Source organism: Nesoenas mayeri (assembly GCF_963082525.1).
Source record: "Nesoenas mayeri genome assembly, chromosome: 7".
Lineage (NCBI taxonomy): Eukaryota > Metazoa > Chordata > Aves > Columbiformes > Columbidae > Nesoenas > Nesoenas mayeri.
The window spans coordinates 36,563,038-36,707,216 of NC_137551.1; the positions used below are offsets into that span (position 1 = coordinate 36,563,038).

Sequence of the window (144,179 nt, forward strand, 5' to 3'; positions counted from 1 at the left end):
GCAATTAGAGTTTGGGCATGAGCCTACAGCGCTTGGAAGGATGGCAGACCTTTGCCTTTATGGAGACTAACAACAAGGTTTGGTTCCTCTGTTGTGGCTTTATCCATCAGTCTCTAAATGACTTGCCCTCCCACAGGCTCGGTGAAGTGAGTTTGAGTTTCTGAAGGTTTGAGGTCTTCTCATTCATCAGGCAGCTTTGTGCAGACAAAGGGCAAGGGGTCATCCTACCATAATTTCCCTGCTGAAGGTGTTTTTGTACTTCAGCAGAAAGCTCGTTTGCAGAGAGTCAGATTAAGAGTGGCAGCTATCTGCGTTCTCCCAACACGTCCAGTCCTTTGGTTGGGGTAAGGCAGAGTATCATTGACATGGCACAGCGAGCTCTGCCTTTGAGAGAGCTGCTCTTCTTCAGAGTAGTAAGTGATAGGACAAGAGGAAACGGCCTCAAGTTGTACCAGGGGAGGTTCAGATTGCATATTGGGAAACATTTCTTCATGGAAAGGGCTGTCGGGCACTGGAGCAGGCTGCCCAGGGCAGTGGTGGAGCCACCATCCCTGGTGGGGTTGAACAGACACAGAGATAAGGCCCTTAGACACATGGTTTAGTGCCAGATTTGGGTTATGGTTGTACTTTATGATCTTAAGGGTCTCTTCCAACCAAAATGATTCTATGATTCCATGATATGTATCCGTGCATCAAAGTCCATGCCTTGGCGCAGCCACGGTGGGATGCTGCATGCTCTGGACAAGCTCATGCTCTTAAGACAGCAACGAAGACCATGTATCTGATATTGATCTTTGTTTAATATAATATATTAAGCAATTTGAAGAGCAAGCACCTGGCAGTGCTCTTTGGCAGGCAGCCCACGCTCTTGGGAGCATCCTTCACATTTGCTGTCTTCTGCTCCCGGGGAGCGGGACACAAAGCTGCGAGGGTAGGCAGGCGGCAGGGACACTCCTGCTGCGCCCACCTCCCCAGAATGGTTTTCTCTGTGCAGGTAGGGAGTGGAAGATCTTTTTATTGGTAGTAATATTGCCTTTTCTGATGAGCTTTTTCCTCTGGGGTGCCTCTGGGATGGGGTGCAGAGAGGATGCCCAGGAAGGCAGTATTCTGGCAGGCAGCTGCTTTTGCTGTGCCAGGCAAGGAATTAAGAGATAAGGGAGTGCACAAATCCAGACGAGATTTGGCTTTTACTAGTGGCTTTCTTACCAAGTGCACCTGTGTATGTCTGGGATAGTTTTAAAAATACAACGTTCTCTGAGTATAGGAGGTGAGACAGAGCGAGAGGTCCCATCTGCCCCATTCGAGATGGTCTCAGCAAACCTGAAGGCTCCTCACCGTGGCAGCAGTGATCCGGTCCACCCATTTCACCCAGTTCTCTGCTGGCACAGAAGGTGGAGGTGGGCACCTCAGAATCCTGGAGATGGCATTGCAGTGATGGGACCAGACTATTTTCAGTGGTGCCCACCAACAGGATGAGCGGCAACGGGCACAGACTGAAACACAGGAGGTTCCATCTGAATATGAGGAGAAACTTCTTTCCTGTGAGGGGCCAGAGCCTGGCCCAGGCTGCCCAGAGAGGCTGTGGAGTCTCCTTCTCTGAGACATTCAAACCCGCCTGGACCGACCTGTGTGATCTGCTCTGGTGACCCTGCGTGAGCAGGTGGGTTGGACTGGATGATCTCCAGAGGTCCCTTCAGCCCCAGCCAGCCTGTGATTCTGTGCTTGCCGTTATCTCCTCGCCTCAGTGTTGGCGGTGGAGGTGTCTGCCTTTTGCCAGGAACCACAGAGTACTCGCTGGGAAGTGGTGGCCCTGCCTGGGTTTTAGTCATACCCTGAAGCTTCACCCGTCTATGTTGGAGGCAGAAGCATTTGTCTCACCAGGGAGAGTCATTTCTGAGCATCTTGTAATCTGAGAACCTCCTGTTCATTAGGGAGAACACTAATAGATCCCAACACCTAAGAGCATCGTGGAAAGCGAGCAGACTGGATTGCAGTGTGGGGGTCTGGCAGGTTGGAGACTGAATGCCTTCCCAAGGTCCTTCATGAGCAGATTTTTCTACTTGTTCATGGCAATTTTGCTCATGTGTAATCTGTTTGGCCCGCCTGGAGGAGCAGCAGGGTACTAATTAATTAATGATCACAGGAATGACTCACTTTCCTTGTGCCCTCCTGTGGCACCTTCTTTGTCACAGTAGGAAGCAGGAGCACAGATCCTGTTCCAGGCTGCTCTGGCCTGGCTCCTGGGGAAGGAGGCCAGCAAAATATGAGTTTGCAGTGACCATGCAGTGTTTGTCACTTGCCCAGTGTCACCACAGAAGAGCAGCATGAGTGTGAGTTTGCTCTGTGAATGGCCATTCTTTGCTCACTGTTCCCAAGGAAAGCTGGAAACGTTGAGATTTTAACAGCATTGGGATTAAAGCTGTCCATTCAAATGAAGAAGACAATAGCTCTGTAATTAGTGTGACTTCTAAAGAAAAATGGGAAAGCTGCTTGCCCTGCTACTCAGGGAAAAAGCTCAGCCTGGTCCTAGGGCACCACTGCTCCCTCAGAATGCAAAGTCTTCCAGAAGGTCCATCGCTTGGACAAAGCCTGTTGCAGCCCACATGGGGGGGGTAAAATTGTTGCAGGGGTTAAAATTCATCCCCCAACCCACAAGCCATGGTACAGGGAGAACACAGACCTTACATCACATTTAGGACAAAATAAAACTCATCCAGTTCTGACCACTTGGTGTGGAACAGGAGAGAGCTGAGATTGTCCCAACAAGGATCACACAAACCCATGTGCACAGCAGAAGGGGCGATGGGGGAGGAGAAGCCGGAAACATCACCGTGGGGAGGTAAATAGTATTTGTGGGTGGGCAATGAGCTATTTGTCGCGGGCAGATTCCCTTCCCTCTGAGATCATCTCAGATGACAGTCGTCGGACGTGGCTGGATTCTCCGCTGCCCAAACAAGGCTGGGTCATATCCTCTTACGACAGCTTAGAGTCTATTATTACTGTTTATTACCACACCGACAGCATTCAGGAACCTTTGCTGCCATTAGAAATCCTATAGGAAAAAAAGCCTCTGAACACAAACCCCACAACCACCTAAGTCACTAAGCCAAAAAAAATATATCTATATCTATATATACAAATATAGATATTTTTATTTTAATGGAAGGGGGAGGTTTCCATGTAACTCAGCACTGAAAAACAGACTGAGGAGTGGCTGTCCAAGCTCCTCAGAGCTCCACCGTACATTTCTTTTTCATGCTGTGTTGTGCAAATGTAACATTAAACATCACACAGTTTTCTTTGGCCCCTGGCCAGGCAAAGGTTAGAAAACAATTCATTTTTTATAGATATCTTTATCTATCTAGTGTGTACCAGTTTAGCCAAGAAGGATGTGAGCACTGCGGAGAAACTGATGTTCAGTACAAGAAAAAAACACACAATTTACTCACTTGTTTTCCTAAGGATATTGTTGAGAAATTTCAGATGAACTAGAAGCAGATAATGCGATACAGGTCTTGGCAAGAGCAGTGAGGTGAAAGCTAAACTGGATGTTTACTTTCCTCCCGCTTGCGTTTGTGATCTGTAGCTAGCAATGGAGACCCAGTTCCCTATTTGTTTAATGGGAGATGATAGAATATTTCAGGATACAGGAGCCTATGTTCTGCCAATTCATAGTGTAAACAGACAAAATATTTCCTGGGGTCAATTTGTAAAGAGCAGCTGTTCTTTGAGATGCTGTAGGTATCTTTCCCTCAAACTAATTTGATCAGGACTTAAACAAAAACAAACAAACAAACCCACCAAACAAAACCCAGCATAATAAATACTCCACAATTCAAGCAGCTGCTGGCTGAGGAAAGCTTGAATTATGAAAATGGGGAAATTGCTACTCTACAGGAAGATGCGAGCTAAACGTTTCCTCCGGTGTGGGAAGTGTTGTCACGGTGATGGAGAAAAACAGAGCACCCAAGGAAATGGGTACCACGAGGAATGGCAATTAGTGACTGGCAGACCTAAATCATTTTCCTGTGTGTTTGCTACTAACTCTTGAGGACAATAACACAGGATCAGGACTCAACTTTTAAGAATGTTCTATATGAGAGGGAGAGAATGTGCCTAAGAATATCAAAATGTCTTACTTTAACATTCTTCTATAATTTTTTTCTTTATCTTCTCTTAGACATCGTTATTGTGGCTGAATGCTTCAATTTACCACTAAATGCAGCTCAGTTTTTCATCCAAACCACGTAGCCTTTGTTGCCATTAAGTTTGAAAACTACACAAAGTTTTTGAGACCTTTTATTTTAAAATAGCATTTAAAATGAAGGTGATTGCATGTAATCACTGAGATGGGTGTCTGGAGTGCTGCATAAATTACCACCTCTTCTACTGGCCATTTAATGTAAGAAAGATGGAAAGAAATAGCATGTGAATGATGATGAAAGGCAAGAGCATTTTCAAAACTCAAGGTCTTCACGCTAACAGTAAAAAATGTCTTGCCTCTGCTGGTGGTGACCTTGTACAGAACAGCTTGTGTGTGTATCTCAAAACATCAGGACTAAATTAGGTCTTCATGATGTGACTGTAGTCTGAACTACACTGTTCGTATTCCCCCGAGGGCTCAGTGTGCCCAGGATGGAACTTGTTCAGCCTGGTTTAAACACAGTGAAACGTACTGAGACGTTTTTGAGTGCAGTGAGCTGTAAATGTGGCTTTTCTCCTTGCATTTCAAAGATGGGACATCCCCGGTAAACGGCCGTTGGAGGGATGGTTGCTAGATGATAAGTAAAATACTTCCTTTTAGGTAGGAAACATTGCTTGCTAGACAGTTTCCAAAAATGCAGATGTTGTGGTAAAGGGCAGTTTGTCAACACCAAACTGTTTTGCACGAGTTAATGAGTTTCATCATGTTTTTGAGCTATGCTAACAAGTGCCGTCAGTTTGCCAGGAGGACCGGGAGGTGGCCTGGACACCGTGGAGTGTGTCTCTGGGGAAGCCCCGTGTTATGCTGAGGTGTGTCCATCACTTCAGAGTCCATCTCTGGACCAGCCATGCTGGGCTCTTGGGCTCCCTGGCTTGGACATTGGAGCCTTAGGACATCACACAGAGCTTTGGAAAGCACGTCCCAGCATTCCTGGATAAATTACAGAAGCCACAAATCCTGTAATAATTTATTTTTGTTGTTTGAAATAACCGTGTTCTTTTTCTGGCAAGTTTTTGATATTTTTCATTTTGTGGAATTAAGTATTTTAGAACTTTGAAAACTCAAGCAGAAAAGAAATAATAGCCTTTAATCAGTTCTAGTTATGAACTTGTATGATAATTATCGATTAAATAATGATTTTTGTCATGGCCCTTCCATATTAGGCTGAAAGTAAAAGAAGCCAAAGTTTTTCTTGGCGTTCTAGATTAATGGCTTGTGTTTCTAATCTAGAACCTCTTCTATTCCATGCAGCCTCAGCAAACCTGGGGCTTCGTGATCTCTAGTCACATTATCTCCCAACAAAAAATATTGTAGCCAGAGCTACAGCGCAGTCATTTCTGGGATGGACTATTGCAATGACTGATGATAGGGAAAGGAAAGGAACACATAGGTATTCTGCTATGTGGCAATATTAGCTAAACACAGCATATCTACCCAAAATGTAACCCAGAACACAGATGCTAATATCCCTTATTTTTCTTAGCATGTTATAGGAAGACTGCCACTACTACTAGATATAAGGACCTCGGCCAGTGTGACTTCTTGGTGAGAGCAAATCTACTCATTCCTCTGCACTAAACTGAGATTTTAGTCCAGCAGTGGCACAAAAGGAAACATCTTCTGCATTGCGGAACCAGCAGTCAAAAGCACTGGGTAAAAAATAACTGATTTGTCATTCCCAAAAGCATTTGAAATATACTTTAAAATACTGACTTTTAGGAACCAATTTTTGTGGGGGTTTTTTTGTCTTGACTTCCAGTTTCTGAACCTTCAGGTTGCACTGAGGTTATGTTTAGTCCATATTTTGTTTTTCTTCACTGTCCCGAGGATTAGAAATCTGCTTTGAAAATAATATCTCAGAGTCTAAATTAATCACTTGACTCTAGAGAAAGGAGGTCTAGGACCAAAAGCAAATATTCCAAGAAAAAACATCAAAATACTGAGAGTTGACAGAACCGTGATTCAGGAGCGTTTAACCGAGAAGATCTAACAGGACCATATGCCAAGGCCATCGACACCTCTAATGGGAAGTCGAAGTCCACGGGACTTTTCTCAAGCGGTTATCAAACTTAAATAAGATGAAGCTGTTTTCATTCTGAGCAAGACACCAGTGAGACCTTATTTGGAGTATTCTCTAACATGAGAGGAAGACAGCCAAGAAACAAGTAGGGTTCGACTTTGGAGATGTGTGCTCTGAGGGCAGACCAGCTCCACTTGACCTCTCCATGAGTGCCTGAGAACAACGTGAAGCCTCTTGAAGACTAAACCATCCGGGCAAGAAGTATATTTGGAATAAGAGAGTGGGAAATTCAAAGCCAGGATGGTGAGATAAGAGAAAAAGCACCAAAACAAAATGACAGAACTTCTGTTTCTTCCGCAGAGTGGTAGGAAAGCACCAACCCAAACAGATCTTTGCTCCATTTGAGAAATAAGCTTCCTAATTTGATGCAAGTAATCAGCCCCATTCATCTGCACAGCCTCCTTCTGACATGTGTAGCCTGAATTCTATCTATACATCAGCTGTATGATAAATATTACTAATATACTCAATGTAATGTGATTTTTCTGTACAGATCAGATATGGCTTGTGGGCAAAGGTCCAAATCTGAACTTTCTCACCGGGCCTTGGATGTTTGCCCAGAGCCTTTGACTGTAGTAGTTGACTTGACAGATTCATGGTGGGAAGTCCTAGGCCAACTGGGCTACCTGAAAACCCTGGCATGGCAAGAAGAGCCATGCAATGTCCAAGAGAAGCACGTGAAACCCCCCATTCAAGGATCTGAATGTTTGGAAAGGTTCAGTCTCCAGCAGAGGAACATGACCTTCACGAGACCCAGCAGCTTCACCAATTACCAATTATTTCAGCAGGAGCTCAACATTTTACATAATTTTGTTAAATTGGTTTTATTGATTAACCTGAATTGCATTGGACAAACATGAAGTCAATGGCTCATCCTCTCTGCTTCTGTTTTGCCTGGCCGGTAATGAGATATACAGACAAATGATTATACATGGATCTGGCTGGCTTATGACATCCATTGCTGAGACAGGAGTTTACCCCTCCATTAAATATATTTCAGAATTCTCTAATACTCAGTCCTTACTCCGACCTCTAGGGAAGATCTAACTTGCTGTAATATTTAAGCAATTTCAGATGTATACAATTCCAATATATATTCTAAACTGTCCTTTTGCATTAAAGCCCTGTGAATTTAATCCTGTGCCCGGACATGGGCAGCTCCGGAGCTGTCTGTCCTAAGGAAGCAGAGGCTGTTGAAGCTTAAGCTTGTTTTCGAAGAGCTTAGGCAAGACAAACTCACATGCAGTTGAGACTTGTGGTTGGAATACTGAAGCAACACACTCCTGAATCACAAAATCTGTCTTTCTCAGGGTGGCGAGGACTATTTGGGAGACAACAAACATATTTTTTTAAATGAAAGCATGAATGTGTGCTACAAAAAGACTACTTATAATGCTGCTTACCTCCTAGATATCCACATAAGAGCTATCAATGAGAGAGAGTACTGACAACAAGCTAATGAGCTCCTGCTGCTCGATAAATGTCTTTGCTTTGCTTCAGCATTTCTTTGTGCGGTGGGAAGGAGACAGTGATCCTAGACAATGTTCTAGTGCCATTATTTTGTTCTGTTTCTGCTCATCATTCTAGCGTAACATACAAGAAGGGAAGGCACAGCAGATTTTGTGATGCCCAATACAAGTAAACAATAGTTGTTTAATGTATAATTACTAAATTCTTTTATTTTAAAGTTAGGAATAAAAGCAATCAAAGAACTGTGCTTCCAGGAAAGTAATCTCATTTGAAAATCATTTATTTTTCTGTTTCTCTGATTTATTTCCCCCTCGTTGTATCTGTAAATGAGGTATAGCATTACAAGGCATCCAGCTAAACGACTTTCTGTGAGATTAAAAGTAGGAATAAGATTGAAAACTACTTTTTATCCAGTTGTTGAAGCTGCCTGTTTGTGAAGAAAAATGCAGGGAGAAGATATAGGGTTTTTTTTCAGAAAAAACCATCTCTAAAATAAGTTAACAGTAATAAAGTAATTTATGGCTCAGGCTAGGCCTGATTTAAAATAAAAATCTATTATCTTCCAAAATCCAAGACTTTCCAGAAAAGCATCCTTTCCACATTTTACTTCCAGACTTGTGTGTTCGTTAGCTTTATCAGTTACCATCCTTACAGGGTCTCCACTAATAGCATTAAACTGTTCCTGTGTCACCGATAGCATTTCACCGCCTCGCTAAAGCAGTAGAGTGGCGACTGGCTCCGCTCCATTAGCTACGCTCACCTGTTTTGTTCTCTCGTTTTTATTTGAACTGTATGTGTTTGTTCCTAGATTTGCTCAGAAAAAGCATAAGTCTCAGTGAATCGGTAAGGGGAAGGCTTCTGAAACATGCAATGAACATATCCAGAATCCTTAAGCAGTGCATCGGTGGATTACGTCAACTCGAAGATGGATTTTGCTCTCTCTGGCTCATCAAATAATCTGATTAGCTGGCGCTGATTATACTCAGCATGATGTACTGTGTTCTGTAAACCAAACACAGAACGTCCCTTTCCTGTTGCCTCACATGCTCCTGGACAGTGTTCTTTTACAATAAATTACCCTTCTCTTTCTCTACCCACTAACAGCTGCTGGGGCTTGGATTTGGGGCATACTGCCTTGCTACACAGAAAAAGTTATGTGCTCCCCTAAAGCAGAAAAATACGTGAGTTCTTGCCTCTCAGCTTCACAGCCAAACCTATGGACCCTAATATCAGCATCTATGCCTTTTATATGATGTTTGGGGAGGGATGATGCCATCAGTGGGGCTCATAACAGCTGCTGCTCGAAGGAGGGAGGTAGCCAGCTTCTGTATAATATAATGTGGTATTTTTATCCAGCCTCAGCAGCATCTGAAGAGTCAGTGTTACGTTCACCCCACAAATCTTCTTCTGCTGGCAGGCGCATTTTGTGGGGGTCCCGGTGTTTGGTAGTGGTTAAATGTGTCATTGTTGAGGATAAGAGAGATGCTGGCCTTTGCACAGAGGAATCCTGCCTCTTCTGGCCTGACATTTCTGTACAGCAATTAATTTATGGATTTTAGTCCATTTTTCTCATGGATTTTTGTCTCAAGTCCTCACAAATGTCTTACATTCCCCTAAAGGGACTCAGGCTGCTGCTTCCTTTTATAGTTGCATTATTCCTTGTCATCGTCCTCCCTCACAGCTTTCTTTAAGAACGCATTCAAAGAGCTCTTTGCGTTTTCCCGTTTAATTTTTCCTTTCCCTTTGTTTTTAAGACGCTGTTTCGCATCCTCCTTAATCCTCTCCCTCTTTTTCTCTTCTCTCTGTCCTCCCCCTGCATTCTTTGGCTGTGACAAACCTGCCGATGCGTGCTCGGAGCAGCGGCAGCCGCCACGCTGTGCTCACCATCTGGGATGGGCAGATCCCGAAGCCTCCCCGAGTATCCAGAATGCTGTCGAAGGAGCCACCTGGACCACAGTCACCCCATCGCCTCCCATTTTCCCGTTTCTTTCTGTCTTTGTTGCTTTTCTGTTGACCACCCAGCACAGGCTCCTTCACCTGCTCCGCATCTGCCCAACTGACCAAAGCTTCTAAAATTCCCCTGTGATTCAGCTCAAACCCTCCAGCTGGAAAGCCCCATCTCGATGGATTTACACCATCACCTCCTTCCTCTTTTCCCTGTGGAAGCAGAGAGAAAGCAAGAAAAACATGGTGCGTGTTGAAGCTTTCAATACAAGCGCTCCCCACTTTTAACTTCTTTTCTTTTTGCTATCGAAATACATTTCACAGCAATTGAGGAGATAATGACTCAGTACCTACTTTTGCATATTTCTGCAGAGTTTTTCCTAGCTACGTTTGTTTATTCTCTATCCTTCCTGGCTGTTTTTTCCCTAAAACAATTCCACCCCCACACACCACCTATGCTGGCCATAGGCCACTTGGAGAGATGAGAGGTGCCTCTTGTTGGCCCCATGGAGAACCACTGTGCCTTTTCCTCTTTAGTTGCTCTTTCCCTGTCTCTTGTGCCAACACGTTTGATGGCTCAAGGTATTTGGGAAAAATCCCACTTTTCTTGTAGTAAAAAAGACCAAAAGGAGAAAAGCTTGATCCACGTGCATGACATCCCTTCTTAGTGCGAAGACCCCGGGGAAGTCGGAGGAAAACTTGTGACTCTGACGATATTTTCTGAAGGATGTTTTACTTGAGAAAAGGCTAAAAACTGAGCCAATGGAATGGGTAGAATTAGCAAAGCCATCTCCCAGTGGATGGAGCTGGGAGGCCAAAACAGGGCAAGTGCGAGGGCAGGAACTCAACTAGGAGAGGGTGGTGATGATGAAGAAGGACTTGCCTTCCTCCCCTGCCTTGAAGCTGAGGGTGACACCTGTGGTGGGGCAGAACGGATTTGGTCAGGGCATTACACCCTCTCTGGCTTCATCCTCATCTAGATAGGAAGGATAGCGATCTAGCTATGGTTGAATATTTATACGTTTCGAACTAAAATGGGAAAAAGAGCCACAAGCGTGAGATTTACTGGGTGTGAAGGATGCGGGTGACTCAGAGAGGGGATGGAAAAATGGCAACAAATCAGTCAACCATTTAAAATATCCTGTTCTCAATAGCTTCAAAAACTGTGCTTCCTTTGGATTTTCATGCATTTCTATTCCTCACCCTGTATCTAAGTGTTTCAATTCAGTCGCAAGTCTTCCCTGACCATAAAAAGCTGGAAAACACCAAATAAAGCAATGGCAAGAGCAGGATTTGAGGAGCCGGTATGAGCCGGGAATTCTGCATATTCAAAGTTCAGCTGGTGAGAAATAACCATCTGGTGAGCACGTACGTCTCTGCTCCCGGAGAAGCCGAGGATGAATTGCCTAACGGGAGTGAGTAGTTACCAGGGAAAAGAGAATTGCATAAGAGCAAGATCTGCACTTATACATCACTAACCAGATGTAATCTCTGCACTCAGGCTGAGACAATTCTGCTCCGGCACAAAAACACTCCATGCCAGCGTGAAATAATTTGATATTTTGTCTTTTTGCTTACCTGAAGCAGTTTTGCTTCCCAGCTAGTGTGTGCAACATCTAGACATATGCTACTGTGAATTATTTCGATGCTCTCTTTCTAATTATAGCATTTGGCATCGGTTATAGGCAGGGTGAATCAGAACAGAAACGTCAGGGAGCACTGAGGGGAGAAACCTTTTACTAATGGTGAGCATCAGGCCAGAAGAAACAGGGCGTCTTGTAAGGCAGCGTGGTGCAAAGTGTTCTTGTTTAATAGGAGATAGCAGCAACTTGTAATTCTGGGTTGTTCTGGAAAAAAGAATCCTAAATTAATGATTTTTATTGCAGAAAAGGAAGGGAACTTCCCAGCAATCTGCCTGGCTGGCACCTGGGAGGCACCGGCACCAAGAGTTCCTGTGTCAGCGCAGGGCTGACCAGGGAGGAGGAACCTGGGGTTCCTTACCTGGGTTCCACTGGTACCCACGCGAAATTCTGCCAGCTGCTGGGATTTCATCAAATCTGTCCGTTCTGACATGGAAATTTCCTCTTGCTTCTTTCCTGAGCAGCTCGCTCTTGTTCTAGAGGAACTGGGAGGAAAAGAAGGAGATTAGATGGCTGAAGAGAAAGCAGCGGGCATTCGAGGAACAGGGATTTATGATGTTCGAGAAGCGGGGAAAAAGAAAGCTGGAAGATATATGTGAGCAAATCATATTTTCAGATGTGAACGAAGGTGCATGGTTTTGCTATGGGATTATTCTGAGTTACAGAGGGCAGTTGCACACCCGGTTATTGAAGGCATGTAGTCTCCAAGGCATGAGTGAATTCAGCTCTGCGAAGTTCCCAAAATAACATAGTAAGCTGTCAAACCAGTATGACTGTGTTACAAATTCCTTACTAGGGAGTTGAAATTTGTCCTTAAACTGGTGGAATAAAATTAAAATTTGGGGTGGAATGTAGGAAATGAGTACTTGCATATAGCTTCCGCTACCTCTAACAAAAATAGAATTATCATGCTGACATTTTAAAAAGAAAAAGATGATCAAATGCTAAATCTATTGAGAACTGGGTTATCAAGTCATGTAGATTTTGATTTTTCTCCACATTAGAAGTCTGAAAGCTATTATTGGAGAAAATACATGTGTAAATATCAATGTTCTAAACCTCTGAAAGGTCACTCCTATTGTATTTTATTGTTTAAGTCTAGAACAAATGGCAAACTCCTGCAAGGTAAACCTGGCGAGACATGCCAGCAGTTTTTTGGGATAAAGCCAAAGACATGGCCTTAGGAATAACATTGACAACATCAAAAACATCTGCTAATTTGGAGAAGCAGCCAGGATTCGCTTTTGAAACTAACGGCTCTGGTAACTATTTTCAAGTTCAATTTTACCACATGCATTCACCTTCGTATATTATAGAGGTACTGGTTGCATTACTTGGAATGCTTCTGTTCTGCAGAACGACTATGCAGATATGAGAATCACTTGTCTCTAGAATTCTTCAAAACACTTTTATTTTCAGTTATTGATGTTTTTTCTTGCCTGTGCAACAAGTCTGTGAAATGATACGAGTCTAGCATCATTAAAGCTCTTTTCTGTGTTGTGAAAGTACATCACATGCTCCTAATGTGCTGCAGGGCACTGCGTTTTGGTTAAAATATGTTTCCATGATCACCAAATGGTTTCCTGACAGGTTTAGGAAATATTCTGGAGGAATTTGAAGTGATATTTTCCCTCAAATTACATATTCCTTTTCCTACCTTTTTATGCAGTATAATCTGTAACGATTATTTCTGGAAATTTCCCATTGTTGCACAGTTGTGGCAGCCTTTAGGATTTACTCCACTTGTTCACTTACCTGACAGCTCTTCTATCATCTTGCCTAGATGCCAAGAGCAAGGGATACATTTTCAGAACCATTCCTAAGCAAAGAGGCGGCACAATTCCTTAAAATAAGGAATACTTCTTTTATAGGGCTTTTCCAAGTTCATCTGGATCTTGTATGTGGGTGTGTGAAAGAAAATACGGTTGTCTCCATCTTTTCTATAGCGAAATACATGTAATTGTTGGTCTATTTCCCAACAGGGCCCAACTTGTTCAGTGGAGTCAGAAAGAGAATTTAGTAAATAACTAGTCTGGGAGAAATAAATCACATTACACTCCCTCACCCCCCAATGTTTATAGGGAACTAATTTAATTGCAAATGAAGACAAATTTCTATTTCAGTCTCCATAAGTAATTACATTTTACTCGTCCTGACTCTGGTTCTAGTTGTTTGCTGGACAAAGGGATTTCTCTATTGCAAGGCATCACTGCTCTGCTGCAACATCTCAGGAGCTTTTCTCCTATGCTGGTTAAGTGAGAAGGGATGGACCCAGCTGGGTGGAAGAGGTCGAGTTTCCCAATGCAACACCCACTCCGAGGTGTTACCCGACAATGTCCCTTCCACGGGAATGAAACCACGGAAATAAAAATGTTAGAACTGCTGAGAAAGCCTGAAATAAAAAGTACAGGCTGCGGCGGGGAAACAAAAAGTCAGTACCAAATGATGTAAGATCCATGAGGGAAAGAGCAAGGTTGTGGGCAAATACACTTTTTGTGTCAGCGAGCCTACAACAGCAGCTTAGGGAAGATGAGAACGCGCAATTTTTGAGTAGAAAGCAAAAGAAATGGTTCAGTGGCAGGCGCCAGGATCAAACCCAAGCAGCCTTTACTGGCTTTTCCCCCAGAAGAGGAGCAAACGGGCTGTGCACTGCATGGCTGCGGCGTGGCTGGAGAGTCCTCTGGGCTGGTGAACATCCCAACTCCAACCCCACACTGTGGGAACAGCCGAAATCTGCACATGCAGGAGGTTCTGTCTCAGTATGAGGAGAAACTTCTTTCCCGTGAGGGGCCAGAGCTTGGCCCAGGCTGCCCAGAGAGGCTGTGGAGTCTCCTTCTCTGAGACATTCAAACTGCCTGAACCGACCTGTGTGATCTGCTCTGTGACCCTGCGTGAGCAGGTGGGTTGGACTGGATGATCTCCAGAGGTCCCTTCAACCCAACCAGCCTGTGATTCTGTGGAATCGTAACAGTTTATTTATTAGCAGTGTTTAAGGGTGTATTTTGCTACGGAAGAACTGAAGGAATTAACAACAATCTAGTAAAGGCTGGGGGGCTGTACAGCCTGGGCATGAGACCCTCCATCACCATTTTCTTCTTATTTATCACACACAGATGTTTCCCATCAGGACACTGGAAGGATCCGTTGCCACACTGGTCGTATTTTTGATGGCTGCTGTCTGGGCAGGTGCCACCACAAGGGTTTGTGTTGTTTATTTTGTTTGTTTGTTTTGTTGTTTGGTTTTTAATTTTTTTCCTTTTTTTGTTTGTTTGTTTGTAGGGGTTGTGTTTGTTTTTGTGGGGTTTTTATTGGTTGTTGTTTGTTTTTTTAATGAGGGATGATATCCATAGGAAGCGTCACGTTGATGCACCACAGCCCGGCGCTGTATGAGGGAAACGCTGCGAGGCAGCAGCCGGGTTTGGCGAGAGTTCCCCGGCAGGACCGGCTCTGAGGGGCCGTGGGGCGCCCTCCCGGGCTTAGAACGGGGGCCACCAGGGGGCGTGTCCGCTGGGGGGGGGCGTGGCCGGCAGGGGGCGGAGCGAACCCCAGCACCCAACAGCCGGGCGCCCCAGCGGCAGGGATGACATCACCCGTTCTTCCCAAAGAGGCGCGCTCCGATTGGCGAAGAGGAAGGCGCAGGCTCCGCCAATGGGCGGCGGGCAGGGCGGCAGGCCGGGCTGACGTGCGGGCTGCTGGCCGTATGGGGGTTTATTTTGCTTTGGGCCGCTCCAGCCGCCGCCATTAGAAGAGCCCGGGGAGCGGGGCGAGCGAGTTCACCCCCCGTTCCCCCCCCCGCCGCGCTGAGTGGGAGCGCCCGCCGCCGCGGCAGCCCGCCGCGTTGGGAGAGACCATGTCTTGAGCGGGGAGAGGACGCCGCAGCCAGCGGGCCGGGGGGTGGGGGGGCGGCGCGGGGCGCAGGCGGCTTCCAGCGCTGAGGCACGGTTCGCGGCGGCGAGGTAAACCCCTTTCCCCTCCCTGGGCGGCGAGCGGGGCGGTGTGGGGGGAACGGCCCGGCGGCGGGGGCGAGCCTGGCCGGTGAGCAGCCGGCGGAGCGGGGCCAGGGGCGGCCCGGCCGAGGGGCCCTGTGGGGATTCGGCTCCTCCGGGCCCCCCCGGAGTCCCCGTCCCGCGGGGAAGGGCCTTTCGCTCCGGCGGGATGCGGCGTCTGTCCCTCCGTCCCAGCAGCGCCGGGTGCGGGTTGTAGAAAACGGCGTTAGAGCAACAAGAGTCTGGGTACAAAAGGCAGGAAACTCTGAATTTTGTGCCGTGGTTGGTGCTCCGAACGCTGGCCTGCAGTGCCTGGCTCTGCTGGGTGAGATCATGCTCTGCTGCCTCCCACTTCTTCCCCCCCTCCTTTTCCTTTTACAATTTTGGATGTGCTTGTTGTGATCTGTATGCAGTGGTGGAATGGGTGACGGGAGCTCCTTGTGTCGGTGTATTTTGGGCAGCACAACTCCCACGATACTGTCCGTAGTACAATATCACGTATTGCTGATAGTTTATCAGAAACAGGATGCGCTGTTTCAAAATCGAGCTTATTTTTTGCAAACTGAAGATTGGAAAAGTTAAATTAATGAGGCAAGCCTTATTAATCTGCCTGAGTCTTTCCCAGTCCCACACTGCGGCAGCTGCGGGCCAGGATCAGGTAAACTTCTCTGCGGAGGTCGGGGATGTGTCTGTGGGTCCGTCCTTCCCAGTGACAAAAGGCTCCTTCCAGTGCTCCATCCCCAGGGCACCCACCACTCTCTTAGGAGAAATTATGGGAGAAATCACGATTCTGTGAGATTAATCTGGATCTCCTGCCCAGCAGATGCATCAGGGCTGCTGAGAACTTTCTGTTGCCGTGGTGACTTTCAGTGATACACCAATAATGACAACTTTTTTCTAGAATTCTTGGAGATTCGATGTAGTAAACAAGTGTTGTTTGACGGGCTTTGTGCTGTGCATGATCTGTCTGCTCGCTGGCTACCTACTGTGTCGTAAGCGGTGGAGCTGGCGTGCGAGTTTAACACATTGATACCTTTGCTAATGCAAAAACTGAAAGGTGAGATGTCTTCTGTGTAATTCCTTAACCTTCTCCTTTCTCCAACACACATGGTGTTAAAGCTCGTTCTGCCGTGAGCAGAACCTTGTTAAAGTAGTTCAGGAGAGATTTGTCACACTGAGTTTTACCTTTTCTTCTGCTAATCTCATGTTTTGTCTTTGATGCAGAAGAGATTTGTGAAGCCCATATTGTTTTTTGCTTTCTTTCTTTTGGTGGTTACGCAGAGCGGGGGGACAGGTAAGCAGCAGGAGGTGTTCTGGAACTCTTATTTGCGTCCTTCCGAAGGCAGAGTTGAATTGGTGTCTCAGCACACAGTCTAGCATGTAAAAGATCACTTCTGATTTAAGTCTGTCACATCATTAGAAGAGAATAATGCTTTTGGATGCGTTGCGTTTTGTAGGAGTCGTGAAGCTCTAATTATGTGGTGTAATCCTCTTGAAGAAAAAAGAAATTATTGCCTTTTCTTATGCTGCTTAAGTAAGGACAGGCAGATGGGGATGGCCGATGAGGTCGTACTCTGTTATTGTAGACCTGTACCCATTAGCATTTTCTCAGAACTATAATTAAAAATACTAATTTAATTGGAATGCTGAGTGGCATAAGAGCATCAAAAGGATTCATCACAGAAGCATGCCTTAAATTGGAGACTAGTTAAAATGCAAAATTGGTTAAGGAAACATCTTTGGTCTTATGTAGCCTTGTGTATGACCATTCTGATCCTACGTCGTTCACTACGTAAATTCCTTGGGAATGGGAAATCCCGGCCATCATTGGTGTTCTTTGCAAGATGGATCTGTAAATAAGTCAGAAGTGTAAGTAGAAAATACTTTACTCATTGTATGAGCAGTTATTTTTAATACAGTCAAGCAAATGTACTCTCAGGCACTTTAATGTGAGATTTACTGGCCCCTTCACGTGGTGTTAGCTTAGATGTTCACATTTCTCTTTCCAGCTTCTCTTTGCCATATCAGTTTTGCACCAGCTTGAAATTGTGCAGAACTTCAGGTCAGGACATTCTTTATCACGGTCTACCATCTACAAATCGCAGCAAAACATCGAAACTGCTATGGCCAGTTCTGTTAGTAACCTCCCCCCCAAAATTTGAAGACTGGGTTATTTTGAGCTCTTCAAAATTTATGTCAACAAGTAATCCTCATTTTAACTGCATGAATTATGCTCCACAGTCTCCTTGTTCTAAAATGGAACTAAATTTCAGTTTGGCAGCTGAAAATGGCTGGCTTAGCTGTAACAGAGTTCTTTTTTTATATAGAACTACGTATGAATAGGGACACGAGGCAAAGTTGAAAGGAGAGGTTTTTTTCAACATACCTGATGAAGGGCTTTCCACTTGTCAAATAGCATAGCTTGGTAAAATCAGGTAAATAAAATACAATTATAACTTAATCATGTCAGTTGAATGGATTTTATTGTACCTTAAGACTTCTGTCTTCTAATTAAGATCTCAAACAGTAAGACTGCAGACACTCTCCTGGTGTTTTCTGTTTTTCATAGTACTTCTTGGGTAGCTGACGTTGCTTTAGCTTGCACGGAATCTGGTTGATTTTGTGGCTGTTCATTTTTGAATCATCAATTGCCGAAGCACCGTTTCTCACACATACGCAGTTAATTCTTTTGCAATTTTCTTGAAATACAAGTTTAATAATAGGCCCGTTAACTGTCAGATACCAAAGAGGTAACATACTTGAAGAATTGTAGGACTTAAGCATCAATTCTGAGAACACGCTTAGTTTATCCTAATACGGATGGTTTTGTATTTGTGGCATGGGCAGGTTTTCAGAAGCTCTGTAGTCAAAGTGGAGTTGTATCCACCTGGTGTTTTTTTCAGAACAGCTTTTTTCCTGTCCTGCTGTCCTGTTTATGAACAAACTATTTGTGGCGAAGACCCGAGTGGGTGGTGAGTTGGAGCAGGGAGTGAGTGCTGTGACGTTAGAAGAAGGATCTGTCTTCGGGAGGGGGCTGATCCGGAGACCTCGGTTCAAGAAAGCGGGAGGGATGGTGGATTTGTTTCCAAGGAACGCGGGAGGGTGATAAACTGGTCAGAGTAGTGGTTGCTGGTATGTGCAGAGCATCTTGCCTACGGAGCAGCCAAGTTTGGAGCCCTTTCTTCATCTTTTACTGTACAGCAGATATAATTAAGTTGGCATTTTTCCCTTTGGTTATTTGAATTTATCCTGATTTAGTGTGTTCTGCTTGCTCTTAAAACAAGGATACTACTGCATCAATTTTTATTTGTAATAAGGTGGGTTTTCGTTATCTTGCTGAGAATGGCTGCTAATTTTGCTGGTGTCCACATGTGCATCTTAAATTAACAAAAGTTCGCGCTTCTAACAGAAGGTGACACAGAATTTACATCTGTCTTTAGGGGTGAGCTGAGAATTGAGCTGAAAATACTTGAAGTAATGAGAGGTGGGTACAAAATGAATACAGGGCGTGCAACCTGCTGGCCAGGGGGACTGGAAGAATGGACCCATGTCTATTTTGGGAGGTGTAAATAGGACTTCACTTGCTGAAACTGTCTGTTGTGAGCAAGGAGGCTGCAGTATTTTTTCTTATTTCTTTAAAAGCGTTTCTCCTTCCTCCCACCATGCCAGAATCCAATACATGGTGATGTTTTCTTTGCATTATGTTTGCCATTATTTTTGTAAACAAGTGTGAATGTTCCTCCTTGTGATTCTTTGACTTCAATTTGATTTAGCCTGGAGTCTTGAGTAGCTGTTTTTAGTGAAACTGAACAATTCTGAGTTACTGGAGGGTTTACAGACATTAAGAAACTTTTGTAAGTACATTGGTGTTCTGCCTTCTAGATATCCAGGAGTTCGTTTTCCTGAGCTAAAGAAAATGGTGAGAACTGTGATGTATGTGATTCTGGAGAAAAATAACTTTTTTGTTTTGTTTTCACTGGGTTATAACTATTATGGTCAAGGAATCTTTTAGTGGCTTTGAAGCTGCACGTACTTTTCTAGATCAGTTCATTTGAAAACTGTGTGGCTCTTGGTGCTCAGTGGATTATCTAGGGAGAAAAACAGCTGTCATAAATGTAAGAAATAGGGTTAACGCTAGCAAAACACGGGAAATTTGCTTTTTGCAGGTAATTGTTTATGGGAGAATCCTGTTTCTTGTGGTGGTAAAGACTGTCAGTGCATTGTGTAAATGTTGACTTTACTTCTTCCAGGCTAAGGAGCTTGGAAGTCTTCTGTCCCATTCACCTTCCTGGTACCTGAGCGGGGATTCAGTAGATGGCTGCAAATTTATTAGTTGCTATCTGAATATTTCACTGAAACAGCTTCACACTAGAGGTCTGAGCCTTCTGTCTTCTGCAGTTTCAACAAGTGTTGAGTATAAACTTGGTTTTGTGCTAGACTTTTATTAGCTCACACTACCATGACAAATCAGGAGTACTTTGTACTAAGTATCTTATCAATCTCTGATTGTCATTTTATGCCTTCTGTTAGATGGGTTTAGGCTTTGCCTTACTGTGTGCTTGTTGAAGCTGATTTTTATCTCGCTGAAGGGTTGGGATGGTCGTCTGGACTATTTACATTTATTTTGACCTCTGCATTACTGTTTAGTTTGGCAGGGGTAACAATGATTGTCACCTCATGGCTTTTAAATGGTTTCTTTGGAGAAGGTTGTTCAGCATTTAGCAGAAATTTATCCCGTCCCCCAAAACAGAAGTTTTACTGTTTTAGAGTTGTTACTCTGAAACTTTGTGGCTACCATGGAGTACCTTGCAGTGATTAACTTGGGGTTGTTGGATATGTATTACAAGCAAAATACAGATTACTAATCATAAAGTTAAAAACCAAAAAGACCCAAAACCCAAACCAATAAAGCAAACCCCAAAAAACAACCACCAACAACTGATATCTCTTTCTCTAGAAGGAGTTTGAATTTGTTTTCCCTGTGATACTTGATACTAGTTCTTTGCACAATGTTAAGCAATGACATACACAGAAGTGGTTTTTATGTGTGCTGTGATAATGGCATTTTTTCTTATCTCTCTTTTTTTTTTTTTCCTCCTTTTTGTTTTTGCTACTTTACTGTCTAGGCAGCATCTTAAGAAGAACTGGATAAAAATGACTGTAGCTTGTATGGTTTATTTGAACTAGAACTAGTCTTAAATATAGCCCAGTTGCAACTGCCTGTACCAAAGATGGTCCTTATCTGTATCTGAGAGCATCTTGCTGTTCCTTAGGAGGAAACTACACAATAATCGATGTTGAGCGTGTGTTTCCTTGATTCATTTGGAGGCAGGTGAGGTTTTATTCCACCAAATAGTGAATATTTCTGCATCTAGCTATGATGTGATTTATGGTCAGCCAGTATCGAGGAGGTCCAGGGGATAGTTATTAGAACTGAATGTCAAACGTACAAGCTAAAACTTGTTCATTGGTTATTGGACAGGTTTAAGTGTTTTTAAGTGTTGATGTCTGACTCTACGGTGTTTTTTTTTAATTCAGAGCATGACATCTGGTTTCCCTCATCTGGTGTGAGGATGGCTGAGATTAAACAAAACCGTGTCTCATATATTACGCATATAGTCTAAATCTAGATAAAGTATTTTTTTTGTATTTGACCACAGTTTTTATATAGAATCCCCTTGTTCAACTTCTGTCCTTTGTCCGATGTAAATGTCTTAAAAATGACGTTTAAATGATCCTGTTGTGTTTTATTATATATATTGTTACTGTATTGTACATCTTTTCTTGAGTCAGTATTAATCTGTTGCTGTTTGTGATGATCAAATTCATTAAATGTCACTGGCTGTATTTATGCAAATACTCTATCATAGCTCATTATTTTGAGTCACTTTGCTTGGTTTTTGATTAGTGTTGTGTGGGAGATGCTGTGTATTATGTAACTGTTGATCTGCTTAGTCTCATTTTCCCAAATGGTATTGGTTTCTAAGTAAGCAGTCGTATTTAGCCCATACTAATGTGTAGTAACATCTCATCTAAATAGCTGCTCACTTTTAATTGAGTTTAAAACAAAACAAAAAACCCTGCAAAATGCAGCTCATAAAATAAGAAATAGGACTGAACTGCAAACTGCTGCGGCTTTTTCTTACAGATTGTTTTCAGCAGTTAAGGTTTTCCTTGCTTTTAGTCACACATTTAATAGAGCCGTAGGTAGTTTGACCCGCTTGAGATGAGTAACAAATAAAATGGAAGCTTGTACTTCGCAAGTTACGCAGCAGGATTAGCTGTAGTGGTTAAGAGCACAAAAAAAGCTTCAAGGGATAAACATCAAAACAAAAGAGAAGAAGCAGAAAGAGTGAAAATTTAGTTTTGTCAAATATCTGTTAATTCTGTGACAAGTTCAGCTTTTGCAGAATAGTCTGTTTAGGTTGGGATGTAGACTGAGCTATGAAGTTCGTTGTCAGTTAATGTATTTCAGATGTCTCCTAAGGTCTGTGACCTCCCACGTGTTTGACTTTGTGCTGCATTGAACACTTGCACAATTATGGATCCTTTTGCATGAAAACTGCGTGTAATTTCTCTTCCTTATGCATAGTTGTGCTTGAAGTTTATTTGAAAAGGCAGCAGTTGGATTGGAAGCGTTGAACAGAGTATTTAAAAGTAAGATGAAGCAAAGTCACTGTAATTGTTCTGAACGTGATAAATACCTATTAAAGTAGACTTAAGGTGCTTTGAAATGAGATACAAATCCATAAATCAAAAGGAGAGCAATGTTTTATTAATTGTATGTGAGTGAAGCTGGTCAGAATTCACCCAATGAACAGACTTCCAAATATTTTCAAAAGTTACTGCTTACTCAGTTGTAACTCCAACACTTTCAGTTCTTCTTTTCTCATGCACTCCTTATGTAATAGTTTGTAGGTTGTGTTGTGACTTACACGATTATGATTATGTCTTTAATAGAACTGAGATTTGTGCTATTCTGAACTCGTGAGGCCTCTCTCAAGACAACAACATTCTTCCTGTTACGTGTGTTTTTGGGAGCAAAGAACAGCCCTGGTCCTCCGAAGAGCAGAGGTGATACTCGCTGTTTGGAGAGTGTTTTTTTTTCCTGAGATGATGCATTGCTTTCTTCTTTTTGCTGATCTGTTTGGGACGGTATCCTTTTATTTTTAAAGAACTGTCCTAACAACCAAAGCAAACTATGCTTGCTTGATAAATTCCTTGCTTCAGTGTATTCAGGCTAATACAGAAGATGCTTCCACGTTTGTGACTTTGCAGTAACCTTTCCAGTCTTTATTTTAATACATAGTTATTGCCTTTACTGCGAAGCCTCCAGATTCAGCACTGATCTGAGTTGCTTGTCCCATTGACAAGGTCAATGTTCTTTTTTCTTTTTTAACTAATTTGCAGTGACGACAATGGAATTTATTATTAGTTCCTGTCAAACTATAGAAGCCTCACTTCACATTTTATGCTTTTAATATACTGATCTGTTGAGGCTTATGCTGAATTCTTGAGAAAGGAGTCATGCAAGAGCAGTGAGGAGTTGAAGGGGAAGTAAGTAAGTTTAGTAAGTCAAGAGAATAAAGTGTCAGTGAAGTTCCACTGTAGAAAATTAGCTGAGGCAGATTTCACATAAAAATCAATTCTTAATGCTTGCAATAAGTTTCAAAGAGTTTTTAAAATATGTAAGTTGTTTTTCTTGAAGCGTATTGACAGCGTGATACTTCACAAGATTCTTGGACCCAGAAAACAGAAGTGATTTTGAGCCTGTTAAGTAACGACATCTTTTATGTAAGAAATCGTCGAGGAGGTTTTCGGAGAGTTTACAAGTTTAAAAGAAACAAATGAGCCTTTTTGATTTGAGCTTGTGTACAGCTCCGTTATCCTCCAGACCTGCCTACCGGCTATATTTAAAAATTGGCAAAACCTTTTGTTTGAAGAGTCCCTTGGTACAGCTTATGTGAGCTTTAAAGAGAGTGGCAGTGTTGAGAAATGTGTTTGTTTGGAAACAGTGAAATCAAACCATTGCTTTTTTTCCAACTGTGAACAGTTGACTCAGGTTCATCTTACGCATCTTTTAAAAATGTCTTGCAGAACAAAACCCGCTACAGCTGTCTGAATTCAGGCTGGTGCATATTTGATCACAACCATTTAAGGTGATAATCCAGATGTGTGGTTTTAACAGGTTTTGCTTTTACAGCTTTAGTTAGAAAGCTTATTTGTGTATAAATGAACGTCAGTTTTCTAAGAATTATGCTAATTTTGATGGGAAGAGATTTGACACAGTGATGTATAAGAGAGAACACTTCTGAAAATGTGTCAAATTATGTGGGGTTGATCACAGGCAATTTTTTTCCTCCAAAAGCTGTTTGTCCGCTGTGTGTGTATATCAACTTCAGCAACATGCTCCAGCTGTTAGTGAGCAATTACAGCTGTCAGTTTGAGACCCTTTCTCGGTAGACGTGTATTTAAATACACCATGTTTCATAATAGATAAAGGATACAGTCGGTGAAAGTGCTGCTGTTTGATCTCACTTTGACATGCAGTCCTGTTCCTTTTTGTGGCTGGATGTGTGAAAGGTGTTACTTCTACACTCAAACTGCTGAGTTAATAAATTCTGCTTCTGGTTATAGAGACCTCTCTTTTGGAACAGGATGCTTCTGCTTATTTTGTTCCTCCAAAAAGTTGCTTCAATGTTTTAAAACAAAGATAAATACACTAGCCTCTTTCTGCTTGGAGCAGCCTAATGGAGGTGAGGGGAAGGAGGTTGGATCTCTTTGCCCTGGCAAGTTTGCTGAAGGCTTAAGTTGATACCTAAGCTCCCTTTGCCCTGTAAATACAGAGCCAGTTAGCTTTGTTTGAAAATCCATACGCATGAGCAGAACAAGGTGGGAATGCTGATTTGATCTGTATAATTACATAAGGCTTCTGCCAGCACAGATGTGCTTCTGACATAACCAAAAAATCTGTAGTGTAGACTGGTCTAAATCAGCATCTGGCCTGTTTGCAGAGAAGGGCTCGATTATTTAATGAAATGGAGCTCCGTATTGTTCCTGGTTTGAGCCAAAGGAAAAATAACTTCTGGACGCAGCAAATAATTAAATTGAGGGGAGTACAATATATCCTGTCATAGAAATGTTATTTGAGGACTTTGATGTTGCTTCCCAATTCCTGTATGCTGGTTTATATTTTCCCGTGCACCTAAAAAGGAGAATATTCTTAAGTGGAAACAAAGCAAAAGAAAAGTTTCTGGTTGTTCTAGGTGACCTTTTCCAATTGACTTCATTTTGGGAAAAGGTAGTTCTGCTAATGTTTTTGTTTTTCTTTGTTACTTGATTTATGAGAATTTAATATGTTCCCTTCTTTAATGTACTGAGCTACTCCACTAGTTTGTCTAGAAGGTATTTAGCACACTGTATAAACTGATCAACTGGAACTCGCTTGGAGTTTTGTGGGTTTTTGTCTGCTCTTGCTGTTTAAACATTGAGACTTGCACCTGTGCCTTGCAGTCACTCTTGTGCGATTTCTCTGCAAGAAGACGTACAACATGATTCAGCTTCTCCTCTCTGAAGAATCTAAAAGAACAGGTTAACTTGAAGGCAGAGTGGCAAAGAAGTAATTCCGAAGGAATGTAACGAGCTTCAAACTGCTCAGCGTCTGGATAATGATCCTGGATCACCAGTAAATCGGATGGTTCTGGTGCCTCTGGGGTGGGGTGCACTTGAGGGGTCACACAAAATCACAGAATGTTGGGAATTGGAAGGGACCTCGAAAGATCATCTAGTCCAATCCTAAAAGAAAACCAAACTAACAAAAGCAATATGTGGAAGTGCTACATTTCCTCACCTAGTTGTGCCATGGTGGGTGTTGGCAGAGCTGTCCGAGAAGAGAAATTGCATTGTTCCTTTGAGTCTTTATGTTCTTCATAATAACCCGAGGCCTCGTGCTGGGAGGTGGTGAGCTCATATCTCAGAGGCTTTTGAGCCTACAGATACTGAGCCTCTCTAAGAATTAAGTCTGAAAGCATCCAGCTTTTTAGAGAGTGCAGAGAATAATTGCAGCTAAAAACCCAATCTCATGATACATATGAAAGCTCTTCTGTAGCACAGTGTATGCTGTGCTGTTTAGTTTCATAAATAATATCTTGGTATTTGTTTAGATCATTTTTCTAACCAGCTGCTTTTTGACTTGAGCAGCAATGTCCTTTCCCAGCCTTAACATCAGTAGCACAGATGACACTTTGTTTTCTTGCCTCATCCCAGATGTGGGCTGGGATTTGTTTGTGATGGGAACTGCTGCGTTTAACGCTTTTCAAACTAGGGCAGGTAAGAGACCATTTCCAGTTACAGTTCCCTCTTGAGCTTCATCGCACATTGTCTGCTGGTCTCGCTTCTGATTCAGAGCATTACCGACTGAAAACACGCTGGCTTCTGCTCAGGTAGAAATTATTCTGAAGCTTGTTTTGGGCATTGAAGTATTGCGACAACCACTTCATGGTTTTCCTTTGTAGACGAAGGGAAAGTGTCCTTGGCTGTTGTGCTGGTGGCCATTGACAGGTGTACGGATGGGGAGCTGCGTCCTTCTTGATTCTGAAAACCACATTCAACTGCTTTAAGTTCCGAAATGGGAAACGTTAGTATCTCAGCAAACTCTCTATTGTTTATAGAGAGAATAAGCTTATTAAGGAATGTTAAAGTAATTAGAAACTTATATTGGAAATCAGGGAAAAAAAGCCTTGAGCAAATGAAATAGATAAATCTAGCATATAGTGTGTTTTGGCAAAGCTTTAGTTTGTTTATGGGGCAGAGAAACTGTTTTTCCTCCAAGTTTCTGAAAAGTCATCTTTATGAAGTTGCTTTTAGTACGATCAGGTTGACGTTGTATTCTCACGTATGTATTTTTCACTTATTTTATTGCAGATATGGGGACCCTGGTATGATCTCACTCCTTTTTTTTCCCATTATGCACAGACATGGACTTTTATGAGCAAACCGTGGAGGGGAAGCAGTAGGAAGTCTAAGGAATGTGCTGAGAAGGCAATTAGTCTGACACAATTTTATAACGTATAGGTGGGAGTGAAGTGCTCTGCAGGCTGTTCAAACAAGTAACATTAGAACCCGAGCTTTATGAGAAAGCTTTATGTGTTCCCGATTGCTCATCTTCTTTCACGAAGCATAAATATGGATGACTGCTGAAAAGGATAGTTCTGCCCTCTCCTCTGTCCTGGCCATGCGATAGCTCCTCATTCATGCAGCCACCTGATCTAGTGAATAGATCGGAGTCGAGCTGGTGGAAAAAACCTTTGCTGCGTGCTGGAGCCCACGGGAGGGAAATAGTAGCAATAAGGGTGACAAATTTAAGTGGACGTTTAGCTGGGTGTGCGTGGAGAATGTACTAACTCGTAAGACATTGCCAAATTGGAGAACAGGTATAAGCTAATTTTTAGATCGCTGTGTTTAGTTTGGAATTGGATCCTGTTGTGTAACTTCTCTTTTGAGTTTTCGTTTACTAGACTCCTGGTGTTTTTGTTATCCAACAGAGTTGTGGTGTAATGAATGAGAACTGTCAGTCAATTGATACGACAAATTTGTATTTTAAACAGTTCTGCATGCTTAAAAATGCCACGTAATTGAGTAATACATGCTGGGGAATGATTCTGCGGTAAAGGAAGATATAGACTGTATGTATTTTTCTGTTTGTCCTTTATCTACCTGCCTCTCCCTTTCCCTCTATTATGCCCCTTATACAAACTGGAGGGAATCAAAGCTGCTTTTTTTTCCTTCCCCAGCCTAAGTTTGAGAGTCCAGTAAGAGTATTTACGGATGTTTTGCTGTGAATTTGCTGTTGGTTGAATCTAGTGCTTTTACTTCAGCAGACTGGTTGCATGTGTGGCAATGGATTCTTTATCGGTTTATTTTAACCAGTCTGTATGTTAGTCTCAGCAGGTCATGACTGAGTTTAAACAAGTATATTGGGATCAGAATAGGTGTGGCATTTAATAATTAACCTTCTGGTTACTCAGGTCCAGTAGGGAACCTGTAATGAGTCTCTTCTCATTTTGTTTACAGGAATAGTTACCTGCTTAGTCTCGTCCTTCGTATTTGCAATCTGAGGAAAAGGTCTGAGCCAGCATGAAGACAGAATCTCCTCTTCACTAGAGAAAAAGTGAGTTGGAATTGGATTGTAATCTGCATTTGCAGAATGAAAATACTGTGTCCGTTTGTCAACACACACAGCTTGTGCTTCCCTTCAAGTGGCATTTGAACTTTGTAACACTGCTGTTATGAGCCATGTCCAACCAAGGCCTAGTTTTAGATAAGCACGTGTACAAAATTTTCAAATGTATGCATTTTATGTAAACTCCTACACCCTGCTTTCCTGAAACAACCGCTTACTCATTGTGTAACTGCCCAACTGATACACTCCTTCCTTCCAAATCCTGTGAGGTCTTGCAGTAGGCCTCACAGGATCTAGATTTTGTGTGACTTTTACTTCAATAAGTTAATATTTGTGACTTGTTTCTGTGGCTGTACGGGTCTTTCCTCCAGCATTCTCAGTGCTTCATGTGTATCTGTTTTCTGAATTTATTTTGGAAGCCTGTGTTCAAACTTAAGAAATTCCAGAACTGCAGGACTGAGTTTTCCTCTTTGCACTAGGAAATCCCTAATTCTGCATTTAAAATGCAGTTGGTTCAAGTCCTTTTCATAGTGATTTTCCTCCCCCTAAATGTTCTAATAGTATCAAGAAAAAAAGATTGTCTGTTTGCTCAGCCTGATTTTTATATTATATTTGCAGTACACATCAACTGGCTTAAATCTCATTTACTTTTTCCTTTTTGTTTTTTTTGAAACAGAGCTCCTATGCAACCATTGTGTACTAATGATGTATTCTGATTACTTAGCTTTCTGCCTGACGCAGTTCATTTCAAGAAGTGCACGATGACAGAGCGTGGAATTAAATGGGCTTGTGAGTATTGTACCTACGAAAATTGGCCATCTGCAATCAAATGCACCATGTGTCGTGCTCAGAGACCTAGTGGAACAATTATCACAGAAGATCCGTTTAAAAGCGGTTCGAGTGATATTGGTAGAGACTGGGATCCCGCAAGCACTGAAGGAGGGAGTAGCCCTTTGATATGTCCGGATTCCAGCGCAAGACCAAGGGTTAAATCATCTTACAGTATGGAAAGTGCAAATAAATGGTCGTGCCACATGTGCACATACTTGAACTGGCCGAGAGCGATAAGGTGCACACAGTGCTTGTCTCAGCGGAGGACCAGGAGTCCCACAGAGTCTCCTCAGTCTTCAGGTTCTGGTTCAAGACCGGTCCCTTTTTCCGTTGATCCGTGTGAGGAGTATAATGACAGAAATAAACTAAACACGAGGGCTCAGCACTGGACTTGTTCGGTTTGTACATACGAAAACTGGGCGAAGGCGAGGAAATGTGTCGTGTGTGATCACCCCAGACCTAACAACATAGAAGCAATAGAACTGGCGGACACGGAAGAGGCTTCGTCAATCATCAACGAGCAAGACAGAGCTCGATGGAGGGGAAGCTGTAGTAGTGGTAACAGCCAAAGAAGATCTCCACCTACAACCAAACGCGAATCTGATGTGAAAATGGACTTCCAAAGAATCGAGCTGGCTGGAGCTGTTGGCAGCAAGGAAGAGCTTGAAGTTGACTTCAAAAAACTCAAGCAAATAAAAAACAGAATGAAAAAGACTGACTGGCTGTTCCTAAATGCTTGTGTTGGTAAGTCTGCTGCTACCTTATACTATTATGCCTGTGGTTAGGTATTTTAGGAGAATGAAGCATTAAAACATAATCTTGTTTGATTTTGAAACAGCTTTTAAAAATCTCTGCATTTTAATTTTAAAAAGTAAACCCAATCTAGAAGTTCCTGAAATAGCACCGGCTAAGAGAGGGTGTGGAGTTCACCCATAATCTGAACAGGGTTAGACGTGTTTCCCAACTATGCTTGGACTTTTTTGACCTTTTGTGGGAATGGATATCCTTGTAACCAAATCCTGTTGTTCTGTGTAGTCCTCAAAAAGTGGAGAAATTACAAAACCGGTCTACAGAACAATGTGATGCATATAGTACTGTAAAAATGCCATTACTGGCTATTTAAAATGACTCCTTTTTGCTATGGCAAGATATGCTGGTAGAACCAGCAGCTGCAGCTTGCAAGTATTTGTAAACAGTGTGGAGCTTGCAACAGTACAAGATGCTCTGTCAGATGTTAAAAATAACACCAAAATATGTAGCTCCAAGAAACTGCATGTGTAATACTGACCTTGAAAGTAATAATGTTGTATTAATACAGATACTGTGTTGTAAATGTTTATAGGCCTTCTGAAAGTATTTTTTGTAGTCAACTGCTTCAAAAGAATTCAAATTTTGGACAGTTCTCCCAATGCTGTTAAAGAACTGAGATGCAAGAGCAGGGTTTTCTTCAGTTGTTGACCTTGTGAGTTCAACTCGTGTGCTGTAACTTCCCAGAAGCAGGTACCTTGTGCCCTAGAACACAAGCAGGTTAAACGCTTGAAATACGCAACTATTTTTAGAGTAAAACACTTCATTTGAAACTCTAGCGCTAGTGGTATATCTCATACTGCTCCATAATGTTTCATGAAGTCACTTCATGGTTGTTAAAATCGTAAAACTAATTTGTGGAGCTGCTTTATTTAATATATTGGATCAGGTCTAAATGTTCTTACGGATATTATGGGTTTGGCTTTTCGGAGCTAATAGATATTCCCGTGTATTTTTCTTGTTGTGTGAATACTTGGACATGAACACATTTTCTTTTGAAAACAGTTAGATGCCTCAGTATTGGTGCCTTCAGCTCCTTATATACTGACAGATGTGTAGTGCTTTCTCTTTCTGAAATGAAGCAATTGCACTTCTGGTATTTCGTATTTTGTAAGTTATTGAATACCCAAGATCAGCTGTTGGAGGTCATTCCTGTGCCTTGTACTGTTCTATCTTGCATTCTCATAGCAATTGTATTAAATATTAAGGTGGTTTTTTTTCCTCTGCTTTTTGAAAAGTGATTTTTTTGGGGAGGGACTATTCCAGTGTTTAAAATATTTCTCACTTTCAGATTTAATCTGTGTGGAAGTGATTGCGTTTATATTTCAGACTGTGAGTTTCTCAAGTATTTAACATGGCTTGTGACTATACAGGTGTACATGAAGCTCAAAACTGTGCTCACAGAAATTTTGTAAGGCAATAATTTGCTTCTTTTAAAATGAAAATGAAGAGAAAGCCAAAATGCAACTGGAGTTTTATGCTGATTTTGTTTTACTGCTGTTCTGCCGTAAGATTTCATGGATTCCATTCTGTAACTTCAACACTTACTATAGCTTAACTTAGAGGAAAAAAAAGGCAAGCAAAGCTGTTAATTATCAATCCTTCATTTCAGAATTTCATTTTGCATATCGCAGATGTCATATTTTTTCCAAATACTTCTTGTAGCAGGAATAACCTTAGGAAGATCGATGGAAGCTTCATAATTCTTTTGTGGTGGTGTCTGGATGCTTTGCAGAGTTTATCTCTATTGGAAAGGTACACCAGGTTAACCAGTAGTTTTAAGCTACATTTGTGATGGTTGTTTTGGTGCCTTAGCATGATATACTTAAAACAATTGAACTGCCAATTGAACAATTTTGCCTTAACCTTGTGTTCTTGTCATTGAAATCAACTGAGTTATGGTGACTTGGTGAGTTACTGTTAGCTGAGTTGAGCACTTGTCAATCCTTAGCCAAACACAGTTATAAAGTAGGACATGTTAAATGTTTGTGAAAACGGATGGAGTAATAGTTGCTATATAGTCTGTTACCACAGTTTGGCTGACAAGTGGTGGCTTGTTCGGATTTGTAACTTCAGGCTTCGCACCTCCAAGTTTAAGCTCAATCAGTTGTGGAGAATCTGTTTGCTTGGAGTCTGACTTATGTGGCAGAGATGTATTGATTTAAAGTTTTTGGATATACAAAGCGTAGCTTTCCCTGCAGTTAAAAATAAAGATTAGAGGAGCAGGAGTAGGAGGAATTCTTGGCAGACTGGTTATTTTCTTTTCTCTTGGAAGATATTATCTTTCAGAAAGTACCAAGGAAAATGTTTGATGCTTCAGGACAGCTGTTCAGTTGAACTCCCCCTTCTCATCTCAACCTTACTATGAAATTAAATTTAAAATCTAGTAAAAATAATGTCAAGTTTCATTTAAAGCACGTATCAGGCTGCTTTTTTTTTCCACATTTGTTCTTTTTAGCTGAAGCATGAAGATAGACATGTATCTTATGTGGATTTGGAAAAGTACCCGTCTGTGTGTGTTTGTGGCTTTTTATGTTTTGTTGGAGACGCTCATTAATGCTCTACCCACTTCAGTAAATAAATACACCATCAAGGCTTCCATTCCTCGCAAATCTAGGCTGTACAAAATCCGATGAGTGCATCTCTTGCATTTCTGCATGAATAGTTTCCTTGATGGAGGGTATTCTTTCAGAATCAGAAGGATTAGTGGCATTTCCCCTTTCAAACTCTGCAAGTAAATGTACTTGAATGTTATTTTTATTACTGATTTAGGCTTTGCAGCAATGGATGTATCTGTCAAATGGGCCTTTCTCAAAAGGATGAGGTTTTAGAACTGATTCATTTGGTTAAAATGTATCAAAATCTAGTAAAGTATGGCTGTTGAATAACATGACAAACGCCAGTTTGAGTTATGAGAAATTACAGATGGCTTGTGCAAGGACACCACTTTCTGCTGGACTGCCCCACTACAAGGTTAATGTGGAGTCCAAGGTGACTCAGTTCTGGGGTGGGGAAGGGGGAAGCTAATGTATATTTAAAATTAAGCTCTGTTGTCATTTCCGTAACTCATGGTTAAGTGCAGTTTGGTGGCATGTGGGGCTTAGGGAATCTGGTGTGCAAGAAGAGCAGGTCTGCCGGGCACTGTGGAGCTGGTTACAGCTGCCTGTGGATTTAAGTTGTACAAATGGCTGAAGATGGTTGTGACTATGAAACCTTTCTAGCATTCAGCTTGTTTGGTACTTACACCTCAGTACTTGCCGAAGCTTCTCCTCTGCCGGCATTTCAGGGCTGGGCTTTACGGTGGTGCCAACAGAGCGTGTTTGCTGCAGGGCACTGCTGGGGCTTCTTGGGTTGTGTGTTCAACTCCCGAGCTTGAACTGTAGTGCACAGATCAAAAGTAAACTGCATTTCTTCTCCTTTCCCTTCCTCCTCCAACCCTGTTTGTTAACTGCTGCAAGAGCGTGCTCTGCTCTTTTGTTTTGGGCAGTAAGGGACCTCATGGGCCAGACTTCTGAGGCTGGGGATGGTGGCTCCAAAACCAAGTAGATACATGGTCTTCTCAGCTTTGTGAAAGAAACAACTAAGAGTGTTTCTTAAATCCAAAATATTTAGAGCAATCTGTAATGAATCTTGTTTTGCAGTACATCCTTAAAAGGACTGTTAGTTCATTCCTAGTATTCCTACATATGTGTCTGCTTAGTTTTTCCTTTGTCAACTCCTTTATCTCTTTTTCAGACTCTTTTTCCTTTGTCCCTTTCTCCCTCCAGTTTTCTGCAGTAGTGCCCAACGTGTTCCCAGACATTCACAAACCGTGTGGGAAAGAGGGGTCGCCTTGTCCAAATTTAGGTATGGAGCTGGCTGGGCAGTGTCCAGACTGGACAAGAGATACGGGGGGCCACCTCCTGATCTGTGTCCTCCAGGGACAGACGTGGGGCCACCTCCTGATCCGTGTCCTGCGGAGACGGGGGCCACCTCCTGATGCATGTCCTCCAGGGACAGACGGGGGCCACCTCCTGATGCATGTCCTCCAGAGATGGAGGCCACCTCCTGATCCACGTCCTGCGGAGCTTGTGGCTCTTTGCTGACAGTAAAGGACGTCTGAAGGGGTTGATGTACCAAGGTGTACCCAAACTTGTCCTTCTGTCTGGTTGTTTCTGTCTGCCTTCTGGCATGTTTGCATGCCAGCCTACAATGAAGCGTGTCCGGAAACTGACCCTGCTAAAAATGAAGCTTGATAAGCTTGATTTTTGTGGGGGGAGAGGTGGTGGTTTTGTTTGTTTATTTTGCTGGTTTAGTAAACCCAGACTGGTTTCCTCATCACATCCATGGTACAGTTAAGCCTTGATGGGGCTGTTAGTGCTTTAATAAGGGAGTGGGAAGAAGCTGCTGGAGGCAGGGAAGGGTCATGCATGGGGTTCCCTGCTGGTGTCACTTTAGGCTGACTCGAACTGTTTGGGGAAGTGTAGCATTAATTAGTCACTGGTGAGTGATTACCTGCCAGGCTGGTCTTGGCTACAGATGGCAAATAGTCTGTTGGGATGGGCTGTGGAAGAATCTCTGGTGTGACCGTACAGCCCATCCTCCTTTGTCATACTGGGAAGTGTGACTTGGCGCACTCGTCTGCTGTGCCGGGTAACCATGGTGTAAGCTTCCAACTTCCACCTGGACAAAAATACCTTATTGTAGTGTCATCTGTGTCCTATACATATATTCTACCAGAACTACTTTACCATTTGTGTGCGTCTTTCAGAGAAGGTAAAACTCTGCACGCCTTATTCCTTGGGAGAAAGTCTTAACTCCTGGGATGCTTGTATTTAGCTTTCCTCACTCCTTTCTTGAAGCTCAGTGATATTTTATATTGAAAATAGTTGAATAAATTATCAAGTTTAAAATAGTTATTTAAATTTGCCTTGGAAGCACTGCTGGTTAACTTGAATATTTATGATTTTCCGCTGTCCAGGCTCCCTTTAGGGAATTTACCTATTTAATTTGCAAGTTGTGCCAGCCAGCGCTACAGAACTGTTCCAAAGTCTGTGGGACTGTGCAATTAGGGCAAACACGATTTACTCTTCTAGATATGCTTGTAAACTCTTGTGTTTGTTTTTTCCAGCTTAACTGCACTAAACCCTTTAAATATTTACATATGCTAAAGAAGAAATTTCATAGCACCGTAACTGAAGTAGCTTGGTTTTAGCAGCTAGGCTAATTGTGGGTTTATTTAATATGAGCAAAGGTAATACTTGATGCCTAGTAGAGAAGATGGTTGTAGTGGAGAAAAAAGCGGGATCAAGATAGTAAAAATAGTTGTTATTGGATGATTAATGCTTTTTAAATTTAGTCTTTTAAAATAACCTTCTTAATCTCTATCATGTATCTTCTCATGTATACTGAGATTGCATACTCTCAATCTGTGCTATTTATAAAAATTGGGGCTTTACTAGAAGGAGAAAAAACCTTGGCTCCTGGTGCTGTGAAAGAACATTCTGGCAAGAGGAAATACCTGAGTCGTGAATGAGAACACAGTTGAACCTGTAAATGCAGAACACCCCCCTGCACTTGCATTTTCTCATCACCGGTATGCAGCACGTGCCATTCTGTCCTGTCATGTAGGACATCAGCCTATAGGCATGTGTTTGTGGATGAAGCAAAGCAAAACTCCTTGGGGGGACACACACAGACCGGTGCCTTCCGTCACAATACCAAACTAACGTTTTCGGAAGAGCTATTTTTGCTGTGGATCAGAAGCAGCCATTGAGTCATGAGGATCTGTTTGCATTTGTGTAGCTCTTGTAGCTAATGGGAGCTGTGCCCTTGCAGGAGATCTTGCTGCTCCGTGCTGTGTGAACAATCTCCAGGCAAATGGCACTTTTCCTTTTGACATTTCAACAGTCCGAGGAATGCGGTGGGTGTCGGTGGGAACGAACCCAACTGGCATGGCGCAGTATCAGAATGCAGCTCAAAGGCTGCTTGTGTAGGTAATCAGGCACTTCTGTGTTCTGAAATGTGGTGAATTGGAGCATCAGTAAATATTTCTGTAATGTGGCTTGTAAATAGTGTTTTGTTAAGCTTCATTTAAATAGACTTAATGAATTAGAGGCTCTCATTCACCTGACAAAAATCAAAGCCATTGTAGGAATGTGCTTGCTGTTGTCCATAAAAGCATATTAAGACCTCATTTTGGAGCGATGATACAGAGTTTAGGAATTGCAGGCAGTTCTTATGAATGTTGCATGTAGGCAAGGTTACCCCATAGTTTTGGGGCAAGATTTCTGTTTTCTGGTTTAGATTTCTGTTAACCTGTCTATTGTTACTACGTTTTTTGCTCAGTGTTCACTGCAGCCTTGGATTGTACTGACTGGCACCTGCAGGCACCTCACAAGCTGGCAGCAATTTTCCCCTGTTCTTCTGAAGTGGTTAAAATGAAGTAGATATTCGGTAGAATGGATAAAGATAAATTTGGGCTTATGTTGCTGAGGCCAAAGAGGTTTGTAATGACTGTAGAACACGGGCCCTGCGGTAGCGATGCTCCGGTTACGTGAGTCACAGCATTTAAATGCGGGTTCGTAAGATGTTGAAGCGTGCAGCAGGTTTGCAAGAGGGAGCTTCTGATGAGGAAATAGATAAAGCAATAATGCAGAATAAGCTTTGTATGGCTTGATTTTGTGTGTCGTGTTTATCGAGGCTCAGTTACAAAGCAGGCAGAAGTGAGTTTGTCTGGGCTTTATCTAAGAATTTCCTGATGCCTGTTTTTTTTCTTCTTCTTTCCCCGTCTCTCTCCCATAAATAATCACTTGGCTGTTTGGATTAAGGAAAAGCGGATGACCAGAGATGATGTGCGCACATGGTCTCATCGCCATCCCTCTGAGAGCTGTAACTGTGCTAGTTTGTCTTTAGCAAACCATCACTGTTCTTTATTCCTGCTGGATAGTCTTGAGAACCCTATACCTAAAACACATTTACAACGTTCTTTTTTTTAAATAAGGCCTAGAAAGTATATGCAGTTTGCCTGTTTTTGATGTATGTGTTGATCTTTAGCTTAAACTTCACCAGTGAGGTTTAGAAACGCACTTTTAAAATGACAGCTTATATAACAATTTTAGTAATTAATTCTAGGACAGGGGACTTTTAGGAATGTCAAGTATTGCGAGACGTGGGTGTAAACTGCTAGAACTGGCAGTGCTGCGTATCACATGTCACTGATTTGGGTCTTTATTGTAGCTTTTAGTAGTTGGTACTTGAAGGCATCACCAAACCTGACAGAACCACATCTCAGCATCGGTCCTGGACCTCGGTTATTGCCGCGGTTTGGTTAAAAGCGCAATGGGAGTGAGTTGCTTTAGCGGCCAGGAGTGGGGGATTAAAAGAATAACAACAAATGTGAATTGACCTGGCGCTGACCGAAGGCTGTAGTAGCATATCTGTCATTGAAGGATAATTTGGGGGATGTTTGATTGTTTGAAATCAGTCTGAGATAGGTGGATTGTCAGGGTGACTACCTGCCAGTCTTGGGTGGTCTTTGGTACGTTTATCACTGGGTGATGCAGATACGGTAACTGGAATCTTCCTCCTCTCAAGAGAAGTGGTTAAAATATAAAAGGACATGAAGTTACTATTAGTGTTTAAAAAGGTGTCTTTCCTAAATGAATACAATAATAAAAAAATAAGCATGTCACAAGGTAGCAGAAAACCTGCTCAAATCAAGATTCTTCTTTCCCTGGGGATTCTTGTGTGTTTGCTCACAGGTGATCTTGTGCCACAGCTGTAGTACAATGTGTTTTATGAGGGCAAGTCATGAGAAATTCTCTGACCTTGGTATCTATGTATACATAGATATCTACAAAAAAGAAAACCAAGTCAGCTTGCTGCGCTTGTTTGGAATCGTATCAAAACCAGTCTTGGTACTGCCTTATCAGTGGCATACATGTGATTGCATCGAAATAAAATGCTACACTTGGCATTCTTGTTATGGATACAGCGCATATTGGCAGAAATGTACCTTTTGCTTTGGTATGTTTTGGTTCCACCCATAATGGAAATGTTACGGCAGGAGCACGGTTGTGTTGCACATCCTGTATTACATTCCCGCAATGCACGTTTTGGTGAATGTCTTCAAACTCCCACCAATGGACTTGCAGTGTTCATTTCAATGAAGCAGCTTTTCTCCATCGGTAGCGGCTCCGTTCTTTAAAAGAAAATATGTTTTCATCAGCAAAGTTCTGACTCTTACAGAACAAGAGCTAAAATGGACAGATACAGCTCTTGTCTAATTAGTTCTTTAACTCATGTGGGGTGAGCACACAGGCAGATGGTTGAGCAGAACACTATTAATGCCGGAGTGGAATATAAACACAGACCAGAAAACTAAGAACTGTTCTGTATTGTTTTCATTCTGCCCTGGCCTGTCAGGCTTTTTGAGTCCTTGATGAATGGGGTAGATGTTGTATGACTGAAATTTGCAGCTGAATTTGTATTCTGGAACTTCTCTGCTTTACACCACTGCTGAATAATCTAACTCATTGAATAATCAAACTTATATCTGCAGAGGCTTACTGAGCAGAGCTGATAACTTTGTAGAGAAATGTCTTGTGCTGATAATCCATTTTCCTTCTGTGTTTCTTCTGAAAGCTTTATAATCTCAGTATTGAAAACGATAGACTTTGTGGGCGAGCTAAGAATGCTTTCCCAAATCCTGGATTAAGCAGCAGCCCAGCTGCTAGCGCGCTTCTCTGCTAGCAGGCAGTGCAGTTTGCCGTGATGTGGCCGGGTGGGTTGGTTGCTGTGTGTGTGGCTTTATTTTTCTTCCCCTTTGTTTTTTTGGTGTTTGCATCTTGATCCTGACCAGGAGTGAGCGCCCTTGAGGCTGAACATCTTTCCCTTCCCATTTATTTTTGAGTCTTGGTAAGCAAGTTGAGTGAAGGATGGACTTCAGCCTTCATCTGCGCTCTTACTCTTTTGTTCTTACTTACTTCCCTATTAAAGATGACTCTAAAATGACTTTCCTGTTACTTTGACTCAGTATTAGAGTTCTCTTAGGCATATATCTAAACCAGGATCTTTATAACTGAAAGAATTTCTGTGTTTAGGAAGCCTTATATTGGAAGCGATACTTTTGAAGATACCACCACCACACCTCGTTGATGGTGTATTCTGATAATTGCAGCTAAAGGATGCAGTCAGTGTGAATGGTCCTGAGATGAAGCATGGTACAAAAGTTAGAGGTTCCCAGGGGCTCTAGAAGACATTAGGGTCGTGTCCCCCACCCCGTCATGCTTTAGGAAGTAAAGCAACTTGGAGTTGATGCAGTATGTGTGTGTGATGTCCTCTTTAATTCAGCTTTAATAGAGTACCCTGAATAACTTTGTAAGTTCAGTTGGTAGCAGAGGTGATAAGCTGAAGAGAAACTTTGTTCTCTGCACTCTCTTCCAACACTGTTCTAAACTGTATTTTTTTTGGGAAAAAAAAAAAGACTTGTATTCCAAAAACCCTTTAATTGATCTGATTCTTAGGTCCAATAGTTTGCTTTTAAGATAAGTTACAAGGTAAGATGTAATTCTCAAAATAATTTCTGTACTAAGAGTGAATGACTCTCCCTGCTGATCAAGTGAAACGCCAGCGGGTACGTTATGCTGGGTATTTCATCAAGGGGCCTCAGCAGCACTTCGTAATGGGCTTTTGATCTGCTGTATCTTCCACTAGTTTGGGTGGTGGAAATGATCCAGGAGTTAAGTGTAAATATTTTGTAGTCTTCTGTTTAAAAAATAAAATAAAATAAAAAGCAAGTTTCTTGGTACGCAGTTATCTTTGTATGTTAGGTCCATACCAGAATAAATAGAGGTAAGCTATATTAACTAAGCTGGTTTTATCCAGAGTGACTCATTCACTAGCTAAAATGAATTGTATGTCGTTTTTGTTTCCTCAGGAGTTGTAGAAGGCGATTTAGCTGCTGTGGAAGCTTACAAGTCATCGGGAGGAGACATTGCCCGCCAGCTCACGGCTGACGAGGTTCGCCTGCTCAATCGCCCATCTGCTTTCGATGTCGGGTACACGCTTGTCCACCTGGCCATCCGCTTCCAGAGACAAGACATGCTGGCGATCCTGCTCACGGAGGTGAGCTGCCCTGAGCCCTGCACACGTTTAACGGGAGCCCCGGGTCACGGTGCCGTTGTTTGCAGCCGGTGACATGTCACTTTATTTGCCACAAGATAGAGGCTAATGCTGTTGGAATACATGAATCACTTCAGTGTATCTCCTCTAGAAGACTTAAAGACTGTATATATGTGGTGGTCTCGAGGAGTTTCAGTTTCTCCTTAATGAGCAGTTTTGGCGCACGTTCTGACTGGCCTGGGGGTGGAAGTGAGTTATTGTGAGGCTTCCTGTGCTTTGGGTGGGGGAGAGGAAATGGCCTGAAAGCAAAACACTGAGATCAATGACAGCGCGGGGGGTTTGTTCCTGGTTTTTTGTTAATGAATAAGTCTACCTGGTCTTTCTTCCCTGGTTTTCTTTGGAGTTTCTGTTCTAGAGAAAGGCAAATTTCTTGCTTTGCAGAATTGCTGGGGGTTTTTTCCACTCTTTGCCCATTTTATAAGCTGGTTGGTTCCTCTCTGTGTCTCCTTGCTCATATTCCATTTCCTTGTATATTTTTGTATCACGGACCTCAATTCTGGTCATCTTTGCCCTCTTCCATCTTTACTTTCTTACTGACACCATAAATAATACTGTTTTGGTTTTTTTTGTCTGTTTTCTTCATCTCAAACTTCTGGTTCCTCACCTGATCAGAGCCAAAGTTTTATTGTGCCTCCTTCTCTCTTTTGACACTTAAAGCAATTCTGAAAGCACGTGTTCCTGAGAAAATGCCTGAAAAGCGCATAAGGATGATGGAATCTGTACGGTTGAGTAATGAAAGAGAGTAGATGAAGCGAGATGAATGCAGCTAAAGCCTTGAGAAGAGAATCTATTTACATATGTCTGATATTAGTAGTTTTGTGCTGCTTACGTAGCTATCTGGGTGGATGGAGTTATACTTTACAAACAAGTTAATTTGCTGAAATACTCTCTTACAGATGTTTCTGGTGGTTTTGTTTCAGTTTCTAGAATACTTGGTCAGCATACTATTTGTGAAAATGCTTGGTAGTGTTTGAGCCACAGTGATCCTTCGCTAGGATGTTCATTAGTGAAAATGGGCGTCTTTAAAGCTGTTTTATTAATATATCCAGCGTCATCCCTGTGGCACTTACCCTGTATCACTGAATGAGTTCTTACTGCTAGTAATGATTAGAATCTGGAGAAATTTAAGTATCTTAGCTTAATAGTGTCTGGGAAGATTCTTTGTAGGAGCCTCGTGCTGTGGTGTTGAAGTTCTTTGTTAAATGTAGATTTGAGGTATGTTTTGTATTGCTATCTAGCTCTTACCTTTTTCTTTCCCTTTCCTACTGGAATTGGTCACCTGTTTATTCACTTCTTTGAATAAAAAAAGCTTTTAATCAGCCTTATGTTATCAACTACATGACAAACGAAACACTAATTCATTGAGAGTCAACAAACATTTAATCTTGATACTTCTGTTGCATTACTTTTTAACAAAATACAGTCTGCTGGTGTTCATCACTCAAGTCTTTGCATTTAACTGGAAATAATACTGAGTGCAGTAACTTACGTTCCAGGTATCACAACACGCAGCGAAGTGCATTCCTGCCATGGTGTGTCCAGAGGTCACAGAACAAATCCGGCGTGAAATTGCTGCATCTCTTCATCAACGCAAGGGAGACTTTGCTTGCTACTTTCTGACTGACCTTGTAACGTTTACGTTACCTGCAGGTAGCTACAAAATTCTTCTTACTGATGGGAGGGTTTGTTTTTTTGTCTCCTAGTTGAGAATTGCTTGTTTTGGATGGATACCTTGACTTTCTGATGGTGTGTGTGTGTGTGTATAGGTTTTATTTGTTAAGTTTTAATAGCTTAGGTCAGGTTTAGTAGTTGAATTTGCTTATTTTTGCACACTTCAACCCATACACTGTTCTGTGAACACCTGCTGTCTTCTTTAGACATGAGGAAGTTGAAGAAGAGTGGTGTTTGCTAAAGAAAGGCTGTGTTTTAATTTTAAGATTGGAGCCCAGACGTTTCTGAGCTGTAATATGGCTTTTCACATAGCTGTGTTAGCTTTCCGTGCTTTGCATTAAGGCACGGAGCTATTTGCATTCGCACTTGGTTATAGCAACAGCACTTGTTGACTACTTTGGAAGAACTCTGTGATCAAGAGAATGTTTGTCTATTAACCAAAAGCTGTTAGAAGACTTAATTTTGGTAGTTTTTTCCTTTAATATAAATGCTACCAGGGGTAAAAAATTGTGTGTATTAGATGGAACCTGTACTAATCAGCAGATCATTTGTCTGTTTTACAAAGCAGTGGCATTGTAAGAATAGTATTTGGAACTTTGGCTGAGTGTTACCTCATCTCCTACTCTTGAAAAAGCCTGGATAATATTTACCACTTGTCTACAACTATTTGGTTTTGGTGCTGTGTTCAGTCTTGCTCCATGCATCACGTACAAGAGGGAGAGGGTGTGGGTGTGCACGGTGTCTGGAGACACTTCATGGCTTTTTGGGGAGAGAAGGGCAGCAGAATGATTTCATAACACACATGAGAAACGTGGCTCTTGCCAGAAATGAGGAGTTTGTTGGCTATTGTCAAGAGACACATCTTAAACCACTGTGCATCTTTTTTGACGTGTGTTATAGCCATTGAATAATTAAGGAGTAAGAACGTTCAAAAGCTTCTGTGTATCAACACTGTATTTCCACAGTCACTTAAACATCTGTAGTCAACAGTTAGCAGCTGTACTCAAGATATTTCCAAGGACAGGGGTATATATATCACACAATCCTATTCAGATATTACCTGTACAATGGAGATTCCACTCAGTCTTTCAAATAAATGGATCCTCTTGAAGAGCCAAGGTACAGACATTAGAGTGCCAAACTTTTAAATGGATTGCTGGCTGCTGTAACCCAGTTGTAGTTTAAAGGGAACAATCGTACCAGAAAAAGGGGGCAACAAAACCAAAGCAACCAAACCAAAAACCCAATAAACAAAAACGCCAAACCAACCAACACAAAACAAACCAACAGAAAACAAAACAAAAAGCCCACCCCACAGCACCCTGCCTGCTCCAAACAACTCTGTACTGTCATAGCAACTTGTGCGCTTCACTGTTAGGAGCCCTGAGGCACTGGACATGTGAGCAGGACTGGCAGATCCAACCCTGGAATTAAGAACCATCTTAGTGCCCTTAAAATACCACTTAGAGACCAGTAATTATCTCCTAGACGGCCTGAGGGGATACTAGATGTTTCTGTTGAAGTATTTATTTACTCCCTTATTTAAGTTTCACAATTGTGCTGAAGCTAATGAAGTTTCTCTAGTTTCTGCTCCGCCTAGCAACCCTTTACTACTTCTGCATTGAAGTGCAGGACATGAGCAAATCTTTAAGGTATAGCAAATATTTGAGTTTTAGAAGGTGTGTATTTTGTTTAACGTGATACAGGAGTCACAACAGTTTTGCCCATTACAGAACTTTATGCCATTTTTCATTTTTTAATAACAACAGTAAATCCACAGTTACAGATCCTATCTGTGAAGCTTTGGGAACAGTTATCAGCACGGGCATTTTCCATCTCGTGGCTCAACAGTTTTCCCATTTCTTGTTTTCTAACCTGCACGCTGTGGCCTACAAACTGTTGGGGTTCTCCAAACTCTTTTGTTGAAGTCTGCATGAAATGACAAAGAAAGTGGGTGTTCTGTACAAGAACAAGTCTCTTGGCAAACTGTTCCTGGCCATTGGGGGAGTCACTCAGATGGATGTCCTGATGGACAACAGGGTGACCATGAGCCAGCACTGGGCCCTTGTGGCCAGGAAGCCAGTGGTACCTGGGGTGGGTTAGAAGGGGGTGGTCAGTAGGTCAGAGAGGTTCTCCTGCCCCTCTGCTCTGCCCTGGGGAGACCACACCTGGAATATTGTGTCCAGTTGTGGCCCCTCAGTTCCAGCAGGACAGGGAACTGCTGGGGAGAATCCAGTGCAGCCACCAAGATGCTGAAGGGAGTGGAGCATCTCCCGTGTGAGGAAAGGCTGAGGGAGCTGGGGCTCTGGAGCTGGACAAGAGGACACTGAGGGGGGACTCATTCACGGGGATCAATATGGAAAGGGTGAGTGTCAGGAGGATGGAGCCAGGTTCTTCTCGGTGACAACCAATGATAGGACAAGGGGCAATGGGTACAAACTGGAAAACAAAAGGTTCCACTTATATTTGAGAAGAAACTTCTCAGTGAGGGTAACAGAACCTCCCTGGGCACTCTGGTCCATTGTTGTGGAGTCTCCTTCTGTGCAGACATTCCAACCCGCCTGGACACCTTCCTGTGTAACCTCATCTGGGTGTTCCTGCTCCATGGGGGGATTGGACTGGATGAGCTTTTGAGGTGCCTTCCCATCCCTGACATTCGGTGATTCTGTGGGTGGAAAACCACTGCTTAGGATTGAAGCTGTCCTAAATATAGTAGAGTTGAAAATACTATTTCTTTTCTCTTTCCACCTCAAAGTGGTTCTCTACTTCACTTTCTCCTTCAGAGAAATCCGTTCTTGCCCTGCGTGTGCAGCGATGACCCTTTCTGTGTAAAAGGTACGGCAGTCAGTCTGGGCTGCACGTGTGCTCCACAAATGACAGATCTGAATATACCAGCAGCTTCTCAGAGGCGGCGTTAGGGGTGACGGGGCAAAACCTGGTGCCTCAGTGCTCCCGAGCATCAGGTAGGTAAAGTTTCTTTTACTGTAACATTAAGCAACTTTTGTTTGCTTTCTATTTTTCCAGATATTGAAGACTTACCGCCCACAGTCCAAGAAAAGTTATTTGATGAAGTACTTGATAGAGATGTTCAGAAAGGTAAATGCTCTGAGAATGGCTAGAATCTTTCCTTTCTATTAGAGAATATATGTGTGGCTTTCTTGCTTTCTTGTTTTAACTATAGATTTAATGTTTTCAAGTTAATTTCCCCCCCTAGAATTACTTTAACATCTACATTGTATTTAAGAGGCTGAGAAAAAATGGAGTCTGTAGAGATTATTTTCTTAATGTATCTTTAAAGAGTTTTAAAGCTTTGGAGTTTTAAGTCACAAGCTCTGTAAAGAAAGCTGAACAAGTATTTCCACTTCAGTAACAATCCTCAAACAAATGGTTGTGGTCTATGGTTTGTTTTGGTGTAGGGGGGGATTGTTTGTTTGTTTTCTCGACAGTATTTTGTCCAAGGAATGAATGCTTTAGCCATTGCAGTTCACCTATTTTTGTAGTATGAAGGAAAACTGAGTTTTATTCATGTAACTGGATAAATTGTTGACGTTATGCCATTACTGTGCTCCGCAGATTCTGCGCAAACGGGTTTTAAAAGAGGTTATTTTTACATTGCAGAGCTGGAAGAGGAATCTCCCATTATTAACTGGTCTCTGGAGCTGGGTACGCGCTTGGACAGCAGGTTGTACGCGCTTTGGAACCGGACGGCGGGCGACTGCCTGCTCGATTCCGTCCTGCAAGCCACGTGGGGCATCTACGACAAGGACTCCGTGCTGCGGAAAGCTCTTCACGACAGTTTACACGACTGCTCGCATTGGTGAGTTGTTTTTGTGTCCGTTTTAAAGGCGGCTTTCCACGCAGCACAGCGGCACGGCGTTAAAAAGAAACACAGCCACCACTCCCCGATTTACAGCGGGTGAATCACAGCGTGATTCATGGCGTAATCTAGATCTGGCGTGTTTTAAACACGAGCACTGGAAACTTGGACGTTCTGACCTTGGTGACAGTGTGTGATATCCAGCAAATAGCGTTTAAAACAGAGTTAAACATTTTACGCTGTGTGCTTGTCAAGAGTGCACTGACCGCAGTTAGGGCCAGATTGACTTGCAGCGTAAATCACGCACGCCATGCCTCGCTGCCATGGTGGAAGCTTTGCAGAAGATTGTTAAAAGAAGATAGCCTTTTATTCTTGTGTAAACTTTGCAGTATTTTCATTCCATCTGCTTAGTTACAGCTTTATTCGGCATTGCTGGTTTTGTTCCTGTTCTGTCTGCTAAAATAGTTGCAGTAAAGCACAGCGTTGACGTTCAACTGCTGCTGTCGTTAGGCCATAGAGTTAATTTATCATTCCGTAAAACAGCTTCTTTAGTCCAATACTGTGGTTTGCCTCTGCTAGAGGAAAAACTCTTCCGATTGGACTAAGGGAAGAGATTAGTAAAGACTAATAATTTAAGACGCAGGCGATTAGATTTCCTATGTTCTTGTAGTCAAGGGCAAGAGAAGCGCTGTTGGCGGGCGCACTGGAGAAAGAGCCTGTCCTCTTGCTCTATGTGCTGGACAGAAAGTCAACAATGAAAGTTCATTTTAGGGGTCCCTGTAAGTTGTTTTTTGTAATTACTGTCCCCAGCTGCCCCCTGTTTGGAGAAAACTTCCCAAATTCACACCCAGAGCTGGATTTAGTCGGTGCTTCTGTAACAATTCTCCCGAGAACCCGTCCCCAGATGGATCTGTCGCTGCTTTAGAGTTGTTTATAATGGAGTGTGCATCTCGACCACGCAGGAATGTCCCTGGCATTGCAAACAGTTCCCCTGAGGCCAGAATAGAAATTTATGATAGCTCAGGTTTTGTTCTTTATGGTAACAAAAACAAGCGTGGTATCCAAAAACACGCTGCAGACTATTGAGGCTTAAACTAATCTTTCAAAATGTTAGTGTGAACTACTGCTGGCTTATGTTGTGTCTAACATAACACTCGTTATTTATAGTGTATTAAATCTGGTTAAGCTTTTTAGTTCATTTTCTAGACAGAATTTGCATTTTACTCTGAATTTACTTAATCTTTATCCTTATTGGACGCATTTTTTTAAACTGATCCGTGTGTTATAGCTGTTTGAATACAGTTCTCTACCTTCAGCCTGGATAATCTTATTTGCTCGTTTGTCATCGGAAAAATTAGTAGGAGACTTTAAGTTCTGTTGTAAACTGATTATCCTGTATGTCCTATACTTGCTGTATAGATTCTGTGTTGCCCAAGATACTTTTAGTTGTGTGGGACAGGACGTGGAGCAGGGAGGAAGTGACATTGTTGTCACTGGCTCTAGTGACAGCTGCTGAAGGAATAGGCTCTGAAGTGCCATCGCTAATCTGAACAGCAATGTGCTTCAACTGCCGTCCAGCAGGACTGTTCTCCAAAACCTCCACAAAGACACTTAAACTGGTATTTTTATAGTCACAGAAAACTCCTCTAACTCATTTGGCCTCATTTTGCTACGTGTGTTTAGATGCTGAACAAAGAAGAATCTACTTACTAGAGACAGTCTAGTGTGGGGTACCCAGAAAAAGCTCAACAGTGAAGTCCCCAGAGGCTCTGGCCTGTGGAGTCTTTTCAACTCACCTTTTAAGTGACTACACTCTTTTAGTTTACTGATTTGTCCCTTTTTGTATTCCGCATTTAGCTTTTAATGGAGAACGGGCATATGCCTTAAGTTGCCTTTCAGATTTATTACTGTTAATGGATATGTTCTGTGCTCTTGTGCTAAACTGAAAAGTTTATTTTGAATGAGATCAAAATCTCGAGTCTTCTGTGTGCAAGACTTACCTCCCGCAGCACCTGCAGGTGCCCGTGTCTGAGCGACCCAGAGAAACCTCTTCAGGGAAAACACCCTCCACCATAGGCAGAGATTTGGTTTGTTCTGGTTGTGTGTGTGTGTGGTGTGTTTTGTTTTGTTTTTCCACAGAATCTGATTAAACTTCTTTCAGGAGACTTGGCAATTAATTAATTTAGCACAAGATGTTCGCTGAGACTTTTCTGGGGAGAAATGGGCAAAATATCAGCTGTAAAGATGGAAGCAGTTGCTGCATTAGGATAGGAACTGGAACGTAGCTAGATCCAGAGGATTCCCTATAGATGAGTGAGCCCACAGACCTATCAAAGTATCTCACTAATCAGTCTTCCAAGCCATGCAAAGGTTTTAGTTGTGCTTGGAAAAACCAGCCTGGTTGGTGACAGCTGTCACAGGTACCAAGATTTTAGGATGATTGCATCATTACAGAAAGCATAGCAAAGGTTTCTTCCACACACACTGTCTGTTTTCTCAGATTTTAATTGAGCTCATTTCAATGACTTTTTAATAAACTGAACTTCAGAATGGTTTCTTTGTATTGGCAGTGGAGGCCGTGGTTTAAGCCTGGCTTAGTGTTCCTCACTAAACCAGCGTTCCCCATGGGAAGTTGTGGCTTTTCCATTGTGATTGGACTGAGTTAAAAAGTCAGCATCTGCTTTTCAATATGTAGGTAATTTTCTTTGTAATTGGTTAAGATAAAACATTAGTGCTACACTAGTGTACAAAAATGTTAATTTCAATTTCAACAGAAAACCAGAAAACCTGTGGCTTTAAAACTTTTAGTTTACATGGGGATAAATCCCCCTTTCTAGATTCGATTCTTATCCATGCTGCTTTGTAACTGTTCACAGAATGTGAAATTACTGTCATTTTTTCTTCAAGAACTGATGTAAAACAGATTCTGCCTCTTAACCGTGGCCTGTTTGAAGTTGATACGTGCGTACTTTGGAGTTAATTGGCTCGTGATGTGGTCAACAACAGAGAATACCTGTACTGTTCGTGTGAGAACAACGAGCAACTCCGCTTATGTGAGATGAAACGTCTTAGTTCTGTTCCTTGTACATCCATGCTTAAATAATCCTAAATAAAGCTTCTAAAAACCTATTACAAGAAGTTTCAAACTAGCCGGGAGCCTGTTAGGAAGTTTTATCGATTAGAGCATGTTTGCTGTAGACATTGTGATCCTGAGGATTATCAAATCGAGTTTCTTGAAGATTAAAACCAAAACACAGTCTAGTTTTTCTGAGCTACGTTCTTTCTTCCCCCATCTTTCCAGGCTGAGGATGAAGGGTTATGAGAGTCAAGTGCTGCTAGCGGGTGTATAGAGGTTGAGTGAATATTTTTGTCTTTACCACTGTTTCTCTGACCTTTTAGGTTCTATACACGCTGGAAAGAGTGGGAATCGTGGTATTCCCAAAGCTTTGGTTTACATTTCTCACTGCGAGAGGAACAGTGGCAGGAGGACTGGGCATTCATACTCTCTCTTGCAAGCCAGGTAAGAGAACTTCCGTAAGGTGGCTTGAAGTGTTCCTCAGGAATAACAATTTTCATGGATAAAGGACATAATCCTCTTAAGCCAACAATCTGAAAGTATTCCTGGGCAGGCTCTTCCTGCCAAGGTGGAAAAGTTCATTTAAAATGCTAATTTTTGAGCTTGCTGTTGAGCAGGATGGTGCAAACAGCTCTGGCTCTTTTGGTGTAGAATAACAAGACAATTGACTATTTAATGTCCTGCAGCACTTACCTCCTAGAACATACATCTCTGAGCTTAAACTGGCAAGCTGATGTTTTATAACCCCCTTCTGAAATGAGATTTACATTCCTATAAGTTTAGCTCCTCTTTTAAAGCATAAACATGAATTTGCTGCTGTTTTCTTGTGACTTGTTGTAGATGTGCTCTTCTCCTATCATCCAAAGGTATTTAACTCAGCCTTGCCTTAGATAAGTGAATTATTTTTAGACCAAACATTATGTACAGCTTCATTTCTAGGTGGGCAGTGATTGAATCTGGGCAATAGGACAAAGAATTATTACTGACAGATTAAGTTCTTGTGCAAGCTGAGATGTTTCTGCTTATTTCCAACTGATCTGTAATACTCTTCCAGTCTTCTGTTTTTCCTGTCACAACGAGATCACTCTTAAAAGCATTTTTCCGTCTCAGATTGAGACTATATTTCAAATTTCCAAGTAGAGATGGATAGGTTCTGTTTCACGTGTTGTCTTTCTTTGTGTTTGGTCCAGCCTGGAGCGAGTTTGGAGCAGACACACATTTTTGTACTTGCACATATTCTTAGAAGACCAATTATAGTTTATGGAGTAAAATATTATAAGAGTTTCCGAGGAGAAACATTAGGATATACCCGCTTTCAAGGTAAGCCTTTAGCTTTGCAAATTGAGTTGTCAAAAAGCTTTAATTGATAAACATGAAGTAGTAAAGATAAAGTAGTTGAAGGGTGAGCGACATGAAACCACCAGCTGGAAGAGGATGGAATCATGTTGTGTGTAAATTTTCGGCAGCTATTAAAAAGAACATACCAATCCCCTTAAAACTTGCAGGTTTTCATTGTATAGTGAGCATGCTGCCTGTAGCCACAGGGAGAATATATTTCGCCCTCCACTCAATGTGCCTTTAGTCTGTAATTCCTGTGGAATATTTGGTTGTGAGGACTTGCCAGAAGTTGTGTGGTTTGTACTGCTGGGAGACATGAGTCTCGGGATCCCAGAGTTTCAGGACAAAGGGACGTGTCCCATCACTCCACAGCAGCATTTGTGAAGCAGCCCCTTAGAGCAGCGCAGAGGAGTCACCCATAAAGCGAGAGGCAAAGGGGTATAAAGAAGGCCTGAGGAATTAAAGCAGCGCGGAGAAAAAAAGCTGAGCTTTTGTTTTTGCTTATTAAAGTAAAAGAGGTGGTAATGTGGATATTTGGTGTGGAGGCTGAAAGGGAAGGAGTTCTGTTCGTAAATGCTCTACCAAGAGTCGTTGTGTGAGGTGTAAGATTAGGTAACTTAGTTACGATTGCAAAATATTGGTCAACTGATAATGTCAATCGTGCTTTCTGCAAAAGTGAATTCCATGACGTAGTTAAAAGGGAGTTTTAAAAATGTATCTGTGCTTCAGTAATTCACACTTTCCGGCAAGTGTGATGTAAATACCAACCTGTTGATCCAGCAGTACTGTAATTCTGCGTAGCTGGATCAGGTTCTTTCTCCTATTCTAGCAGCATAGCCATCCTTGAGACAAATACAAAGATGTCCAGCTGACTCAGTCCAGTTTTGCTTAGAAATTTGTTTGTGGATTTCTAAAGAATCTTTTATTTGAGATGATAAAAGGATGGACTGTGAAAGAACAGTTAGTCGTCTGATAAATATCTGACACTTCAGATTCGGGTTGCTTTTAACTCCGAGGATGAGAAGTTTGTCAAACGTTATTTTATCCAGTGGGCATGGAGCAGACAAGTGTTACATGGCCTAAACACGCTGAACTTGTTGCCTTGCTCCGTGAACCAGACGGTACCCGGGTGTCTGGACAACCTTTCGCTAGACGTACGTTTCCAGGAATTCACTCAGACAAATATTTACGCCTCGCGGTTCGCTCTTCGCATCCATCCGTACATAGAAACACCAACAGGTGAACCTGGGAGTGCTGTGTCAGGTTACCTGCGTGTGCTTCTGCCCTTGTCCAGACACAGCTCTGTGGTCAGTTAAATGCCGGTGGCAGAGCCGAAACCAAACAGCCGTGGGGCCGGGAGCACTGTGGGCTGCCAAATGGTACGAGGTTTGCTGTTCTGGGCCAGGATGTTGGTGACGCTTTGAGGAGTCCTCGGGCTTCTCCGATGTGCTTTAAGGTCACATTCACCAATAAAAAAAAGGAAAGATTGATTGTGGGTTGTAACAGAGATGGGAAAGAGTCTGTAGCACCTTGGAAGGTGCTGTAAACCCCCAGTTTGCCTCCAGAATTTCCTGTGTAGCGTTGCCATCCATCTCTGGGAGTTGGAGCCGTGTTTTGCTGCAGCAGCCGCGCCAGCCCGGGTTGCTATGCTACATGTGCGTTGCAGTTTACGGGCGGCTATTTTTAAACCGTCACAAGGTGAGGCAAGTTCTGCCCAAGTCTTGCAGCACTACTCGCCATGAGTTATTTGTCTTCCTAGAAGAAGAGTTGTGGTGTTATTTTGAGGCTTGGCACACGCCTCAAGCAAATGACCGTCTTCATTGCTAAAAATGGGGGGGATTAAAAAACCAGCGCGGTTTCTTTCAGAATCTGACATCAGTAATTTGTTTTATCTGAGCAAAATAGTAGCAGCTTTTGGGTTGTTGTTTTTTTTTTGAGACCATATATGTATAATTGATGTGGGTTAATTTAATCTATGAGTACAATGTTTATGAGAAGTCTTGTCTCCGGGATGGGCTACATACTTAGGTGCTGAATGATACTTTGTGCGGTAAGTTCTTCTAAGTTTTGTAGGCAGATGGGATATTTTCCTGGTCAAAACAGACATCTGACTGTAGATTTATTTCTGTAATGCAGAATTTTTCTTTGCTATAGTTTATTTTTAATAAGAGTTACCAAACATGGAAGACTGCATTTCTAACCTTGGTTTTTTGCCCATCGCTCTACTATAGACCGTAAATTTTAGGGGAATGGTAATGTGGTGTTTGTTGTAATGGCTTTTATGTCTAAACTTGTACAGCTGCAGAGTTACTTGACTAATCTCAAGTTAATAATAATTAGCTGTACTGAAAAGTGTGGCCTATACTAGCGCAGGCCAAACCAAGTGCGTTTTCAATGCTTGTTAATGTGCTGCTGCTATTGCGTTTAGCCGAAATAAAAGGTTTGTATCAAAATTCATTATTGAACGCTGTCATTCTGACTCTTACCCTTGTCTTCCACTGCCCTAGGTGTGTATTTGCCTTTGTTATGGGAACAGAGTTTTTGTTGGAAGAGTCCGATCGCTCTGGGCTACACGAGGGGCCATTTCTCCGCTCTGGTTGCCATGGAGAACGATGGTTACGGCAACCGCGGCGCTGGTGCTAACCTGAACACTGATGACGATGTTACTGTTACTTTTCTACCGCTGGTGGACAGCGAGAGGAAATTATTGCACATTCACTTCCTCTCTGCTCAGGAGGTAAGAAATACCTGTGGATCTGGTGGCCTTTTCCACTGTAACCCCCACCTCGTTTTGCAGTTCAGATAATTACAAGGAATATGCTGCTCTGTTTAATATTGCTCCTTCCCATCATTTCAGGTGATTCTGAAAGAGACTTTCCCACAAATTTGATGCTTATTTATAGCTCTGTAAATTGAAAGTGACTTTACTGTGCATATTAATACATGTGTACCTTGAAAAGGACCCAGAAATAAGGATTCTGATGCTGACACAAGACTGAAATACGCTGCTTTTTTTTCAGCATGCAATATAACTATTGGGCAGTAGTTACAGCATGCTCTGCCACTTTTATAATGAATCTCAACTCATTTCTCCTTTAATAACTATGATAAAGATGGGGAACCACTTCAGTGAAGTGTGTATGTGGGGAAGGGGAAGGCTGGAAAACCTGAAGGAGTTGCAAAAAGTGGGTACCTATAGGTAAAGGAGAAAAAGTATGGGCTTTATCCTATAGGTAAAGGAGAAAAAGTATGGGCTTTATGTCTAGAGAGGGATATTTTCTTAGAGAGCCAGGACATTTGTAATGTCTTACAGGAGGAAATGTTGAATGTCAAGAACGACACACTCCTGAAAACTGCTTTGTAAAGCCAGAAGGCTCTTTTAGGACTTACCTGCTTATGTTGTGACTCCAGAAGTAGTTGCTCACAGTAATTGAAGTATAGCAAGGCTATACTGGAAATACATGTCTAGAAGAATAGGTGGATGGTATTTTGAGAGCCTTTCACATTTTGGTTGAAAACAGCACGTATGTCCCTTTGGCTTTTGGAGACTCCTGGCCCTCCCAACCCAGCTGCTCCAGAGCATCACAGGGGGGATGGTTTAAAGTCGCTGGTGATGTTTCAAACCTCGTTCTCCCTCCTTTTGTCTCCACAAAGATCGGTAACGAGGAGCAGCAGGAGAAGCTGCTGCGGGAGTGGCTGGACTGCTGCGTGACCGAGGGGGGCGTCCTGGTGGCCATGCAGAAGAGCTCGCGCCGCCGCAACCACCCCCTGGTCACCCAGATGGTGGAGAAGTGGCTGGATCGCTACCGACAGATCCGGCCCTGCACGTCCCTTTCCGACGGCGAGGAAGACGAGGATGACGACGACGAGTGACGGCGAATACACGGAGAGTGAAGCAGCGCAGAGTGTCCGAGCCGGAGTTCGCCTTGTGCTCCAGCAGTTCGTTGTGGAGCGACCCAATTCTAGGAGGGAACGTGCTGTAAAGGATTTATTCTAACTGGTGTGGAGAGAGTTCTAGAAGCTGCGTGAAGAGAGCGAAACGGGCTGGACTACAGTTTGTATAAAAACAAAAACAAAAAACAGCTAATTTTATTATCAAGACAGAAAAAACACCACAACAAACCACCAACAAACGTTTTTTTTCTTTCTGATTGTAAATCTGTCTATAAATGTACCGCATGTGGTTGTGTAAGAGGTTGTGTAATAGGAAAAGTATACCAGCATCCTAATTATCGCAAAGAAATGTTTCCAATAAGGGCACTTAAAGCACATGTTGGATATCGCTGCCCTCCGAGGTTCTTTTATGGTAGAACTTGGTATTCTCCATCACCTTTTAGCTACTCTGACACGTTTCTGTGAAAGGCCCTTGTATGTGAAATCTCACTAGTGCCCAGGTCAGATCGTGAGGGTTTTTTTGTTTGCACAAAATATCCACAGCAAGTCATAAGCAAAAATACATTCGTTATTTTACTAATATTTTAGTTACAGCGGTGCCCGTATAATAAAAGCTCAACTCTGTGGAACAAACTGGAAGAGAAGCTAAATTTTCATTGAGTGAGATGATTTGTTTCCTGCACAAGTTGGGGATTTTTTTTTTGCGTATTTTTTTCTTCTTATAGTTAATAGATTGTTTTCAGTATACGTAAGAATATTTATTCAGAGAAGTGACCTGAAATATAGGGATTTTATTCCTGCGAGCAAACACTAAAGGAAATGGTGTGAAATCTGAGAGCTCAGCCGTGATTGAGAATTTCATGTCTTGCTGTGATACAAACTACGTATTGTTTTACCATTTATTCTCATCAACTTCAACACTGCTGCAAATGAAAAGCCACCTTTTGGAAGGGTTCCTCCTCACTCATGGAATCTAGTGAGAACACACTTGGCAGGTGGAATTAAAGAGACGAATCTATGCTAAAGTTGTTTTGGAAAGGCACTGTGTTATATATTTCTCAGTATGTAAACCTGGGAATTTCTTGCATGTTGATTGATGTGGCCATACTTAAACTTATGTAAGTTCCTACGATTGTAAGTTCAGAGTATATTCTCCGGTAGAAATTTTATTATATTTGATAACTTTAGCCATGTAACCTGTAATGGATAAAGTTTATCTAAAAATCTCACTGAAACACTAAAGGTTAACGCCAGTTTTTACATATACAGTGCAATTCAGGTTGTCTTGAAAAGCACTTTTGATGGTGTGGTGGTTGAATAAGGAATTTTGAAGTAGATGAAATGGTTTTAATTAGAATTTGGAAAGAAGCCCCATAGCACATATTTTTATGTAGTTCAGAGCTATGGAAACCCTGAGGAACTTGCTGCTTTTTCTTCCAAATGCTGCTTAGATGGTGTTGAAACGTGCGCAACTCCTACAGGAACGTGGTGACGACACCAAAAGGATCGAAAGAATGACGTACTGTATTAACTTAGCAACTTTCCCATCACAGATTCCATTGGGGTTTATTATGAAACATCTCTACCTTTGGTTATTTTGGCCATTAGATCTGACCGGTGCATGTGCAGGCGTTCAGGTAAAAGAACGCATGAGTATCCGCAACGTGTGCACGAGTTACCTGATGGAAACAGGCAAACCGCAGGTCCTGAAGAGGTTCTTCAAGCATAGGGGCCTATTTCACATTTGCTTTCTAAATTTTGGTTGTGTTTTTTCCCCTTTCTCCAGCTGAGACTCACAGCTTTTCTGTTGGGAACCGAGAACACAAGTTCCGTGATCTGAGCTGGTCTGTGCTGTGTGTTCTCCCTTGTGGTGTAACCCAGAAGTCCTGCCAGGTCAGGACTAAGTATGCCAGCGTACATACAATGGCCAGACCGCTGTAAGCTCAGATCCCGGCTTACCTAGGCCTCACTTCACCATTCAAATGGGCGAAAGGATGAGCTTTCCTTTAGCAGGCGCCTCCGAGGGGCGCGCGAGACGCCACGCGGAGTTTCACGTCCCGCTCCACCCTTTGCTTTCCGCAGCCCCGTTCCGTTCCAGGGAGTTTAATCTTCCTCCTAACCTGGGGAGATGAAACCAATGTGAAATCTGCCTTGAGCCGCGCATGCCTTCCCGCCTCCCTCGCTGTCCTGGGCAGCTGCCGTGCGGCCCCAGCGTCCCTGTGGCAAGTTCAAGTTCAAGTCCAGCGCTGCAGCCAGTCCGGGCTGTTTCTCAGCCGCATGCGCCGCGCTCGCCGCAATTTCTCTCCTCCTGGCCTGAGAGGAACAGTCCTGGTACTTCCGAGCTTTCCTTGATCGTTATTGTTCTGTTCCGATGTGCTGTACAATGGTATGTTCAGGTTTAACACGCTTCACGGGTCATTTCGGGACTGGTGAAGTATCTTTTATTTTTCAAAAATCAAAGTGATCCGAACCTCATGTACCTGTAGATTAAAGAGATGCAACCCCCGTGCTTTGTGCGAGCGCAGTACTCGGTCTATGTCAATGGGTTCTCCTTGAATTACACACTTGAAAGTTTACAAATACTGAGATAATTTGCAGGTGTGCTACCGTGCAGCTTGTTGGCAAGTTCTGTTCTTTTAGCCAACTATATCTATACATACAATTGGGTTCCTCAGTTATTTTCCTCTTATTATTGCTTGCAGTAGCACACGCTTTTCTAGCGCAGAACTTGGCTTTTCATCGCTACCTCCTTTCCGTGTTTGCTTTTTCTTTTTTTCCAGTTTTATTTATAAATTCTGTAGTGAAAATCCCTGTATTTCTTTTGTTTCTAATATATTAAAATTTAGTAATTCTGAGTTCTCCTAAAGTTCTGCTGCATGGCTTGTGGCTAGATTGTGTTTGCTCCATTAACCAATTTGTGTGCGTTTAGACACCCTTCCTTAACTGCTGCTTTGCCATTTTTCCCCTTTTGTTCAGTAACTTCCCTTAACCCCCTTTTTTTAAGGTTTTATTCAGTGTCTGTTGCCTTCAAGCTACTTGTTTTAAGCTACTGACACTGTCACCAGAGGCTCCTGAGCGTGACCCCGCGCTGCGGCTCCGTCAGCAAAGCCACCGCGCAAACCGCCGCCACCAACAGTTCATCTCGTTTCTTTGCCCAAATAATCTGCTTCGGCGCGTTGGAATTGCGACGTTGCTCATCCCTTTCTGTGTTGTCTTTGCGTGTTGCTGGTGTTGGCACCGCAGGCGCTGGAAGCCCAAGAGCCGGGGGGAAAATGCCAAACCCACGCCCTGTGGCTTGTAACCGCGGGGTCTGCTCGTTCTGCTCCCGGTGAGCTCGTGGCGCTTTGGCAGCACTCGCTGGCTGCTTTTGTGTCCGTCCGTGGTTTGGGTGAGGAGGGAGGTTGGGTGCTGGATGGAAACCGCAGCGTTTGCCCTTTCCTGCGGGGTTTGAGCGGAGCCTCTCGCTGTCCCGCTGCAGTCGGCTGCTGGCAAACGATGCTCCAGGATCCTGCGGCACCCACCGGGGGTGCAGCTCCTTATTCAAACCCAAATGCGAGTACCACAGCTACTTTATTTTTAAAACAACTCTAAACCGCCGTTTGGTATTTCCCAAATACCTTTGCTGCAACTGACCTGTTTAATGCTGGTTTCTCATGATGCTCACGGATCATCAGATGTGCCGTGTCCCGTGGTCACGCTATAAAACCTGCCCTCTCTTAAACGTGTTTGAAGCTGGTCACTAGTTTTCAGTTTAATATATATCAAACAAAATACAGAGTTTTATAACCCAGACATCCTTTTGGTTGCAGTTTCTAGTCTGTGCCCCATGAAAGGGCAGAACGGGCCTTTTCTCCAGCCAGGCTTGAAGCCGCTCGCGCCTCCCGGGCACGTTTTCCACTTTGTTCCCAGCTGGTCTCGAGTAGGAACAACAAATATTGGAGGTGGAGCTGCCTTCGTAGCTTAATGGAAACCCTGGTGATCTTTTAAACATCCCATTTGATGTTAAATACTCACAAATGATAAGTTTACAGCTCACGGGTAGCACCACCTGGATAGGAACTGAAAGTGAGCGTTTCCCAGCAGTTCTAAAGCTGAGCTGCACACGGCGTTTCTCAAAGCCTGGATTTGGAGTTACATTTCTGTCCCTTAATTGTGTTTTCAAGGTCTGCGACTTAAAGCGAGTGCTCTTACCTTTCAGAAATTATAGAAATTTTATCACTTTTTATTGAAAACTGCACTGAACGCTAAATGTCCACCTTTACAAGAAACAAATACAATTAACAGTAACACACTAAAACAAAACATACTTCTGATAGCCATTGGTATTTTTTCTGTTTGGGACAGCTTACGATTTTTGTCACAGAAACAGGAATGTACCCATACAAAGGCTCAAAATAGGCCATCTCTTTTAAAACCAAAAAAAAAGGCGATGATTCACAAAAGACTATGAATATAACATGTAACTAGTTGATACAAATCTAATAGGATTTGTTAAAATCAGTCACATCTAATAACACATTTTGAAGTGTTCTTGTATAAAATAGCACGTGAAGAAAAGAAGACTTTTATCAATGTCTAAAAAAGTGGGGTTTGTTCAGACAGTCTGACAAGTTACCATAAAAAGTGTTTCCTGAGACATAAGGAAATGCAACATTATTCTTGAACCCTTTCCAGCTCAAGACTTCTTTTTTTTTCCACTTGATAAAATAGCTGCAGATTTAAAACTGAGAAAATATATTTGAGTACAAATAGTGTGTGAAACTTAATACTTTCTTCCTTTTTTTTTTCTTTTTTTCCTTTTTTTCTCTTTTTTTTTAAAGATTTTTCTCTTCTTGCATCATTGCAGGGCGCAAGGGAATGCACAGCTACTTTATTCAGTGTATTGGGCAGTTTGGTTTCTCCTCCCAAAAGGCAACTCCTGTCACACGTCACTGGCCCTGGGACACTGCAAAAAGGATCATTATTATTATTATAATCATTCTTCTAAGCCAGTACTGACGCCTCCCGTTAGAACAGGAAACCAGATACAAGAGTAAGGAAAGGGCTGAAGCCACATAATGGTTTCCTCTTACATTTCTGTTAACTCTGTAAGGATAGTTTAATGCAATGGTTTGGAACAGGTGCGGAAGCCCTGCTCTGCCCGAAGAACGGAGGGAGAAAAGAGCCATTTTTATTCATGTGATTGATGCACAGATGAAGGAAACTTAACACACAAGAACAGAAGCTGATCAGTAACGTATCGCATCCTAGTTTGCCGCGCTTCAGCAAGCAGGTGACTCCTGAGGGCTCCTCCCCGCTCTCGACCGCGATCGCTTTGTCCTCAACGCTGGAACATCAATGATGCGTCTGTCCAAAATCAACGTTACAAATTTCGTATCAAATTATTTTTTAGTTCATGTATAACTTCTTCTCCAATGTCTCTTGGTCCCAAGTTTATTTAGTGATTTTTTTTTTATTATTTTTTTTTTAATTTTCAATTTTATTTTTTTAAATTATTTGCTATTGCTCGTTGGGATGTTCCCTGTTGTCCCCGTGTTTTGTGGGCTGGTTGGGAGACGGAGCTTGGGAGGGATGTGCCACGGTGGGGAGGTTGTGTGTGACGGGGATGCCTCCGGGAATGATGCCCTCCATGGCGGCCGGGATGCCCCCCGGGGCCACGCTCACCATCCCCGGCGGGTACCTGGGGACAGAGAGAGGAACAGGCGCATCAACCACCGCCACCACAGAGACTCCGCTGCTCTTCTGCAGCCAAGGGCCAGCTCGCGGTTAAACCAATGCCGCTCTGGGGGAACACTGCTTTCTCTCCTTTAATGTGCGTGACCCTCCGCTGCTGGCAGCTGCTTTATCCTCCCAGTCCTGCAGCAGCACTGACAGCCCTGGCAATGGATGCTGATGCAGTTGGATGCTGATGCATTTGGATGCTGCTGCATTTGGATGCTGATGCCTTTAGATGCTGACGCATTTAACTCCTTACATTCCCAACTATTTGCAAAGAGCACTGGTGTAGGCATAATGCCCCAGCTCAAAGTACTGATGTACACACCAAAACTGTCTGTGTATGTGAGGTTTTTGGGGATTTTTTTCAATTTGTTTTGTGATGGAGTATCTGAGTGCCGGCTCTGCCTCAGGAGCCAACACCGTTTGTACTTTGAAAGGAGGGGAAACAAGTTTTATTTATATCCAGTGCTTTTTCACACATGTAAAAAAACCCTGAACGCTCCGCTGCTAGAGGAGAGATGCGAATAATGCTGAGAAAGTCAGTATTTCCTATTAATTATCAAGGTGTTTTACATGAAGTTGGATTGTTCTAAACCTTTATTGCACTGTTTGCCTGAATGCAACACTTTTGATACTAAAAGCACACACTAGAGATGTGATACTGTGTCCTATAGTAATAATTTCCTCGTGCTTAATGTTGTGAGGAGGCAAATAATTTTTGCCAATCAGCTGAGGGAAGAGAAAACAACGGGTATAAATAAACTCCAGCCCCCTACCCTGGCTCTCCTGTTCTGTTCATGGCCCCAATCCGGGCTGAGTGTAAACACCCTGTGTCTGAGCCGGAAGATCTGAATCAACTGAAACCTTTATGCCTGAAACTGAAGTTTCTTGTCAGCAACACTCAAGCCCTCAGCTTTTTGTTAAGAGCTGTTTGCAGAGAAATCACTCGCTTGGAGAGTGCTTTTCCAAAAAGACTCTGCCTGATGCCTGGAAGTTGCAGCAGACTCCTAGGATCCCATTACTAGATGGGCACAAATTGATTTCCTTTACTATAAACCAAATGCCCTTGACAAAAGGAACCACGTCGGACTAGAAGCTGTGCCTGTGTCACTCCTTTGCCTTCATGACACTGATTTCTATCTCCTCTTCTGTTTCTTTCCCTGTTCCTTTTCATGGTCAGGCCTTTTTTTTCTGCAGCTCTGCCTATGGAGCTCTAGACTGGTCTTTACTGGGTAATTCTGTATCAGCTGCCAACATTGCTGCACCGCCATGGTGAGGTGTGGAGGTTGGACACAGCCCTTGGGTAAGTGTCCTCCACTACGATATGGGGACTGTGGCTTGTTCTGTACCTTCTAACAGGTTGGTGAACTATAAGAAAGACTTTCTCTTGAAAAACGGGGTAAGGAATCATCTTGAATGCTCTCTGAAAAGCCAAAAGTGAGCTTGCTGCCTTCATCATCCCAGCATGCAAACACCTTTGGCCACCTACACCTGGGTGTAAGTTTTCCCTCTACGGAAGGTGAGCTGCATCTTCCTCAGGCAGCCAGAGAGCGCAGCTGAAAAACGGGGTTCAAGCTTATCCGTCTTTCTAAGAGCTGGGGGAGCTACACGCATCCCAAGAAATAACACGGAGTTTGAGGAAGGAGAAGAAATGAGAATTTCTCATGCTGTCCGCAGGGAAGACGTGATGTAGGGGCAACAAGGCGCAAACCCTCCGGACATGGGATGCGTGGGGCCAGCGGGACTGGGCCAGAAGCACCTCCCCGCTGCTGCCATCGCCACGGGAAAGGTGGAAAACAGGGAGAGAATGGGAGGATTGAGCTGCCCGTGAGGGCGGTGAGCTGAGCCTGGCTTACAGGGGCCAGGGCTCCCGCGCAGCGTGTGACAAGGGCCTGCAGAGGCGGGGGTTAAGCCGAGGCTCATCCTGGGGGACGGGCATCGCCCACGTGCAGCGGAGCCGCCGGGGCAGGACCGGGGGGTGTGCTCCCCAATTTGGAGGTTTCAGTCCATGTTCTGCCAGTCAATCTCTGCCTGGGACCCGCGGGAAGGGCTGTGGCACGTGTGTTGCTTGGGGCCTTGTCCTCCTGATGCGCCCTGTGTGTTCGATTTTTCTGTATCTCAGAGTATTTTTAGCAATGGTGATACGCTGAAGGCTGCCCAGCTCCGCTGAGTCCTCACACCTCACGTCTCCTACCGGCATGCTGTGAGCTGTCCTAAGTGGAGCAGTAAGTAACGCTAATCTCGGGGATTTAGGTGGAAATTAGGCCACTTGACTCTGGACCTGTATTTGGAGTTTTTGCCCGGGTCATTAACCCGCACGCAGGGCCAGGCTCGCAGCGCATGGACAGAACTGCAGAGCAAATCTGCAATAGCTTCTGCAGTTTAGAAGTTGTGTCCAGCCTGCGGATGGGTCTGGGGGTCCTGGCGCTTATGCAGATGTCACACAGGCGACTGCTGGCCCACCAGGACAAAGCTTTACAAATGGGAGGCTTTGTAAACCCCGTGGTTAAATGGAGCAGTGTGAGCAATCCCAGCGATGTGACGGCTGGTCCCCAGGGAGGGGGACTTTGCTGCCACCGGCTGAGCTGATGCCGCAGCTGTTGCTTGTGCTTTTGTGCTCAGGTCACAGCTGGAATCCCAAACCCAACCTCTACAGGGGAACCCGGTGCCACCGCAGTGGTGACAGTGACGGTCCCATTCTCTGGCTTACCTGTACGTGGCACCATTGAGCTCTGGATGAATTGCTTGCTGATCTATTACTGACCATGGAGCTGTTGTGACAAAGAATTCCTTATTCACACAATTCCTTAGGCTTTCTGGGATGCGCCCTGGAGTTGGAAATAAAGGTAAGTACATGTCAGCCAAGTCCCAGCTCTATCACGTTCTAATATAAGCTACAATTTTTCCATTTCACCGTATTTGTCAGTATAGGGGCAGGGAGGAGAGGCACAGAAACCCCATATCCCTTGTGTCAGGAGGATGTTTCGGCTCCCAAAGTCCAGGGTTGGAGAGCAGTTTCCTACCCTGAGTCTCAACTTTCTGCTTTCAGAAAAGCAGTTGCCGTGAGCCTGCTGATCTCAGAGGCCACCCGGACATGGAGCTGTGTTCACAAGAGGGGCAATTTTTAGGACAAGAGAACCACTCCTTTGCTGGAGTATCGTGTCCACCGTCTTGAGCAAGGCCCTGGATGTCTCCAGGGATGGTTCATCCACCACCTCTCTGGCCAACCTGGGCCAGGCTCTCACCACCCTCAGGGCCAACAATTCCTTCCTCATGTCCAGCCTGTCCTTTTCTTCCCAGTCACAGACACTGGTCTTTGCCATTGATGAGCCAGTGCCTTGTTGATTTAAAAAAACAAAATAAAACAACCAACCTAAACCCGCAAAAACCCCTCACCCAAACCCCAACGTGCCCAAATGACAGACAAGTAAAATCTGGTTTCTCAGCTCTTCTGCTCAGAAGAAAATCAGGGTTAGAGCCTTTCCCAGTGTCCTGCTGAGACACAGCCAAGGTCAGGCCCTGTCTCTGCCCCTCCTGGCTCCCGTTCCAGGGGCACATGTGAGTCAATCCCGGCTTCGCTGTGGTGCCGGGTACCTGTGATCGCACGCCGGATTTCAGTAGCAGCAGCTTCTCTCATCTCTAGTGACGCCTGCTCGCTGTACCAAGCGGTGTGCGGAGTACAGATTAAATTAGGAGCATCTTTCAATGGGCCTTGAGCAAAACTGGCAGCAGGGAAAAAAAAAGATTAATCAATGTTTAAAAAGAGAATAAAATATGTTACGAATGGCAAAAGGCTCCTGCCAGCTCCAAAGGGCCACGGATCAGCGGGGAGGCAGCATGGCTGCAGTGCAGGGCACACACCGAAAATGCACCAAACAGAGCCAACAGGGCTGAAAAATCAACCTGCGGGGTGGTTGTTCATAATGTTCCCACAGGAGTAATGGCCTGGGGGTGTCTCGCAGCAGCCCAGGGATATGGGGACGGGCTGCAAGTCCCCCAGCACGGGGTGGGCACGGGGGTTTGCCCTCTGCAGGAGTATGATGTCTGTTTTTTTAAGAATTGTTGCTGAAAACACAAGCAAACTACTAGTACTACCCCATTCCGTGGTGAGAAAGCTGCACTCCCACTTAAGCCATCCCCTTCCCAGTCAGCAGCAGCCTGTGGGCAAAAATGCTCAACACTCACACAGTACATTTGTTCTCATGGACTAGCAAGTGCTTCTTTTTTTAACCAAACACAGGTTGATTTCTTGTTTTAAGCTCCCAGTGTCCCTTTGAACACCTGTAACCCTGGAGCCAGCCCAAACGTGATGGACACTGCGGGGTGCCAGGTCTTTTCTGAAGCCAGGACCACCCCCCAGCACCGGTGTTGTGTGAGAAGCTGCCGTGCACCCCGCGGACACGTCACAACCCAACAGAAAGCTTTACCTAAACGGTTCGGACTCGTGCACGTCGAGCGCAGCCCCTCGTATCCGTCCCTCCTTCAGGGCTTGAGTTAAGGCTTTCTCGTCCACCAGCCCCCCGCGCGCCGTGTTCACCAGGAACGCTCCCTGCCTCATCTGCCCGCGCCGGGGAGACAGAGAGCAGGGTGAGTTGGGTGCAGTGACCCCGTCCGCCCCCGCCCCGATGCACAGCGGATGTCCCGGGTGCCTATGGCTGGGACTGCACCCGCTTTTTGTGCTGAGTGGCTTTGCTTTGTCCCTGAGCAATCCCCACCCTGCTGCATGTGGGTTTTCTACGCCAAGTCCCGCTCTGGCTGGTATTGGCAAGGAAAATCATAGAACCACTTTGGTTGGAAGAGACTCTTCAGATCATCCAACCATAATGTAAATCTAGCACTAACCCATGTCCCTAAGAACCTCATCTATACATCTTTTAAACCCCTCCAGGGATGGTGACTCCACCGCTGCCCTGGGCAGCCTGTTCCAATGCTTTACAACCCTTTCTGGGAAGAAATTGTTCCCAATATCCAACCTCAACCTCCCCTGGTGCAAACTGACGCTGTTTCCTCTTGTCCTATCGCTTACTACTTGGGAGAAGAGACCAACACCCTCCATGCTACACAGGAACAGAGGGGCTGCTTACGTGGTAGCAAGCTACCCCTCGGTAAACACCGTGGATGGGCTGTTGGGTGTAAACAGCTATTTTAGAGGGTGTGCGTGGGCACTAAGGCGCTGTCTCGCTTGGCTGTGACCGCAGAGGGCCCCACACGTAGCACCGATGCTCAGGGTTTGCCCACTGAAGAGCAGAGCGCTCTCCTTGGTTGTGCACGCGAGGCGAATTACCTGCTTAATCGTGAAGTCGTTGATAAGGTGGTGGTTATGTTCGTTAAGGTTACAGTGCAAGGAGACACAGTCACTCTGGTAGAGCAGGTCCTGGAGTGTGTAGACTCGCTGGACACCCAGGGACCTCTCGATCCCATCCTGCAGGTACGGGTCATAAAATATCACGTTGAAGCCGAACGCCTTGGCTCGGACTGCGACCGCCTGCGCAGTGCGACCTGTGTGCGAAGGAAAGAGGGGGTAATTTAACTGATTTAACTGATTCCCACCTTCACCTGGCTGAGCTGCTCCATGGCCTGATCCCCAACCTGCCGTGAGGGTCCTCTGGGACCTCCTGGGCTCCCAGGACAGGTCACAAAGGGACACGGGCTGGAGGGCAAACACACACCGCCTTGCACAGAGAGGGTTGTGCTTGCCCTAGCAAATGTGAGATGTTGTGTTAAAATGTTTAAAAAACAAATAAAATGAAGCATGAGGCCATTGGCACCTGCCAGCTCACGGTCACGGGAGCAGGTGGCACCATCTGTGGCCACGAAGGTCTGGTGGGGACAGCACAATGTGCGACTCAGCCCCAGCAACGTGTAGCTCCAGACATCACGGAGAGAAATACCGCTCTGCGGCGCTGTGTCCAGCAAGAAAAGCTGAAAAAGGGAATAAAAAAAAGCACTGCCTTTTTTAGGCAACTTGTTTGTGATAGGTCTTTACCCAGCCTCTCAATGAATACCCGGTTAATTGGGCATGACCAGTACAACTGTCATGGCTTGGAAGCAAAGGGCCAGTGCAGCCGCTGTGCTGGGGGTGTCGCTGGTCACCCCGTCTGTCCCTGCCACCGGGGCTGTGCAGGCTCTGTGTGCCAAGCCTCGACTATTTACTTATCTGTCAGTTTTTCCAGCTAGCAGTGGTGGGGAGGAGCAGTGTCCCCCTGTGCGTGCACACGGCTGACGCCGTCCCTGTGCACCAGCGATGCACGGCTGGCACCAGCTGGGTGCCTGCATGGATGTCACACGCTGCCACCCTTGCCCTGTCAGACAGACGTGGGCTAACTCCAGCCTCCTGTTGTAACCTCCACCACCTTGCCTTGGTTTCCCCATTTAAACACGCTAATACACCAGCTTTTTGCACTAATTAGCCAAGGGCTTCGCAGGACAGCAGCATGAGGCAAGTGAGGGAAATGGCAGCTGCACAGAGAGCAAGTGGAAATAGTGCTGCGGTGTGTGTACCCGGTTCCTGGCCGGGGCTCCCTCAGCGGCAGCCAGAACTGCTCCCTAATCCGGCACCTCGCCGAATCTCCTCCACGCACATTTCTGCCACTCTGCGTGTGTCCGGCCACCAAGTGCTGAGTGGCCTTCTGCTGCCTGAATGCACCTCCTGAGCCCTGGTGCAATGGCCGGACTTTGCTCCCAAAAGGGACGTCCAAGAGGGCCAGCAGCAGGTGCTGATGCTGAAACTATTGCTATGGGTGAACTGAAGGCAAACTTTGTTTTATGCAGCCCTGCCACCATGCAGGGCACAATGGCTCAGAAAGAGCTTGTTTGGTATAGCCTTGACTTGGGGATGGGATATTTTGGGCGAGGACAGCAGCACTACCAGGTGTGGTGCCTCCTGGGGCACTGCTGGGTTTCCCCAGTGCTCCTCCAAGGGCTCGGCCAAGAGGCTCCTTCCCCAAAAAATGAGCACAAGATATTCTCTCTTGTTCATGCCAACCCACAGTAGTAGTTCCGATTTTGAAAACGCTCATTTTAGGTCATTCCAGGGCAAAGAATTGGTGCCGAGTCTCCCTCAAAGGCTGAAGCTCAGCGGGCAGTACCGTCAGCCAACGTACCGAAGCCGATGAGGCCGAGCGTCTCGCCGCGGATGCGCGCAGCGCCGGAGGCCACCTCCCGGATCTGCTCCACACTCTGCACCCGCGTCCCTTCCCGCAGCGCCTGGTAGAGCCACGTGTTCCGCCGGTAGAGGTTGAGGACGTGGCAGACGGTGGAGTCGGCCGTCTCCTCCACGGCGGCCGAGGGGATGTTGCAGACGGCGATCCCTGCAGAGGCAACAACCGCGGCTCGGGGTAACCGCAAAGTAGAGGGGCTCCTGGCCCTTCACCCTCACATTGCCCAGTCAGCCCATCATTTGTTTTAAGCATTTGGAGTAATGTTTTCCCAAGGACATGCACGGTTTGTTTACAGCAGCCTGAAATCTCTGCGAAAGCCACTGAAAGTGGTAATGCTCAGGGTTTTCCTGCACCTCAGCATCTCTCTGGAGTGAGGACAAGCGCAGATTCCAAGGGTGACAGCCACGCAGGGTAACCACAAGAGCAAAGGTTTGTTTTACAATATAAAGTCTTATTCTTCTTCAGCCTAATCTACCTTCAAAGCAAATTAAATCACGCTGGCAGAAGTCATTCCTTTTCTGCAATAAGACTGTTGAACCATTAAATTATTTAGGGAACAATAACTTGGTGCACCCGAGCAGGACGGTGCAGCAGGTCAGTGTGGCAGGGCCGGCTTCTCCTTCCACCACCATGTGCCAAAACAGTCAACCCAAACAACCGAGACCCCGTGCTGGAGCAGCAATCCCACCCCAGCACGGGTCTCCATAACAGACCTTTTGTTCCCTTGCTACAAAAAGTTCCTTTTCAATTGTCATGTCTCTGCTTGGAGCTGCAGGTATTACATTAATGGAAAATGCCTCCCTGATCATTGTCCTGTCCAGGCTCCGGCTCAGTAACGCTTGTAAGGGCTTAATTCCTGTTCAGCAGATCTATGCTTTTATCTCACCGGATTCAATGCGATTTAAACACACATTTAAAGAGGGATGGGTATTTAAGTGCTTTACTGGACTTCCTCACAGTGGAAGGGGATTTTCCTAATATCTTATTCTGTCCATATCCCCTACTTTTTCACGGTTTATACTCAAAATCAAAAATCTGCTTCCTGTCTGCCGGTCGATCTCACTGCTCCTAGGAACCCATTTTTCTGTTTTTGAAACTGTTTTCCACCCTGTGGCTGTTTGAAAGACCTACAGAAACCAGGAGAAAACTGACCCACCCTACAGGGGGAAAAAACTCACCACCCACCAACCCTGACAAGTGTCCACCTCTGCCTTTCAGGTGACAGGGACACGATGCTCACACTGTTCTTTAGTTTTGTGTCCCCAGGAGCAGGAGCTGCTGGCACAGGGAGTTCAATACCCACGGCAGATGGTTCAACATCAGCCTCTTCTTCTGGGGGTGTCTTCTCATGGGTCAAAACGGGTCCCACCAGCCCACCAGACACAGGCTGTGTTTAGATGTTGGTCATTTACTGCCTGCACAGTTTAAAAACTACCTTATGGAAAGCAATATCAAGTAAACTTCACACTACATTTGTGGGGAGTCATTACATTTGCTACTCAAAACCACATCATTTGGCCACCCAATTTGCCAAGTATATAAAGAAGGATTATACCGTGGTATCCCATTACTCTGTTCAGTTTATTTTTCCTTTCTTGATGTTCAAAGCCTCAGAACATTGTTTTAATGGATAATAACAATAAGAGTTAAAAACATGAAGAAACCATTACATTGAGAAGACACTGTTCTCCTCTCAAAAGAAGAATAATTCACTATATTGAGAATTGCTTTTTTAGGAATGACTATTTGAAACTCTCTTATTGCAATTATCCTTGTAAAATGGCTCATATGAAACAGCTGTTATTCCTCACTTCCCCAGAGATAACCTTTAATACAAGATATCCTAAACACTATTGCAGGACTCCGTGATAGACTGAATCTCGGGATCAGATGATCAAAACCGGCTGTAACTCGGCGGCTTAACATTATAGATACAATGAAGATCTCCCAGCTGACGGCGTGCAGATTGCCAAGGGCTTTGCCAGCGTGCTCCAGTGGGAAGCAGCAGGTACTGGTCCTGGTTTTAAAGACTCAAAAGGACAGGGGAAGGAATTGAGGTGCAGAGCTGAGACCTACCAAGCTCCCCCGCGGCTTTGATGTCAATGTTGTCGTAGCCACTGCCTATTCGAACAATGACCCGTAAGGCCTTGAACTTCTCTAGATCTTCTCGAGTCAGCGTGATGGTGTGGTACATCATGGCCCCAACAGCTTCATTTAATACCTGGAAGAGAAAAGAGATGTCAGGAGCCACCAGGACACCTGGAGGGGACACCTGCAGTTCCTGAGTCAGGAATATTACATGGTACATTATTCTTTTTTAGTGCTGACCTACTGTCCGACCCAGGCATGGTGCAAACTGACACTCCAGGTACCAGCGAAACCATCTGATGTGTGACCCACTGACAACAAAGCCATTCCCTTAGGGAATAGATGGGATGGATACCTGAAAATTATGATGTTACGTCTGAGAAGACAAGGCAGAAGAAAATCGAGCCTGTGGCTCATCTGGATCTTTTCCAGGTGGTTATCTGCTAAACCCTCGGCTTCTAACCAGCAGTAATTCTGCTTTTAAAAAGGGAATTTGGTTTTGCGGCAGTATCTGTTGGTTCCGAACGTGACTGTGTGTCACTCATAACTTCTTTGGCATGTCTGAAGTTCAAACACCTGTCACACTGTTCACATTACCCTTTTCTGTATGTTTTCAGGAGTAACTAAAAAGGTCTGTGTGAGGCTGCACAGTCACATAAGGCTGCACTTTATCCCCTTCAAAGAAGATTCAAACCTCCAGTAGTGCTCACCATAAGCTACCTCAGTGCTCTGGAAACCCAAGATCTGGCCAAATTCTCCAAGACTGGCTCATCTATCATCTACCAATGTCTCATAAAAACACACTGTCCTTTTCCCCCCACATTTAATATCTGAAGCACTATCAGCACTGATGTTTTTGTAGTTCTCTTTCCTGGAAGTGGCTTCTCAACACTTCAAACTTCATTTGAGTTATCTAAACATGAACAAAGAATAATTTAAAAAGAAGTATTCAAAAGTAGCTGAGTTTCCAAGCAGAAATACCCATCCACAGTGCAGGTATCTGCCTGCACGCTGCCTGAACCTCACCCACTCAGGCTGGGCAGAAAGAAGCTGCTGGAGGTACAAAACCAGAGCAACTGTGCTGCACCCCAGGGAGGTGCAGTGTTGGTACTGCTGCACCGAGCACGCAGACATCACAAACATGAGAAACATTAATAACAATACTGATGTAAAAAACTTGATGCTAAGAGATAAGGTGACTTTCCCCCGCCGCCCCGCAAAGTAACATCTGGCTTCTAAAACAGCCTCTCTGAATTTTGATCTGCAGCAATGTCTGGTGATATGTCTGGTGATGGTCTCCATACGTAGCTTTGTACACTTTTTGTTCAAGAAGAACTGGGAGAGACCACACCTGGAATCTTGTGTCCAGTTGTGGCCCCTCAGTTCCAGCAGGACAGGGAACTGCTGGAGAGAGTCCAGCGCAGCCACCAAGATGCTGCAGGGAGTGGAGCATCTCCCGTGTGAGGAAAGGCTGAGGGAGCTGGGGCTCTGGAGCTGGACAAGAGGACACTGAGGGGGGACTCATTCATGGGGATCAATATGGAAAAGGGGAGTGTCAGGAGGATGGAGCCAGGCTCTTCTGGTGACAACCAGTGACAGGACAAGGGGCAATGGGTACAAACTGGAACACAGGAGGTTCCACTTAAATTTAAGAAGGAACTTCTTCATGGTGAGGGTGGCAGAGCCTGGCCCAGGCTGCCCAGGGGGGTTGTGGAGTCTCCTCCTGTGCAGACATTCCAACCCGCCTGGACACCTTCCTGTGTAATCTCATCTGGGTGTTCCTGCTCCATATGGGGATTGCACTGGATGAGCTTTCCAGGTCCCTTCCAACCCCTGACACTCTGGGATTCTGGGAGAGGAAGGGCAGAGCTCACGGTTCCCCAGCCCGCGCAGCCCACGTTACCTTCTCATGAATCTCCTGAGTTGATTGTGCGTCACAGAATGCAACCGTCGCCAGGTCCTTCAAAATGGGCATCTCCACCGTGCAGTCCCTCCCGTCCAGCAGTGCCACCAGGGGCCGGGGGTGCATGGGGCCGTTCATGATCTGAGGGCGAATACCTGCAAAGAGAAGGAGCACGTTTTTTACACCAACAGCTGTGGAAAGGTCCCCTGGGTAGCACTGGTACGTCTGTGCAGTTTGTGTGTCGAGTAAGGGGGCAGTGGCACATGGTTTCAGTTTGCAGAACGAATTTTGGGGGATGATGGCAATGCAATGTGAATTTTAGCACACAGCTTTGGTTTTGTGCCAGCTTGAGGGAAAAGACAGCGAGGTTTGCTCCCGGACAGGGATGGACACCATGTCATGTTATGGGGATGGATCACTGCTATGCCCATCCTAACCGACACAGGCTTCATTTCAAGCAAACCACATAAGCCAGTGCTGTCGGCATCTTCAGCCATTTGATTCAGCATCCTAGGAGCGAAACCCAAGCCAGCAGTAATTTCTTCCCCTGCTTGCAGGAGGGCTGGGATTTTGTTCCACAGACATACGCTGGCACTTGGTCTGGTTTTTTTTAAGAATGACTTTACCACGCTGCCCACCTCAGAAAGACAAGAAATCCACTAAAAAACCAAAAAGGATTACTGGAAAAATCACAGAAAGAGCAAGATGATGACAATGAAGACCCCCAGCTTACAGGCCTATACTCTGTTATATTCCCTGCTACCAAAAGGCTTCAAGGTGGGAACAGCGAAGCTCGGTCTACTTTGTAAAACCAAACCTGGTGTATCCCTGCATCCCGCAGGATGCTCTGGGATGTGTGGCTGGACCCACGGCAGCGAGTTCCCGGTGCCAGCGCGGGACATGGCTTGTCTCACACTTACACACACCTTGCTCTTCAAAATACGTGTATTCAGGGATTGTTCAGCTGTTCTGCTTTCTCATTTCACAACATGTTCTGCAGGTGGAGGTAAGGAAAGGAACCATCACCACCAAGGGCTGCACAAGCCCGACTTTCATATCCTGTTTATTATTCTGCTGGGGATTAACTGGTTCATTTTTGGACAAGTCACTTAGAAATTTCTATGCCTCCAGTGGTAACGTGGAGGTGTTTTAAAGATGTGTAGGTGAGGTTCTTTAGTGGTGGACTTGGTAGCATTAGGTTAACGATTGGACTTGATGACCTTAAAGGTCTTTTCCAACCAAAATGATTCTATAATTGCCTTCCCTCCATCTGATCAGAGGGTTTCCCCACCACACTACATCTCAGCGATCACCACGTAGCTGGACAAGCACCGGACTTGGCTGAGGGAACTCTGCAGTTGTTTCGGGGTATTTTGCAGGGTCAAACACCTCACATGGAGTAGTACAGAACCAATGCTTCTGCCTGTGGCGCTATTTGAGTAAGCTGGACAAAAGCTGAGAGCGGTAGGCTCCTTTGCCAGCCCTCTGCCTGGGGTCAACACCAGGAATAGTGTCACTGCAGCCCCATGCGCCAGAAAAATGACAGAGGAAAGAAACTAATGAGGAAAGCAACACACTGATTTTTTTTCCCCCACTTTTTAAAAGGGAAAACTAAATGCGTCTTTTTGTCCAGATTGCTGTGGAGTAAAGTATTAGCGAGATCTCCACCAGCTGATGCGTATGTGACAGACGTGGGTGCTACGGGCCAAAGCGATGTCTCCAAGGCTGTGCCGGCACCAAGAGTGTCGCCTCGGGGAGGGATCGACACTGCTGCGTATGAAACGCGGGATACCACGTAGCGACATTCATTTTGCATGGGAAAAATTAACCCCACAGAAACAGGCAGGTTTAACGGAGGGATTTCAAGGCTCTCCATCCCTGTTTTATCGAATCTGCTTTAAGAAATGAAGAAGCAACCAACTCAGCAGACCTGACTGAAGGTTTTCAGCATTAGATGCAAAGGTTTTTGGAATGGGTCTTTCTCTCCGTCTTCCCTACCAAGCTCTCCATTAGCACGTACTTTAAGTAATACATGATGTTTGCACGCATTTCACCCAGATGGAAGTGCAACTGTCAAGTAGGCAGAGTAGAGTGCCGAGACGATCTGGATCACCGAAAGAAGCTTGCCATAAGCAGATAAGCAAGAATAAAAACATATACAAATCTCAGAGTGCTTACACAATCCTTATGTGAACCGCTATACCACAGCTAGATTATTTTCTCAGGTTAACGAGCGAGTGAATTATAACACTGACTTAAACTCTTACTAACATGTATGATCTCCAGGGCTTAGAGCATCACTACCAGCCTCGCACACCGCAACTGTAAATCCAAGGGAATCTGATGCAGGGATGAGGTGGCGTGGGGACGGTGCCAGTGGCCACCAGAGCCGGGACCACCGCAGCTCTGTCTGGGCAAGCTGAGCTTAGAGCTCGGTGCCCACAGGGCAAGGACCATCCTCGGGCTGGGCAGTGGGCAACCAGAGCCTGGTGGTGGCTTCCTGTGAGCAGGGCCCACGGATGACAAAAATCACAGGTTATCTGAAACTTTGACATTTAATCTGAGCCCCAAAATAACAGTTTTATTCTGCTGCCATTACATAAGACTCTCTGAAACTCAAACGAAACACAGCTTTTTGTTTTAAACAGCATCTGTGTCTTTGCTCAGGATTAGGGGTGTAATTGTGCGTGATGACACAGGCTCCTCAGGCACGCCACCCTCACCTGCACACAAGTGCGGTTGCTGAGGCTGAACGCTGGCTGGAACCTGCCAAGTATTCAGAGGAATGTCTCTCATTTCTCCTGCTCCAATAAGGGAATTTCCTTCAGCTTGACAAGGAAAGTTCTGAAGCAAATCAATCTGAGATGAAGTGCATAATGTATGGAAATTATGTTTTAATAAAAACCACTGGCAGGTTTGCGACTTAAACCGTGACATTATTTTCCTCTCTTGCCTCTCCCATTGTGTCTCCAGCACCCTGAGACTATTCCTCACCAACCTTGTTCCTACCTCCTGCACAAACACATTAAAACCAAAACATCTGGGCTGACAAACCCAAGCTCAACTCGTGGCACTGTTTTTCTTTTTAGCCAAGCTCATACAGCACGTTTGTTCTGCGTGCAACTGCTTCATTAAGAACGAGGTATGCCATGGATCAGAAAGTAATTAAACAGCCGAACACTCCCCTCCCAAATTCTGATCAAGCATTGCAGCCATTAACCCTTTCGCTCTGCCAGGGGTTGTAAAAACCCTCAGGCTCGTTCCAGCGAGGGGTGCGATGCTGTGCAAGCCAAGGGTGGGATCGGATCTCCCACCCAGCAGTCTCATAAATTCAGAGGCTTCCCCCACCATCCGAAGACGATTTTTGCCGATAAAGGTTCAGCCGTTCCTGTAAAGTTGTGGCAAGTATTGCTCGATATGTATTTTTTTAGGTATTTTCAGCTGCCCGCAGACCCTCACCAGCATCGCGAGGAGAGCTCGGTAAGGAACAGGGAGAGGAGGAAGGGTTTATGGAAAAAAGAAATTAAAAAAGAAAGAAGAAAGGTTTTGCAGTCACAGTGAGAACTCCAACTCCACCCCGGCTCACAGGCAGCGCCGCTTGTTGCACACAGCCCCACGTATAAAGTGCTTTTGTTTCATTTTTAATACACAAAGCCTGCTTGTCCTCTCCTGCCGCTCCTCCCCTTTGCCACCCACTTGTATCCGATCCCAATGGCACCCCTGCCAAGAGAATTAGGGAGTGCTCCCTGCTAAATGGCAGCCTTTGTGTGACCGCAAGACGGCTGGTACTATCTCACAGAAACAAAAGCAGAAGCCATTTGCCTAATTCTTATTAATCTCAGTTGCCTACGCCACGCAGCAGTAAGAAGAAAAGGTTTTAAACACGTTCACTTGCAGTATATAAAAGTGCATCAAGAAGCGATCCTGACACTCGCCTGAATTACCCGTTCACAACAAAGTAGCTACAGTTTTACAGTCAACTACACACTTTATTAAACAAACAGAAAAGAAACAGGAAATTTCCCCTTGCCTGGAAAATGTTGCCTCCACATTCTTCTTCTTATTAAAAACCACACATGGCAGTGGAGGAGGAGGGAGGGAGGAGAAGGGGGGGAACCCACACACGATAAAATACTACCACTTTGCAGCGCGTTGCCTCTCCTTTCGTCTACGAGGGGGTATCTTCAAACAAGCAATCCCGCGGCCCACAGCTGCAACATCTCAAGACAAATGTCTCTTTGAACACGGAGGGAAAAGAAAAGGCTTTTGTCCCGAGCCACGGAAGAATAGGCTGAAATTGCGAGAGGAGTTACGGTCACCTCCGCGCGGCTCCCAACTCTTCAGGGCGCTCCCTCCAGACTTTGCCGAAGCTTTTAACTAATCGTAGTTCTTTCCCAGCCCTTGAATAAAATCATGTGAGTGCCAGCCAAAAAATCTTATGCTATGCACACTAAAGGGTTTGTATATGTCACAGTTGCTTTTTCCCCCTTCCACTCCCCTCCTCCTATTGACTTGCACATACGGCGTTTTGTGGGTTGTTTTTTCCTTCTCTTCGAGTTGTCTCAAATGGATTTAATCTGTGCCACGCTGCGTTTTATGTTTGTTTGGGTTTTTTTTCTCTGTGTTTTTTTTTTTTTAAACTTAAAAACGAAACATGCCTTTCCACGCGGAGTATATTGAAGGAGGCTCCGCAAACAGGCTGATCGCCTTTGGGAGCAGTACCAGGGAAACAAAGCACGGGGGGAAAGCAAGGCTGTGCTGATCTCATCCAGCACCCAGACATGAAGGGCCAAATTCTTTCTTGATGCGTAAATCAACTAGTTTTCAGCATCAGAAACGACACTCGCTTGCTGGCAGGAGTCACATCTTCTTGGAGACGCCCATCCCCTGGTCCTGCCCAGTTTGTCCCAAAGATGTATTAATAAAAACCAACCCATATCATCGTCATCCCCATTGCGCACTCCTGCGGGAGGGAGGGCAGGTCATACCTGTGCAATGCCCCATTTCCCGAGCAAAGGGCAGCTCACGGCTTGGAGCAGTTCTTTATTTCTCTTCACAGTTGCCATCGTCATTGCCAGGGGCAGCAACAGCTAGAGACAATCCTCACCCGAAAAATACAAAAAGAAAATCTTCTTGCTCCCAATTTAATACTGTTAGTGCTGCATCTTACTATTTGCCGTTCCCAGGACAAAGAAAGAGCAGTAGGAGGGAAATCTAGGTGGCCTTTGTGCAAACTACCTTGGATCCATCAAAGTGATTTTCAGCCACAGAAGCCAAAACCAAAGCAGAGCACTGATGGTGCACTGGTGGTACTGGTACACTTTACTTGGGAGAAATGCAGCACGTGGTGAGATCTCTCAGCAATGAGTTTAACCTGCACAGACCCGTGTTTCTGCATCACCATCCCACTGGTTCAGACAGCATCATCCCTCCCAGGAGTCCTGGGCACACACAGTCCTCTGCGGGGATGCTTCTGGATGCTCCTGAGAGTCCTGGAACTGTAGGATGGGGTCAGAAATAAGGAGAACAAAGGTTCATTTCCCAAAGCTGGTGCCGAGTTGCAATATGAACATGAAAAATCCTCCCAGCCTCCCTAAAATCCAAGCTCCTTGTACAAGATAATGGGATTCAGGCACATCTTTCTCTTGAACTTATATTGCCACTACTTGAGCACTTCAAATTTTCCACAGATTTACGGACCCTGCTTTACAAGCTGGAAAGCTGGGGTCCCGCAGTGCCTTTCGGAGATGGCTCAGGGTCCCCACTCCCTGGTGGCCCTGGGCCACCTTTCCCATGGGCTGTAAAGCGGCACTGATGCTGCTTCAGGGCTGCAGGGAGCAGACACGTCGGGGGAGCTGTGGGTCACATCTGGGCTGGTGGTTTCCAGCTGTAGCGGTATCACTTGCAAACAGAAAGGTGTGAGTTGTGAGGGTGCCATCCAATGCTAAAGGAAAGTTTCTGTGCGGACAAGGACACTGCAGATGCTGTAGGACTGAGTGGACCTCCCTCCTCTACCACAGCATGGTCACAAGTGATGCTTTTTCACTTTTCCCGTTAATAAATGCTTCTCATAATAAATGCACACGAAAAAATGAAATACGACACAGTCTTTATCTCGTAGTCAGGGGAAAATGGGTAATTACTGTTGTTTCTAATTGTAAATATTCTGGAGGCACTTGGTACTGTAGACAGAAGTCACACAGCCAGTTTAGAAAATGACATCAAATCCCCTTTTTTATAAATAAACATGGTGGGGTTTTTTTAAAGCAAAGACTGCAAGGATCCTACATGAAAAAAGACTGTCAAATCTTCTAATTTGGAGGGGATCTGGGGTGTCTGAACCGATGTCTGTACCGCAGCGGGAGCTGATGGGCTCCACACTCACAAGCAGGGCTGCCGCAGGGAAAGGGGACAATGGCAAAGCCGAGGTGACTTCCAGTGTGCTGGGAAAACCCACAGGTCCATGGTAGTCCCCTCCAGGGAAATCACGCTGCAGAGAAACTCCTGAGCTCCACAAATACGGGCAAAGAGGCCGCAAGGCCCGTCCTCCCCCATGGAAGGGAAAGACCTTGTACCTGCCGTTGGGAAGAGCCCGTGCAAACTCGTGTCCTCTCCAGCACGTTTCCTCCCGTCAGCACCAAGAGCTGGCTTTCCGCCAGTCCCTTTCCAGATAACTGTTCAGGGCTTCCTTTAAGAATGTATGCTTTAAAAATTCCCATATAAAATGATATCCTTATTGCCCTGTTTCCCCGAAAATAAGACCTACCCCAAAAGTAAGCTCTAACATGACTTTTCAGGATTTTTGAGGATGCTCAAAATAAGCCCTAGTTACAGTTCATTAAAAAAGTCAATTTAAATAGTGTCCAGGTAGCTATACAGGTAAAAAAGTAATAAGCTTTGGAGCAAAAATTAATATAAGACACTGTCTTATTTTTGGGGAAACTGGGTAGCTGATACAAACACCATGATTATGGTCCTCAGCTGAACTACAGAAGCAGAAAGCAACCACAAAGAAATGCTCAATAAAAATATGGGGAGTATATATATATATATATATATATATATATATATATATATATATATATAATTGTCTTACTATTATTTGAATACCTGTAGACACACACACTAGAAACAGATACACGTCTTTACCTCCTTCATGCACCCCATTAAAGCACTGTAATAGTGTAACCCATGGCCAATGCCACAGGGATGCAGTCTTGGGGCAGGAAAGATGAGCATAAGCTTTGCAAAACTCTGGAACGCTCTTCTAGTCATGAAATAATCTCTGGACTGGGCTAAACTTCATCCATGAGAACTTCAGATAGAGCTGTGAGTATATAAACTGGCATAATACAACAAAAAAGTAATGTAATAGTAATATGTAGCTTCTGCTGTCACCTGCCATGTCAAATTGTTGGTGTCTCAGTTATTCCCAGGCTGCCTGGTGGGTAAATCTGTGTCTCCGAACACCGACGTGTGACGTTCTGTGCCAGCTCACACTTGGGTGAACAGGAGCGAGTTCAAGAGGAGCTGAGCAAGGTCTTGGGGTGAAACTCTCCACGACGATGCAAGGCGATGGGAGATGGGGGTGCCCGAGGATGCGCTGGCCCTGAAGGCTCATTGGGACCCCGAGATGCAGGAGTGTGGAGCAGGGGGCGGACGGATGGACGGACAGGATGGTGAGCCCAAGGAGGCAGTGGGAGCTGCCAGGGCATGTGAGAGAGACAGCAGAGCAGATGGGAGAGGCTACAGGGGGGTGAGGATGTGACCAAGAAAGCTAAAAGAAGCACCTGGAAGAAAAAATGTTTGCTCAGAGAAGATCTGTTTCTTGTGGTCGTTTTCCTTTAAGAGAGGGATGGGGAATAAAGGGGAAAAACCCCACTAGGGTTTGTGTCATGGTTGTGATTCAGACGCCACACCAACTCTCAAACCGTCCCACTGCCCAGGACTGAGCTTTGCAGCTCCTACTACAAACAGCACAGAGAATGTAGCAAAAAACCCAATAAATTCCCGTCAAATGTGCTCCGTTACCAAGCACAGTGCTGAAAACAAATTGTATTTGCAGTGCTTAGTGGATGGCTTTCTTGATATCACCCAGAAACCTGAGGAAATACTTTCTCTCCAGTGCTGCCACTTCATCTGCAGTATATATCTTTTACATTTCATAACCGTGACACTCACCCCTAAGACACACATCGCAGACACACATCGCAGACATACATCCCAGACACACATCCCAGCCAGGCAGCGTCACACGGGAGGGACGACAGGTCCCTCCCTGTCCTCTTTATCCATTTATCTTTTCCCTTTTATCCAAACAGAAACAAACTACAGCAGTAAAAAACAAATGAGCTGCTCCAGAAAATGGACAGCTTTCATTTTTTTTCTTAAAAATACATAAAAAACCAAACTGCCAAACAAAAAGGCAATGAGAATGATGCTGATACGTTACACAGGGGCGCAGGGGAGAGCCGCTGAGATGCGGCATCTGGGCAAGCGGTTGCCTGGACTTCAAACCACCCCAAGCGAGGATTCAGCGTCTGTAAAAGCATTTTGGAAGGCAAAATATAAAAATAAAGGCTAAAGATGAGCCTGCTGACCAGCAGCAACAGCCCCAGGATGGGGACAGCCTGAAATGCTGCTGCCTGAGACCACCATGAGACCAGAAAAGGGTTGCTGACAATGTACCAGCATTGCAGAGTGTAAACTTGGTTTTATCACAGACAGACAAGTGACAGCCCTATAGTTTAAATTGGAAATTTCTCTTAAATAATAATAGTAACAAAAAAAACGCAATCCGTCAAAGTAATTACTTGGATTCAGTTTTCGGGAAGCAGGAGGGGTTGAACCAGTCTAGCTGTCCATGTGCTTTCTAAACTTGCATTTGTGCACCAATTATGAGCAATTTCTAAATTTTCTAAACAAAAAAACCCCACCACATTGTGAGATACTTGTAGGAATTAAATTATGCTGGTTAATCCTTCCCATCATGCTGGAAAGAATATCTTATCAAGCTTATAAGCAAGATAGACATAAGGCTTTCTATACACTGCCTTGCTTTGCTGCTGGCATTTCTGAGATCTGCTGGAGGCTTCTGTAGATCCCAGAGGAGGGTTGAGATGGTGTCAGAGGGATTTGTGTGCCAGGGAGGATGGCGGCAGCCATTCACTGTTGGCTTACAATGTTCCCTGTATTATGATGCTCCTACTACACAGATGTGCACACTGGCAAGCCAGCATCGCTTTGCCATGGAGGGAACCTGGGCCAGGAGCTGTGACCACTCATGGAGCACCCAAAACTCTGGCCTGAGGTGAGAGATGGTTCCAATGCTTTAAATCCACCTGGACATCTCCAGCGTCTTCATTCAAAGTGATAAAAGGTGCAAAATCTTTGAGCCACAGGCAGTGTGTGGCCATTTGCGGTGATGTGCGGCAGCAGAAAGAGAAGCAGGTGGGTTGTCGCTGAGCCCTGTGAGCCACACCACGATCCCACAGCGCGAGCGATGCTTGCTAGCTACCAAGGGAAAGAAAATGGTGAGCTCACTCCAAAACCTACAGGTCTTGCCAAGGCCTCGTCCCTTGTAAGACCTATTAAAATAGCTCCTGGGCACTTGCCAAGCGCACAAGCCCAGCTGGAACCGTCTGTTCAGTGACCCTGGTGCAAGGTCATCCCTTCTGGAGACTGAAAACAGACACTGTTCGACCTGTGAATGTGAAATGTTTCTGCGGAGGGTGCTGGACCTTTGGTAACTTTCTCCCTTCCCGTTGCTGCTCCTGGCAGTGTCCCTGCTCTGGGATCCCCACCCCGCTTCCACAGCAAAGATCAAACGAAGGAAACCTCGGTGTGCAGAGGAAACTCAGCCATCGCCACGGTCCCAGCTTTTCTGCAGCACGTCCACAGCCCGTACACGGCTCCTGCTTTTGTCATCCTAGTTTTTTGCTTCACTTTTTTTCTGCTTCTCTCCCCGTCCCAGTCTGTACCCGGAGCCCTCTGTGCTCCCCCATTGCTCTTTGAGGAATATGAGGCCAATTCTACTTAGCGCAGAAAGGATGGCAAAATGGAAATACATGAGCAAGGGAACAACCCTGGAAGGACCTGGGAGGTGCTGAATTCCTGCAAATCCCACTCACTTCCCTAAGATAAACACCCTCACTTCCCTGCAACGCAGGATCATAACTAAGTGAGAAAAAACTCCCAAATACTAACATTTGAAAGCACTTAACTACAACCTACTTGCTGTTAAAGTTGATTTAGTTTTACAACTAACGCTTTAAAAGTATATCGTGGGATTTTATCACGGTTACGCTGAAAAATAAAGAAGGGCACACATTGAATTCCTGTTGACATTTAAAGCAGCCCAGAGCCATAAAAACACAGCAAACAAAACTTTGGGCTTGGCAGTGTCCACCAAAACCCACCCGCACCCCGCGGGTCAGCAAACAGGGTTTGCACTTCACTACTTCTGCAGCCCCCAGCTGCAAAAGAAAACTTACATTGTACATAAAGCGGGGTGTTCACAATAGTTACAGAAAAATCATGACAACTGATCACCAATAAGGAACAAAAATCAAATCTCTGCTGCTGTTTCAAAATTTCAGTGTTAGTCTGGTGCGGCCTTGCCCTTCTCTGAATATTTGTAATGAACTAGAACATTACATCTGGTGAACAGCAGATTTTGCTACACCTCAAATGCAGAACACCTATGAAGCAGAGAAATGTTGTCAGGGACTTCCTCAGGAAGTGCTTGAGGTGACCAGGAAACCCACCGCAATAGAGGAGAACCCTCCAGCTCACACTTCAGCTCAGCACGTGCTGTCCTTACGGAAACGCTTTCTTGGATCGGGCCGATATCCCCTCGGGGCGCGTTATCAGTTATTTGCCAGGCGAGAAGACGCAGTGTCATGGGAGATAAAGATGACTGCATCACACAGAACAGGATAGCGGTACATGATAACTGATTTTATCCTTTGGAGGAACAGCTTACGGAGAGAGACTGTTCGCCTTGGGGTCTTCCAGTGGTGAAGGGTGAGTAAGTGCAGCAGCTCATCTGGGACCATCGTCCCCTGAACATCCCAACCCAGCAACTCTGCCCGTGGGCAACAACAGTGCTGGGGGAACAACCCTTGGGTTGTGCTTTCTGAATCTTACAGAACCCCAATGTTTCCTGTTTTGGTTTGTTCATTTGGTTGGTTTTACTATATATTGAAAAAGACCGGTTCTGCTTTGGGCAGAATTGACTGGTCATGACTGTATTATGAAGACAGAGCTCTATATGTAACGTTGTAGGAAAAGTATGGCAAATAAACTCACTCCTGTTTTGTCGCATGTTCCTAAACTAACATCTTCCATTATTTTTGATGTTGTTGTAAAGCTGTTACCCAGACACAGCAGTAAGATGAAGAAGGATCCCACACAGTGCTTGCAGCCACCTTCCCAGAGCACGGGCTGCTGAGGGGTCACCAGGAATGGGGGGACACGGGGCCCAGCAGCATCTCCCACCCCAACGTCTTCTGAGCTGCTCACCCAGCTGGGAAAAATACAACCAACCAAACAATAACACCCCCCCAGAAACCTCAATCTCTTTATCCAACTTCTCTGCAAAAAACATTTTAGAGATGGTACACAGTACAGTCCTTTTTAGCTATTTGTGTCCTCGAGCCATGCATTAATACAGCTAAAACTAAGGTGGATTGAGGGAATTTTAAATTGATGTACTGAATGATGTAGGCAGCTATAAAATAATAATAATAATAATAATAATAAAAATAAAAAGCACTCCAAAAAGAAAAAGGGAAAATCTCAACACAAAACTGGATTGTAAGCTGGAGATTTCATGAGGTCAGGGTGAATGTACAAAACCCCTCACTGGAAATGTTATTAATAATATCATCTTATCTACTACAACTTAGAAAGTACACTGACTAATAACAATACAGTAATTAGTAACACACTCCCAAAACTTAGAATACTATAATTTAATCATGGGGTTTTTTTAGACTGAGGGAAAAAAGTGATGGGGGGGCTGAGAACTCTCTGTATTTTAAACTCTTCCTTTTTGAACCAAGTTTGCACCTTTATAGAGCCTTACTAGCTGCTCACTAATAACTGCTGTATGCTCAGAGCACCTTGTAGCTGCAAAAGGGCATTGTAAGTGTTTCAGAAAGAAAGAAGAGGGTGTCCATACACTACAAAGACTTCCCAGACACGCAAAAGAACATGCTTTTGAGACTGCATGTAGAAATTTTGACTCCATGAATACAGATGTTGGGTTTCTAGTAAACTTCAAGGCAGAAAAGTCTTTTGTAATTCAGGGGTATTAATTCTTCAAATGTCCAAATCAAATTAAACCAAATGAGATTTTTTTTTTTGGTGAGTTGCTTTTAAATTCAGTTCTTTTAAATAACCGTTAAACACTTTGAAAACGAAATTAACTTGATTTTTAATGTAATGCGCAATTGTGGAGATCTGAAGAAAATCATGTGGTCCCAAGAGCACGTGTGTTTGTCTAACTACACAACTTGCTCTAACAGAAGATCTTATCTCTCCCTTCCAACCCTGCCCAGCTCCAGTCTTCCTGGCTGAATAAAGGTAACAGAGAAGGTTTAATGATTAACTTTCGCACGCTCCATTTCCCCTTTCTCAGGCTGTTTGGCCGCCAGCATTCCCACCTTGCTGCAAACCACGGGCGGTGGGGCCCGGGGCTGCAGGTACCCACCTGGGGGACATCACCCCTCCTGGCCACAACAACCCAAAACCCTTCAAAAAGCCCTAAATTAACATCAGAGATGTGCTTTCTTTTGCTACAGTGGCAGGAGGCTCTGAGTAAAGCCTCTGGCCACACCACCTCTCCTCCCCAGCGCTCTCAAGGCTTTTGGAGGCTGAAGCAGAGCTTTCCAGATGGCTTATTCTTGGATGAGCAACACACATTAGAGGAACAAGAAAACAGCCTAACATTTTTTCTCATCCTCAACCCTAAAACCATTCTCCGATGAGTGATAATCCAAGGCCACACTCTTCACATCTTTGAGTGGACCAAGCAATGTCTACTGAACACCATGACCAACTTCAGCCCATATGTGGGTTTCCTGCATGCCCAAGTGGGCTCGAGTCAAGGTCAAGTTCTGCAAATCCTCCCCTTGTAGCTGCTCCATCTCCAGCTCTCCCGCACCAGCCAGAGGGCACTGAGCCCACTCAGCCGCACGCAAGCACCTTCTGGTTTATGGAAAACATGTTCCATGTCCAAATATTTCACAGTTCCTTGAATAATAGAGCTTACAGCCTCCCTAAATTATCATTAGTGTTTAAAATAGTACCAGAATCCTTCACAAGTAATGATAGATGACAAATTTATCTTAAAACAGAGCTATTTAAGCTACGATAATCTAGAAAAATCTTCGTAATCTGCTACATCTTTGAGGTAAAGAAGTACACGCTTGCTGGGTTTCGTAATGAAACAAAAATGAACATTGGCAGAGCAAGTAAAATCATCTACAAACACAAATCAACCTTTTCTCCTTGTGAGCCAGAGTAGCCCAAGGGATAACAGCACAATCACGCTTCTGATGTATTTATACAGCACATTTCATCTCCATTAATCTAGATAACACACTGGCAGATTCTTATTTTTCGATTCCAAGAACGATGAAGCTATTCTTGTGCTATGGCGGTTCAACGCCCACCTCTCCCTGACCACATCGGGCTCCACTGAGGTCTCTGACCATGGTGTCACCTTCCCACCCTCCCACCACTTTGGGAAAGGGCTGGAGAGCTGCACCCCAGCTTGTCTCAGCAGCCCCCCAAGTTCACCACGCTCATTTGGTCACAGCGTTGGGCATGAAGAACCTTGCCCAAGTATGGGGCACAACATGCTTCTCCAAAGAGCTCTGTTGTTCATGAACTGACATTTTAGCCAATGATCTTCACAGCTAAGGCGTCTGATTTTCTTCTGAACCCACAAGACAGCTACGCTGCAACTCCCGCGGCTGCTGGGAGGCATCTCCTACAGACACCCTCGGCGCATTGAATGACACATAAAATCCAAACTGTCGAGAAACTGACGGCTCTTGAAACCACGTTAAACTATAATGGGCTGAAAATGTCTTCATTTTTATGTCTCTTTGCTATCACAGAGAAGACACACAATGCTGATGTAGGTAGGCACAGGCTATGGGTTTATCTAATCATGTATACTGAAGATAGTGAAAAATATTTCAAATTTGCCTACAGTTATAGAACTCTAAATCACACTGAATGATACCGCAGCAGTAAGCTGTTTTCCTCTAATGGTTTTCTCTATTTGATCAGTTCAATAAAACCCATCACCTATCAACCTAAGAGCTGCACTTATATACCCTGTGGTTATTCTCAAGTAATTGATTTTTTCTTAATTTTAAAACTGTGCACAAACCTACTAGAAGAGCTAGGTATGGCAAAATGAACCGAGCAGGTTTCATTCCTTTCTTGGGAAGGAGGTAGGGAGGGAAGAGAAAGGGAGAGTCCTGCACCAAAGCTTCAGAAAGTTGATGAAGCTTCCTCCCTTGTAGGAGAAAGCACTTGGCAAAGGTGGATGCTGATGCATCACACCCCTGCCTACAAACTCGTACACTTGATTACCTCATACAGATTACAAAACACATCAAGTGAACTGAGTGGGGCTGAGAAAACTCCCTGGGATCTTAAAAATGAAGGCTCCTGCAGCAACAAGGATCTGACGTAGCGCTTGTGTCCTGGGGGACCCCGAAGCACATTAGCTGGCAGTGACACGCAGCCGCCCCGCTGGCTGGCATCTCGAGGCACAGACTGCGGGGCAAAGGGGTGAAGTAAGACACGGTGCTCAGCAAGAAACCCAGCCAAACGAGCGTTTTAAAACTTCACACACAAATATGTCTGTGTTTTCATGGTTCACTCCACAAATACCCAAGAGGTAAACTGTAACAGTACTCATTGTAATCTCTTCCTCTAATTAATACCTTTGATGGTACAAGGAAAAGCTCCATATTGCAAAAGTATCTGCAACACATGGCTAGCTGACTTTCTTAAGAATGTGTAAGAATGCAGAGGTGGCTTCGTAATTACCCCAAAACCTCTTTCCCTTGAGTGGCATTACTTTCAGTAGGAGCTTTGCCAAACTTTGCCCTGATCCTCAGCGCAACCTTCCTTGACGCGCCGTCCTCTCTCTGCACACAGACAATTCTGTGCCCGTTTGTTTCCCTGACACCCTCTTCCTTCCAGAGGGAAAAAGAAGGTGATTCATCTGCAGGAACTTTTTAGAAGTTGCGGTCAACAGAGAGATCACCTACCAGAAGATACACAGATCTCAAGTCACAGATTTCCTGAGTTTTCTAAAACAAACTGGTTTTTTGCTCCTCGGAAGATGCAGATGCTGAGGTGCATTGGAGCAGATCCCTCTCGCTGCCTTGTTTGAGGTCTGGCCAACACTGACGGGTTTCAAGACCTTTTTTTTGGTATGTAATGGAAGGGTCATGATTATTGCAGGACTGCTCCCCAAGCTCTGATCAAATGAGCGTGATGGATCTTCTGTGCCAAACGCAGCCACGCTGCAGTGCTCTCCAGAGAGAACATTGCACTGACACCTGAGACACAAGCACACCTCATCCTCTTTTGCCTCCTTATTTCGGACCGAGCTGGTAAACCACGTGTCCTGCCAGCATTAGGTGCAGAGCACACACCAGAGTCCTCCCTGGCTTGTGCCTGGATTCAGACATTCAGCCAACTTGAGAACTTAAGGCTGCTTCGCTATTTCTGCCCCTGTCAAGCACACAGACAAAAACCCAGTTGCTGCTTCCTTGCGATTCACACGAGGAGCACCCGGAGTCAATGGGTTCAGTGTGGGGATCATTCAAACCAGCTGCGGCCAGTGAAAAGAATCCATTCTTCATTCCTGCAACCAGGCTTGCTAGAAAGTAGGGAGCAAACGTTCCACCCAAAATAGTTTCGGTCTGAGCACAAGGGCAGCTCTTGGCAACAACAATGCTGAAAGAAAGAATGTCTTAGCATCAGGCTTAGCTGCCTTGCAAATGTATTTTGTATCCTCTACCCCAAATCTTATTTCTTTCTGCCTGTAACAGCCTACATGCTTTAACTGGCTCTGGCAGATTGCTGAGCGTCTTTATTTTGGCTAGTAGCGAGCTCCCTTCCATATGGGACCTATCTAGGATGGAAAGCAGATCTACAGGGATGGAGAACTCAGCCGCAGCTGAGCACTGGGCCACCACAGCCCTCCACAGTGAAGCCAAGTCGTGCAGGAGTCCTGGGTGTAAATCGGGTGGCTCCGTGGCTGTTCCCCTTTCCCCCGAGCCCCGTGGCCGAGTGCAGGTGTGTTCCCCCCGTTGGCCATGCAGTGCGGTACCTACACAACGTGTGCATCTGCTGGGTGTGCTCTCCCGCTACAGCTTCCCAGTCCACCCTGGACTGATGGTGCAGAGCAGGCGCTGGGCAAAACCTCCTCCGTGTTGTACGTACCCATCTCCATCCCTCCATGCACCCAGTTGTACTGCGAGGATGCCCCAACAGTACCACAAGAAATGTTGCTTTTCTCAAAGAGCTGTAAACTGCCACAGCGACCAGGTGTAAATCACAGGCTGGCTGGGGTTGAAGGGATCTCCGGAGATCATCCAGTCCAACCCACCTGCTCACGCAGGGTCACCAGAGCAGATCACACAGGTGGGTCCAGGCGGGTTTGAATGTCTCAGGGAAGGAGACTCCACAGCCTCTCTGGGCAGCCTGGGCCAGGCTCTGGCACCTCACAAGTTTCTTCTCATATTCAGATGGAACCTCCTGTGTTTCAGTCTGTGCCCGTTGCCGCTCATCCTGTCACTGGGCACCACTGAACAGACTCTGGTCCATCCTCTTGACACCCACCCTGGAGATAATGATCAGCATTGATAAGATCCCCCTCAGCTTCTCTTCTCCAGCCGAACAGACCCAACTCACTCAGTCTTTCCTCATAACAAAGATACTCCAGACCTCTCAGCCTCTTTGTAGCTCTCCATTGGACTCTCTCCAGTAATTCCCAGAATGGCTAGGTCTTTGTGGTTTATTTTTAACCTACAATTAATTCCAAAAGCAAAAGGTCCTGCTGTTGCTAGGGATGCAAAGGTAGAGCAGCAGACACAAAGAGTTCCCTCTGCGTGAGCAACCAGGCCTGAGCTGAGCGTTTCCTCTGGGTTGACTGGCAAGGGCAATTAATCCTGACGCGGTGCATATGTTCCAAATTTTGTGTACTTCAGAAACGAAACGAGTTAAAAGTTATTGTGCTTTGCTGTGAAATATCAAAAGCAGTGAACTGTGATGCATTAACATGGCATTGTCTTCCGGACTCTGGCCCAACTCAAGGCTGAGAGAAGCGCTGGCACACAGACACTGAGGAGTGCGCATATTCTTTCCATGCACACCCAGGTACTTTTGCACAGCACAATAATGCGTGTGACTATAACTCCATCCTCTTCATACAGTTATCAGTGCAACATGAAGTAATGACAATGCCTGTTAACAAAAGATACAAGACAGGACACCAACTACGATTTAAAAAAAAATTGCATTTATAAATGTCACAATATAAAGCAAATGATAAATCCCTGCAAGCCGAGTTTCTAATCTGGTCTTAATCTCCCTGGGCGTAGCTGTGCCAGCGCTGGCTGCCTCTCCATGTCCTTTCCATCGGTCAGGACGAGCCTTTTCCCAAATCACCACAGCTGGCTGGAACAACCCTCCACTCCTCTTTCTTGCTACAACTTTCCCTTAGAGCATGATGACTTTTAAATCCTTTCAGGCTCCAAGCCCAGTAAGCAGTAAAGCCCAGCACAAAGTGATATTTATTTCTCATAACTATATTTTTTCGTGCAAAAATCCGACAGAAAAATAACCTCAGCGGTATTTGTCGTAGCCAGAGGTGGATTTGAAGCTCTGATGAAGTGAATGTGCTGCACGTGGCAGCGCTTGGTGCAGTGCTCCTGCTTCTTAACAGAGTTAAAGGAAGAGACTGCCCTAAGCCAAAGCTCCTGCCTTCCTTCAGCTGCAGTAAAGAGTGACTTCAGATCTTCTGGGGAGCTGGAAACGTTGGGTATGGACAAAGAACTCAAATGAACAGCCATAATGGCTGCAGAGTGGTTTCCTTAATTAGAAAGTTGGCTGGGTTCATAAGGATGAGGAAAACAATGCTACAGGCTGCCAAGGCAAAGAGCAAGGAAAAACTGAAGCACACGCAGCTCTGGAGGAAACAGAAACCAGCTCTATCAGCCCCCCCGATCCTCCAAAACCATTTGTAATTATTAGGCTAAAAATCAAGCGTGGTCCTGCAGCTGAATCACAGCAGTACAAGCTTGTGAATATGACTTGGCCTTAATTAATACGTTTTGACAAGGCTCAAAACACTCCTCAGGCGAATTAAGACACTGTAAAAAATCAAGGAGCTGACAGTTTTTGACCTCAAGATGTCAAACACAGAACTACTGTCTGGTTTTGATGAGCTGTCAGTCTACCCCCCCAACACTGCAACTGCAGCTTAGCATTTCATGTCATGGGCTGCAACCACACAATGTGGTCCATGAGATTACCGGCATCTTCTCAGAGCATCAGCCAACCCAAGTGTGACAGTGTCCAGGAATCCCTGTCGATACAGAAGAGACATCTCAGACTGTGCACAGGGTACATCCCAGCAGAGGGACGGGGAACTGTACAGAAGACTGAAGAAAACCACAGGTAGAGAAACTGCATCTTTCCGCTGTGTGGGTCACACGTGGGTCTGTCAATCCAACCAGCACCTGACACCTGCGATCAGAAAGAAGCTGATACCTGTCGCACTGCGGCAATCGAGCATCTCGCTATGGAAATTCAAACGGCTGGTGCCAAAACAGCGCTCCTGGGGAAGAGGCAGCTCACGTGTCTGGGGACACCGGGAATGCCAAAGGAGAAAATGCTTCTTGGCTGCAGCAGAAAACAACATCCTGATGCCTCTCCTAAGCAGAAAACTCTGGCCAAGGAGAAACACAGGTGATGGACCGTTTCCAAGGGTGCACTTGAGATGCTCTCACTGTAACTGAACATGAAGCCGTGGCCTCCCAGGGCTGTGCACGCTCCTTGCCATGGTGAGCTGCCACCTTGTGTGACGGAACACAGGGTGCTTGTGTCTTTCTGCTTCAAACCAGCCGCCAGAATGAAATGAAATGCAGGTGTCTGACGTGAGGGAGGCTGAGGAACACGGCTGCGGTCTGCAGACAGGTGACAGGTGAGCGATGGCAGCGGGAAGGCTGAGTTTTCAGAGTGTGGCTCCAAAAAGACAATCCTGGAGGATGCGCTCATGATGCTCGTTCATGCAGGAGATGAAACAGAATCATCCCAAACTGGACAGAGAGGTGCAGGTCCTCAGAAGGTCTCTGCCCCGGACACTTCTGCAGCAGGAATATGGCCACAAACCCCAAATTATCTTACATCTGACACCCAGGAGCTCCACATGGCTTGATACAGAACAGCAAAGCACAGGTTATGCATTCTGTTTACGAGAAAATTAATCTTAAATGACATAGAGTGAAATCTTGGATCTGGGACTAATTTAAAAAAAAAAAACCAAAAAACCAACCAATTTTCACTTGCTATTTTGCCAAATTCTGGTTGAAAATCATCGCTCGGATCCCAAGGGCTCACAGCCCACTTACTGACCATGGTACTGCTGTATTTGGATGGACTCAAGTCTGGGTACTTCTAACACCGTGAAGGGTAGAAGGTAGAGACAAACAAACAAAGCACATAACTATGCCAGCCTGAGAGAAGGAGTGTAGAACAAATGTGAAACACAAACATTTTGTGAATGTTACCAACAGCATTGTTCCCAAGCATGGAACACTTTCCTAGAAACTGGCTACCTTTAGGTCACTGTCTGTCCTGCTGCAGTATTTTGGTTGGCTTACTGTGGCTGATCCTGTTATTTTCTCCTTTTTTCTGCTCTCCTGCCTCATTCCTTCCTCTGTCACTTCTCCAAATGTGTTTGCACTGAGGGAAAGCTGCTCCCGTCGACTCTGCAGGGCAGTTTCCAGTCTTGCCTACGCTCAGCGGTGCTTGTGGGGCAGCTGGCGTTTCTCAGTCCGTACTTCTCGTTCAGTACCATGGTGCTTTGGCTACGTGCCTTCTGAACGGATTAAACAGGTAAGAGGCATATTAACTCAGCATGCCTAATAACTTCCCAGAGTGGGAGTAAAGGAAATTGGAGATTCCCCAGGAAATTGTCCCGGTACGCAGTGTGGCCAGATTCTCCCCGTTCCAGGGAGTATTGCGGAGGGGAATCACACACTCCTGGCACCTGGTGCAGGCAATCCACAGCTGAACCACAAAACCACCAAAAGCAAGGCAGGAATTGCATTGCAAAGTGCTTATCTCCGCAAGGCCGACTGCTGCTCTGCAGCCCGAGGGCTCTGGGAGGAGCGCGAGAGGCTTTGCAGAAGGAGTTAAAGCAGCACTTCTTCCTTACTGGCATCTAACGCCTCTTCCTTCCTGGAGCAAAAGCAGCTCAGTGTCCTCCTGGGAGAACGGTGGAGCATCATCTCCTTTGGCTCTAAGCGCTCTGCAACTTCCCGGACCATAAACTTGTTGTGTAACGTGAACCTGTGCTGTGCAAAACCTCGTGAGTGCCGAGCTTTGTAGCAGCCAGTGTTGTTTCTCCCAAACCTTCTGTGAGCTCTGCTTCCCATATGTCTCTACCAATGTGCTTGCCTTCTTTCACGGCTGCAAAAGACCTGTCTCCCTCCCTGCTGATCCCACCCTCCTTCTTGCCCCAGCCCGCCTGCACATGAATGGACATGGATGGGTACCACACGGTCAGGTTTGCTCTTCTCTCTAATGCCACCACTACTAAGATGCTGTCACTACTGAGGACATAACACCGTGGCTAAGCGTTGAGTCCAACTTCTGCTCCAGCATTCCCACTGCTGTACCGGGCACAGAAGCCACAGTAGAACGGGACTTGCCTTTACATTTGCCAGGACAAAGCTCATCCTCTACCAGGAAACAACTACCAAGACAGAAAAATTCAATTTCAGAACTAAGCACAAATTACAAAGGTCATATTTACTACCAGCTTCCCAGACTCCCTCTTTTCCATGTGCCACTGGAGAACAAGTGTGGGAAACCGCAGTGGGTCTGTGGAATCCTTGACAGAAAATATGGGAGTAGAGATCAGCCTTGAGATATTAAGATTTACCCTTGAGAAGGATGGGAGTAAAGGAGTATCCGGAGAGAGGAGAGATGTACCCGTGAGAGAGAAGGGGACAGAAGAATAACATGGATGATAGAAAATTAACCAATGAGATGTTAGTGCTGTAACTTGTAACCAATAGTGAAAAGACACATGAACTGGTAGAATTGTATAAAAATGCACTTGTAGCAATAAATGGCACCTATTACTTTCATCTTGAAAGAATTTGGTCCATGTCGTTTGTCCGTCTCAACCGCGACAAACAAGACAGTCAAATGGATCTGCTCTGCATTTCTCTTACAAACCTCTCACAGATGAAAATTCTTTACAAGGTGCTTTTACTCAGCAAAGCACTTGTTGTTCACCCCGAGCGCTCTCCTCCCTCTGACAAATATCTCTGGTCACAGTCTAGAACTTTATAATATGGAGCCACGATCAAATTCATTATCTCCACACACTCCTGTCGTGTCAATATTGCACAATCACCATTTCTCCTTCCACTCAACCGCTACCATGATTCGCGTTGCCATTTGCTTTCACAAGTGACCTCCTTCAGTTTATTGTAGCCCAAAGTGTCACTATCCTAAAACTATCCCAAAATATGTCACTTCGGACATCTTCTGTCACATCTGAGGATCTTCTTCAAGCCCATCTGTAGAACAGCCAGCTCTGCCTCAGGTTTTCTCCCTTTCTGCTTTAAATACCTCTAACTCTGAAGCAATCTTCTGTTTCAGGAGAGCCGGATGCTCTTTGCAGACGCCTTCCAGCTCTCTGTACACTTTCAGATTTTCATGCTAATGCTCCAGACTTCGTGTAGTTCAACCAAGTTTAAAGTCTCGATTTTTGCTCCTGGCACAGCTGCTACTCACTTGTGCCTAGTGAAGCACAAATGGCAACCCAGCCGTTTATAATGGTCAGAAAGCCACAATAGTTTATCCATCATTTTTGCACAGCACCCTCTCTACAGCACAGCACGCTGGGTCCGTATCTATGAATCATTTCCTGAGTTATTTTTTTTCTTGGAGATAGCTAGACTGCCCGATCTGTTCATTAATAGGAGCAGAGGCCAGCCTGATGCATCACAGTTTTAGGCTCAGTACACCAAAAATGTGGTTAAGTTGCCTAATCAGAAAGAGAACAGGATTATTACAATTTCACATCAAACCAAACTATTAGAAATGAAGAAAACAGAAACATTCAACCATACGCACAACTAAACCACTTTTAAATGGCAAACGTCCAAAGCAGAACGCTAGTTGTCAACACACAGCCAGTACTGCACCTCAAAGTCAGGCTGACCGCGCAAAAATAACCAAAAACTAAATAGTGCTTATCAGTACTATATTTAAAAGCAATCTGAGCTTTAATAATTCAACAGAATTTAATTTGCTCGTGGTAAGAAAGGTGGAATATTTTGTTTTCCAAAGCGTGATGTGCATGGATATACTATCTGGGTAAGGTACACCCCAATGTGCAGCAAGCACCGGGTGCGGGGCCAAACCCCCCAGACACCCCGACAAACCTCAGCGTTCTCCACATCAGGCCCCCAAATCGCAGAAAATAACAGATTTAACATGCGACATTTGAAACAGCAACATTGCCGCTATGTATTTTTACCCGTAAGCCCTCTATTTGAATTTGGGTTTGGACATTTTCAATTGTAAACCTGCAAGCGTTTGGTGGAATGCCTTTTTTTGGCCTTGCTTCAGACTGTTAATAACAGTCGCAGTGCTAATGACCTAACTCGTGAATGTACAGAGGAAAAACAGCACTTCATGAAATATTGATACATGCTTGGACATTTGACAATTATCTCCAGAGCTTCTTGGTAAAACCTGAAAGCAAATAAATAGCAAACATTTCCTGTACTCATTAAAATACTGAAAAGCGGAGAAAGAAACGTACTCATTATCTGTTTGACAAATATAACCTATTATTTTTAATAATGCACAGGCATTCGATGCATGAAGTCTACAGCCTCTCTTGCTTAAAGAAACCAGTGGTTTCATAGATCTAATTTTAAGAAATGCAATAAAGGTGTGTTATATGGAGCTGGTTGCTTTTGCAGGGGAGGATAGAATTCTTTTCCTACTGAAATCAATGAAAAAACTACAGTTTTTCGGATGGAGGGACAACTTCACTCACTTCCCCACTTTGGAAGCTGCTTGTCCAGAAAGAAATTCTCCAGGAATTAGAAATATTGATTTGGTTGGCCTTTCTCATGTGATAAATGGAAATGGAATGGAAAACTGGAGTGAAAAAGAGCTGATGAGCCAGAGTGTGGGGCTGCTGGTCCACAAGACTTATCTCTGTATCTTGCTTATCACATGCCAGCGATATGATACCGGGGCTTGGCCTCTGGCCATATAGCTGCTCTGGAGCCCCGGCTTTTAGGATGAACAGCAAGTACAGAAAATACCTTCCCCGGCCAAATAATATGAACATTTTTAATGCAGAGCAGGACAGGTTGCTCGGCATTGCGTTACAGTGCAATCACCGGCGTTATTACAGTAATTCCGCCTTCTGGACCTTTTAGCCCTGACTGTGGATGAAACAGAACCACAACCGCGGCAAACAACAATGCAATGGACATTTAAGATTCTTAAGCCAAACGCTGCAGTGGGGAAGAGAACAACTTCCACTCTTATTCAGGTCCACTCAACATGAACAAGAATTCAAAGACAGGGAAAGCTCGAGATCAACAGGAATCACAGCTGCTGGCCAGGTAGGATCACTAAAGCTGTATTTGGGCTTTTGTGATAACTTCAGTATCAGATACTGATACTCTGCTGTTCACACTGAATACTCTGTTACCTTTGATGCACACTGATCAAGATTCCTTTCATCAACAGAGCAAAATATACGCACCTGTATGAACTACTGTACTTTTTGAATATTCATTTATAACTTTATAATAAGGCATTCAGAAGAAGGCAGCGAACACAACAATTCACTGTGTGTCACGCTTCCCTTCCTGGGTTTTTTCACTCTGTAGGTACTAATGAGAGTCTCCAGGAAGAGACTGGACCATCAAAAGAAACGGCTGGTAATTTACAAAGTAGAGTGTAGGAGGTGGCTTGAAACCGCTCAGGGATTTAAAGTGTTAGAACCAGTGTCAGGAAACGTGTCAGGGTTAAGAAGATGAGCAAAGAAGTCAAGAGGACATCATCAGGTTCTTGCATCCACCACCCTACGCTCCCGATGCGGCTCCTTGGTGTGGAGGTAGGAACCCACCCGCACATACCACCTTCACATCTGGAAAACACATGCCAAACGTTTCAACGGAACATCAGTCTTGGTATTTTCTCACTTTTTTCATTGAAAGGCTATCCAAAATTATGACTTCTGGTCGTGTCTGCTGTCTAAGCAAAATCCTGTCTGCTTATTTACTTGCCAAAGTTGGTATGACAGCCTATGGAACAATAAATTGCTTGATAACCAAAACAAGTTACTTCTGGCAAGCCACGAAGACACTGCAGAAGTACCGATCCAAACGGATAAGGACTGATACACTGTTATATTTTTGAGAGTTTTTCTCCCCATTTTCATGTGTGTATGTATCTGCAGCTATAAATAAAACACGAGAATGCCACCTTGGCTGTCCATATCAGTATTTACCAAGGATCGCCACTGGCTCCAGCCTCCCAGGTAAGCCCTGCTGGTTTCCTTCTTACAGTGACAACCTGCTTATCTGTCGGATTAGAGCCTAAATCACCCTCCTCTTGCGGACTATAAAGCTTTTGGGAACCGGTGGAAGAGTTCTGTACCCTCACCCGTCTCCCAGCTCCTCCTCTTCTTCCATGTGCAATATGTGGCGAGAGGTCAGTTCCCTTCACCACCCTACCTGCAAAAACCCCCTATATTTATGTCTTATAAGTGAGATTAGGTCAAGGTGTTCCGAACTACCCAAGACCTGGAGCCATCACAGGGGGAAACTGAACCACAGGAGCCTCGCAGGGATGCTGTGTCAGAGGGGAAGGGGCACAGGGTGGTCCTTGGGCTGTGTTACGATGTGCCATGGGACACAGGTTTAAGCAGATTATTGGCCTCGACACCCTTTGCACTCAGGGAGAAGGCGGAGGAAGGAAAGCCGGGCACTAATCCGCTCCACCTGCTCCAGAGCAGCTAATTGGATTGTGAGTGCAGGAGGCAAAACCCCCGGACAGGGCGCAGGCAGAGACACCCAGAAACCTCCTGTTTCTCTAAAAACCTGCTCGAAGGTCCCACCACGCTGCCAAAGCACAGCCCTGGCCAAACCCTTCCTATGGTTGCACCAAACCCTTCCTAAGGTTGCACCAAGTCCTTCCTAAGGTTACACCAAGGCAGGACACAGCTGCCCAGAACCTCTCTAATGGAGAGGTGGAACCAATATTGCTACGGAAAAATAACATACATGACCCCCACACGCCACGTAACATTTCATCCTTAACAAAACACCAGAAACAGCAGCCAGAAGAGATTAAATATTAGCTTTTTTCACCAAAAGCCAGTGGAATGCTGTTCATGTCAGGTTTTATTTAGCTTTTGCACAAAAGTCAAAAGCTCATCTGCCAGTTGCTATATATAAACTGTACTAATATATGTCCTGCGTCTGCAACATTTATTCTAAATCAGTTGCTTAAGGATTTTTTGGTCTTCTGCTTTTTAAGTATTCAGCTCAGCACCTACTTCGCTTTTAAAAGTAACAGACAATTCAGTTGTGCAGCATTTTCATTAAACTAGTCTGTAATGGCATGAGAAACACAAGGAGAAGAAATATAAAAGGTTTAATACAATAATGATCAGAAACCTTTAAGTTTTTTCGCCTCTGTGAACACTAAGTTTGTAGCTATGGAAACTACTTAAGAGAAAGTTAAAAAAAAAGTCAGTAAATATAGTCAGAGAATGATCTGGATATATGGAAGTCCTAACAATGATAGAGAACTACAGACCGAGGGTAAAAGGAGAGTGTAAATTGAAGATGACAACACCTGTGCTTCTGACAACATGTTCTCCTCTGACAGGCCAAATTCATTTTTATTGCCATGGCACTAAAGTCAATGAATTACAACAGGAATGAGTTTGACACTTTATATTGCTTTTGATAAAATCATTATAAAAAGCCTATTCCAACTTTTAGAAAAGCCTTTTAAAAGCGTGTTCTCTGCAATCAGTGAATGGTGTGCGCATACTGGCCAAGCCAGTCAATATTTTAGGAAAGCGGTTTTCCGCACATCTCTCGCACGCTCTGTTCTTCAGCCATTTGCCCTCCTCCCGCCAGCAATTCTGATTGCATCAATGCTGAGATCCGCGCACGACACACATCCACATCCACACACTCATTTGCCCAACTGAGTGTGCAGAGAGTCCTTGTGAGCCTTTGAGAGCCCTTCCCAAACTCACTGGGAGCATTTCCAGCTACCACCCTTACCATTTTGCACACTAACGATGCCGTGACCACTTGCAAGACACGCCTGCTTATTCCAATCAAGTATTTTTGTTTGGAAGTTACAATCCCAGTTAAAATTCTTAGTCCATGGTTCTGCCAGTGAATGCAGTGCAGACTTCACTTTACCTGGAGACGCACGCTAGCTGGGAATGGCTCCGAGGGCTTGCTGTGGTCTGTCAGGTCAATGTGCAAATTAAATCAGATTTATTCACTACATGGAGCTTCCTTTGGTGTCGTTTCAGTCTGGATTATTAATTGAGCTGCCTCACATGTGTATATTGTGATTACATGTTACATTCTGTACAGAAAACATAGTAAAAAAACAAGCTGAAGTTGATTTCTGAACTGTCAGCTATATGGTACATTGGGCAAAGAATAAATCAACATCAAAAATTTATTTATACTGTGTGTGAAATGAAATGTATATTGTGTGTGAAATATCACTGCTAAACTCTCCCTGCCCATAAAAAGCTATGAAAATTTCAGTGCAATTCTCATAACAGAATGGGCAAATGTTGCTCTTTTAACCAACCTCAGCGGGCTCTTTTAACCATCCTCGAACAACCATCAAGGCTCTTGCTCCTGACTATGCCCTCTTGTCTTTGGGGTTGCCCACAGGAAGAGCTGCAGCCTGGAACTGCTGTGTGCTTAACACCATTTTTATCTATCACAGGGTAGAAAATATCAGTAAAAAGAATTGCAATCAAGCGTTAACCAGTATAAGCAGAGCTGAGCTGATCACAGTAAAAGATATTTCTAGCTGGGCTTTAAGCTGATAAAAGATGAGTCCCCTTCATGCTGGAGAGACCTGCTTGGCCAAGGAACTCTGGACAGGTTTTTAAGCAAAACTTAAAGCCAAGTAATTGTGCTCCTCTTTCCTCATGTCACACACCTGACTTGTACAGCATGACCCTGCTCATCCCTGTGGGATACATCTCCCTTTCTGCCATCATTTGCTGTCCTACCATCATATGTAAACTAGAGTTTGAACAACCATCCAAAACATGTATTGGCAACGAATCACTGTTCCTCACTGGAGTTCCCAAAATCCAACATCAGAAACAGAAATGTGGACCGACCCCTCGTTTGGAACAAGTCTAGGCTGGCCGCAAAAATACAAGACTTCTTATCAGTCAATTGCTTTAAAGCTGAAAAAATGGATTAAAATAAATACCAATTGAGTAATCTATTAAAAACACCAGCAAATATAATCATTTGAAGATGGGACATTTTGGAGGTGGAGCTCCAGTAATCTGATCAGTGATGGTTAGACGTGGTTTACCTTTGCTGATCCGCACTATTTATTTGCCGGCACGTCCAGCCCCCCCAGCAGCAGGTTGCCCACAGGCCGGCTCTGCCAGCAGAGCCCCAGCAATACGGTTTTGTTGCTCACACTTCGTGGGGTTTATTTTTCCAGTTCAAACAACTCGGTGCGTTCACTACCTGAGACACCACGGATGACACGGCTGTGGGATCAGCCATCTCCGAGGTCATTCCTCCTTTGGGAAGCCGTTCCCAACGGCTTCACGCACAAGGTCTTGATGACGCAGAGAGCGGCAGCTTTGCCAGAGCCACGGTTGTGATGTTCCTGGGATGAGTAATTTATCTGACTTCTTAATAATAATGCTAAGAAATGCTAAGAAGTTGCAGTAATAAACCTCGTTGCCGATTTTCCCTTATCGATCCATACCCATAAGCATGCGGTGCGTGCCTACATCCCTGCACAAGATGCTGTCTACCATCAGAAACACCAGGCAGGAGACAAAAGTAAACAGAAGCTGTGCAGAATCTGTGCAGAGTGCCAAAGCTCAGCATAAAACCATAAATCAGGTATCTAGAAACAACTCACCGTAGAAAGACTACAACACATACTCCAACAAGACTTTAAAAATAACCGAAATGATCTATTTTAAACCCCTATCGATATAACAAGCTTCAGAACATCAGCCGACTATAATATACATTTTATAACCCTCTGCTGACCGAGAAGACATAAAGCTATACCGACAGAAAATATTTCCAGCCGTTTAGAGGCACAGTTTAATACTGAACTTGCTTTCACCTTGCAATTCAAGTATCCACAGCTACAGCCAGGAGAAGGCTCATCGTTCCTAAAAACACATCCTGTCTTTTCCTGCTGGCAAATACGATTTTCCTGGATTTAGTCAAGTTTCTGTCATCCGCTCAATGTTTTAAAAACATCTTAACATATTTGTAACGTTCGCTTATCACCTCATGTGTAAGTGTGAACACTCCTTAGCAATGTCGTTCCTTAAAGAGTAACTCCTCAACGCAGCCCAAACGTCTACAAACCACCACACCTTCCATTTTTAATCCCTATCCTTCCATTTGCCGTGTCTCTTACCTTGGCTTCTACTTTTAAAATCTAGTTTAACAGGAAGAAGACCTCTCAGGCTATTTGGAAAATAAAAAGGGGAAATAAATAAAAATGAAGGCAATTTAACAGGTCCTACTTCAGCTAAACCTTTCAGGGACTTCAATGAGAAGATAATCTTTCTGTGATTATGGCCAAACCCTCTCGTTGCTTAGCAACACATAATTAAGGAATATGTTTTCAGATCCGCTTTGCAAGCTGGCCATTATCAGATGAAATTACTGGAGCAACAAATGTCATCCTCATGCAAATGAGTTGGTCGAAGGCAAAAAATATAAAAGGGTCGAGTAGCAAGAAGGAGCTGAGCAGCACAGAAATGCTGCCGGCTTCCTCTTGTTGTGCGTCAATTCTCCTAAAGGGAAGGGATAATATCTAGATTTTTTAGAAAATAGGGTTTGCAGTTTTCACACAAGACACACGGAACGAGGGGTGTGTTCCTATGGCAGAGGAGAGCGTTCCAATGCCCGTGCTCCAGCGGTCCCTCGCACCGCGGCTTTCATGGCATCGACCGGCTCAGTCAGACGTAATGCAAATAAATGGACGTATCTGCGCTCCCCGCATTATGCCAGTCCATCCTTCTTTTTATGGCTTTGGGAAACGGTTTATTTAAAAATACTGCCTGAATGTGCTACTTTTGCGCTACATCGTCACCAAAAACGTGTCGCCCGATATTTAAGCATTTTTTAGAAATCAATACATCATACCAGCTAAATAAAGGATGCATAAGCACAAAAGAAACAGCATCTACTTCCTAGCTGTGTAATTATGGTGAGCCAGGGAACGGGGTGCGCCAAGTGTCTGCATTTTGACAACTTTATCATTTCCACTCACAAAATCATTCTTTATTTAGATTCCTGTGGAATGGCATCACCAGTTTGGCACCGTCTCTATGCCTATAAATGGTATCCTTTTATTAAAGCTTTGTGCCTGTACGCGGGTACAGCACATTGTTTGAGGCTTGTTTGCATGGGAGTTCAGCTGAACTGCACAGGGATAAAATTCCCTGCTCAGAGTCACCACCGGGAAGAACATTTCAAGGGATTTCTTTCAAAAACAGTCGAGCCACAAAGGAAGGGATTTGCCCAATTTCCTCATACTTTGCAGTGTGGTTTTAGGGGCTACTTCTCATCAGGCTGAATGTTATCACCAATGTACATCTCCAAAGCAGAGGAGAGAAACCTGCTCTGCTCATCCACCTTCACATCTCAGCAGCCAAGGGCCTGAGCACTTGGAGCGGGGCGGGGGGAAAGCAGGGGCCACTATTCATTTTTATTGTTCTGCTGCTTAATGACAGGCTTTTAGTTTTAAGCACAGACCTATTACTTTAACAGCTACACCGCTTCACTTACAGGCATCTCTAGAAGGAAATCAAGGGGTTTATTTCGTATGCCTGATAAAACAGCAAATTAATAATAAAAAGAAAAGACTCAGGTAATGGCCAGAGGTAAGTCGATTCTCGAATAACACCATCAGCTCTCTGATGAACTGAGTCAAAACAACGCCAACTATTTCCTCGGAGGAACACATTTGTGCCTGATAACAGCGGTAGCAAGTCAATCTGCAGCAAACCCTGTAGTCCTAATTGCTCAGCCAGCACAGTATCTAATCTCCCGTTCTCTACAAACAACAGGAACGGCAAGATTAACCCTGGAAGCATTATATGAAATACCGCTCACTCTTAACTGAAGTTGGCTAAACAAATAAAATATTTGGAATTTAAGCACAGAGAGAGAACCAGCATCTTTAGCTCCGCATAGCCAGCACAGCCCTGTGAAGAAATCCCATTTCCCTCCTTTGCTAAATAGGAAAGCGTCTAATATTTAGGCATGAAACCGCAATATACCTGACTGTGTTTTTTGGAGGGTTAAGTAAGCACCAACAAAGCGGTTCTAAACTACCGTATGGGCTAAGCCCCTTCGGAATTTACTTGGTTCAGGCGATGCCATGGTGGAGACGATGACGGGGGGCCCGGTGCGCCTGCTGAGCTTTGGGTACGGGGAGGGCTGGGCAGGGAAAGCGGGTCCGGTGGGCGCCAGGCCGCCGTTTCCCGGCGCTCCGGGCCGGCGGAGGAGCTGCGGGCTGCCGTGCGGGCTGGGCGCTGGCGACGCTGCCGTGGTGCGCTCCCTCTTCATCAGCTCCATGGGGACCGTGTAGGTGGTGGGGTAGGCCGTTTTGGGGCTGGGGTGCGGGTTGGTCGTGGTCATGGGCATGCCGGCTGGAGCAGAGTAGGCGGAGGCTGGACGCGGGTGCGTGTTGCAAGGCAGGGGGGTGTTGTATCCAGAACCGGGGAGAAAGTGCGGCCCCTGAGGAGCCCCCACGGAGGTGGGGTAGGTGGTGGTCTCCAGTAGGTGTTGGGTTGGGGCGCTGGATGGCCGGCGGTGCATCTCCCCCCCTCTCGGGGAGATGGGCTGCAGAGGCGGCTGCGGGGCGGCGGGGCCGTCCGTGGCGGGCACCGAGCCCAGGGGCGCTCCGTAGTCGCCCGGCAGCTCGCTGCGGTGGCTGAAGCTGTTGGAGCGGGTTCTGGGGCGCAGCGCCCCGCTCCTCCGCTCCTGCCTCTGCAGCTGCATCTCTGCCTTGTAGTTGTGGGCGATGCGGGAGAGCACGCGGGCCTGCCCCAGGTTCGGAGCCACCGACTTGATGTCGTTCTCCTCCATCATGGCCAGCAGGTTTGGGGAGTCGAAGCCCTGCTGCAGCAGGGCGGTGAAGGTGCTCTCCGAGACGCCCTCGGCACGCAGCAGCGCTACGAACTCGGGGTCGAAGCTCCTCTTCCCCTCGGGCCCGGGGAAGGTGGGAGGCACTGGCGGGTGGGAAGGGGTCGCCACTGCCACCTCATAGCTGTCGTAGGGGCCCTTGGCACCGGCGCTCTCCCGGCCCGGCCCGTAGCCAGCACCGGTGCCGCTGGTGGGGTCCACCACCAGGCAGGTGGGGACGGCTTGTCTGCCCCCCGCCGGCTCGGGGGGCCGCTCTGACCCGTCACCATAGGCCTGTCTGCCAGGGAAGGTGGGCGGCTCTGCCGCATACCGTGGGCCGGGGGGCTCCGCGCCGTACCGTGCTGGGGACACATCTCTGCTGCGCATCCGCTGCCCGTCCAGGGCCATCTTGGGGTCCCTGTAGAGGCGGACGGCCTCCGGCGGGGCGGGCGGGCGCCCCGGGGCCTGGTCCCAGGACAGCCGGCTGCCCGGTGCCCCGTAGCCGGCCAGCGGGCGGTTCACCATGTGGTCGCGGTAGCAGCGAGGGTCCTTGGGTGACCGAGCCGACAGGGACGGGTCGCTGTAGTAATCCTGGGGTGGCAGCGAGCCCCGGCCCGCCATGGCTGCCTGCCGGTCGCAGTAGGTGAAGTCGGGGACGGAGCCTTTCCGGAGGGACCCGGGGGCAAAGGCGGCATCCTGGTATGGGTACGCCTCCTGCTTCAGCTCCGCGCCGCCCTGCAAGATGATATCGTTCGCTCGCGGCGGCTCATACCAGCCGCCCTCGCCGCCGTAGGTCAGGGAGCTCCTCCGGCCCGGTGGCCTTTGGTACTCGAAGGCGTTCTCGCTCTCCCAGTTGCCTTCATACCAGCCGGCAGCATCCCAGCTCTGCGAGCGGCCGATGTTGGGGTGTTTGCTGGGGATGGGCATCGCCAGGAGGCCACTTGCTCTCGCCGAAACAGAGAAGAGGAGGCGCCTTCCTTGTCAGCGCTTCACCGGCGCACATCCAAACCAGACCGTGCTCCGCCTGAGCCCTCCCGGGACTTCAGAAACCACCGACCAGCGGTTTTACCTTTCAAAGCGTTGCCTGAATTATTAATTATTCGAAACCTTAGCAGGTGAAGCGTGGGGCGGCGGCTGCCGCCCGCTCTGGCTGCAGGTCGGGGAGGGACAGACCCTTCCCGCGGTGCGGCCGCGCTCGGCCCAGATGCTTTATCCTCTGCCGCCGGGGACGGCGCGCACATGGACAACTGGCCGAGCCGTGTGTGGGGATTAGGAGCTAAATAAAACCACTAAAGCCCTCGCTCCATGTGACATCATTTTAGCCCGATGAAATCTCCCGCGCCGACCCAGCCGGCAACCTCTATGCGATTTCTGCCCGGGGACTGACTTTTTGTTTGTTTGTTTTGTGCATGTTGGTTTTTTAACACGAGTTTCATCCGTTTCAGTTTTCTCCTTGCTCGTTAGCTCAGGGCTCCCGTCCACACCGGTGCCCACCGGGAACGGGCAGCCGGATAACGGAACGTGCACGTAGCCGCTCGTCCCCATACACACGGATGTAAAAATAAAAAGGAAAGCTTCAGTGTCAGCTCAATCTTAATCCACCCTGATGAAATGCTAATCCACTGCACACAGCAAAGGACAAATTAAACGGGAGCAAGCAGGCAGGCCTCAAAAAAGGGCAATGCAAGATACTCCAGAATACAAGCGCAATTAGAAATTAGTTAGGTACCTATCTGTTTAACACTTTATGAATATTGTAATTTGCTTTGGAAATTACTTTTTTTTGTTGCAGTTTCAAATTACTAACTAGGCTCCAAAAGGATTTTTTACATTATTATCGTAATACGCAAATCCTTTCATCATCCCAGGACAGAAAATTGTGGAGGTGTAACCTGGAATGTATAATTTTAAGACCCTAGCAGAGGTCATGGAAAAGGAGGGGAGGATCAAAGGATCTAAAGCCTGGTCTTACAAAGCAAAAAGGAATAGTAGACTTTTGCCTATTATCTCCAGCTTCCTCTGGAAAAACTCTGTTTATGAGATGGGAAAACACTCTGAAATATCAGACAAAACTCAATCTGTATCTCGCTGTATTTCAATATTCATATGGATTAAGCTTTTTTCCCCACTTAGAGTAGGCAGAAGGATTTAGATGGAATCATACCACAGAAAATCGTTATTTGGGAATGTAATAAGAATTTCCACATCTAGTCAGAGTTTTCAGAGGAGATACCAAAGTGGCTCCCCAAAACACGTATGTAAAACTATCACACGCTGCTCATGCTCCAATATTCCTTTACAAAGAAGAACAGGTCAACCGTTACTTATTTTCTAACCACTGCAAGTGAAGCAACATCTTCCTTTTTTAATTAAAGAACTGGGAAGGAAATGATTTTGCCTTTCTTTTCCACAATCACAGATTTCTTCTCGTCCAACGTGCCCCTTCCAGGAGGGACCCAGCGAAAGCAGCATCGGTCACCTTCCCGCCTGTGTTTGCAAGACAGCTTGTGCATTTTTTCTGGCTAATCCACAATAAATGTTCAGTGCACTCGCCATCACATGACAGACCATTGTGCTATTACGATAGCTAAATCACTAATACAGTCTAATGCTTATACTTGCCTATCATACTAATACCTCTGGGCTGTATTTCTGACCCAAATACTGACAGGATCTTTGAGTAATCCCGAAATTTCTTTATTGCAGTAAATATTATAAATCCTCTTCAAATATTTTCTCCTCCAGTTCCATCCCTAAGAACCACAGTCTTTAAGATGATGTTGGATATTATACAGACACGCAAAACATGGGCCCCAAAAGATTATTTATGCAATTCTCAGAGAATATCTGATTGGCATCATATTGAATTAACTAACAAACTTAAGGCACATTGGAAAATTTCTTCTTTTGTGAGAGTCAAAATGGGAAGGCACATTTGTGGCTTATAAATAAAGCAGGGAACATTTTAACAAACAAAAACATTTTATTACAACAACATTTTGCTAAAGAATAAAATGTATTCCCAACTGGATACAGTGAGATCTGTGCCTTTTGTTTGTTCTGAAGCAGCAGAAGAAAGCTACCAAAAATGTATATGAAAATATAATGAAATCCTGGTCTGTAGATCAAGGGCATCTTCCACCATTGTCTTCAAAGAAATCACTAATGAACATGGCCCCTGGTTGACAATGGGAAAAACCACGCCACAGGGAAATTAAATTTCAAAAATGCTGATCTGTGAGGGAAGTCAGAGGGGAGCTCTGAGCATTTAGTATCTCCAAAGAAACAAACAAAACCCTTAAGAAGTCCTTGAGTTGTATGACGGACACACAAAAGAGACGTCGCCCAACCCAGCAGACTGGTGGCCGCGTCCTGTCACCCACGGGTCACAGCAGGACCAGAGGACCCACCTCCAGCTCCCTCCAGCCCATGTGTGGGAGCAGCCGCACGCATGGGCACCCCAAAGCACCCCGGGCTGCTGCACCAGCCCGGCCAACCCCGCGGCCCCGGGGCAGAAGGACGGGCTCTTCTCACACCCGCGTCAAGGAAACTTGACCTTCAAACCTACCGCTGGGAACACTCATGCATATGGATGATTTATCCCATACGCGCTGACCTCAATGGAACAAATTAACTATTCCTGTGCTCCAAGTGAAGCAGAGGACAACGTGCAGGACCAGGGGCAGTGGGACCTGCACCGTGCTGCCAAGGGGCAGATCACAGAATGTCAGGGGTTGGAAGGGACCTGGAAAGCTCATCCAGTGCAATCCCCCCATGGAGCAGGAACACCCAGATGAGGTTACACAGGAAGGTGTCCAGGCGGGTTGGAATGTCTGCACAGAAGGAGACTCCACAACCCCCCTGGGCAGCCTGGGCCAGGCTCTGCCACCCTCACCGGGAACAAGTTTCTTCTCATATTTAAGTGGAACCTCCTGTGTTCCAGTTTGTACCCATTGCCCCTTGTCCTGTCACTGGTTGTCACCAGAAGAGCCTGGCTCCATCCTCCTGACACTGCCCCTTTCCATATTGATCCCCATGAATGAGTCCCCCCTCAGTGTCCTCTTGTCCAGCTCCAGAGCCCCAGCTCCCTCAGCCTTTCCTCACACAGGAGATGCTCCACTCCCTGCAGCATCTTGGTGGCTGCGCTGGACTCTCTCCAGCAGTTCCCTGTCCTGCTGGAACTGAGGGGCCCAGAACTGGACACAAGATTCCAGGTGTGGTCTCCCCAGGGCAGAGCAGAGGGGCAGGAGAACCTCTCTGACCTACTGACCACCCCCTTCTAACCCACTCCAGGTCCCATTGGCTTCCTGGCCACAAGGGCCCAGTGCTGGCTCATGGTCACCCTGCTGTCCCCAGGACCCCCAGGTCCCTTTCCCCTACACTGCTCTCTAATAGGTCATTCCCCAACTTATACTGGAACCTGGGGTTGTTCCCCAGGACATCCCCAGATGTCTTCTCTGGAGGAGCAAGAGCCACCACCAACCACATCTTCCCTACCATGGCCAGCGGGGAAGATGTGCCCAGGAGCCGTGGAGCCGGGCAGGCTCCTGTGCCACCTCCGCAGCAATCAATCAGTAAGAAATGATCCGCATGAAATATTTATGGATGGACAGTAAGGGTCTTTTATTTTTCCTTTTTTTTTGGCACTCATAAAAGCAGCATCTGTGCAAATTCCCGTCACTCCGTAGCTATTTCGGAACTCAGATGCAGGCGGCGATGGCCAAGGGAGGACGTGGAGGCACCAGGGCACAACCCAACATAACCGAGCCCATAACTGAGAGGAGACGGTGCCGGAATTCCCGACATGAGGGGGAGACCAAGGACTGCAGGACAGGCGGAAATTTGTTTGTCCCTTTATCTTTTAATTCTAGAGGTATCTGGGGGTAAAAAAACACATACAAAAGAAAAAAAAGCTGATCAAGAGATTAAATGCTTTGGTATTTCAGATCACGTGAAAAACGCACAGCTTTGAGTTAATACCCTGAGTTTCAGCTTAGTGTTGATCTAATACATGGTAAATTTTGCTATGATACAATGACTACAGAATAAGCCTGCTCTGAAAAAACGGAACAACCGAGCAGAAGAAAGGTGGGCCCATCGTTTAAACGCCACGCTTCAAAATGGATGGTGTGAAATCTGGTCCTGGAAACAAGTCACAGTGGATATGAAACAAGTACCTTAGTGCTAGGAAGTGCCATGTTCTTCCCATGAGGAGAGTCTGTTTTACAAACCAAACCTATGCCAAGACGCCAGGATGCTAAATCTGCAACACAACTGTGTAAACAACGTTTTCTGGTGTCTGTAGCCCTGACTCAGGAGAGGCTGGATGTGAAATTCCATTCACGCTGATGTCAAACCTTTCATTACAAGTTTTGAAAGCAAGTTGCTGGAAAATTACTCTGTGCAACAAAGTAGTACAGATTGGTCTTAGTTTTACTTTTTATTATTGTAAAATACTTTTCAATTACAAATATGAATCTTGTTTCTATCGGAAAAAAACCCCAATGTAGTGACATGTTGATGTTTCCTCCCAAATTATTTCCTTCTGAGAGAGAAAAAATGTCATGAATATGCCAAAGGTCATTTCTGACAAAAATCATCAAGGTGCATCAGTATTGGACAAGCTATTTCTCTTTCAAAGGCAAAGGAATCCTACCCCTGGAAGTGAAAAATCCTCTAGAGAACAGATACATCCCATGTTAACGGAGAGAGCAGGTACCAGGACACGCAGCCTTTATACTTCGCTCTGGCACTGTCAGTCATCAAATTGCTTATTTTTTTCCTCGCAGATTCCCCTTCTGTATCAAGTAATGACCCCCAAAGCTCAGGAAGTTCTTCTGAACATTGTCCTCTTACCATCAGTTTGCAGGATGCCAGGGGAGCAGAAATGAGTCGGTGCTGAACTACACTGTGGTATATACAATGGATGCTACGGGAAAAGGAACAGCAGGCACCGCGAGTGGTGCACACGCGCAAATTAAAATAAAACGAGAAAAAAGAGAAAAGCAGAGAAGAAAAGCAGAAAGAAAATGTTCCAAGCCCTTGGAAATTACTGCATTCGCTAAAATTTGGCTCTGCAAAAATCTCTCTCGCAGTGGCAATAAGCACTCTGCCTAGATGGACTTTCTAACAGTCTCCTGAAATTATAGGAGTACAAAGAGAAAATTAGCAGGATTGTGCTGGAATAATTTTCAATAATCAAAGGAACAGAACAGCATCTGAAAGCACTCAGCACTTGAAGCCATGCCACACGCTTTTACCAATTTCCAAACCAAAAGCATAGATGCTTTGTAAGCTCAACAAAACACACTCAAATACCAACTTGGTGCATTACAACAAAACACTCTTAAGATCAGCCAGTTATTAAACAATCATTGCCTCGTGTAACTCTGTATTTTGATGGCTTGAAAGCAAAACCCAAAAGCTTACATCCATTTGTAACTCAACGCATATGGAAAATAAAAGCTCGATATCGTCCCTAAATAAATGTGGGGGCACGGCAAAAGAGCCCACCTCCCACGCCAAATAAAGCAGATATTTACTCTCAAAACGGATGGCGCAATATTGCAGTGACATTCTGAGTGATTTCCCAAGAATCCCCCCAAAACCCCACAGGTTGATGTGACAAGAGAGGATACGAAGCCTCTTCCGCTCACACCAGCTGGTGTGGTGCTGAGCAGCATTTCACATCACGAAACTACAGTGACTTCTTAACCTGCTCACTGCAGACCTACCTGCTCGTCTCTCTGCTGCTTTTCTGTGCCTTGCTCTGCTCACAAGGAATTTGGTGTAGGAGACGGGCTCCTTCCCACCCTCCCAACCAGCTTGTGCCACAACTTAAGCCATTGCCACATCCCAGGAACTCTTTAGATGGAGGTATTTCACCCATTTTACACTGAAGGGCACCATACTACCAATTAACTTGTATTTATTGCAGAAAAACACCCTGACGAGCACACGGTAACTTATCACCTGGCGTTATCCTGCTTCCATGGCAAATCCCTGGTGATCTGCTGTCCAGAATGAAAAATCAAACTGCAAGCAACAAATGCAGGAAGCTATTATAGCAATCATCTAAAATACACTTGTGGTTAAAACCAAGAAGCCCAGCTGTAAAACACGCTTTGAGCCATTGGGATGAGCCCTACAAGCTCCTGAAACTTCAATCAGAAAATACTTTGCCTTCAAGCGTAGGGAGGCTCCAATAAAAGTGAGCAGTGTTGTCACATTCCTGCATCAAGGGGATAATCAAAATATCAGATGTATCCCTACACCACAAAACTACATGCTTGCAAGGACTACAAAACAGAAATCAATCTGGATGCTGAACAAGGTTCATTAGGTACATCCCTCAACTATTTGCAAAGATCTAATCTATGAATACTCTCAAAAATAATCCTCTAGAAATCACATCAAGCACCTTGTCTCCAAAACTGAGTATTAGACTTTGAGGTCAAATCTCCTTGTTTTTAATATGAATTCAGGATCAAGATTTAAATAACACATGTAATGAAAAGCATGGGAATTATATCTGCCCCAGAAAGCAATAGAGAAAGCCACTATTAAATGAATATATATTGTAATTCTCAACTCTGCCATGCATGTCTGGGCTTTGCACAAAAAATAATTAATTACTAGATTGTAACACGGTCTTGAGGAGATAAACAAGCTGGGGCTCGGGGTGTCTCTCAGCCTTACTTCCCATGATGATGCCAAGAGCTTGAAACATCTATTTCCCAATGCAGATAAAAACCGAAACCAAACCAAACCAGGATATTACAAATATTACTTTAGCTAAAAAAAATATTTATGCACTGCTTTTTTGAAAGATTGGTGTTTTGTATTATTGTATTGCAATAAACAAATCAATGTACCACATCTGCAGGTACATGTTACTGTGGTCTCTCAACACCCTTTGGGACGGTCCCTCACTGTCCCCATGGGGACCCACAGGCTGGTCCCTGATGGGAACAATCTGACACCGAAGCCACCAGCCTCGCATCCCTTCTTTGGCTTCATTTATCGATTCAGTCAAATACTTGTTACCATTAACAGGCAGCAGTGCTATTTTCTCTCAAAAATAAGTGTCAATCTTGAACTTAAAGGCTATTTTGTGAGCTGAAGTTGCTGATTAGTAAGTTCTGAGGTGCTAGATGGCAGCAGAGAGTGTTGCTTTTCTTGTAGTATTATGAAGACAATCTAAACCAAGACAAACCAAATTAAGTGTTAAGCTAATGGGCTATATGAAAGTGTCCGCAAGAAATGATCAATGCCGTTCAATTTTAAGGCAACAGGAATGCACAACCAACTGTAGAAAACTTGCTATTTGAAGAAAGCTCTCAGATATAAAAGACATAACAAAAACCTTCACTGTTTGGGTACTTGGATCCCTTACATCTGTTCATGGATACAAAAAAATAGCTGCAGAGAAACAAATTACACAACTTTTCTATCTCTTAGTATAGCCAGATGTCCAACTCCTGTCAAAATATTTGCTAGTAAATATTCAGTAGCGTCAGAATCAAACCTAAAAATCTGGTCCAGATCCAACCGCCATCACTCCTTGAAGGATTCTAACTTTGGAGTTACATACAAGTTTTTCTCTGGTATTTTGAAGGAAATCCATCCTGTTCTCATCTGTCCCCAAGGACCGATCATCTCCCATCACATCACATATTTGGAAGAGGTAAAGCAGCCAAATTCCACCCCCTGGATGCTGGAGGCGGCTTCTGCTTCTTCTCCGGAGCTCAGGAATACGTGACAGGGTTGGCCCGAGGCCGCTGCTCTGACAACCCCTTAATGCGGCTTCTCGTTGCATATTCTGGGGTTATTATCATTTTTCTGAGTAATCTTTAAATGCGGGGGAGGATTTAGAGTAAGGAGGAAAAACCCAGATACGATGACAACATGTTAATCCATAAACCAGTTAATTTAAATGGGAAATGTGGTAGGGATGAAAATTAAGTTGATGGTATTGAAGTCATTGACTGTAATTGTTTCTTAATTAATGACATGAAGTTATAAAGCGTGTTACATGGAACCTTGTCTTAGGGCTGGGGAAAATGGAAAAATACAAGGCAGAATTAAGAGCTAGACATGTATTAAGTTACCATAAATGTGGGCTTAAACGCAAGGAGACACAAAAGAAGTATTTTTTCCTATTTCTGTGCATATAGCACTCAAGTCTTGGGGAAAGGGAATTCCTCCTTCTTGCAATAGCTTGAGTCATGTATCTATTACAAAAAAAAGAGCTGCATACCAAATTAATGAATTTCTTGTCTGTAACCTTATCTAAATGTGTCTTACCCTTTCCTGGATGCTTGGGGGATTTTGTCAGGTTGGTTTCATAGCTGGCTCGAGTCCTACATCTCATCATGCGTATCCCCCACGACAGACTGCACATAAGTACATGTATAGAAAAAACATCAACCCAGAACTGTAGGAGCTGCCTCCGTTCTCTAAAGACAACAGCACAGCTATAGATACATAGGAGCTGCGCGGTTCCTCCACCCCAACGCAGAAAGCGTCCACTTGCAAATATAAAGAGCTCTTAATTCAGCATAGCAAAAGGGTTGAAAACCACGGAATAAGGTCGAGAAGCTTGAATAATGTCTGTGAACCCACTGATGTTGCTTGAACTTTCTTCATTCATAGGATTCTCTCTGATTTTTTAAAAAAATCTAAACATTTTAACAAAATCTGTTAATGACAATTCCCAAACTTGCTACGCCTCTATCAGCAAACGAGTAATTAAAAGCACTGCTGGATGGCGGACTTTTCACTGCCCATGTTGGTAAAATGAGGTGTAATCCAGCTTTTGTGTGAATTTGAAAGGATTTTTTGAAACCTCCATAAAGCCTAAAGAGCTTCATATGGACTCTCAGCAGAATAAAACACCGGGAGCAGGCAGAGAGACCTTCGGTCAGCACAAACCAGCACCGGCTGCAACAGCCGAGGATCTGACAGGCTAATTCTGCTTTTCTCTAGGCAAAATGTGGCGAGCAACCCTTCCTTAAAAAGCCTCATCGTTTATGTGCTTTGAGGTGGAAACTTAAAAATATATTAAAAGCTTTATTCTGGGGGGGAAATCCTTGCACTGTGTTTTCTCTGCAGAGAACAAAGAAACTCAAAACCACTAGGAAAAGAAAAAAAAGATCTATATTTATTCTAAATAAGTGGCTTTTACTCAGGACATGCAGTTTCTTCCACATTTGATATCATCTTTAACTCATTGTTTCTCATCAAATGACTAGTGGTGATAAGAATTTCCTGAGATAATAGGATTCTATTTCTAAGCAGTAAAAATAAGTATTATCAGATGCTACTTGGCATTCACATTTGCAAGAATGGAAGAAAACTCCTCCACCCAGATGTCAAACGTGCTCATTTTGGCCACAGTTACATTATACAAAGGAGCAAGAATTGGAGGCAGCTCCTTTCCAGAGTTGTCCAGTCACTCCTGAGACCCTCAGATGTTCAATGGTCCCGAACAGAGATGCTGAGCATTGAAACCATTCATTTTCTGGCGTGACATGTACCACAATGTCTTATCACTGATTATTTCCTACACGATACCATGTTAACAGAACACTAAGGTCTGGAAAACGAGGGAACGCCAGAATTCAGGTTGCTTGTATAACTTCTCGTTTTGAATGCCTTGTAGCTTTTAAATACATTTTCCCTTCTGCTTCTATAGACAAGATTCCTCCGCTTTTTCAAGCAAATGGACTGTAGTTGTTGAATGAGGATTATTCCATACTCTCCTGTTAACGGTGTGTGAGCCCAGACCTCAAGGACACAGTGTTTGAACACCGCTGGAAAGCCAGAACCAATGCAATTCTTCAGGGGAAATTCTATTGCGAGTTGTTTTGCTTTCTTTTTAATGACAAGATTTTAGCAATAAGAACACGCACCACAAGCCGTAATTGACAGTATGAATATTAAGTCCACTTTTGTGGATGATAAACTGAAATAAACAGCAGGTAAAAAGCACCCCTGCTGTAGATCCGGGTTTGTATTTACCAGAATGCCTAGCATGACACAGTATAGTCATTTGAATATTACTGGATGTGGTTTGCATTGGCCTCCATCACAGGTGGAAATGTGGAATTCAGAATTTGTGTCCACTCTTGAAGTGACTTAACCAGCCTCACGCAGCTTGGTCTAAACCCAGCAAACCGCAGATGCCACAACCAGATAACGAGCAGCCAACCCAACTGGCTGCTGGACAAACAAAGACATTTCCAGGTTGATCTTGACCTTCCTGCTTCGGCCTGAAAATGCAAGTACGTCACTCAAGCACTCCTGTTCCTTTTCCTTTGCATGGCCACAAAATCAAGGGGGAAACATGACAATGGAGAGAAAACCACCATTGTGGCTACCTGGTGTATCACAAGAAGGTGTTTATTGAACATTTTCAAGACTAACTATATTGTTAAAGGACTCAGACCTATCTTAGAGCCATCAATATCACAGAATCACAGAATCACAGAATGGACTGGGTTGGAAAAGACCTCAGAGATCATCAAGTCCAACCCTTGGTCCAACTCTAGTCTGTTTACTAGATCATGGCCCTAAGTGCCATGTCCAACCTCACTTTAAAAACCTCCAGGGACGGCGAGTCCACCACCTCCCTGGGCAGGCCGTTCCAATGCCTGACCACTCTCTCTGTAAAGAATTTCTTCCTAATATCCAGTCTAAATTTCCCCTGGCAGACTTTAAGCCCATGCCCCCTTGTCCTATTGCTGACTGCCTGGGAGAAGAGACCAATCCCCACCTGGCTATAACTTCCCTTCAGATAGTTATAGAGAGTGATGAGGTCACCTCTGAGCCTCCTCTTCTCCAGACTAAACAAGCCCAGCTCCCTCAGCCTCTCCCCATAGGTCTTGTGCTCAAGTCCCTTCACCAGTCTTGTTGCTCTTCTCTGGACCCGCTCCAGCACCTCAATGTCCTTCCTGAACTGAGGGGCCCAGAACTGAACACAATACTCCAGGTGTGGCCTCACCAATGCAGAGCACAGGGGAAGGATCACCTCCCTTGTCCTGCTGACCACGCTATTTTTGATACAGGACAGGATGCCATTGGCCTTCTTGGCCACCTGGGCACACTGTTGGCTCATGTTGAGCTTCCTGTCAATTAGTATCCACCAAGGTGCCCCACATCCATCCACTGATCATAGAAGAGAATCAGATAACAACTTCAGCTGGAAGAGGACCTCAGGATCATTGAGTCCAACCATAACCTAACTCTGGCATTAACCCATGTCCCTTAGAACCTCGTCTAAATGCCTTTCAAATCCCTCCAGGGATGGTGACTCCACCACCGCCCTGGGCAGCCTGTTCCAATGCCTGACAACCATTTCTGGGAAGAATTTTTTCCTAATATCCAATCTAAACCTCCCCTGGCACAACTTGAGGCTGTTTCCTCTCATCACTTGCTACTTGGGAGCAGAGACCAACCCCCTCCATGCTCCAAGTTCCTATCAGGCAGTTCAGAGACCAGAAGGTCTCCCCTCAGCTCCTGTTCTCCAGGCTGAACCCCCCATGTCCCTCAGCCACTCCCATCACACTTGTGATAAAGGAGGAGATGCAGAGGGTCAAGGCCACACACAGATAATGTAGTGACTGGAATGTAAATGCTTGAGGAATTCCAAAAGGAAATATGAGTTAAGGGTAGCGCCAGAGAAGCCTCATCCAAAGAGGACACTAGGGTGCCACTCAGAATATAAGTCAATAAGTCAAAAAGCCAAGAGACTCATGCATTAACCACTGAAAAGTATTATGTGACTGTGCTGGCATTTATCGGCCATTAGACATATCAAAGGACCTGGAAGAAAACAAAGAATATGAATGGCTTGTTTGGCACTGCAAACAATTCTGCTATTTTGCAAAGTACAGATGGGTTCGGTGGCACAAACTGACATGTAAAGACACGATTTCCTACTGGATAGTGACAAATCCTGAAGCAAAAACTCTTATCAGAAAATGTCTGGGCTCGCTTGGCCATGCAATTATTTTTTCTCTTTGCTTCTTGTTCATCTCAGGGCTGCCACTTTCGGGGCGTGTGTTGAAAGCTTAACTGACTCATAAATGTCAGTGCAAACTTTAACCTATAAAGCCAGGCATTAAAATTTCATGGCAGCGGTGTTGCAGGCAGCAGGGTAGCACGGTTGCAATGGTTTGGAGCAGAGGCAGCACACGGGGTCATCAGAGAGGAATTCAGTGGGGTTGGGAAACCCGTGTTTTACACACAGGCAAAACGCTGCCATCCTGGATGTGCCACCACTACTGCTGTGTCTCCACTACATCGTGACAAAAAGACAACGCGACCTTGCACAGTGTCACAGCAGCTTCTCCTCTGGCTTCCCAGCCAGGCTGCTCCTGAAAACTCCACCAGCAATTCTGGAGGGCTCCTCACTCCCAGTATTGCTTAATAATTTTTTAAACCATATTCAGAGAAGCACGGGATAAAGAACAGTTGAGCAAGCAGCCGGCTGGGCAGAAGCGATGCTTCAAGTGATTTCCTTGCATGGGACTGCCCTATTTAAGTACCAGAGCCCCGTGGGAATGAGGGATGCCACGCACCTGGAGCGCTTCCGCCTTTGGAGCGCGTGGTTTCTCAAAGGCGCTGCCGAACACCTGGTTCTACCACAGGTAGCACAGGAAAAATTACACCCGTGCTGTTTCGTAAGTGAAAAGCAAGTGAGCTGCTGCCCTGAAGGATATTGCTGCTGATGGTTTGAAACCACTGCAAGAAGTCACCGTGACCAGGGCACTGTGCAGCCTGGAACACGACGGTCTGCGGCCGCATTCTGCGGCTGAACCTTCCCTTTAGAAAAACAGACAGAAAAACGGCAATATCACACATCTTGCCTACATTCTGTCATCTGAGCAAGATCGTGGAGTCCAGCTCCTGTCCCCGCACAGCACAACCCCACAGGTCACACCGTATGTCTGAGGACGGTGTCCAGTCTCTTCTTGAACACTGTCAGGTTGGGGCTGTGACACCTCCCTGGGGAGCCTGTTCAGTGTCCAGCGCCTCTGGGTGAAGAACCTTGTCCTAATGTTCAACCTAAACCTCCTCTGGCACATCTTCCTGCCATTCCCTGGGGTTCTGCTCAACCTGGAGCTTCACTCAGTTTCTCCTGCCCGGAGGGAGGTGGAGGAGGTTGGTGGGAGCACCGAGCAGAGCCAAGACGGATCCCAAAGAGCAGGAGGGAACTGCCAGGCCTATAGGACGGGGGGAAACAACACACATACCTGTAGGATCACACAATTTGAGACGGCCAGAACAACTTAAGGTGGCTGTGAAGGATAGAAGAGGTCCCTGCCTCGTACGCACAACCCCGTGCCCAGGGGAGCGCTACAGAGCACACGACGTGACCCCAAATTTGGGAACAATAACAGGCACACTCCTGACAGCACAGCAACTCTGCTGTAAAATTCAGACCCTTTTTATCCGGAGCAGAGCAGGCGGTACCGCGGCTGCAGGGTTGTGGCTCCACGCTGTTTCAAACACAGCAAAACCAACATCCCTCTCCATCGCCCACTCAGACATGGCTCCACAATTTTTGCTGGTTTTTTTTTTAAATTCACCCCAAGGTAAAAACTCATCATGGAATGGAAAATTTCAGCTCTAATGAATTTAAAATGTGGCAAAATTACAAACTAATGGGAACAGGATCTGACCGAGGGGGTGCTGGACAAGTCTAACTAATCACAGCACTAGCAGCTCCACCGCTAAAGCATATTTTGACCCGCTACGTAATTAGACACAATTCCACAAACAGGAATTATGTAAACCACTGCATATATATTATTTTCAATAGCCCCGGCCATTCACTGGGTACATCTTTCCACCCACATGGATCCAATTACAGAATCAGCACCCAAACTCGCTGGGACAACCAGAAAAGAAAGAAACGGCTAAAGCCAAGATCACTGCGGGCACATTCTGACTTAGCTTCATTCAGATGGGCATCACAAACTTGCTTAATTCTTAACAGACTGCTCCAAATGCCTTTAGAAAGAAGTTTCTTTATCCCCTAAATCCTGCATCCTTATCCCACCCTTATTTTCCTACAGAGCAAAACCCGTTACCTGGTGCAAAGAGCTCATCTCTTCAAAATAGCCCGCTTAGAGCAAAAAGTAACAGCGGCAGACAAAGACTTCATAACTGCATGTTAAAAACACCCCATGAACTGTTCAAGCTGAGTAACGCAATGAGACTGAACTGCTTCTCTTCCTGGAAAACTCATAAACCTGCCCATAAATGCTGTGAACCGCCGTTTTCAAAGATATCACCCCCTTGTATGGCTTCGATTATTTTTCCAAGCCAGATGCACGTTTAACAGAGCAATACAAACACTGCAGCTTCTTAATATACTCTTTTAATACCGCGGCAGTTTGTAAGCCATTTCCCTCAACATGTGACCAGTTATGTTTTTCGTAAGCCCATGTGAAGAATCTGTCAGTGGGAGTTTGTACAGTACAATGAAGACTTGAATTGTTAAGTATTATCGTTTGGCAGTACAGATAGTGATTATACACGTAGCCCGAGGATATTTCACCTCCAGACCCGCCATCATCCTGCTGCGTGGAATAAAGCTGTTTCCTAGCAAACTCTCCAAGGCTTTGTGTTGTGAAAAGGGATGGTCTGGTACATGCAACTTCACAAAAAGCACAGAAACCCACCTGCGTGCTACAAAACATTGAGCTTTTCATCAGGTTGATATAGCTTTGCATCCCAGCCACTTTTTAAAGAGAAAAGCTGCGCAAGTGCTTCCACAGAACAGGAACTCATTGGACCTCACTGCACTTGGCTTGATGGAGTGGTGGAGATTCTCCCCACTGAACACCACTCTGTCAGCAAAGGCTCCTCAGCCCCCTGAAGTTGTTCCCTAATTTCTCATCATGTTTCACTGATTATTCCATATTCCTTACACAACAAAATGCCTGTGTTTTTCAAAGTGTGTTTTCACAGCAGCTAGAGTGATGCCTCTTCAGTGCTTTGCTATGCTATAATCCAAGATTAGGAGTCAATAATCAAAAATAGCCATTGGAGATGCCAGTATAGTATACCACTGTCCTACAAGTCTAGTATTTTGGAAAATCCTAAGCTTTTTGCATTTTCGAGGTAATTTTTATAATGCTGCTTATACTCAGTCCTAATCTGTTGCTTATAAATACAACACAACAGTGCTTACAATGCTGAATCCCACCAGTTCAATCAAATCACAAAACAAGTGGCAAATGACAAAGTATACTTTAAAAAGTTATGTCTTCTGCACATTTACAGATTAGGAAAGAAAACCGTTTTGACCAAAAAGGAGAAAAAAGCTCATATATCAGAGGAAAATAATCTAAACTTCAATCATATCTAAAGCTCTGTTAGCAGGTTTGTCGCAGGATCCTTTTGAATTTCTTGTACACTCAGCAACTAGATCTGACAGTAAACATCAAACCGGGAAGGCAGCTTTTGAAAATCCAGGCTCAGCTGATACAACTCTTTTAAGTCAAGTTCAAAGTAAAATTTGAAGCTGAGATAACGTACCACACCTGAGTGTTTATGACATTCGACAGGAGAAATATGCAGCCCCACACTGCAGTGTACCCTGGATACTCTTTCCAAACTCTCATCTTCTCTGCTTTGCCTCTCCCCTCCAAAATTAAGAGAGCAAAACTAACAAAGCTAAGAAACTCATGACAAATTAAAGCAACAGTAAAGGAGTTTTACTTTGGCTTGCTAGAGAAAGCAATATATAGCACATGAAAATCAAGGCAAAACTCACCCTGTCCCGCTGAGAGCATTTGACACTCACAGAAGCTCCACAAAGCCCCACAAATTTTGCTCAGATGGACGCAGTGCAGCTCCTCTGCGAGCTCTGCGCTTCCATCCACCAGCAAAACCTACTTCACTTCACTGCCTTTCAAATAATACTGCAAACTGTGGCCCTGAAGACCACTACCTATCTCCTTAAGAGCTGGAATTTTTTAAGAGATATGACTTAAGACATTCATGCTAAAATAACACTTTGTTCTGGTCTTGCTGTCAACAGTAAAACTTTCATGAGTGTTGCTTTGCATGAGAAAATGATCAGAGTGTACACCAAAGAGTCAGAGCTGGATCCGGAGCTCTTGATGTCTAAACACTGTAAAAAACAAGGAAAAAATAGATATTCTACCGTAACTGTCCATTGGCTTCTACAGAAATACTGGAGCACACTCTTACCTTCACAAATTCTGTCCAGTCGCTGCCGCTTGACTTTGTGTTTATCCACAAGTGCCATTCTTGACGATATTTTTGCAACTTTCTGATTCAAAAAGCAAAGCAGTCCCCCAGGACCTTAGGAGAATTCACAGGAATCGGCGTGCATACCGCCGCTGTGGATCCTGCAGAGACAGGGAAGGATCTGTTAGCATTTCCAGCCCACCGGGTGAGACCTGCCCGTCCCCAACAGCACAGCAATTTCTGGAAGGACACCTCTAAGTTTGGTCCTTCCAAGCCCAGCGTCCCACCGGTCCCATATCTTATACTGCAAATCAAGCTTACAGCCCCTTTATCTTTCCTGTGATCAGAAAAACCAGCATCATACACAAGAACTACTGGAGCGCTGAGTGGCCTTCCCAGTTTTATTTCTGTCTTAAAAATCTATTCCTAGCAGATAAAATCCATTAAGCTATTTTGTAGGCTCACAGGCACTGGAAGATTATAAGACAGTATATAAAAAGGGGAAAGTAGCTTTTGCTCTTCCAGTCCTTGCGCACACATACACAAACCACTTTCCTGTCTTATTTAAGCCTTGCACCATAAAAGTCATCAATGGACCTTGAATTTGCAACTAGACCTTGATACATATTCCAGCTGTAACCGCAGCCTCTCCTCACCTTCGTACATGAACAGCTAACATTAAACTCTGGGTGCCAGAGCTGTCATTTCTGGCATGCACACCTTTAAATGCTGATGAAATAAAGCAATCCATAAAGCGGTGTGTGTGTCTGATTTATAAGAAATGCTCTGCAAAGGAACAGCAGCTGCAGGATTTTCTGTATTTTGGTGACACAGAGGAAGACCCTAAATGGATCCTCTCCCTTCTGATGCTTTTGTTCCTACAGGGACCCAAAGGTTTGTTTAATCCCTGAACGCTCCGACCTGAGCTCAGGCTGCAGACCCCGAACGTGCCGTCGCACACTTTTACCCAACAGCTCCATTGCAAAATCCAGGTATGAGTTTGCCCAAGCAAGTTCCACAACCGTATTTATGAATCAAGACAAACAAGACAAGACCTCATGCTGACAACTGAATTAAAACAATTCAACCCTACACTATTTTTTAGCACGCTACGCTATATTAGCAGTGACTCAATATGCTCTTTTGTATTTTAAGGTGAAAACAGACGACCCTGATAGGAGCTACAAACCCTCCAGGGACACATTCTGCTCAAGAGGCTCCTGCCCCCCCCCCAGTTTTAAGGCTACTTAAAGGTGCCAAAAGAGCAGAATTAGTGGAAAGCTGTGATTTCCAGAAACAAAGGAAAATGCCACCATGTTGCAAGGAGAGAAAGGGAAGAGGGAGCTGGGCATGAGCCCAAGCACGGCAAGAAATCCTCTCCTGAGTGGCCACCTGTATTGCATTGCAAAGTCTCCACCACTCTGCCTAAAAAGTACAAGAAAGGGTTAAAAAGATAACTAAATTCTGAAAAACCAGCAATAACCACTAAACTTGGTACCACTTGTTCAAACCGGCCCCCAAACAGCTCCTCGGCAGCAGGTGAATTTTCACACTGCATTATTTGCAAACAAAAATGTCACGATGAACTAAAACCACACCAGGTTGACGGAATATAGGACGCAGGAGAATAAGAGGCCGCGAACCAGGAAAATCCAGGGTGATGTCCAAATATTGACCTTGGGCAACGTCTGTGACCTCGACTTCTGCTTCCCCTTCTGTAGAGCTGCGACAGCAACACTTAACCCATCCTCTTGAAACACTCCACGTTCTTCATTTTCACATAGTCCGCTTAGGTGTTTCTACCTTGCATTTTACTCCTCGCCAAGAGCTTACGGCTCTCTCCTAAAACCGCGCCAGTGAAGCAATGAATGCCCAGAAAACACAGTTAACAAACGCAATAGGCGCAATAGGGGTGAAGGCTCTAACAAAGTCGCTGCATACCAAGATGACAATTTCATGGAGATTATTGTTATTATTATAAATGGTTATCAATTATGCATCACGTCGATAGTTAATTTATAAAAGGAAAAGGCTTGTGTTGGTACAACTGAATTCTGACTAAGGGAAGATCGGCGATTTCCTGGTAGTTAATGGCCAATTTCCCAGCAGCGCGACTGCAGCATAATCTCTGAGATTTATGGCAATAATTAATTGATTTTTTTTTAAACATAGGGATGCTAAAGAGCACGGTTCCCACTCACATTAATAATTAATGCAACATTCTAAAAGAAGCTGAAAACTTCAATTCCAGAAGCAGAAGCTTGCTACAGTCAAAATATTTCTTACAACAGAAATTAAGCTGTTAGTGTAGCTAAAGGCAGAATTGCTAACAGCATTTCCATTATTGGCATCTCAAAGTATACACATGAATTTGCACCTCTAATCCATCCCACTTCACTCCCAGGCAGAAACACCAGGTTAGAAAAGAGTCACATCAGGAGAAAACAAGTTAGTGTCTGAAAATGCTCAAACTGTTCATTATGTTGGGGCTGCGACTTTTTCCCCAACAAAATCAATATGCAAAGCGTATTTAATTTTGACAGAGTGCATTTTCTGATGGACAAACGCTTCCATTAAAGTTCTTTTCTCCTGCCATCTCAATGCCCCGCATTACTCCCTGGAGGAAAACTTTCCACAAAAGAAACTAATAACAATCAGGTAAATTACCGCTCATATTATCAGAATCCTACACAGCTTAATGTGAAGCCCATGAATGAACTCCTTCCTAATGATGTTAACTATTCAGTCTTTGTTTGACAGGTGTCCGTGATGATATCAACCAGCAACAGAAGCTCAACTCGAAACACTTATTAAAAATAAGGCAGTAGCTGCCGAGCAGGATTTGGCAAGGACGGATAAAATGGAGAAAAGCAGATGTGCAGGGCACAGAAACAGGCAGCTATTCCCCAGCCTTCCTATGAAGCTGTAATTAAGAAAGCAGTTCTTCCATTTGTGGGATGGAGGACGTAATTAGTTGCGCGCCCAACTTCAATCTATGCTCAATGATTTCTCCATCCAACCCAATCTCAAAACAATCGCGAGGCTAAATGTCCCCTGCAATAAAATAAATACAATCAGGCTAGGCAGAACAAAAATCACGGTTGGCAATTAAAACACAAGCAAAACTCATTGTATGAGGAAATCTGAGAGAGAGGCACACACACACACAAATTCGTCTTCATCTTCAGCAAGATTAGGAAACAAGCGAAGTGATTTACATACAGTAATTGCATGGCCGCGTTAGCCTCCAACAGTGTCTTTCAAAATGTAAATGTTCTTGAAAACCCTCGGACACGATGATAGCCCAGGAGTTATTTATTTATTTAAAGAAGGAATGTACTTAAAAACAATGTTTACGGGGAAAAAACAATCGTGATGTAAAAGCTTCTTAAAACTGCTCGTTAAATACCACAATCCATGAGCCAGAAAACGAGAGCGGAGAAAGCTGTGTAAGGGCTTGGCTTTCCTGCTTTGGATGGAGAAGACAAGGTGATTTTTCCAAAATGAAGTAACGTCATGAAACCACAGCGGTGAGTCCGGCCCAACCTGCGGCTCGTCGGTCAGGATGCGATAAACCTGTAATTTCTGCGTTCCGAGGGGTGAGTGAGCACGTGGCACAAAGGCAGCACTTTGCCAGGGAATACACGGTCCTAGGTTAAGTGGGGCTCCTCTTTAACTTCCAATAAAAGCATCTTCCTAAACAATCAAAAAAAGAGAGCACATGCACACTACTGAACCTTAATGGTCTCAGAAGTCTGTTGCTTACGCTTTCTGACTGCGTTTTCCATCCTCTACAAAACATGGCATCAAAAAACCAGAGAATCCCTACTACAGAAAACTGCACAAACTGCAAAAGTTCCCGTTTCCAAACAGCAAAGGAGAATTTCCATCCCTCCTCACAGCTAAACTGTGTTTCCACACGTACAACTCCTTCAACAGGGGAAAATCCAGTACCAATGTCTTGATGACACCGTCAAACATTTCCAGAGGGGTTCCCAGAGAAGTCTTTGCACCCCGATCACTGCAGGACACCCATCCCCTCAGCCCAGGGTGCCCAAGCGGTCCCTAACTGTGACACTAATATCCGCCAATGTCAAGGGCAGCTCTCCCTGCAGCCTCCTTTGCATTAAGGTCCAGTTTTCCAAAGTCTGATTGCACTTGGATTGCGATTTCAATGCCAGAACAGCCCCTCGGAACTGTGAACCGTTCAAGCCCTGCGCTGGCATCGCAGGGTGTTAATCGCTCCCAACCAGCCGCCCGTTTCCACGGCTGATCATTTCAGACGTCGGCAGCTGCCGCCAGGAGGGCAGGAGGGGCTGGGAAGCGGAATTCGGCACAAGAAACGTGGAGAGAAGAAAGCAGGAGGCACACAGAGATAATGACAGGGGAGGGCAGTGCACAAAGGAGATGGTACAATGCAGGAGGGACACTTGGTGTCATCCTTCCTCTCTATGCCGGTGGCATATCCTTAAGTGGGATGTCCCTGCTCAGCCCCCAGCACCTTCTCCCCTCTCTAAAGCCCCAGGAGGAGGAGGGAACACACGGAAGAGAGGGGGCAGACAACACGATCCTTCCTGAGATCCTTTTTTGGATGTTTTCTTTTAAACAACAACAAAACAACACGGGGAACTTGCAGTGTCAAGACATCGTTAAGGCCGATAGCCCAGCAGGAAACAAAAATGGATTAAACATTTATAGGGGTAGTGAGAACAAACATAGATTTTCATTAGCCAAACTGAAAAATCGGGTAATTTTTGTTTTAATGCCTGAAGGATGTAAACGCTCACACTTGGAAAGAGGAATCACACAGTTTCTGTGTGTCCAGGGCTCAGATTTCTCCTGCTCCATTAAACGCCCTTGGCCATTGCATGGGAAATAGGATGCTGGGGAAAAAAAAAGACAAAAAAACAAAAGAAAAAAGCTTTTTCCCTATTTATTTTCCCTATTTCTGGAATAACTACCTTGGCTGTAAATCAAACCTCAGTGCCAGGCTCCCAACAGCCTGCACACCCCCCCCACGGACCCTCAGCACTCTCAAAACACTGAGGGCAGGACTCATGCTACAAACCCATTGTTAATTAGGCTTAACGCTTTTACCAGTTATTAGTATGATTTTGCTGCTGCAGAGTGTTCAGCGATGTTTTGCATTAAGGCCTCTCTGTGGGAATGACTGGATGACGCCGCGGGTGGCAAGAAGTGTTTTTCTCTGGGTGACTCACTTATTTTTCACCCAGAAACTTAACGACCGGGGTATTCCCCCTTCACTGCCCACCTGGTGCCTTCCCCCAAAAACTGGAGGGGAAAAGCACCGTCAGCGGGTGCCGCAGGGAAAGCAGTAACGCAGCAGGTTAAATGTGCTCCTCGGAGAGCCAGCACTCCCACGTTAGCACCTGCTGATGGCAAAGAAAAAGCTCTTCTGCTCTTCGCGGCGCAGAAAAGGAGAATAACATGCTGTAGGAGTCTTGTGCTGAAGAACTGGTAACAATTTTGAGGAACTTGCTATTATATGAGTGAACAAAATGTACCATAACGGCATATGAGCCTGCACATCTGTTGCTAAATTAAACACGCTACATAACGATGCAGACCACATCTTAAAGCATTATGCAACGAGATACAGACTGTGCTAAAATAATAAGGCTTCAAAGAAGACACGGAGGGCCTGATCCTGCGTTCCTTCAGCCCTTGGAAGTCACGGCGAATATCCCTCATCAATTCTGCTCCATCAAAGCTACTTGTTGACTCAGTAAAAGAAGAATCACAATTATATATCTATATCTATATATCTATGTATCTATATATCTATATATACACATACCCTTCAAAGGAAAAAAAGACAGATGGGTTTGCAGCATTTTCCTTCCTCTCCATCTTAATGATGCATAAAGCATGAGAAAGTTTTTTGTTTGGGTCTTTGTTTTTTAAAAAAGGTTCTTTTGAGAACCGTGTTTCAGGTTACAAACTGTGCTCCAGATTGGCTTCTCGGTAGCCCCAAAGATGTTACAAAGACGTACTGAAATGACAATATTCAAGCTGCAACAAGTGTGGTACAGAAGAGAGGGGAGTGAGATATCTATTTCATCTGCCAGCTTTTTTCCCCCCAATTTTGTTTTCCAACATCAGTGACTAGTTCTTGGCTGTGAGAAAAGAGGCTCCAGATGTGCTGCCTGCTCAGGTGGTAACAACACTGGAGATCCTTGGTGAGTTTACCGTAACGGGCGTTCCTTTCATTCCTAAAGCTAAAATATAAACAAGCAACCCAAATAGACAGTAAGAAAAACAATAACCAGGAGCTGCACCCAGATTACCTACTTAGCTTCAAGAGCGCCTAATCCATCTGCTAATTAATCATGGGCCTCCTTCAGTCTCTCTTACCCTGTTTTTCTAAGTATCTGATGCTGATAACACACACACTGATATTGCTACAGCACATCACTGGCTGGGAAACTACCCTTAACTTTTCAAATAAAACAAGAGGAAATGATACATAAATCATCTTGCAGCCTCCAAAGATCCCTATCACACTGAAAAATAAAATCCCATTTACATTTTACCGGAGTTCTTTAAATTACTTGTTATTTATTTTCACTAATCGCAAATACTAATGCTGGAGCGAGGTCAACCTTCGCTGTTTGCACATCTGGGTAACCAAAAGTTCTCCTCTACTCCAGCCGTTATTTGCTCCTGTGCCACAATCAGCACAGCCAAATTAGAAACCCCAAGAAAAACGACTATTTGCTGGTTTGTTGGATGAGTTATGCAGTTACTTGGCCATTAGAGGGCATTTTATACTGCAAAGTGCCGGCACACGGCTTGTGAACAGCATCACTAACCCCATCTGGAGCTGCTGCACAACAGCTTCTGTCTGCTCTCATTTGGTAATTGCCACTTTTCAACCTTTCCATATGCTGTATATAGATGAGCAAGAGAGAGCAAGGACAAGAGGAAAATCAGATGAAATAGCTATGAAAAAAGTCCCCGTTAAATAAACATTTTGGTGCGCCTTGCTTGTGATACCTTAACTTTGTGATACACATGTGATACCTTAACTTTGCTTTGGTGCTTGTTGCTTCCAAGGTTTGGTTTTGTTCGCTTCACTTCTTCCCCCTCCCTAATTCCGATGCAGCAAACATCATCCTTTTCACTCTCACAAACAGCAGTTTATGTTTCAAGTTAAGAAAAACTGTAAATTGTGCCATGGCACCACTACCTGTCACCAGAGCTGGATAGGAGAGCTCATCCGGCTCTGAATCCGAACAAAGGCAAATCCAGCTTCCTCGCTGCCAAGAGGTAGGACATGGACCTTCAGATGTTTCCTTCTAGTTACTACTATACTGCTACATGTGAACTTTAAACTGTTTTCAGCTTCTGCTGGCTAGGAAGCCACACAAAGCCACCCACTTCCCCACTTTGGTGGTTTTCCTCTCTCCATCTAAATACAAATCAAATTAGGAAAGAGACAGATATCTTGCTATACATCTCCAAATATAGGTATGTTTGTAATCAGGGTGGCCAAACTTCCTGAGTACGAGCTGCCTACCAAAATCTTCATGTGGCTGGGAGCCACATCCTCCCAACCTCCGTACCCCCCTCCTGCCCACCCACTCACCCCGGGCCCCCCCGTAAAGCTTCATGTTTCTGCCGTCCCCATGGGCTCTGTGCCACCGATCCACCAAGTCCACTCCTCTCATGAGTCCCTGGGGCTGGCAGAAGCGGTGGCTGATTGACCATCGGTATGGGGTATATACTGCCACGATACTCACAAGTTACTCCTGACGTTCCTCCTGAACAGAAAAGTTCAGAACAGCAAGCACAGCAACAGCAAGACCACCACAAAGACCCTGGATATCAACACTTTAGTGTTGATATCCTTCGAGTGCCTTTGGGCACATCCTTTGAGTGCCCAAAATAAACCCACTGACCACCACTAAACCCAAGACCACCCGTCTTTGTGACTCTTGCAAGTCCTTGGCTCTGTATCGCTACTAAATATAAGAAATAATAAAAGAAGCAACTAGATGAGTGCATCCTTACAAGCAAACGCTTGCGGGTTGACTCGGGACAAGAACACATTAGCATCCTCATCACTGCCAGCACAGCCCACCTACAGACTGACAAGATGTACCACTGAACTCTTCAGAGTTACAATTTGCCCTTATCTTAGTGCTTATATTTACAAGCGACTCTTACATAAAAAGTCCTCATCTGCATTGACTTATTTAGCAACATGAGATAAAATTGCCTGAAGCTATTTATGTTAACGTACTTCTTTAAAAAATGTGGCTGATGCTCTGTGTAAAGGAATATCCAAAGGGGAAAACTCTGTTTTGTTTGTAACACTTATTACTATCACCAAAGAAAATATGTTGTAACAAGTCTCCGAAGGGGGAAACACATGTGATACCTTTAACAGCTCAACTAATTCATTTCTTGCTGCCTGACTGCTGACAAAATCTCCAATGGAAAGTCTCAGGATGGAAATGTAGAAAACGCTGTTTCTTGTGGTCCAAGATCTGTTCCCACTACACAATCTCTTTCCATCAGAGTGAGCCCTGTTTGTTTTCAGCACATAGCAGCTTTACTCTACAAAATAAAAAGAGAAAAGGAGTTCAAGAGTTCAAGGCTACGTCTCCATTCAGGCGTGCAGCCACAATGCAGACCGGCCTCTCCGTCCCGGGCTGGAGGAATTCCTCTCCACACCACCTACCTACAAAAGGGCCTTGTCTGAGGGAAATGAGAAAGGAAGGAAGGAGCTGGATGCTGAGAAGGGCAGGGAGGAGGAGAGCCCAGCCAGGTGTTGGGGGATCGCGGAACAAGGAGGGTTTGGATCGAGAAACGGGTCAGGGATGAGGATGCAGGGTGGCTTTTGCAAGCAAGGGTCTGGGGAGCCCCAGGGGACCCTCATGCCCTTGGGGTTCCCCTCACGCAATACTCAGACAACACCAAGCCCCACGGGGTCAGGTGTAAGTGCAGTCAGGATGGAAATGTGTGAATGTTCCCATGAAATCCCATAGGAAAAGGCTTGGAGGGATGTGGGGTGGCTCTGGGACAGCTCACTTGCTAAACGCTGCCTCCTCCCGACTCCTCCGTCCCTGTCCTTCCCTCCGTGTCTTGCAGCATTGCTCACACGGTTTAATTTCCAGAGAGGTGAAAGGAGAGGGAAGGAAGGAGCCAAGTGAGCGGAGAGAGGTTCACATAGTAATAAATAAGATGAAATAATTCCCCCGCCACCAACCTTTCGCAGTAAGTCAGAGTACCCTCTGCAACCACTGCGGGTTTGCATCATCTACACATCTTTCTCCTAAGCCTTGCCAGCTCGCTGTGGCGAGGCTATTTTGGGATTTAACAACACTCAGGTTATTGACCTAAATTTATACAGGCTCATCTGGAGCCATAACAGTCCATTGTGTGCCGAGGCCTGCTTGGGATGCCTTAATACACAGATTATTGATGCAATGAACTGTGACGGCTCCTATAGAGCTGTTATGGTTTATTGTAGCAACACCTACTCCGGGTCCCTTTAATGCGCAGATCGGTGACACAATAGACAGAAACGGCCACTACTCGGGGATGCATTATCCCACGGATCACTGACACGACAGCCCACAATGGCTCCAGCCTCCTGTCTTAATGCGGTGAGCAGGCAAACAGTGGGAATGCCGGGTTCCCAAATCACGGGGAGCTGTGGGTGGATGGCCAAAGAGGTGCGGGGATGCAGCCCCATTACCCACCCAAACCCGCCGGCTCCGAGAGGTGACATGTGCAGAAAGCAATCTGCTACTGAAAATAAGCATTTATAAGGAAAGCTCTGGAGGGACCAAACTTTCAACAAGAACAGCCATGGGCCTGCATTGTAGATCAAGGCTAAAATCCTGTATGAGAAACACATGGAAATTAGCCAGAAAATTAAAAAAAAAATCAGTGTCAAATTTTCAGCATTAAAATAAAAGGAAAACATTTTATGTTCCTAGAGAATGCAAAGAAAGCGAGAGCAACAGGAAAGTGCACAAATATCTACATTTCTCCCTTCTATTCCTCTTGAAGAACAAAAATAATCTTAAGAGGCTGAGAGCTAAGCACAGTTTAAAGAAAGTCCCTTGTGTAGGGAGACCTCAGGCTGAGAACAGGAAAATTAAAACATTAACACTAACCAAGTGTTCGCAGCCTCCTCGCAAACACCAGCGAACAGTTCAAAAAGCTGCAGCTGGCTTTCCACTATCGCGTGCATCTTCCCCACCATTTACCAGGAGCTTTTTTTAACACGGGTGACACTTCACATTCAAAACTGCAGTTAAAAATAGACGGTCGGTCCTCCCGTTTTAACCCCGCAAATTCCCTCTCCTCCTTTCCACCTCCCACTGTTCTCACTCCCACTCCTCCAACCCCACCATGAGCTGTGATGGGGGTGATGGGGGGAGCCTGGCCATGACCCCGGGGGGTCCCCATTGCTCCACCAGGACCTCATCTGACCCAGGGAGCATCCCTCTCTCATTTCTTCCCAAAGCTGGTCACAAGCTGTATCTGCAGAAATTAAGCCAACGGGTCTATTCTGTGTCTTTATTTCCTTTCCCAGCTGCTTTTGCGGATGAGTCTAAGGCTTTAAAAAATAGTACCCAACACTAATATTTTCTCTGTGGCCTTAAACCTGTGAGTGTAGAGAAAGAAATTCCTTTGTTATCCTGTAGCTACTTATATGCTGAACCTTCAAAACCTCCTCAGGAAATAGGGCTGGTGAACGGCTGTCGCTACTACAAGGCGCCCTGCACAAGAGAGACTCGAAAATCAATATCCTTCACCCAACTTATCAAATTTACTGAGGACATTTATACAGTGTAATTAAATAGAAAAGAGATACAAATACAGAAGAGTATTTGCACGGCACTGCATAGCAATTGCATTATCTCGGGAACAGAGGGCACTTTGACAAAAACGAGGGAAAACACCATAGATCAACTGAAGAAGCCGCAAGGAGAGTGGGAAAGGTCTCTGCTCTCATTGCTCATGGGGAATGTTTAACACCTAAGTAAGACAGCTACAAAACATACATCAGCACATATACCTAAGGCATTTCTGCAGGACCTGTTCAGTCAGCCAAAACGATGCCATTGAAATTACGCCAGTGATGAATTTGGTCCAAAACACTCAGTCACCTCTCAGACTCATGTAGGGTCTCTGACACATGTTGGGGCACTTCTCCCTCACTGCTGCGGAAGCAAAGCAGATACTATTATGTTGCTTTTCAGCATATGAATGTACCAAGTAAAATCGATTTTGTCCAGTAATCCACTTGGTAAGTCAGTGATGTTTTCCACAACCAGCAGCCGCCTCTGCAGACTCGCAAGATAAAATCTTCTGTGCAAGGTTAAACCTGGGAAAGGCTGACTGCCAGCACAAGGCAGACTAAAACACCGCGGAAAAGGCAAACTAAATTATCTGGCTATTTGTTAAACAACTCTTCTCACAAGGGTTGTGTTACAAGCCTGCTTTGTGAGCGCTCCTTGCTTTCAGGTAGAGCCAAAGAAGTTGGCTCCTCACTCAAAGTCCCTACAAGCAGCACAGTGCCGTAGATGCGACATCTCTCATGCCATATTGACCTCAAAATTCAGAATAGCTCAGAACGGTTCTGGACACACGCTCAGGTCCGAGTGCCAATGAGCAAAAGCAATGCATGTTTGCAAAAGGCACCAAACTACCAGCTTTCTTCCACTTCAGGCTCAAAGGGTTGATCATGACAGTTGCCTGCAAGAATTAGGCATTGCCTAATTACACTGATCAATAAAAATCAATATACAAGATGGGCAGGATTCCCACCACTCAGAGAGATGTTCAGGATGTAATAATTTGTCCGACTAACCTGCCCAGGAAGATGTCAGCAGGTAACTTCGGAGATGTCCTGAACGGGGCTGGCACAGGACCTGGGGTAGGTCGGACCGTCCGCCGCTCCCACCGTGTCTCAGCTGTCCCCAGAGCAGAGCTGTGACCACCCAGCAACATCCATCGCTGCTCCTTCCCTGCACGCTGCTCCCCCCGCCACCAGCCACGAGAAATCTCAGCCTCCCCCTTTGCAATATCCTCATGGGGAAGAGGGAGTATCAGGTTAAAGGCTTCTTTGTGCCTCTCTTGTGTCTTTATTTGTTAACGTGAATCACGCTCAGCTCTATTTTGAGCAATCCTTTATTAAAAATGTCTGTGAGTCATTTTCTCTAAACTTGAAACTATAAAAATGGTAATGATTGGGTAATACTCAGGAATTTTTAAGATTTTGCATACTTCTCTTTTTAATTGAGCCGGAAAAGGAGGGTAACCTGACCCATCAAAAGAGCACTTTTTTCCCCTTATTTGTCCTTCACAGACCTACTGCTCTGGTTAGAAGTCACAACTCACGGAGTAAAACTTGTGAACATACTCCACTAAATACACATGGAGAGCAGAAAGAAAGAACAAATACAAAAGAAAAAATCTCTTTAGCGAAAGGCTGAAAATCCAACAAGTGAGAAGCTGGGAATCTCTATCAACCAGCATTCAGCATGGTATTAAGAGTATGAAGGTAATTCCATTAATTTTATATTAACAAATATTCCTTTCCAGATGGCATAAGTCGATAACTGAAATCATACTGCTATTTATTTGTACCTTCAATGTCCCCAAAAGAAGAGTGAAGGATTTTCTCCCTGAACAGAAGGCCACTAGACCAGGAACACGAGCTGTGCTCCAAATCAGCAGCACAACACATCAACGAGCCCTCGAGCACCACGGCTGCGCTTTCCTCATCCCTGCCATGGGGACGCTGTGCCCTGTTGATGCCACCACATGAGACACTACTGCAACGCCAACTTGGCAAAAAGCTCTTCACAAACGTGCCAAGGCCTCCAGTGAGCCCACGGCATGCACACCAGCCTGCCTCCGTGTTTCTCTTCTCCATTACCTCACTCCAGAGTTTATTCCCGTGGTCTCCATGCAGGACCAGCAGAAGAAAGCAGCTCTGGCCAGGACGGCCGGCAGAGAAACTTCCTTCAGCTGGATGAACCAGGCATCTCTGATATTCTCGGACACACAAGTCATGCTCAGACTTGCATGTCCTTTGGCACAAATCAAATTAAAAGACAGCAGGAATGAGGAAGCTTTACGGCTTATTCCCACCACATTTCCTTCCCAAACTGCTTCAATGCCTTCACAGATCCCACCCGGCATCATGTGCAGCAACAGATCTAGTGATGCGGTAGGAAAGACCACGCCGCACAAAATGAGGAGATAACCAAGCAGAGTAGCCTGGGACAGCTGAGATCACTTTGACTCCATTGAGGAGGGCCAACTCAGGGTGGCTCCAGCAACACAGGGAAACCACACTGATGGTTTCCTCAGCTCTGGCACTGCCAACCTTTTACTGCTCGAGCTTGGAGGTGACTCCAAGATCCCTTTCATTCTGCTCAACCTCCACAAGCAGGGACGGGGGCAATGGACTTACTGCTCCAGCCATGGTGTGGCAAGTCCAACCTGTGCGAGGACTGCTAGGGAAAATATTACAAAGGGAAACTCATTTCCCCTGGGCTGCCTGATAGAGCCCATCAGAGGAAACATCTGCCAGCCTCCATGGAGGACAAAAATGAAGAGGAAGCGGTTGGTCCATCCAGAGAAAAGAAAGTCAGAAACATTAAAGGCACACGGGTCCTGACCAAGGCAGGAGACCCGCTTCTGCAGGCGGGTTTCAGCAAAACAGGTTAAAAAAGCAGTTTTATAGACTGACGAGTACGAAACCGGCAGCAGCCCACTTGATGAGGTCAGGGACTGAAGTGGCCTACGGTACTTGTAAGAGAAAACATCTGCTCGTGTTAAAAGGTCAGCAGGAAATGAATGCTATTTACTTTGTCCTTATTGCTTAGGCCACCGCTCCTCGAAAGAGAACCACACATGGCTTAGCTTAGCAGCGCTCACCAGACAACCAAAGCCCCACGGTGGCCGCCCTGCCGGCTGCCCACCATTGAGACCCCTGGGGGCACTCAGGAACCCCCCCAGTGACTTTTGGGAGGGGGGCGAGGGTCCCTTCCCCTCAGGGGCCATCCCTCCCTCCTCACGGCCTCCATCCCGCACGCGGGGGGGAGAAAAATCCTTCACATCGCCTCAGGAACAAGCCGTTAAAATAAATCCGTCAACATAAAAGCGAAAAAAACAAGAAGTTTCGTCTGAAAAACAGGAAGCGTTAGGTACATAGCGGCTTAAAATAGCGCCTGCTTGATTTGTTGGCAAAACATAGGTCCCAAGGGGTCGTGCTTTTTAATATATTTTTTAAATGTGTGTGGACAGGCGGGCTCGCCCCAGGGCTGCCCTGGGCCGCGGGCTGGCACCGCTCCCGCCGCGCTCCGCCATGGCGCCCGGCCCGGCCCCGCTTCCTCCCGCAGGAAACCCTGACAGAAAACAACCACCTCTGTGAACCAGGGCTCGCTCCAATAAACGGGGGGGAATATTTAAGGCTGGTACCCCCTCGTTAAAACTCGCTCTGAAGGTTTTAAGCGCGTAGGAAACTGGTTTTGAAGCTTCTCACGCTGGCTCCCCAGCTGGCTCTGCTTGTGTAGGAAAGGGCGGCGTTGGTGAGGCAGAACGAGCCACTGACGCCTAATGACAAGCTTAAAATGATAAAAGCTTGGATCCTAAGCCCTATGTTGACAAAAATTTCACAAACAAGAAATTACAAGAGGGCGCCTTCTGCAGAACAGGGGAGGGAGGAAATTTTACGCTCCAGATTTCCGCCAAAGTTGTGTGACATTTTCCCATCGCTCAGTAACTCCCCATTTTGGCCTCTCCTTCCCCACAGTGCATCCCGACCTCCTGATTAAAAAAACAAACAAACAAAAGAATCCCCCACGTTAAAACAAGAACAGCACTCTCAGATGATCTAATGTAGGCTAAAGCAACCATACTGAACAGCAGGTCGAGATATTATCCCTTTCCACGAACCCTGGTCCACAGAGCAAGGCTGTCTGCGAGTCCTGCCTTCTCCTCACACAACACACCACACCAGATGTGAAGGGGCCCCTATCGTGAATAGCTAATTATTGGACCACATTAAAATATTACTCAAATTAAGATTTGTGGATTTTCCCCTAGCTTAACAATACGCCTTTGACAGCGGCTTTGCAAATACACTAGCGCAGGAGCAGCAGTCTAACTCCATGTGCAATTAGGCCGGCATGTGGATCTTATTGCTCCTAAGGACTCTTATTTGATTTCCTGCACCACCAACTGGTGAGAAGTTTTCAAGTCTAAATACAGAAGAATTAGATCACTCTTTGGGGTGGTCACATCTGGGGTTGGAAAACCAGATGGAGCGCGTTTTTCCGAGCCCTTTGTAATTGAAGCAGCACACGAAGTTGCTAGGGAGCAGGCAAATACAATCGCCGCTTTGGGGCAGGCTGCGGCTGAGCCGGGGCCGTGTCTGCCAGCGCTCGCAGGCACCATCTTAAGCGCGAGCAGGGAAGAATGGTCTCACGGGCTGGGGTTTATAAAATATTGTCATGAATGTGGACCTCCTGCAAACAGGCAGGAGCTCCGTGACTTCTGAACATCAAATACCTGCACCCACGGTCTTCTCGTGGTGCCACCCAAAGAATCTGGGAGACGGGCGATTTCTTCGAATCCCTAAAAATGTAGAGCTCGCAGGAGTAGGCTGTGAAACTGGGGAATGATGAGGAGAGGGAAGGAGAGGAGGAGGGAGCAATAAAGGAGATTCGACGTTTCAAAGCACAGAGAACTAACAAGTACAGAGATGGCCACCACGCGTGCCATCGTGTCTTGCTTCGTAGACCGAAGAGAGCAAGGGATTAAGTGGTTTTAACTGAAGTTTGGCCAGCAGCATGGCACTCACACACACAGATATATGGTCTAACAGGACAAGCAAAACCATATCTCTGCAGCTACCTGGGACTTCTCTGGAAATCCACATGTCCACTACATCTAATAGGATGAACAACTTGCACTGCTCCACCATGCCCAGCAAGGTGAGCAGAGAAAAACAGCTGAAAGAGCCCATCCAAATTTTCTGATGCAGCCTGCTTTTTATTTTAGCCATCTAACACGTACCAGCACAGCAGTGTCCTGCCCTTTGGGGTGACGGCTGCAGGAACGTGGAGCCAACAGCAATGCTGGAGAGCAGCATCTGCTGCTCGTGAGCCCTCAGCACACCTCTCGTCTGCATGGGGCAGGGTCCGGTGGTCCAGGAGCTGCTCTAAATCCCCCTGAGCTGGGGGGTATTCCTTCCTTGGCGCCAAACAGTATTGGCACGGACTGCTCCAAAATGGCACAGACTTTGCCAGGGAATGGCTGCAGTGGAGATGGAGAAGGCATCTCTTTTCCCTGGTCCTCAACCATTTTCTGGGTTTAAAAACCTGTGGGTTTAAAGACCTCCTTATCAGCAGCTAACACAGAGCACAGCTCTCCGTGGCGCAGGAAGCGTACCGAAACCCCGCTTTCCTTTCCTGCTTTTTTCCCCCCATCCTTGCAACTCAGAACACGCAACAGTAAAGTCACAAGTCAACCCATAACAAAAAGGCAAAGATAAATTTCTCCACCGAGCGCCGAGTTTGGAACTGGAGGAGCACTGGTAACCGGTAGCTACCCGCTCCTCCGACCACATATCCTCAAAGCACAGCGGTTTGGAAATTAATTAGCAATTCAAGCCTAAGCAGAACACCTTTAAATACTTTTTCAGGACTTTTTTAAGAAGGAAGCAACAAGTAGAAAAACAAATAGATGTTCAGAAGCAGCACCTTGCGACTCAAAAAGAGTACATAATGACTCATTCTTATGAACGCAGCCTACATTCAAACATTCGCCTCAAAAATAATCCTCTGTGCAACACTGAATCAGAAGAGCAAAGAAGGTGGGAGATCAGAGAGGTTACTGGTAGAAAGAGGCAATGGGTGGTGAGGAGGTGGTGGCTTCAGGAAAGAAGGCCCTATAGAGAATTCCCCTTGAAAAGCACACACAAGCACCTGGCTCTGCTGTTTTATCAGTGTTTTGTTTTCCAGTCAGCCCACAGGTTTTGTGCACGAAAACACTAATTTTGCTGCAGAATTTTCTTCTTTTGCAAATTGAGAATTGTTGGCATTTTGAATTGGTGTTTGAGGAGCATTCTTGCTTTTTAAAGATATTACTTTATAGGTGTTTTAATCTTAGAAAAATTAAGAGACTATTTTCCTTTGAAGCCACAAAGCTGACACTTCTGGTATTACATTTTTCACATCTAATTCTACACTGGCTCGCTTTATCTTCTCAAGCTGGTTTTAGCCAGGCCAGCCTTCCTTTCCGTATCCCCATTTCTGCTGCCTAAATATCTGTGGGCATAACATAAACTACACAGCTACACCAGACCAGCTTTTCCAACCACGCTGCAGTGAACTCCTCCACAACCCTGGAGCATCTGGAACCACTGGGATTTTTGAAATAACACGAAGAAATATCTGGGTGAATACACGGCCAATTTTAGGCAGCCAATTTGAAATTTCTGGTTGGTAGCGCACCAAGGGAGTGCAAGGTTCAAAAGCTGGCCATCACACTATGTGTTTCACAATGAATTTGGACTGTTTTCCTAACCCAGCTGTCTTGTTTAAAAACCAACGCAACCCTCCAAGGTATACAAATAATTAATTTCAACCCAAGCTCTGAAGCAGCAGCTCCCAAACTTTCCTTCCCAGCTGCGACCTCATTTTACAGACCAGTAACTCCGTGCAACCCCAAACAGCAGAATAACTATCGGACAAAATGAAATTTCTGTTGGGTTCACGACCTCGTTCATAACTTCCACGAACTTCATTTTGGCGTCACCAGCCCACTTTGGGAACTGATACGGTCATAACACAAATGATGTTGGAAACACAGACCCACCTACAGATATGAGCCGGCGGCGCTCACGGAGCCACCAATGACTCCAAGGTCATCGACGGGAGACCAACACCCGAAATACAAAGCTCAGGAGCTCCATGCATCCTCCCCGCTCATCCTTCGTGGTCCTGGGTCCAACAATGTCCGTGGGGTTCTGCTCGGCTACACCCAAACCCAGTTCCCTTCAGCCGGTTTCACGAATGGCAATAATCAAAATGTGGACGTTACTTAACAGCATCATAAATAAATCCCCTTCAAATTACCGCCCTTGGCATTTTTAATTGCTACAAGACAAATTTTAGCTTCAGGGGAACTACGCTACTGCTGAGAACGCAGTCAGTGTTACTGACATAAATTACAAAATGATGTGAACCTGCTACCAATATGTAAATCTGCTATCAGGAGCTAAGATTAGAATTAAGTCATTTTCGGTTCCCAGATCAGATCCCCCACAATTATAGGCTGTACAAACGGGACCTTTCTAGGCTGGGTGTCAGAGCCCGGAAAGGGGAGAACAACCAACCAGAATCACTTCAGAAAAACTTATCTCGTCGTCTCTGGCCCCACGTTCATGATTTTGGCATCATCACTGATGGTGGTGACTTACACAATAGAAAAAACAACCAGCAAGACCGTGCAAAAGAGAGGAGGTAAAGTGAGCTGGACCCTGGGGACGGAGGGTTTTGCCATCTGCTGTTATTCTGACATATATTTTAAAAGATGGGAAACCCACGAGGTTGGATTGTGAGCCTGCAAAGAGACGTTCCCTGCGCACACACGCTGCTTCCTAGGTCCACAGCACGAATGTCAAACACCAAGATATTCCCATACATGTGCAGAGAACCAAGGGTAAAAATTTAGTCCTTTGGCTCCCTATCGCTATTAAAATTAATTACCACATAAAATTGCTGATTCCTACCAAATGAAGCTATACAATTTATCAACCCAAGGACAGGGCAAACTCACTAGTGGTTTAAATACATTACCTGAGTTATTATGGAATTTTGCACCAGTGATAGTTTCATGGATAATGCAGGTTTTATAAATTCATTAGCATGGAACTAACTTTCAAAGCAAACAAAGACATTAAACAAACATCTCAATACCACGTTTACATGCAAAATAGATTTTCCTTCCCTCTCCAAAGCCACGCTGGGATACTGGGAGGAAAAACACGAAAGCTGCTGTGCCACAAGGCTTCGTGAAGGAAAAACGCGGCTGTTCATTAGCACCTGAGTCAGCCAGGGCTGAGCTCAAACCTGTATTTCTTCCCTGCCGCTGCCCTAATATACGAGCAGGTCACTCGTTGTGCTTCTGATTCAGCCTCCCAGGCTCTGAAGCTGTTGAAGCATCGTCTCTGTACCACAAAAAGAGACAGGACCAGCTCCAGAGGCCTCTGCGGTCCACGGCATCTTTCCACTGATTCCAGAGGCTTGACACCCGTGGCATTGTATTGCTTCTTAAAGGGACGCTGTCATCTGGAATCTGCTCCATTTCAAGAAAAGTTAAAACCAGTTTCAGGACCCACTAAAGCTGGGTGAATCCCCTTGCCCTTTTCCCGCTGATTAAAAGTTTTCCATCCCAACTGATATGGGAAATACCTGCCAGGTTGACACAGGACCTGAACACATCAAAGAGAAAAACTGCATCTATGCGACTTGCTCTCAGACCAAAGGAGACACGGAAAAAAAGAGGAAAAACATTTTTTGGTCTTTCTTACAACTTACAACCAGAGATGTTAAAAACAATTTCAGAGGGAAGTATAAATTTTAAGCTGATACTGCTGCTTCTGTGAGAACTCTCATGATGGAAGCTGTTTTAACCTATGTTTGCTGGCAGAAATGACTAACATTGTGATTAAATAAAAGAGATCATAGGAAAAAAAGGTGGTTTTCTCCTCTTTTCCATTGTGTTCACTCTGTGCATTGATCAGCAGCATGTGCAGAAGCGGCCTCGCTCTTTCCCCCGTGCAGGCAGCGAGTTAGTCACACTTTCCCCTGTTGTGTAGCTCCTTTAGTCACCAGCGGGGAAGTGATAAAGATGAAAAAAATCCTAAGCAAAATCAGGAAAACGCAATCGTAAAAAACACAGAAATTAGCAGGAGGTCCTTGTAGGGAAATGTAATATTCAAATCGACTTAGCTTGCTTTAATTTAGGAGATTGCAATCTGGAAAGGAGTTCCATGCCTCTCCGTGTGGCTTTTCCTCCATGGTGGGTACAGGAGAGATGGGACAAGGACAGAGGAGAGGCAGCGTAGGGATGTGGGAGCCATAGGAGTAAGTCACAGCTTCCAACCCTAGTACTGCATTCACTTACACCCACCAGGTGTTAAATAAACAGCCGGCAGCAGGACCAGAGTGAGTTCAGTGACAGGTGTAATGTCATTTTGCACCACTGCTTTGTTCTTGGGGGTCTACTGATTTAAAATGCATTAAATAAATCAATCGCTTGCTGATTGTCCCATCCCTCTTCCCTTTTAGATAGGCCCGGGCAATAAATCTATAAAAAGAGTGACTCCTGCTTTAAATTAAAGCAACAAAAGCAGTAACAATGGGAGGCTCCCAAACTTTATTTCCAAAGTCACAGCATTGCTTATTTTTCCATTAAATTATTAGCTACAATAGATACACAAAGCGGCAAGGATACCAAATGACCATAATATAGCTTCAAAAAACGACCATCCTACACCATCTGGAACCACGGTGTTCTGGCAGCCGAACAGTGCTCTAGTTTTGGGACTGACCCTTGACTATAAAGAAACGGATTGGTCACAGGCAGAGCCGGGGGAGGCCTCGGCTCCGCATTTATTAGTCGCAAATCTGCATCAACCTGCTTCCATGCAGCAGAAAAACAAGCAGGTAGGATCCTGCCTTGAAGACTCTGAGGTCCAAGTCCCGCAGACACCTGCTGTGCGTGGTCAGAACCGGCTCCATCACTGCAGAGAACTCAGCACCGAATGGCATCACATCTCTACGTAAAACCAGCAAAACCAAACCTGAAATACTCCCAACGCAGAGCCCAGCCAGCAGGGTTTGGAAATGAGCCCACGCTCAGACCTGACACCAACAGTCCTGACCTCCTAGGAAAGACCTAAGTCACCAGCAACACGATCTGGAATAAAAACACTTACAAACACACTTGTAGAGAAAAACGCTTCTCAGAGACTTGTTTCCTTCTCTAGTGTTAGTCATCAGCCTCCAGAAGTATACTACAGAATTTAGCCCGGCCAGACCCTTCTGTCCAATATTTAAGGAGAAAATGGCCAGCAACGGCTGAGCAATCTCATGCGAGCACTTCTGTCACTGACACAAATCTTAATTCTCTAAGGATCGCCTCCTGTGCCAATGGGAAGCTCAGTAAGGGATGAGATTTTTAATCTAATCTGCTTTCAAAATAATTTTGTTGGCATTGATTGTGCTGAATTGTATCTATGAGAAAGAATTTAAAGTAAGAGCAAATACATACATGTATGACCCAGACAAATAAGTGTCTCTTACCATTACTGTTAGCTGATAATAACAAAGAACAACAACCTCCATATTAACATTAGGTAAAATTACCTGGTCTCAGGAGCCAGGGCACAGCTGTGTTTTTAAGAATTACTCCAACATATACAATATTAAGCGAAATTCTCAGAAGCAGCCTGGATTTACAGTTCTTTTGCTTGACTCTATACCCCTATTCCCCCAGAAAAAAAACCCTAAAATCTCAGCTGTCTATAAGCCCAGCTGTTTCCTTCCTTTTCTATGCAAATTGTTCTCCCTGGATTTTATTGTGTGCGTGTATATGTCTCTTAAAATGCACTCGAGTTTGAATTAGGGGCCCTACTTCCATCAAAGGGAATTCTTGTAAAATAAGCTTCATTCTCACAGTGTCTGACACGGAATTATTATCCCATAACTCACGGGTGTCCTGGTGGTTCTGTATTAAACGCGGCCCCCAAGAAGTCCCAGAGGGAAAAGCACATGAAGGGACAGGAAGAGTCACTCAAACCTAAACCTGCCGAGCAAGGAATTTCACATCTCTTTGCCAACCTGCAAAGCACTTAACACGTGTCTGGTGAGGACGTGCCTCTTGCCTTACTTATGAATTTTTACCTATCAGGGTTAACTAAACACCGATTACATTCTTGCGTAATTAGGTTAAATTAAAACTTAGCTTAAAGCGGGGAACACTTTTCTTTTCAATTCCAATCAAAACCATTTACTTAATTGTCAGTTTGACACTGGCATCTCCCTCCAGCATGACAAATTTAAAGCCATTACTGGATGACAGCAGGAAAAGCAGAAAGTAAAAGTTACTGTGGTATCTGCTCTGAAAGTTCACACACGATTACCAGGAAATTATGAGATTGCTGCTGCTGGTTTTCACTCATGTTCTCTCCCCAGTTTCCCACTGGCTTCCTGGCTTCACAGGGAATGCAAAAAAGAAACCAATTAAGTGCTAATGCTGCCCAAGTTACTATTTTCCCCCCACCAAATCCGTTGTTAAACCACTTCAGCCAAACGCTGCACCATCTACACTGGTGCCGGCTCCCAACCATCCGTCCTCACCGACCTTTTGTTTAGAATTAGAGTTTTGTTTCCCACAGCAACATATGCACGTTGCACAGCAAACACCCGCCCAAACTCCCCAAACCCAGAAATACCTACGATCCTTGAAGCATCTTTTAAAAGACCAAAGATTCTTTAACCAGCGGCACCTATTCAGCTCACCCTACAGAACAGCATTCGCCATCACCTCTCTCCTTGGGATAGCCAAGGCTGCACTGTATTTCAAAATACATACAATCCTGTTTCACCAGCAATGACATAGTCTAATTCCCCTTATTTATCTAATTCCAGCCTTAGGCCAAAGTATTTTTATGGTCAAATCAGAAATAGCATTAGATTCATAACAAGTGCTGCCCTAACACCCATGGCTACAGTGCCAGTCTCAAGAGTTTCCTTACGTGGGGCTTGAATATTTTGTGCGTAGATTTTGCAGCATCTGACCCAAATACTGTCCTGGATCACAGAAACGAACTCACGGATATCATCCAAGAGCAGAATCTACCCCGCGCTGTTTAGTAACTAAATGATAGTCCGTGGTAATAAAATATTTATTATGCTCTACACAATACTGCAGTTGAATTGATGCGCTTCCTCCCCTCTCCGTCAGGGTACACTGAAAGCCCTCTTTAACTTCTACTCCATAAGTCTCAAATTACACAGCTTTACTTTTCTTACAGATTTTCCTACAGGCTTGTGCATCTGCAAGGAACCCTTTGGCATCGAAGGCGGTTTACCCAGAAATGCAGAGTGGTGGATGGTTTTTGCCTCGATTTCTCTGGAAAGACGCAGTGTCCAGAATCCATTTCCTAAATACAAATATAAACTCACAAAATACACCGAATGGAGCAAAAAGCCACATGACGCTTGGTCACTCGGTGCTGTACCGGTCTCCAAAAGAACCCAGTAAACAACAAAACAAGAAATAGGGAATAAAACGTAAAAAGTGTATTGTGAGCAAGTGATTGAAGGAAGTAGCAGAGCCTTTAACAAATTGGTTATTTGTCTGGTTAGCTGATGCAGAAGTGGAACAGGAAATTAATTCAATATGCCGCAGACTTATATTCCGCTATTATTTTCTGTGTTTTTCTGTCCTTTTTTTCATACATATATATATATATATATAACTATAAGCCAAACAGCAAAGTATTTCTGGCAAAGCTAGTCCTAACTGAAGCTTACAAGACTCCAATTAACAAGATCTAATCATTATTAGAGCCAGACTACAGACAGGCTGGGAAATGAGAGAATAAAATAAGACGGGTTAAGGAGAAAAGACCCTCTTCAGAAACCATTTAGCTGCCAGCAGCTCTTGATTTGTTGAAAAATATCCCAAACCAATAGGTAATACCATTACACTCATATAAACCTTTATGAACGAGTTACCGCTCTCTGTGCCTTACAGGATGTGGCGGCTTGCCAGTAATTCTGCTTTAAATATGAAAATGGATATCAAATCCAACTTTCTAGATATAATAACGGCACGGGAGATTGATGGCATCACTACGCTGCACAATGACTGTTTAAAACACTTCTGGCTGCACTTACAAAGCTCCAGTGACCTCCCGTACTACAGAAACTGTATGTAGTGTTAGGAGAAAATAAAATTAGCAATTCCCAATGAAGAAACAAAGCGATTCAGCGTTTTTCAAAGAGGTACTGACTGCACTTAGCACTTGTGCAACGACACCGGCACACGGCGTCGTGTTTAGAGAGGGAAGGAAGGAACACGTCGAATCTCCATAAATGAAATATCCGCTGATGAGACGGCACTAATGGTACCAGGGGTGCCAGGGAATCAAAGCGGAATGGAAATAAATGTCTAGTTACCAGAAAGTCAAGTTCTCCTGAGCGCGGGCAGGGGACATCGCTCCCCATGACGCGGTCACGTCACACGGGTGGGCAGCAAGAAGATGGCAAAAGGCAGAAAAGACAAAAGGGAAAGCAGCCAGAGGAAGAAAATAGGAAGAGAAATGAGAAGCGGAGACTGAAGCTGAGTGGATGGGGTAAGAAAAGCCGGGGAAAGCCGGACAAAGCAGAGGAGGCACCCCCGTCACACCTACTGCTGACTCACGCATTTTGGGTTACTTTCGTTATTTCTTTGTATTCCGGCAGCATCTGGCATCTGCCGCTGAGATCAGAGCTGTGTTGTGCCAAGCGTGAATCAAGACCTTTCTGCTCAGGAGCTGAAAATCCAAACAGATAAAAAGGAAAACAGAGCGAGGGATCTCACCAGTCCCGCCTGGTGCGGCCAGGAGCCGCGGCCGCAAGCAAACCCGTCCGCTTTGCACCCAACCGCTGTCCTGGTCGTGCGGGAAAAGGCCCAGGGAACATCTATTTTTTTTTGTATAGTATAAGCTGATTCTTTCAAGTGGTTTTTAAAAGCTCTCAGGATATGTCGGCCCCCCACAGTAAGGATGGGTCAGGTGTTTGGGTTTGTGAGCCACCACCTCCGCATTTGCCGCTGTAAGAAAGCAGGATGGTTTCCCTGTGGTCGCCATGCCCGTGAGCTCAGTTATTACCGCAGGAACAGGTCTCCTGTGAACGTACAGAAAAGCTGCAAGGAACCTATAGAGAACTGGAAGAAATACAACCGAAGGGCACAGCCCAACCTGACCAGGCAGCAGCTCCAACCCACTTGTGCTGCCACTGGGAACCATGCGGGTTGTCCTGAGAACCCACACGTGTCACACCGTGGGGCCACAGCTGATGTTCCAGCTCCTTTCGCACCCATCAGGCCACAATAACCCTGGGGCTGAGGCCCCGGACTCGCCCTCGGACCACCCCGCACCCTCGGGCTCTGCCATTCCAATTAACTTGTGGCTATAAAAAAGGC

At 45.0% G+C, this 144,179-nt stretch overlaps 3 protein-coding genes across 4 annotated transcripts; 1 reads left to right on the plus strand and 2 right to left on the minus strand.

The window, feature by feature from the left end:
- The first annotated feature begins 14,335 nt into the window (after positions 1-14,335).
- On the plus strand, positions 14,336-55,514 carry ZRANB1 (zinc finger RANBP2-type containing 1). Of its 2 annotated transcripts, none has more exons than XM_080347527.1 (11): positions 14,336-15,294; positions 27,397-27,493; positions 28,182-29,080; positions 39,063-39,250; positions 40,804-40,957; positions 44,003-44,074; positions 44,597-44,795; positions 48,195-48,315; positions 49,062-49,191; positions 51,717-51,946; positions 52,864-55,514. In XM_080347527.1, the coding sequence occupies exons 3-11, from the start codon at positions 28,267-28,269 to the stop codon at positions 53,080-53,082; spliced, it is 2,127 nt and encodes a 708-aa protein (XP_080203653.1). In that variant the 5' UTR covers positions 14,336-15,294; positions 27,397-27,493; positions 28,182-28,266; the 3' UTR covers positions 53,083-55,514. The 2 variants fall into 2 exon arrangements, with proteins under 2 accessions (XP_080203653.1, XP_080203654.1); XM_080347528.1 differs by having other exon boundaries at positions 28,230-29,080.
- Positions 55,515-57,495: 1,981 nt separating this feature from the next.
- CTBP2 (C-terminal binding protein 2) lies at positions 57,496-101,156 on the minus strand. The gene is made up of 9 exons (XM_080348013.1): positions 100,928-101,156; positions 69,973-70,127; positions 68,058-68,202; positions 65,925-66,131; positions 64,106-64,320; positions 63,249-63,379; positions 62,416-62,543; positions 61,532-61,649; positions 57,496-58,783 (listed from the first exon to the last, which is right to left on the minus strand). The coding sequence occupies exons 1-9, from the start codon at positions 101,139-101,141 to the stop codon at positions 58,603-58,605; spliced, it is 1,494 nt and encodes a 497-aa protein (XP_080204139.1). The 5' UTR covers positions 101,142-101,156; the 3' UTR covers positions 57,496-58,602.
- A 44-nt stretch (positions 101,157-101,200) lies between these two features.
- On the minus strand, positions 101,201-102,617 carry LOC308042355 (uncharacterized protein; the record flags this gene model as incomplete). The annotated part of the gene is made up of 2 exons (XM_080347701.1): positions 101,201-101,215; positions 101,319-102,617. 2 exons carry the CDS (start codon positions 102,615-102,617, stop codon positions 101,201-101,203), a joined length of 1,314 nt encoding a protein of 437 aa, XP_080203827.1.
- Between the last annotated feature and the right edge of the window lie 41,562 nt (positions 102,618-144,179).

Coding starts and splice junctions, on each gene's coding strand:
- ZRANB1 (XM_080347527.1), top strand. CDS start 28,267: ATGACAGAGCGTGGAATTAAATGGGCTTGTGAGTATTGTACCTACGAA. Junction 40,958..44,002: donor AACGTTTACGTTACCTGCAG/GTAGCTACAAAA, acceptor CTATTTTTCCAG/ATATTGAAGACTTACCGCCC. Junction 49,192..51,716: donor AGGATATACCCGCTTTCAAG/GTAAGCCTTTAG, acceptor CCACTGCCCTAG/GTGTGTATTTGCCTTTGTTA.
- CTBP2 (XM_080348013.1), bottom strand. CDS start 101,141: ATGGAGCTGATGAAGAGGGAGCGCACCACGGCAGCGTCGCCAGCGCCC. Junction 70,128..100,927: donor CATGGCATCGCCTGAACCAA/GTAAATTCCGAA, acceptor TTCTCTTTGCAG/GTATTCGCCCTCAGATCATG. Junction 62,544..63,248: donor CACGAGTCCGAACCGTTTAG/GTAAAGCTTTCT, acceptor CCCTGCTGCCAG/TTTTGCTCAAGGCCCATTGA.